This window comes from Phaenicophaeus curvirostris, chromosome 5, assembly GCF_032191515.1.
Source record: "Phaenicophaeus curvirostris isolate KB17595 chromosome 5, BPBGC_Pcur_1.0, whole genome shotgun sequence".
Lineage (NCBI taxonomy): Eukaryota > Metazoa > Chordata > Aves > Cuculiformes > Cuculidae > Phaenicophaeus > Phaenicophaeus curvirostris.
The window spans coordinates 50,096,177-50,229,079 of record NC_091396.1 but is presented as its reverse complement, the minus strand read 5'-3'; the positions used below and the strand labels follow the sequence as shown (position 1 = coordinate 50,229,079).

Sequence of the window (132,903 nt, the reverse complement as noted above, 5' to 3'; positions counted from 1 at the left end):
TAGTTTATAATGTTTTGCATTTTCTAAAGCTATTTTTAGTACTGTATATTCTATTTCTGTGTAACCTTGAAGTGGAAGAGGGATTAAAAAGGACTTTGAAAGTTGAAAAACAGTTTCCAAAAACACATGAAAAGGAAGCAATTAAATGTATGCTTAGTATCGTTGAAGCTGCCACCAATAACCAACACTGAAGTTTTTCTTCATTTGTGACATGTACCCAAAATGGAAGTGGTCCAGAAGACTTGCTGTGTAACACCTGGTGAAGCACAAGTCCTCGTAACATCATGATAGCTTATTTTCACACTGGATGTTGCCGTTTTTCACAGTAGACAATCTCATTTCCATTGTCTTTGCTAAATGCCTGATGAGCTGCCCACTTAAGTGTATCAGGAACCACCAAGCGTTTAATTAAAATTCATCTTCCAGGTATGATCTATTCAATGGCATTAATCAACTTAAGGTAAGACAGTAACACACCAGCTATCTTATACTTGTCTGATCAAGTCCCAAGTCCTTGGGAATGTTCTGTGCAATGGCTAGTGTGGGCAAAACTCTCTCATGTGACATGGATTCAAAATCGGAAGAGGAAAGTGCGACTTCTCAGGATCCCAGGCACACGGTAAAACCACCCAGCAGTTCCACTCAGAGCAATTTGGATTTAGGAGAAATAAAGGTTTCAGCAGAAAACTTCACCTTGGGGCTGAAAACAATATAAAGAATAAGTCTAACTGTAGCTGTTCTTTTCCAGCCACTGTAAAATCCATATTGGAACCTTTGGGTGACCACAGCTGGCTGACAGAAGCAGCTTGTTTCCTTGGTTTGGTGCACGTCCATCCAGCAGCTTTCATGGGCAAGAGCTCCAGGACTCAACAGACGAGAAACTTAGGGGAGCTGATGGAAGAGGCTTCTAGCCTAGTGCCTTGAGTAGGGGTGCTGAAGAAGCTCTCATTCAGCTGTTAGGATTGTTTTAATCTGAAATGGCTGTGGATAGATGAAGCTTACGTGGAACTCTTCAAAGCCGTGTACCTAGCTGGAAGTTTTATATGTGATAGTTGCTTCATTTAGGATCTGATGGGTTGGGTTTTTATTAACACCCATTCCTTTTCCCCGAAAGGCTGATGACAACATAGATGTGTATATTCTCTCTCCACTATTTTTATAAGCATCCTCTGGAAGGCTGGACTCTGCATGAAGACAGAAGTTGCTCAGCACCAGAGAAACTTTGCCAGCTTGCTTCCTGCAGCCTGCAAGATACGTGTGGATGACCACAGTTTGTGAGTACGACGGAATGTCACTTACAGAGGTACTGACAGTAGAAAAGGGTTGTATGAGTGTTGGAGTTGAGTGAGGACTGGATGAAAGATGAATGCTCATTTGCTCTGAACTAGGCAAGTTATTTCACGTCACTGTGTATCCCATTGGCTCAGCCTGGCTCTCAGGTGAGTTGAACTTTCTGTTGCTGGCACTTGTGTTTGAGTAATGGCAGTTGTCTCTCTCCCTGGAACGAAATGCTTATAAAAGTGGTGGTTCTGGTACTTAGAAGTTAATTCTCTTGCTATTACCATTGTTTTAAGCTAGCCTCATTATTGCAAACAAAGAACAAGTGTAAGTAGGAAAGGGATGAGCCTGGGACTATTTTAACACAAAACTTCTTGACCATTCAGAGCTATGTGGGTTTGAAGACATGTTCTAACATTTGAGTCCATGGTATTATTTGGGAGCCTTTCTGAAGCAAGGACTTCAGGGCACATGCATGTTCCTGGCTCTCTGCTTGCAAAAGGGCACAACATATATGTGGGAAATTGAAGGGGTAAAGCTTAGAAAAATTCTGTACCATTTCTGATTGCTCACCACATCTCCCAAACTAATCTGCATGGCAGTCATTCAGGTGGACGCGTAAGTTTAAACCAAACATCTGCTTTCCCCAACATACCAAACCAGTGTTATTTGCTGCCCTGGATATTCTATGGATTTCAGGTGTCTGCTGTAATAAATGAAACAACTAGAAAATAAGTGGAGGGCTTGCAGAGGAGGTTTCTTTAACTGAAACTACTTAGTTCAGATTATTATTATTATTGCTATTACTATTATTATTATTATTATTATCCATTTCTAAAATGACATGATCTGCCCTACATAAATTTAGAGGGACATCAAATATTTCAATGAACAGACCCTGAATTATCATACTTAGAGGCAAATGAAGAATTTTCACTTGTGTTAAGTACCTATGAAGAAGCCCCTGCCAAGTCTGGCTAATAGTGATAATAACTGATTTGAAGGAACAGCATACTTGTGTATGCATGTGTGTAGCAGATTTCTTCTGCCTTCATACTGCACTATTCATGACCAATTGAAGCTGAAAATATATTTTCATTGATAAAATCTTTTGCAAAAAACCTTAGAAAGTTAGAAGATTGGTTTTATTTTGATAATGAGGGAGGTATTATTTTAGTGGCTTTGTCTACTTATCTGTGCTTCCTGCACCACAGCGATATAGAAATAAATTAATTTGTTCTGAAGTGACTGTTTCTGAACCTCCAGAACTAGCAAATGAATGCTCTCTATTTCAAAAAAACAAGTTGTTTCTTGGAGACCAGGAACTGTAGATCTCCATAAATTCCATCAGTTGCCAAGTGTTTTCTCTAGAAGGTATAAGGAGGAAAATCACATGCAACACAGTGGCTTAGCCATTCTGAGACAGTTGGCCTGCTGATCCCACTTCTTATGGTGAAATATTCCCCCAGGACTCTAGGTCCAAAGACCTGTTCCTTCAAGGGTACTGGTAGGTGATTTTTCCTTCATCTGTCCTATTAGATGGCTCTTTCAGCATCATCTGAAAATTATTCTGTCCACCTTCAGTTGTTGCATTGTGTTTCTTGCTAGAGTACACGGGTTCCTAGAGCAATCAGTGCCCTGTGCAAATGAGGACATCAGTTTTCTCCTTCATAAGGAGAGGAGAAACACTGCACTGTGTTAGTAGTCAGGATCAGCAATTAGGGAAGAGGAGGTAGTGCAATTGCTCACCAAAAATATTAACATAGATTGTTTATGAAGGATTTTCTTCTTCCCAAGTTCTTTTTGTGTTTTAAAGGGCAGAAGGAGCTCTTTCACTGCCACCTCAATCAGAAGAGTAATGGGAATGGAAACAACAGTTATTAGCTTTAATGAATTGCAAAGCAACAATCTACCTAAGATAAGGAACATTCCTGACTGTGTGAACTCCCTGCAGTCAGAGCAAGATTTATCCTCGGTGCCATGGTGAGAGTTAGGAGGGCTGCCAAGGTGAGTTTAACACTTTCAGTGCATTTGTGTCATCAAGCTGGAAATAAAATATGCCATTTGAACCTGTTTTAAGGACCAAAGGTCAACCTTACCCCTCTGCACAATGCTGGTATGTAAATAATGACAAATAAGCAGAACTGAGGTTAATTTACATTCTCTGCTGAAAGAAACTGGAAACACTGCACTAATACCACAGGCTGAATTGTCTTGATACGTGTGATGCTACCTTTGGCCATGAGCTAGCTTGTCCCATTGCTCACCTGCCTTGCAGCATTGTTACAAGAGTGAGCCAGAGACTTCATCATGGGTGCTTTACACCAGGGCCATGCTCCCACCCATCAGTTGCTTCTTCAGGCAAAGAGACAGTCAACAAGGAGCTGGTTGTGGAGATGAACCCAAGAACCCTTGCACTATGAAGTGAACTGAACTTGCGCTCTAAGTTCAGATATCGTGGAACAGCCATGGAGAAAAGATGTGCTATGGAAAGCTAAGTGTGGACTTACATTTAAGCTGAACACCCCTTTTTAAGGTTTAAGACTCTCAAGGTGGGAGGAGAGGACTCATTGTGTGAGATTTTTTTTCGGGGGAAAGGAAAACTGAGATGAGAGCTCATGGAACTCCTCTATCTTCTTCTCACACTCCACTTTATGTAAGATTGTTGCGCCTGGTGTTTGGGAAGCCTCATAGTCAGCTCCCAAACCTATGCTAGCTGTATCATAGCTGATCTTGCTTGTGTCAAATATCGTGGAAAAAGCAGGGTATCAAATGTTAGGGAAAAGCAGGGTGCCAAGTGCTTCTAAGATGAGTTTCTGGATGGAGAGTCTACTCCTCAGAGATCCTATGAGGAATTCTCAGGCTGACAGGAGAGCTGATGGCCTTTGACACGTTGCTTCGCTTCTTATTTGGCATGTATGTGTGCTTATGAGTGAGAGAAACAGATAGCTGGGAAGAGCTGGGGTCACCTCACAGTTCTGTTACTCATCTGATGGAATCAGGCTCTGGCTGCTGTGAGATGTGAGGTATGCTGCAGCCCTGGTGCAGATACTGTAAAGGGAGTCCTGCAGGCTTGCTGAATTCCTAGGATAGCTGCAGAGAGCTCTGCACCTCGTGCTAGAGATCATGCTGCCTGTACTCTATGAGAACAGGACGCATAGCTCTGTGGCCTGCCAGGCTGAGGCTATGTTCGAGTTTCACCCTCTCAAGTTTCAGATGTCTCCCTGCTCCATTTATGTAGCCTTAACTTGTCCTTCTCAAGGTCTAATTTCATTCCCTGATGCACTAAGGCTGGGAGGATTGCATGGGAGGCTCTGTGTACTGAAGCCTGTGCCCTACAGGCGCTGAGAACCCACATGTTTTGCAGGACAGTCTCACAGTTCATAAGATTTGTGCAAATGTGTCTTCTGTGTGTTGTCACCTGAGCATCAGTCACACCTCCTGCCCTTTGTTCTCTGCTGGAATTAGCTTAATGGGTGAGCTAAAGGGAGCAGTCCCTCAAGGAGATGGTGAAAAAAGAGCCCAGCTGCTCTAGAAGCTTTTTACTGAGAGCAGAGTCCCATGCACAGTAGACACAGCATAGTTAATTTTGGTTCCCATTACTTGAATTAGCTCTTCTTTTTGCTACTTCTGGACTGCCTGACATCTAGAGTTTCCTTTCAGGTGGCCAAGGTGCAGATGAGCTACAGGCGCTCTTCAGCTCAACAGATGATTTGTCATGCCAGTAGTAACTGCTGATTCTTCTTTCCCTTCCCAGCGGTGCTTTATCCCTGTGGCATGCTCAGCTTCCGCTGGCCCACAACCCACTTACAGGCTTTGAAATTGGATCCCTTGACTGGTTGCGACCCATGCTGGTGCAGAGGCTGCTGTGACAGATTAATTTACTACTCACCTGTTCGTGTATCCCTCGCTTTGCTACTTGGAATAGAAACTGAAGATGGTCATTTCTGAATGAAGTGGATTTCACTACTGATAAATGAAAGAGGAAGATCGGACTGCTTGTGAGTATCTGGTTTGGTTACTTTGGAGAATGAGAAATTGCTTTTATTAAAGTCACTGATTGCTCTTCTGTTCCTTGTAATCTGTGTACTTATTAGATGTTAGCTCCCAAGTCATGGGAATAGCAGGTTAAGAGTCTGGGAAGTGCCAGAGAGAAAATCTTGGTGGCTCTAGCGATATCCTTCATCTGCTGTGCTCTGTGCTTCCTTATCAATGCATGCTCCTGCTTTGGGTCGTCTAAAACTCAAGTGGGATGTTAGAGTTTCCAATAGCTCCCTGAAGTACTCTCTGAATTACAGTTTTGTGGGTTTCCCCTTTGTCATTAATTTTTAGGTCTCAAGTACTCAAATACAAATGATACAATACAGAGGTGGAAAAATTGAGGGAGCTCTAAAACATGGAGACAAATGCAAACAAGTGGCACCTAAATTTCTACCTTGCGCCTGTGTTCTACCTGATAATATGTCTCACCAGTTTTTTAAAAGATAGGATAAATTTCTCATTCCTCTTTTCCTTCTTCCTACATTCCTTTCAAAATTAATTTGCCATTGCTATTTCATCACATCAATCTTTACTTCAAATGGCCCGAAGCCCCACTTTGCTTTGCAAATAAACACAGTCCCATCTTTGAAAACAAGAGAGGTGATGACACAACTGAAGGCTTTAAAGATGAGAGACAAGTTTGTTACAGAGTGAAGTAAGAATATAATGGGCTTTTGTCCGTTTGAAGTAAACATCAGTGTTAGGCATCTGTTCGTCACCCACATTTCTGGGCAGAAATAAGTTTTATATCACAGATCACAGCTGTCTGCCGCTCCTAAGTTTGTTACTTCCAAAGCACTCAGATTTTTTTATTGTGTCATGGCTACCTTGTTACTCTATGGCTTGTGCCAAGACCTGAGTATATCCAAGTATATGAGGTCTGACACAAAAAAACCTGAGACTAACCCTGTAGCTTGGGAGCCAAGACTGGGAAGAGAGAGACAAAAAGATGGTTATCGAACATGTTCTAACCTGTCACAGTGAGACAAGGCTCAACTCAAGTGCTTCATTCAGTACAAGTGGATGTGTGTTCAAATACAGAACTTTTATTAACCTTGTTTGGAAAATGTCAGTGTGCAAAAGTGAACAGCAAATTAACATCAAGTTTCTTATGAAACTGAAGAAATCCATAACAGAAACTTCAGTTATTCTGTCACAACATTTTTACCTCTTCCCAAAGATGATGGAGATGATGGGTTCCTGCTCAAAGGAACCCAAATTTTGTCAGTAGAAGATGTGAAAGGGAAGATGATGGAGATCCTCAACAGCCTTTCAGAAAGTATCTGCAGCATTGCTTTGAGTGTTGGCAGCATCGTATGCAGCTGTGTGTCAACTCAGAAGGGATCTGTTTTGAAGGTGATCATAGTTGATTTTCTTCATTTGCTAAATATAGAGTTACAGGCCCAGTCTCATTTGTATTGTGTTGGATCTCGTATTTTACCTAGTAAAACAATAATCAAGGTGAAAAAAAAATCAACCAAACCCAACCCTCAGAAGAAAAGTGAAGCTTGCACTGTTGATTATTCTTATCAGTGATATGGGCCTGGCTTGCATATTAAACTGCTTAAACATCTTACATTTGAAGAACCACCTCAAAGTAAATGTGAATAAAAGAAGAAAGTTTTACACCCTAGATAGATAGAATTTCCTTTTGGGTCTGTAGATAAACCAGCTGATTTTATATAGATAAATACAGACTTATCTAGAACAGTTTTCCTCACTGTGTGGTGGGAGTGGCTGCACAATGAAAAACGTATTTCTTGGACTGAGCTGACTGCTGCAGCTGCCTGGGTCCTGGAGTGCACAATCTCCTGGTTCTTTACCAGAAATTTCACTCTTGATCCAAGGAATGTCCACAGTTATGGTTTAGGCAGATAGATGTTTTCCTCGTAAAAGGTCTGTTTCAACAGATTTATTTAGTCTTTTAAGTTCTACCTACAAAGAAAAAAAGTTATTCATGTTCAGACACCTCATCAACAGGAAATATGGTCAAGGAAATGGTTTTGCTTATTTTTGTGTTACTCATACTACAGGAAATGACTGTCGTTATTTGCACCTTTCTGTGAGGTGATGTCATGACCACTTTCACTGCTTTATTAATATTTGCAGAATTTAAATGTGCAATTCTTATTAATCTTTAACCAGACTACTGTTGGCCACAAGCCAAAGTTTGCTGAATGGGTTGTTCGTTTTTGTTTTTTTTTAATGACATGCAAGTTATACAGTGTAGTGATAGGGATGGGGAAATTCCCTCTTAAATTCAATTATTAGCCAGGGCTGGAGAACTCAGAACAGAGGGCCCCAAGAGTGAGCGAAGTCCTGGCTGAGGATCTAAGAGGCTTGGATACATTGAACCACACTCCTTAGTTTTCTAGCCAGTCCCTCTGAGTTAAAGTTGTTCATACAATGCCAACAATAATTCCCTCAGTGCATCCTGCCCTTCAGCTCTCTGGGGTAAGGGATAGAGGGAGTTTCCTTGGGTATGGGAGAAGAGCTTTGAACACTCATGATTAAGGACAAACAGCCCGCTGAGCGTGGCACATGGAAGGCTAGTGCCCATCTCGCACATCTGCAGGTATGTGGCTAAAGCAAAACCGAGTCTGCTGTTGTCAAATCTTATTGAGGCCAAGGCAGCCAGGAAAGTGCCTTTTGGGTTTTTTGGGGAATTATGCTCTGCACTGCAATGCTAATGACTGTGCCAGAGATGTTCCTTTTGTTTGATTGGCTTTCTCTAGAGTTCTTTTGAGATTACCTGTGCCCCCACCCCACCAGAAGAAAAATAGTTCATGCTTCACAAGTGAAGCAGTGGTCTGTGTCTCAGAGCTGAAATTGCTCATCTTGCTTACAGAATCAATAGTCTTTGGTAGTCACTCATGAGCCACTGTGGGGTCGGTAGTAGCAGGTGTATGTATGAACTGTAACTACCTGGGTTTGTCCTTGGAAGAAGAGATTAAGACCAACACTAAGAGGTCTCTGGGGACAGGCTTTATCTGGTTCCTAAGGCTTCTTATAGTTCCTCACCTACAAAACAATATAACTTCCTGGCATTTCCTTGGAACCTGTTGAGCACTGATTCTGCAGTAATGTGAATGCCAAGCAACAGCTGTACTCTAATTACACAAAGAAATTTGGACTGATTTTGTGCAATGCATGCACTAACTTAAATTTAATCATCAGACCACCTTTTCTCCATTTGCTGTACAAGAGGGCTGACATGTTCTGCTAGATAGTCCTAGTCATCAAGCAGTAACCAATTCCATTTTTTTCAAAACCAAAGCCTGATGCAGAATATTATGCCCAGGTTGTCATTAATGCAAGAAATTGAACCATGTATTTTAGTGTTGCACAGTTTGAAAATTGTTGGTCTTTGCTTTACAGAAATATGAGCTGAATCACGGACAACTAGGATTAAACATCAGAAAAAATTTTTTCACAGAAAGGGTCATTGGGCACTGGAACAGGCTGCCCAGGGAGGTGGTTGAGTCACCTTCCCTGGGGGTGTTTAAGGCACGGGTGGATGAGGCGCTGAGGGGCATGGTTTAGTGGTTGGAGTCGATAATCCCATGGGTCTTTTCCAACCTAGTGATTCTGTGATTCTGTAAACTGCTCAAGAGCTGCCATACGCAGTATCTAGAGATAAAGGTCCTTTTTGGGCCAGAAAGCTCATAGAAGGTTAAGCGAAGACTGGGAGCAGTTGGAAAACGGAATTTAACATCAAACAATGGACTGAACACTAAGACACTAAAGAATTCTGCCCTCTGCCAGGATGGACAAACAGTTCTATCTCTGCTCTGCAGGTATGTAGTATACCATGTTTTGATGTGGATAAAGCTGAATTCTCACAGACTACAAAAATCTTGTATTCTTTATAGCAGGACCACAACTGCACTAGCCAAGTATCACCAATTACTTTATTTACTATAAATAAAACCCGATATTTCATAAATTACTATGACAGCTTTCTAAAAATATACATTTATTTTATCATTCTCAGAATCAGTTCCAAGTTACACAATTATAGACAAAATATAGCAAATTTGACAGCTGAAACTTTACCTTTCCAGTCTATATTACTACAGAGATTAATTAATTCCCAATTAATAATACACTGCTAGAGAAACTTTAGCAGTGTTTAAACAGAAATAAACTGAAAATACAACAAATCATTTCCTACAGTTTAACAAATGGCAGTTCTCCACAGAACTAGCTCCATCCCTATTTAACAGCTAAATTTTGGCTACTATTATGAATAGTCATGTCAGATCTGAAGGGTGCCTGCAAAGTTTTCCTCAAGATCATCCAGTGCCCTGTTGGCTTCCAAAGCGATGTCACAAGGAATTAAGTTTAAAGTTGCCTCACAGGAGGGCGAAGTGTCTGGGTCTTCTTCAGACTTCACACAAGAATCAGGCTCTGTCCCAGCAACCATAATTTCAGCGGCATCTTCTGAAAAGTCATCCTTGCTCTGTGTCTCCTTTGAACTTTCCCAGCATACTGGAGATTCACATTCGTTTGGTTCCTTCAATGGTAAGTCCACACTCCCAAGGAATTCTTCGTGTTTTGCGGCTTTTATTTGCCTCTGACTTTTACTGGTAAACTCGAGCTCTTCTATCATATCAAACTCTTGCAGATCCAGTGACTCAATGGCTTCCCAGCTTGAGTGGATTTCCTCCGCACCGCTAGCTGGGCCACAGCCAAGGTCTGCTTTCAGTACCTCCAACAAGTGGCGCATCTTGCTCTAAGGGGTGAAGGAAGAAAGAGGTGACACTTCTTCAGCCCCACAGCACCTGTCTACTCAGAACTCGGGGCTTAGTTCTTACATAAGGAAAGGGAGGCTGCTTACAATCAAGTAACTAAATTATACAGTAAGCGTCATCAAACTGAGGTGACTATTGTTCTTTTGTTGTGACTGTGTCTATGACTTGTGGATCACACAAGACCAAGAGCATGCAAATATCTTTTGTGAAGAGAGAGGCTTCCCACTGAGCATTGTGGTTAACTTTACCTGCAAATATACCAGTACATTTCCACTGTACTTTGGAAACTTCACTGAAGCCATATACAGAGCGGGAGAATAGTACAGAGGTAGCACCTACCTCATCCAAACGGTTCTTATTTTCTTGTATATGACATTCAAACAGTTGTTCCAGTACTCTACAAATGAACAATTAAATGATTTAACAGAAATAAAACCATAATTTAACAGATCTACATAAATTAATGACTTCAGATTTCTATTTTCACCTCTTAGATGAATGAGACCACTGAGATTGTTTTAATTATGCTTTGTCACAAAGAGGACTACCCGAAGTTCATATCCCACTGGACATGTGCTTAGCAGGCAGACTCTGCTTTGTGTAGCAGACAGGAACCATTGAGTGGTATGTAGCATGACTCTGGGTGTGTTTGCTCTGTTAGGGCTGTGCTCTGGGGGTGATCCAGTGGTGATTCTCGTGGCATACCGAAGTATCCAAGAATCTTAGGTGCATCATAGTGGCTGATATACACAAGTGAAAATAAAGAGACAGAATAATACCCAGCTTCAGACAGAAAAAAAAAATCCAGAGAAAAATCCTCAAGTGTCTCTTCCATTGCTTAAGATTAGTAAGTGAAAGATGAGTAACTTGATTTATTTAGCAAAACAGATGTTGCAGAGATTTTTTCCTAGCATTACTCCAGCTAGGGCTCCAGGTCAGTCACTAACAGAGGCTCTGTCTCATGGTACATATCAGCAGATCAAAGCATATGACCCATAGGTCTTCCCTAGTTCCCCATTTTTACATAAAACAAAAAAGAAAAGGAAGCAACAAGGAGTTACTCTGTATCTGTATGTTCTTAAAGAAAAAGAAAGTATTACTAAACACTACTTCCTTTTCTTACAGAGTCCATGTGTTTCTGACACTGTACTACAAATCTGAAGACAACCATAACCCACCTGTTAGAAAACAGCCCAAGGCTTAGAATTTCATTTGTTACATCTTCAATGAAAGCTAAATATAAAAATTCCTCTTCTCTGCAGGGAGAACAGAAATCCCAATGTTAAATGTTTTAAAAATAGAGACATACACATTATACAATGCAGTAGGTTCTTTATGGGAAATGCCATTAAGAAGATTGTATAGCCCTTGGCACCATCTGCTATTTAAAAAACCCAGTAATTCTGTCAGGCCAAACTAAGCCTTTCATTCAACTTGAAAAACAATAAAAAATCCCCGTGTAAAATGTCAGACTACTAGAAAGGTCGCTATGGTGCTTTGTGTTTATGCTAACTTTCCATTGTAGTATAAATCAGCAAATCTTGGAATGCAATCAGAACCTTCTTTGTGCTCAAGAAGAAAGATGTGCTGACTGGGAAGAAACTGTGAAATTGCAGTATGATGAAAAATGAGGCTTCTTTGGAGCTACTAAAGAATCTGACTGCAGCTGAAAATTGCTGGCCTTCAATGGAAGCTCAGAAAAATGTAAGTGCATATTTGACAGCTTCCATTCCTTTCAAATCACTTCTTGATGTACTAAATCCTTGCTATGTGAGATGTAGCTTTCACGTCTTGGATCAAATTTCTCTCTATTTTAATACATCTTTAAAGGCTTGCTGATTCCAATTGCTCTAAATGGGAGACTCTCCAAAACTTTGGAGTTCTGTTTGGAAAACAAGAGGAAAACCCCCAAAGAAAAGATTTCAGTGCTGTTTCTCTTTCACAGCATCTTTCCAAGTATACCAAACTATTCACTCGAGCTTTATTGAATCAACTTCCAGTCTTAATAAACAGAAAATAAAAAAGGGATATATCTTGAATGACTTTCATTATGTAAAATTTGTTATCCAGCCTGAAGGTTATAATTTTGGTTCCCTCTGTAGTCAAGAAAGATATCTAAAGCTGATCTTTGATACCTATATTACATCCTTAAAGTTAGGTAAGAACAAGCTTGTCCTAAAGCACAAAAAATGAAATGACTTTCCCAAGGTCACACGATAAAGCATTGGCAGAGTTTCTGTATATAACTCAAACCTCTTCTAATTCTCATCAAATTACAGAGCAGAACTGTGGTAAAAATGCCCTTCAACTTGATATTTGATCTTGCCAACACATGCTTCAGTGATTACAGATCAAAAAAGAACTAGAAACGTTTAAAGTATAGCCACTGGATAAGAAGTCTACCTTTTTTCCAAAATTAGAATGGATTTTTCACATGGGAATTTAATCATTTTATAACATTTCATAGTTATGTCAGTTCTACTGTAAATTGTGAACAACAGTTTATTCTGAGCCCTCATTTACTGTCTGAAGTCATCAGTTTTGAGGAAGAGTTTCTAGTTCAATGTTGCAAAGTAGCAGAAAAATGGTTTAAGCATACTTACTCATCCTTGATAGTCCTCCTTGCTGAAGGCTGCTGAGAATACAATGATCCCTCTCTAAATACAAAATCAAAGTGTAAGCAAGAGAGCAAGATTCTAAACCCCCTTAATACTGCCTTGCATCTCCCTTTCTTCTGGAACCATGCTGTGCCATTATCCCACTTTCTCCCAGGAAAAAAAGACACCAAGCCATCCCCAAACCCTGCTCCAGTAGCAAAATCCACTGCTTACACTAAGGTCTGAAAGACTGTTTCAAAAGTATTATAACATCTCCCTAGATGTAGTGCTCTAATACCTCAAGAGACCTGTTTCACTTTAGACACTATACAGACCTCCACTACTAAGAGTGCTTTTATTACTCAAAGTACAATTTTTTCCTCAGGTAAAAATGCCTTTGTATGAAAAGGCCACAGAGCAAATCAGCGAGTCACGCATGATACTTAGATCAGCAATGACTAAAATCAGCTGGGAGCCCTTGGGTTCTGGCCTGATTTCCAACACTGTTCTTCTATTGTAGACCATATTCTACATCTCAGCGTTACACTTTTAGAAAAAGAAGTGGGAAATGCCCCTGGTCTGCAATTCTTACAGCTCAGAGATTCGAAAGGCTGAAAGTCTGGAAAACCTTTTTCCTAAAAGGAAATTCCAATTGTAATATCAATACAGTATTTAGTTGTTGTACTGTACAAGAAATATAGTCTGTAAGCTCAGATGCACATTCGGATATATAGAACTAACAGTTGTATGAATGTGTCACGGCTCTCACTCCTGACAAAAATACTCGTACATTTCAGAGCTTCCCTGGGAAACTTTATCATAAGATAATGAATTTTGAAGTTGGTAGAGGCCACTCATCTGAAAAAACAAAACCAAACAGAAGCCCTCTTAGAATAAACTTATGAAGAGAAATGGGAGTGAAAACTTATGGCCTAAGAAGCAGCTGTAAAGAAGGAATGCTTCAAATATTCCTTCCTGCTGTAAAACAGGCACCTTAGGAAGGAGTATGGACAAGCAGCTATTCCTCTCTCAGGCTCATCCACAGTACATCTCCTATCTTCAGCCTACAACATAGAGATAAAATCTTTATTATCACTGCAAAAACACAGCAAATTTTACCATTAAGATGAACGCAATAACTATCTGTGATTAATTAGCCCTACAAATTTTTGGTCTTTTCTGGGAAACTTTGGGTAAACTGAGATGTATGGCAGCAAAGGGTCATCAGCTTTGACATCCATCATTTCTGTACAGGACAACAGGTGTGGAATATTTCTCCCCTGACAAGCACATCAAAATCTAATTCTCTAAAAGCCAGAGGGGGTCACTGTCACCAACAGGAGAAAAATTTGGTGTGCAACAACAGGAACTAGCACTCTAAATCACATCTCCTGAATATCTTGCACAAAACTGATGGACGGTAAAGTTGCTGACTACCTATATATTAAATGCTAATACTCTGAAAGGGCTACTAAAAAGCTACATCAAAAAAATACTAGGAGCTAGCAGAATTTGAAGTGGTGTGATTTTTCACTAGAGCATCCCAGATACATTTGGCAAGACAGAAAGCAAACAGCATCAAGGGAAACTTCACCACCAACTGGCTTGAGTGCTTCCTACCTTGGTTCCTAGTCTTCTGTTGAAGGCTTTTTGGAATATATTATTCATTGTGAAAATGAAGTTAAAAAAATCCTTGAAAAAGAGGTACCTTCTGCTGAAAAATAATGTACCAATTATCTATGTCCTTAACAGATATATGTGTTAGTACACTTGTAAAAAACATTGAAAAAAAGTAATTAAATTTTGTAATATCCTCAAATCTCATCACATGCCTCAATATTTTTGTTATTTTTTCCACTTATTCTTCTGAAACTCTCTCCTCTACAGAACTAGTTCATATCATGACAATAAAGAAAACGAAACCTGAATTGGCTGCATGCTGCTGTGGCAGAGATGAAGTATGCACTCCAAAATGATGGTGAAGGTTGTGGTAAGAGTACCCAGATGATAGAGATGATAATTGTATTACCTTCAAAGTGATCTTCTGCTGTTCAGTCATAACTTTTCTCTCAGATGCTTTTTCTGCAGATGGAAGGCTGGAAAATTTAGAGATGTATTAGATTTTCAAGGATGCAACTTTCAAAATAAGCAGGATGAGAATACCAGCACTACCATAGAAATCTCCCATCAGCCTGAATGGAACCTAGTACTATAATGTCTCGGAGAGCTTAGAAAATTTCTGCCAGACTTCTATTCACGCCACAAAACTAAATCATAGTTAATTTTGAAGGATAACAACAGTCAAACATACGCGATCCAAATCCATTATTTGGCTGCATATTTACAGGGGATAGCTAAATTATCCAAAACTACTGTTTGGAGTTGAGAATGGAGATGAGCCTATATATTAAAAGGGCATGATGAAAATGTGTGACCCACAGCCAGAAAATCAACAGTTGCGATATAGAGCGAAATATCATAATTCCAGTCTTACAAAATTCCTACTTTGTTCTAGGACAAACCCATAGTTATGATGTGCAGGCACTGAGGGCACAAAAGAAAAAAGATTTATCTTTATGAAGTAGTATCAGTAAAAAAAAAAGTAAATCAAAACTGATTAATTTGCTAAGAAGGAGTTTAATGCAAGAGAAGAGCATTCATTTTGTACAAAATATATAGGATATGCATTTAAATAAAAACCATAAAAAGGCAATTAAGAGCTGCATTTAAGAGTTAAAAATCCTGAGATTTTTGCATGATGTATTAATTAATGTATTGGAAACTATAAGACTACAGGGGTGACAGTGGGGAACTCCTTGGATGCTTATAGTAGTTAAGTCTTTAGAAGGCAGAAAGCACAACGATCCACCCAAGAGAGCAAACAAAAGAGAGAGGGAAACTTTCTTCAGCAGATTTGATATTCAGCAGATTTGGATTTAGTGGCACTTTGTATCAATGAAACTAGTTGTTGCAGAGAGAAAACAAAACATGCCAGTGAAAAAGGAAAATCACATTCTGTTCTAGCTTTTGCTAAGACACATTTAGAATAATTTCAGAATAATTATTCTGGTTTTATAGAAATGTAAATGAGAGCAAAACATATTGCTTTTATGAAGATACTGTTATGATACCATCTGAATTTCACAGTATCAAATTAAAGTTTTAATGGCTGTACCTGATGACATCAGTCTGTGTTTGAGCTTCCACATGGTGCTTGAAGTGATTTTTCCTCTTCCTTCGAGCAGGAGTGTAATACCTGTACTCTGACAGGAAAGATTTAGCATCCGATATTAAGGTGCGTGGAGTAAAAGGTTTTTGGCTATCAGTAAAGAATTCAGAGTGTCTGTCCAGAAGATCCCCACTGCGTACTTTGGAGTTGCGTGCTTTATGCCTCTGGGAATGATTAATGCTCACAAAACTATCAGTGAAGCAACTGCATGAAAGTCCAGAGCGTTTTCTTGGTGTACTGACACTTGAGTTTGATGCACTAGATGTATTCCGAAAATCTTTTCTGGCATATTTTACTGGTCTAGAGGGAACCAAGACATGCTTGCTATAAGGAGACAGTGCTCTTGATAGGTACTGTGCCTGCTGAGCATAGGGGAAGAGATCATCTTTGTCTTCTGCTTCCAAAAAACTCTAGAAAAAAATAAAACAAGATTTGATTGCTTTGCAAGTTACCAGCTTTGCTCAAGTTGGTACTTCCAGTATTCTTTTTTCCATCTTGGAGGTATTTGCTATGTAAAACCTTTCCATTGTTGTAAAATGAAACTGGGTTTGAGAGCAGCCCCAGCATTAACAGATTTTAAAACCTAGAAAAAAAATATTAATGTTTTGTTACAGATTAGTGATGGCTACATCAAGTCAAGAGTTTCAATCATTTTAGTCCAAAAGATTCAATATATTTTAAGAAGTCAAGGCAGCATTGCTCTGAGGCCAATTATTTTATCTGGGTATGCTCTGTTCATAACACCTGGCCAAGGTAAGGTATATATTATCCTACTGACTAGTTCATAGTATGCATTCTCTTCAAGTGTGGAGTTGTTGCCTCTCCCTCTGAATCCTATTAGCTTCAAAGTGTATCACTCACCAGCTGTTTATAAGATGCACATTCTGGAAGGGTACTGCTCACTGATTCAGCTTAGACCAACACAGAAGCTAATGTCATGTGGTTGAAGACACAGAATAAGAAAACTAAACCTAACTGTTTATTCCCCATGTGATCCTTTTCTTCTTGTAGGTAAGACACACACATCTTTGGAAGGGCTGTACAAACATAGGATGTTACCTTGTGCAACAGCATCCTGCTCCATAAGAAATGTCCTAATTGCTGTAATAATATGAACCATCACAATGTCCTCGAGCTGACAGAATCAAGTTTCTGTCCTGTTCTCCTTTGTGTTTCTCAACCCAGGAGGTAAATAAGCAGCTGTGAAATTTCCCCTCTAACACTACTGAAAGCTGACAATACAATTAGTTAGCTTATTATGGACAAATAACAGCCTGCTAAGTTTATGAACAGATATTGAGGGGTGACCTCATTGCTCTCTACAACTACCTGAAAGGACGTTGTAGAGAGGAGGGTGCTGGCCTCTTCTTCCAAGTGACAGGGGACAGGACAAGAGGGAATGGCCTCAAGCTCCACCAGGGGAGGTTTAGGCTAGACGTTAGGAAAAAATTCTTTACAGAAAGGGTCATTGGGCACTGGAACAGGCTGCCCAGGGAGGTGGTTGAGTCACCTTCCCTGGAGGCGTTTAAGGCACGGGTGGATGAGGTGCTGAGGGATATGGTTTAGTGTTTGATGGGAATGGTTGGACTCGATGATCCGGTGGGTCTCTTCCAACCTGGTGATTCTGTGATCCTGTGATTCTATGCTCTATTTCCACCATCTGAACAAAGTACAGGAAGACAAGGAGACATCTGTACAGGTCCTAAAGCTCTGCAGTGAAAAAACAAAGAAAGGGGATGTGGTTTCCACATGTGCTCTATTCTTCTCTACTATGCTTCTATCAAAAAAGTAAAAACCATTAAGTAGAAGCATTACATTACTGAAGTCACTAACGGAATAGCTCACCTACAGAAAGTCCGAGAATGAGTAGATCCACTATGATATGACTTAAACATACGCCGCAAAATGCATTTGTTTATGACATACTACCCTAACTGCCAAACAAAAAGATTCACAGATCACCCAGCAGCTCATACTGATCTTATAATTAATCCATGTGGAAATTATTTTGAGAGACTGAAGCATGGATTCAGTGCATTTCCAGTGGCGCTTCATAGCCTGAGCATAATATAAACCTGGAGAAAATCTTCAAGAACACTTTTTCAAAATAATCATATGATTAAGACGTGGCCTGAAGTCTGGATGTGTGATCTTTCCTATCAGTAAGCCATAATAGACTGAAAATCAACAAAAGCAGCAAAATCAACTGTAAAAAAAAGAACCGGTGGTAATTCTGCAAGATAATCAATGCTGGTGAGACTTAGAAGTCTCCTACTGGGAAAGCAGGGAGAGAAATAAAAAAACAAAAAGAGAGAGAGAGATTCTGAAATCCTTGTATATTTGTAGAAAAGTCATAACAGTATCACCTAGTATAGGATAGTAATGTATTACTAGCATGCTAGTGCTATATCATATACTGTATTAACCTATGCTATGTAATACTGAGTATAGATTGTAAATATACAGATATTCTATTCTGTCCTTCAATTAATAAAAATGTTGTTCATAAAAGTTCTAAATAATATTATTTTTGCTGTATAAATCAGTTAAACCTACCTATGTTATTCTAGTACTCTGAAATATGCAGTTGCTGATGCCTACTGCAAAGAGGAAAGTTTTTTTTTTTAGCTAATTGAGCCGAAATAAACCTTTCTTGATGGTGCCTCATGTGAGCCAACTTTATTTTACTACTACAGCATAATTAAATGCTGAACTGATAACATTCAGTAACAATGCCAAACAAATGCCTGTGTTAGCAAGCAGTATAATGAGGCTTAGCAGTGCGATTGTTTGCATATAAAGTAGTTGCAGTGGTAGCTCAGTCCTATAGAAAACAGATAAGACTGGAAAGTTTCAGAATCCTCCAATATAGATGTTTTGAACAGCTAATTCCAAACCCTTCGGTATGTATTCTAAACAGCTCAATTTTTCTTGTATACTTTTTACTTTCAGTAAGTAAAACAGTCCGTGAAGTTGCAGTATATATCTGACCGCAGAAGCATTTCTGAATGTATGATGATTGGTGCCCTGCAATATACAAAATAATAATTTAAAAAACTATGTTAAGTGATATTAGCAAACTGCACAACTGCAACTCGTGAAAGCCACGTATTCTGTTTCTGGGATCCAGTTGAATTGATTCTAAAACAAGAGAAAGGGACAGAGCAAACACGGCAATAGCCTAAATTAAAGCATTCCTTATTTATGACGAAGCTTAGGGCAGTTCTTCAAACACATCATAAGTAGAACAGACAAAGTAGCTAAGGTAGTGACTAGATAGGAGAACTTCAAACCACAGCTGTATTTGTATCAGTCTTGAGATGTGCTCATTCAAGTATTGAGAAAGAAGAATGCCTTTTGAAGCTCTTATCCTGGTGTAAACCTCTAACAGGTAGGCAGTTCAGCCTTTAGATACACAAGGAATCAATATCAGGAACAAAGAACTATGTTGGTGACTGCAAAAAGATTTTAAAGGATGTCAATGAATACTATTTGCCTGCAATTTGTGATTAAGCTTTCAGAAAATTATTTGTACAACTGTGTTGGTATAAGCAAGTTAATAGTAAGCAAGCATGCGCATTTTCTTCTCTAATCCGTATCTATAAAAACATCAGATTTTTAGTAGGGAAAAAAAAAGAGAAAAGCATTTCTACAAAAATGAGGTAGCACACTGCTTGAAAGATTTTTAGCTCTTTTCTTCAGATACAATTAAAAAAAATATTATTCCATGAAAGTATCATAATTTTGGACATTAGCACTATCAAGAACTAGAACTAACATAAATTGAAGTCAAGAATCTTGACACCTATCTCGTTTGCCAATATACATCCCTATACTGTTGATTCAACCAACTGTAATTTGTTTCAGAAGATATACATTTACTCAATGCCATACTTCAACAATAATAAACCATTTTAAAAGGTTTCATAAATTACATATTTATGCTTTGGTTTTGTTAGTCACAGAACTGTGGTAAACGGAGTATTACTTGCAGCAAGCTTGTATAGACAGGACCTCTGAGACTCCTTAGTGGAGTCTGTGGAAGAAAAAGTTCAGTCAAAACACATCAGAGCATTAGGCCCGCATCTAACAGGCAAGAGAAGTAACAGAAAAAGAATCCAGATTTCTAAGTTTATTCCAAGTTTTACTTTCTGAAAGAAGTTTAGCTTCTCAACTCAAAACTACTGAGGTACCAGTTGCCTTACAAAACCAAGCTTCAAAAAGAAAGCTTGCTAAATCTATTTTTACATAAAAGGTCCAAAGGCACATCTCACTGGGGTCACTGGAGTTACACCAAGATGCAATTAAGTCTTGAAAACAACTTGTTCTTGTATGAAAAGTCTTCCAGCAGAACAGTTCATCTACCATCATAAGATGAGATCAGAGATACTTTTTGAACTGTACTGTCAAGATACAAAAGCTGCAATTTTATAATAAATGAGTGTCTGATTCTTATAGCGTGACACAGCTCAATTTATAAACCACTTTAATATTGCTGTAAGTGGGCGAAGCACCTGCTCACCACTGCCTGGACAAAGCAAAGCTGTCCTGTAGTAACCAACAAGCTGCCTTTACAGTTGCTGCTGTTGTAACCCCCTTGTATGTCATCATTTCATTACATGTTTTGATAATTAGTTAAGAATTGAGAAAGGCAAGAGAGAAAATTCACACAAACAGGTGAATAAGACCTGTAAGAATATAACCAGTTTGCATACTGGTATCAACAATAGACATTTTTCTCATTCAAAACTGTTCCTGGTACTTTCTTTCCTTTTGTATGTGTGTGGTATTCAGTTGTATAATGTGGTACGTTCCTACTTTAATCAAATACTGAGATGTTATTAACAAGGGGTATTACTTAATGTGAATATGGAAATGTATTAATTCAAACAATCAGTATGAGAGGCGATTGTCACTGTGAAGCCTGATAGGAAATGTGTATTGAATATTCCTGATGAAAGCATCTTTCTTTGATGCTCAGAAGGTTTGTCTGCTTTCTTCAGTCACTTACAAGTCTAATTCTGACAGAACTAATTCAAGCACAATACACGTTCAGATTGTTAATATCACAACAGTATAATAAATATTTAAATGCAAAGTATTTGAGTAGGCAATTCACACAGCCATGTACATGAGCTGCATATAAAATTCATAGGAGAGATTAGAAACAGTTAATGGTGTTTGCTAATCTATATTTCATATGCACAGGCAGATGGTCATAACTGTCATTCTTACGAAATAAAAGTGTCTCAAAAAAACAGACTTGAAGGGATCTTAAAATGCCAATGTAATGCCAACCATACTTAAAATGGTAAAAAGATGAAATTTACCCTCCTATGGAGTGGCTTTCCTCCAAGTCACTTTTGGCATGGATTAATTTCTTTAAAAAAATTATTTAGCAGCCAGAAATGCTCATTAATAGGGTTATCTGAACATGGGATAAGAAATACCAGCTCTTGGTCAAATCAGAGATTTTACTTCATGTCCAGCTCCATTCAGATTTTCCTGCTACGCTTAAGCTTCATGCAGTATAAGCCATTGAATCACCCAAATCAGCTTTGTACAGAAAAATAAAAATTAAAAATCTAGGGATTTCACTAGGATATAGCTTTCCATCTCCGGCAGCACTTGCAAAGAATGTATGGTAGTGGCATTCTATGCATAGACATCATGGTATTTTCCAGGCTGTGTCACACAGCCCTTTCAATAGTGAGAAAACTTAGAGTAATTCATTAAAGAAGGAGTATTGATAAGTAATTTGCTGACAGATGAATGAGTGGATACCCACAAATGTGTCCATCCTCAAGCTTTTCAGTCTAAATAAGTCTCTAAACATTCGTTTAAAAGTTACTTATTCACAAAGACACACAAACACAAACCTAGACGCCTTTTCAGCATCTGTATCTGTAGTTTATCATCCTACTTTGATTAACTTTCACAAGTGTCAACCATTGTTGTCACACTACATGGAAAGAGAGGAGCAGAAGAGAAGTACAGCTGTTCCCAGGACATCTTATGCTTTACCCGAGCGCCTACTTGACCGTAAGAGATAAACTACTGTCTTTGGAGAATGCACTTGTGAGTGATCCTATCGAAAGAATGCCCTGTTGTGCCATTCGAAAATAAGCCTGCTCCTTAGCTTCTCACTTAGGTCTTCTGCCGATAGTAGAGAAATGCATGATGCACCATAAACATATATCTCATCTCAACCCATGGTTCTAGATGGGGCCATTTTATGATCAAAATACTCGCTTTGATTAAATCACTGATTATTTTTAAAAGCCAGCAATGAAATCTAGGCAATCACAACAGAAATAACATAAGGCATAAGAAGTGGGTGCTAATGAATGAAGCCTTTTGAAAATAGAAAGTCAGGTGCATGCATCAGAGAATGGTCTGGGTTGGAAGGCACCTTAAAGATCATCTGCTTGCAACCCCCATGCCATTGGTAGGGACACCTACTAGATCACTGTCCAAGGCTCCATCCAACCCGGCCTTGAACACATCCAAGGAGGGGGCACCCACAACTTCCCCGGGCAACCTGTGCCAGTGCCTCACCACCCTCCTTGTGGAATTTCCTTCTTATGTCTAGTCTAAATCTGCTCCTCTCCAATTTATAGCCATTCCTCCTCTCCTATCACTACACACCTTTGTAAAAAGCTCCTCCCCAGCTTTCTTGTAGGCCCCTTTTACATTTCACCTTTTTTTTGTGGACACTTTATAGTGACCTTCTAGTACCTAGGAAGCACCGAGGCACTCTTCATCCAGATACCTGCCACCTTTGTCAGGAGGCTGAGATGTGCATTTGGGGTTGGGCGCATGCCAGGAAGACTCTTGTCTATTTGTGCTGCTTGAAATATGCCAGTCCTCCTTCTAGAGCTGCTGCACAGCAGTGATCAGTTGTTATTACAGGAGGCAAGCAAACCATGATTGCTACTAAACAACATTAGAATATCTACCTTTCCAAATGAGGATGGCAGCAGCCTTCCACTCTCTCTTGAGCTGGATCGGGAGGCAGTTTTGCCCATACTCATTTCCTCTTCACACCTGGCTATCTTCTTTTTCAGTTTCTCTCTTCTTTGCTGGTCAGCAACTTAGGAAAGAGAGAAAGTTTGTCAGATCCAAACTAAAATATTCTTTTTTGCCCTAACAGATTTGAAAACCTCATAGGGTTTTCCAATTACTCAGCAAAGTCAGACTGTGTCCCACTTCCAACACATAGCAATTATAAAAATTACCTCTACTCTTAGAAGTAAAATATTAAGAGTATGCTGGTAGCTGAACCTTCGCTTTCCTTAAGTACTCTCATCTCACATCACTATGCAGGAATGCCAAGATCAGTCTTGCTAACAGAGCACTCTGCTCAAAAACTCACAAGATTGCTCTCAATTTTTTAAGGATAGAATCCTTTGACTATAGTCTCATCCAGAATTTCAACAAAACCCTCCATGTTTATTGTTAGCAAAACTGACACGTGAAAAATTCATGCTCACGTTGTGGAAAAATTGTGAATGGCCTTCCAGATACAGAAATACATCGCAAAACAAGCATGTTCATGTAAAGAACATAAAAATGAAGGCAAACACTGTGAAAGGGTCACTGTCAAGTCAGGAGTGGAAATTGTTATCAGTCTACGTTGGTCTGCAGTCCAAGATCTTGTTTGCACTGTCCATGCAGCACAGAAGATGACTGAGGGATCTCTGCCATCAGATAAAGAAAGGAACCCAAAGGATAGGTAAAATTTCCATGTTCGAACTTGCTATCGGTCACCTACATCTGATATTTTACATAATATAGCCCAAATGTTTTTTACATTGTGAGCACCTAAGTGCCACAAATGAAGTTCACAAAGCTGAAAAATCCAAATGAAGCTAATGACAAACATTAATAATTTCATTTCCAAGTGGGAAAGAGAGGGTTTATATAAGCAAGCATGCTTTTGAAGTCTGTATACACAATGAATCCTACTTTAATTCTTGAATACATTTCTCATTCACTTAACACAGACCCAAGTGCGTGAATGGTTTGTTTGATACAGAGACACAGACAGAAAGGCCTTTGCAGATTTCTTATTCCATTTCATAGTATATTTATATCACACTCTGGCAGACCCAAATCTTCACACACACGGCTATACTTAACACATGGAAATGCAAATAACTTTGTGGATCAGTGTGGTACATTCTTCTAGACAGCTGAGAACTACAGCAGTCTGAGGACTTTTAATCAGCCTTTAAAATACATTCATCTGTGTACATTAACCCTACATACATGCTAACCCCTAGGAATTATTTAAGTATGTCTATTCATTTTATTAAACATTTCAGTCTACTTTTAAACTAGGAATGATTCTTTCAGATGAAAAATCCTTGCTCTCATTCCTCAGAGGAATCCCTCTTTTTCTTTCAGTTCTTACGATTCATATGTAAAACACAAAGTAATTTCTTTTATGGCTGTTGATATATTCAGCATATTCCATTAGAATACTTACAATATGAAGTTGTTTTTATTAGTCAAAAAACATTAGCTGAAGTTAAGATATGCTAAATTCTGCAACTCTGAATTAAAAATACACCTTGTAACAGAAGGAAAGAATATAGTGTACCATTAAATAATTAACACTCAATATTTTCCTTCCTACACTGAATTATCATGTGGCTATTCTAACTTACTATTATTTCTAATTGTGTTTGTCTTAAAAGTTACAGATGAACGCTCAAAAATTAGCTACAGGCCAGAAGTTTTATATGTTTGAGATAAATAATTACTCATGCTGGGCCAAGAGTGTGTCTGTATTTGCAAATGCATGAGAATTGTAAAAATTGAATTCTTGTCTGCTGCTCTGGTAAAGTGATGATGGCTGAAATGAGTGTTGAATAAATATCATGAATGAGTGAGAGCTCTACAAAGCAAAAAAGAATGAAAATCATGCAGAAGTATGGGTGTCTGATTTTGTAAGTGCAAGTAGATGCTCTAAACAGATATTTCCTTATGCTCAAGTGCTTAGGAGAAAAGTGGGCTTGTCTAAGACAAGACAGGCTTAAACACTTCATGTTGTACCTGCATGCCATGGCTTCAGAAGAGTTTCTGAGCAAAGCGTGAAGCAGTGTGAATATTACTGCAAAACTGAGTTCTTGTGTTCTTATTCTCCGCTTCAGAGGATGAAGTCTGCGATTTAACATACATGGACAGAACCTGCCTTTTACCACTAGAGTTCAAAGCTATAAAAGCCAGCTACTAAAAATCTCCTCCAGGACTGCACGCTGTGACTCTTCTCAGACAAAGTGCAGTTTGCACCCTTGAGTAAAACAAGCACAGTAAACACATCAGGATGCTAAGGCTATCTTTGGTTACCAGAGTGACCCATTGGGACTACTGTTACCTGCAAGGGAAATGGAAAATCTTTGCCTCACAGCAGTTATACAGTGAGCTTAGCTCAGCTAATCCATTATGTGTGTTCCAAAACCTATAAAGTCACTCCTGTGTACTAAGAGGCAGAGCAGATGTATTGGAAACAGAATGGCAGAAAACGCCAGCAGTGTACCTACACATCTTGTTGCCAAAACAGGGAATTTTCAGGCTAGGTCTGCTGTAAAAGCTAGGAAATGTGAAACTGGCAAATCCAGAGATAAAGAAATCCTTCTTGAATAGAGTTAATGTAGATGTAAACATACAGCTAGATGTAAGTTAGGACAGCCCTGAGGCAGTCAGCAAGCAACAGAGACAAGGGTATAGACACAAGAACACGCATGCTGTCTACCAACCTCCCATTACTTCACATGTCCTTCCCCAAGCAGGGACTAGAGAATTCAGTCTTTGTTTGGCTTTAGCCACACAGAAAATGGTATCTTACAAATGGCCCAAACCTTTGAGGCACTAATTACAAGTAATATTACAATTGATGGGTGCTGAAGATGCTTAAGGCTACCATACAATACCACTTGTCCTGCAGCTGTGAATATATTAAAGACAATGAAAGAGACAAGCATTCAGGAAGAAACATGCACTTCAAAAGGGAGATTTATCTGTTAATTGGAAAGGTTGCTCCCTGTTTGTGGTATCTGCTACTTCAAATCAATCACAGATATAGCTTCTTTAGTTTTCAGCAAGGTTAAGTAACTAAATTTGTGCCCTTGCCATACTGACACACACTATCAGAAAGTAAATATCATCTCCATTTGTTAACAGATACTTAATTTCACTGCACATAGCCTTATTAGAGACTCTGAAATTAATTTTATCTCACTAACTCCTGTGCTCAAAACCACCACAGAAATTTATAGTACAGCAAAGAGAAAATGCATGAGAATACAAAGTAGCGACTTTTGTATATCAGATAATCTCTGAATCTATGAAACTAAATTCTGTAGCTTACTGCATCTGTCCTATGAAACTGTTCTCTTAATTCTGTTGGCAACGAGAGGAAGCACAATACCAACCATAAACTTCAGAAATTAAATTGTAGGATTCTCCATAAAGACCTACCTATAAAACACTGGTCAACCTGTCATTTGCCTCAGCAAATACCCTTTTCACAGAGTACACCACATTTCCAAAGCGGAGATGACATCCTTACATTTCCCTGTTAGAATACTCCCTCTATAGGCTTCATGCTTTTTTCCTTAAAATTAGGTTGCAGCAGTATTTCTAGACACATGCCTAGAGTTATAAAACCAATGTCATAAACCTGGAAGAAATAAAATAATCATACATACTACACTCCAAGGCAGCTTAAAAATCTCTGTGCTTGTAAGGACAGTACGATTTGGAATGCCAGTGGTTGCCCCTTGCTCTGAATTTCCAATCTCTAAATTTATCATATGTCACATTACAGTACAATTGGCAGTTAACCTTCAAGTTATTTCCCTTTTGATATAAATAACCCATGGCAGACAATGCAATACTTAGATGTAAATTGAGTTCATCTTGTAGAACAATGTATCTCAAAAGAATTGTCCAGCAGTGAGCATTTCTCAAATGCACTTTTATATTAGCTATTTTTGCAGAAACACATTTCTGGTTATTATACGTTACAAATTTTCTTTGACAAACAAGGCAAACATCAATCTCATTTCTGCTGGGCTTGAAGTGCCTGCAATGACCATAATTAAAATGTTCAGTTGGTGATATCACTTCTGCAAGAAAGCTCTTCCTCTTGCAAGAATTTTTATTATCAGCTTCTGAGCTCTGCACAAATCTCCAAATCTCCAACAGACCATGATTTAAGAACCTCGGGTAAGATCTCATCAAATGCTAATTGAATTTTGCCACTGGGTATGAAATTTGTGTTTCTCATAAGTCTAAATTGGAATTTCTTAACACAGAAATTTTAATTTTCAGAACTAACATCTAAAGATGAATTGTAGTCCTTCACTTCCACTATCAGTAGCACTGTTTTTATCAATTAAGGGAGGAATCATCATGAAGAAAAGGTGACAAAGGATTTATCGAGGCTTTGTTACTGCAGGCTTGCTTGTATCAAATAGAAAGTAATATTTGTATCAAGGCATGTATTTCAGAAATGTGATACTGATTGGCAAAGCTACTGACAGCAGAACTTGGCCATTGCTAAAGCCTGGAAATAAAGCCTAACAGCGAGACATGAATTCTTCACAGGAATTTAAGGATAGGCTAGAAGCATGGGATTATCCCCAATCCATCCACCTGATCATTGTATGGGGTCCTCATCCAACAGATTCTTGCAGGTGCTGTATGAAGAATACAGCAGCCTGTGCACAGTCTACTACACGAAATTGTTAAAAGCATGCACCAGTGCTGAAGAAAACTTCTGAACCTGTTCAGGTAAACCTCTAAACTTCCATTCATGTATCCTAGGGAGACGTCAGACTGGCTTCTAGGTGGGCCTGGACAGCAGATTTTGATTTAGGCATATGGTACTGAGCTAATACTGAGAGTAAGTGGAAAGCGTAATTTTATTCCTGCTCGCTGGTATGCGATAGCTATTTTGTGATCCTCAGCAATAGTGGAAAAATGTATAAAAATAACCACCCCCGCAATGACCAGATGGCAAAGCTGGGTAAATCTAGTTACAAACCAGGGACATATTTTCAATAATAATGATGATTAATTACTGAAACAACTACAAAAAGAAATTATCTTTTTTCTATTTCTTAATCTTTACAGGCCAGGACTGCAGTCCTTTCTTGTTTATGTGCTCTATTTACCATATTTAGTACGGTTGAGATCCATATTAGCATAACTAGATGAAATTTTTGGTCTGCTTAACTCATGATGTCAGACTAGATGATGTGATGTCTTTTCATAACCACAAACTCTGAAAAATGTATTTTTGATGTACTGAATACAAAGCTAAAATGAATTACCTCTCATAAAAAAAAGAAAGAAAACCTTTCTGTAGAAGAAACTTTAAATAACTTCTATAAAATTAAGGTAAAATTACTAAAGTTAAATGTACAGGTTCATAAAGATTTTTTTAGTGGGTTTTCCTGCTCTCTAAAAATTTAGACTTGATAAATATACTAGAATATCTTTTCAAAGACATACTTGAACTCTGAGAACATACATGTTCAAACTATCCAAGTGTTTGATTTTAAAGGATTTATTTAAGTTGCTTATAACTTTAATTTTCAGAAATGTATATGTAAGGACAAGACTCAACAGAAAAGTTAAGAATCAAATGTGGAGATTTTGTGAAAGCTTCCTGTAAAACAACAGCAAAAAGAAGATACGTAACATACTTTTCATAAATCTCTGCTTTTCGCAGCATAAAGGGTAGACAAATACAATGTAAAATATGTACCATGTGACCATGTGAAAATAATGTAAGAATAATTACTTTTATACATTTATTTATATTTTCTCTCAAACATAACGCCTAACCCTCCAATAGTTTGATTTGTTGTCTCCCCCCACCTCTCATTATGCCCTAAGTATTGAGGTTTCATCACTGCTAAAACAGATTTGTGGAGGGTAACTTCTCAGAATACAATTTTTTTTCCTTCTTCTCGCCTCCCTCCTGCAGCAGCATCAGAGACCTGCATTCCCAAGCACACTAATCACTGAGTTTGGGCTGTATCACAGAATCACAGAATCACAGAATAACCAGGTTGGAAGAGACCCACCGGACCATCGAGTCCAACCGTTCCTATCAAACACTAAACCATATCCCTCAGCACCTCGTCCACCCGTGCCTTAAACGCCTCCAGGGAAGGTGAATCAACCACCTCCCTGGGCAGCCTGTTCCAGTGCCCAATGACCCTTTCTGTAAAGAATTTTTTCCTAACGTCTAGCCTAAACCTCCCCTGGCGGAGCTTGAGGCCATTCCCTCTTGTCCTATCAATACTGTACTATCAATACGCCCTGTCGAAAAGCCTCTAAACATATGGGTTGAGAAGTTAGTACTGTTAGAAACCAGGCATGTGTAGCAGCAGCTGTCTTACTTGGCATAGCCTCTGTCAAGTTTTCTGGCACAAATTCCACAACCACAGACTTCCAACGGCCATTGGTATCAATCAACATGCATGGACTAATTCTGAACATAGAAGTTTCACATTTCAAGAGGTTTCACATTTTAACAACTATTTTAAGTCAATAAGGCTGATCTAATACACAAGAACATGCTCACTGCTAGCCCAGTGGCATGGCAGCTTGCCTACTTTGCTGCCAGCTAAGATACTGGGAAAAGAACAGTGGAAACTGAATCCAATTTAAGGACAGAACACATTCAGTTGGCCAGGGATAATGTCAACTACAGTATCATGTTTAATTCTTAAACACTAATGACTGATTCATGGCAACATCCCCAGAGGGAAATACTCACCTGCTACTTTAGCAGTGCACGAAGCACATTTTCAGGGGATGTTTTTTAACACTATCTGCAGGAATTCTGTTTTGTAACTCTATGCTATTAATACAGATTAGCATTTCAAACTGAAAATCTATCCTCCTTCCTAAATCTCTTTTGAAATAAAGGTGGAATAAAATCCTTATTTGGGATGCAATAAGTAAGAAGACAAAGAATACAAAATGAAAAAAATAACAGGCTTCAGTTGAGGCAATGACAGGCACAGAACTACCAGGAGAATAAAGCTGTAAACCCCCGACCTCACTCACACTATGGAGATTCCGCTGATATTTAGTCATATTAATGTTGCAACTGTGACTGGATAAATTGTGTGTCCCATCAACAGCGAAAGAAAATATATTTGTTCGAAAATATTCTAAAAAACCTTTTCCTTTATGTTCTTCCTCAGTACATTTCCAATACTCCTACTGCCTATGCTATTGGCTGTCATCTCCACATAATCTTTCATAAAAGACAGAGGAAGAAAAACTATTCTCCATTGGATAACCAGAGATACTACAAGTAATACCTTGCACTAAGCTTAACACCTGAACATGTTACACTTTGTTACTATTATTACAGTACAGAAATCTGTAGATCAAAATGAACAACGCATAGAACAGTAGGAAAAATACCGCACCACTCTAATTTTAGGTATGAATTAAATTGAAATAATTTTTCAATTTCATTCTAAACACCAAGAGTTTACAAGAATAGTGAAGATACTGGACAAGGGATGCCTGAGTAGTCTTAAACTTAAGTACCCTGAAGACAGTGACACCAATAATGAAGAATTTCAAAGTAGATGTGTCCCATGGAATTATCCCTTTGTTAAGTCTACATAAATTTCAGCCTGTGTGTGGCAGAATTTCTTACCTGTTTATAAACTGATCTCCGTCAGGTGACAAAACGTATGAAGAAAGCAGGTCACAAAAAATATTTCAGTTACATGCACACATTGAGTATCCATATTAATCTTCAAAGGTTTTTATTAAGAAAGGATAATCTTAAGTATCTAGTACAAACATATACACGAAAGTCCTGGACACATTGTAGCTGAAATACTTTTACTGTTGACCATCATGAAACAACAATTTCAACTATGGCATCTAAAACCCTTATATTTTGCCATCCAAAATCTGCCTTTTAAAACTGGAATTACCAGGATAAATGCTTTCAAGTAAATTCAGATGTAATCCTGACAGTGTTGGAATTGGACATCTGGAAAAAATCTTTTAGCTATGCAGATATTGCGACACTGGAACAGGTTACTCAGGTTGCCTAGAGGTTTCCAAGACTTGGCCGACTGATCTAGTGTTGGCAGAAGTCCTATATTGTAGCAGGAAGATCAAGGAGGACTAAATGACCTCCAAAGGTCCCTTACAACCAACATTTCTGTAATACTATGAAAGCAGGTATGTGACAGAAGCTGAGCTTCCAAAAAATTTAGGAGAAATGACAATACATACAAGACTAAGCTGTTGAGAGAACTCACTAGACAGGAAATCTATGAACAAGTATTTCTCATCTCTATTGAGTAGGAAGACTCTCTTCTGAAATAGTAAACAGAATCAACAAGCAAGCTATATAACATTAAGCATCTGGGGCAAGTGCTGAACTTCAGTGAAATCCAAAGTAAGATTTCTCTTGCTCTTGCAGAAACAGAAAAGAGAATCTCCTACTGCAAGAAAAATAAGTGTTTATAGTATTTTATGCAGATAATTTATAACTGGGAACATTTTTCAGCATTGCAAAGTAAGAACATTACACCAAGGAACATTCTAATAAAAAGATATTTACATAAGTTTACTTTATTACTTTGCTTTCCATCTTTCACTTAGCACTCACATTTTCATCAGAGAACATGAGGTACCTCACAAAATAAAACCTGAAAACTGGGGCAGACACATAATACCGTATTGAGAAGCCACTTCTAGGGGGAAAAAAAACCCCAAACCCAAATCATGCATTACTTTGTTAAACACTTACTTTTAAAATGGCAAATTCATTGTCTCTTTTATAGTTGTACGATTCCCCACAGTACAAAACATAAAGCAAACTAACTGTATGTTAGAACTGAGCAAAATCTAAGGCTAAAGAGCTCTGACTACACTGAATACTGAGCTCTGGGAAACCAAGAAGCAAGTCCAACATTTCTTCCGAATGAATCCTCTGCTACAGACAAGGACCCCAGTCCTTGAGCTATGATACTGAGCTTCACTTTATGAGCTAGCTGTATTTTGGGAATATAATAAATTTCAACTAAGTAACAATTACCACTCCCAAGTTACAGGCTAGAAAAACAGTAGGTAAATTGAGGAATTTTTTTTGTGTGTAATCAAAGGCTTTATTTTTTTTTCCCCCTAGATTTAAGGTTTTTTTCCTTTGTGTTGAGCTGTGTTGATAGTATCCATATTTTAATAAGTTAAAACATAGCAGCAGCTCTTTCCAGCCCAGTCTGAAAATATGTGAAAGAGCAATTTAGTGAGGATTTAGTGTACCAATTTTATTAAACAGATGGGTAAAAACAAAAGCAGCAATAAAAGTGAAATGTTTCCATCACACCCTGTATAGAAGACTAATGTTCTGTCTGTGTCCAGGACAGACTTACATAGTCAGACACTAGTCTGAGTAAGATGAACCAAAAGAGAAACATATTGCACAAAGCTTTGCTATCTCAAATGGAAATTTCCTCACTACAGAGAGCACACCTGCTAGTGTCATGACAATTATCTGCTAAGGCTAAGGCACTGTTGCTGTGTCCCAAAATGAACTCATTCAGGGAAACTCATTCAGAAGCATTTTATATGTAAAGACAGCAGACTAAAATAAATGGGCTTGGTGTTGAGAAAGACCCAAGACCTGAAAATGTATGGAAGAATAATTGTTAATTAGGGAACCTAAGAAAGATCCTAGTAGACCCAGAAAGAAAAGCTACACAAGGTTTTTATTACACAAATGCATAGGTGTAAATATTCTTCTTACACCAACCTGTATTTTCATGCTAGTTTTAAAGCAAATGTTGGCAGAGTTGGAGCATGAGAAGGAAGAGGGTTTTTTACAGGTAACACTGCAGCACAGGTGATCTGAAATTACTACTGCAACCTGCAGACTCTAGATATACCTGAACCTTTTGAAAGCAGGAGAAGGCAAGCCCATATACTGTATCTTTGATGATGTTGCAGCTAGTTGCTTAATTGAGTCTTAAACCCATTATGCAGAAGTACTGAAAAAAAAAAATCTAATGAAATTGAGTCTTTCTGCCAAAAGGATGACTGATTTCCGGCATCAGCTTTAGTCACTCTGATAATTTTAAAACGCATATCACTCTGGCTTAACAGGATTTGAGACTAACCACAAAGTATTCTGTCCTTGGAAGATTTATCTTTTCACTCTGAACGAATACTTGAATTTTCTCCAGTATCTCAGCAGTTGTAATTAAATATGGAATTGGAGAAAAAAAAGAACTTTCTCTAGTTGTGCAAGAGAAAAAGACAGATAGATAACAGAAATACGTCTTTTTTGTTTTAATGATACTATTTATCTCATTTGATTGATACACTTTTATTTATGGAATACTAAACAATGATTTGAAAGTATTGCTTGTCAACTAACACTGAAGTAAGGCTACAGTACTGATACCTTCAAACAGTGTTAAGAAATGAGACAATGTGCAGAAAAAGTAACTGCAGTTTGATCCAGGCTGTGAGGCTGTGAATTTGTAAATGGTTCTGCTTACTGTGAAATGGAACGAGAACTTTCAGTCCCAGTCCCCAGGTGCTCACATTCCCCAAACTCCTCTTGATGCAAATCTAGTAAGGTCTCTTCTTGAAAGTTCAAGTTTGCATCTTATCACAAGAAAGGCCAAAATGCTGAAATTCTCTGATGTCCTACATTAATTGTGTGGATGAAAAACTCAGCAAACTCAGTTGTGATGCTAAGCACAACTAATCACTGACAGACTAGGCCCATCTCACTAGCACTACATTCACTGCAGATTCTTACAAAAAGCTGGAGGATGATGTGAAAAGATGGAGACAAGCAGATACATGAAGGCTTAACAAAGGGTTATTTACATTCTACTGTTACTCTTCTATTCCTCCAGCTCTTTTGTTTTGTTAAGTTAATTTTACAGAGGCTTTTGCAGAACTACTGTACCACAAATACTTACGTTTGATGCTGGTCAACCTACTTTTGGGCAATGAGCAGTCTACAGCTGCTGCAAATAAGAGAAAAACAAATGTGAGTGATTCAATACTTACTTAGTATCTGCAATGGCTAGAAAAAAAGTAGCAACAAACCAAAACAGAACAAAGACTACCTTAACTGAAACACAACAATTCTTCTCTAGTTTAAAATGTGCTACAGTGTATTTAAAGAATTAGGTTGATATTTTTACAAACAGGGAATTGTAGAGACAAAGATGTTTAAGTAAAATATTTATTTGAAGGAAGAATCAACAGTTAAATGAAGATTTCTTAAAAAACGGTTCTATACATTTTGTGCTTATGCTACCTTTTGTAAGATAACAGTGAGCATGGACTCCGGCAGAATCCAAAGCCTCGGTGTACCTTTTCAGTTTAGCATATTATTTCATAATTATTATTTCATCAAAAAGGGAGTGAAGCAAATACAGCACAAAGTACCCTAGGAGTAAGGTAGTACCTTTGGTAAGCATTTAAGGAAAAGGTTTTCATACAAAACTTCCAATCTCAATAACACAAAAGTATTATTAAATAACAGCCATGTCTCCTTGCTGACATCAGTCTGAGTAAGAAACAGCAAGAAAATTGAACTTTCTACCATCTAGTTAATTCCCTCTTGATACAAGCCTATTCTGAGAGAATGAGCTAAATTTGTGGGCAGAAAGTTCATTGACATTCGCACATTTTTACCTTTGGCTGAAAGGATTCTGTTGTAATGAAACATCATGTGATCTCTGATCAGATACTGCTTAGTTAGAGTTTGAGAGGAATCAATGCAGAAAGCTGTAAGATTAAAAATTAATAAATGAAAGTTACAAAGGCAGGCACAAGAATACTAAAATACTAAACAGTTATGAACTGCAATTCAGAGTCACAAATTTTAAATTACTGTGTGCTTAACTTCTTTGCTCAAAGACAGTCATTTTTCTTTACCCGTTACTATCACATGAAATCATTCTGTCTCCTTTTTTTATTTCCTCACTGAGTCACCAACCCAATAAATTGCTACAGAGGTGGCTAAAGTTGGACTATGAAAACCCCAGCATGGAAAATTCCGATTTCTCCATTCTATGTTCTTTGGCAAAAAGCATCTGTGGTAGCAATATGGCACAGCAACATATACCATACTAGCCTACGTAAACTACTGACTGTGAAGGAATATGATTAACCTCATAGGGTCTTTTAAGTAGTAATCATATATATATTTCAGCTAATTCAGATGTTACATGTTCATGTATTTCGTTATCTTGCTAACTATTTGTATCTAGATACTGTCGAGGCCAAACTTACTTCTCAAATGCACTGAGTAATGCATACTAAATGTAAATACTATTAAACTTCACCAATTAAGCACAATGCAAAAGTTTTATTCATAAAATCAATGAATTCACATAAAATTAACCATGTCAACATTCTGATGAAAGCACACATACTTACCATTACTTTTAGTACTTAAGTGTCCTTTAAATGGACTTGCTGGACCACATCTAGGAATGACGCCATTTGGGTATTCACTCACTTTAACAAAATGTCAAACAAAAAACCAAAAGTTAAAAAAAAAAGTAAAAGCATATTTTTACAGACAAGACTAAGTAGAGAATCCTTCTCCAAATACATCAGGAATGGTTGTGAACCTTTTTGTTAGAGGAAAAAAGTCTTATTTAAATTTTATATTATTACCAAAATGCAACAGTGTAGTTAAGCAACTTAATCTAAACATCAAGATACAATGGTAGTGCCTTCACTTGTTCTGGGAGTTAAACAGCAGAACAGACTATTAGATCACTTTAACCTGAACCTTACATTGGTTATTAAATTGCATTGAGATATGGCCACAGTTTTATACCTATGCTAACCTACAATTTGTTTTAAAGTTCTATTGATAGCATGTTACTGTTACGTCAAATGACTAACATGACAAAAATTCTGTACATAGAAAATAATGGTGGTTAGCATTAACACTAAAATACAAATTTAACAGATGGAAAGAAGTAAATTACACTTGTGTGAAAATCCATCCTATCAAAGAGAACACACTATTAAAAAATCTGGTTTGCCATTCAGTCTTCTGGCAGTTTGATAGACTGAGAACTCTATAGACAAGAGTTGATGCTGACAAAACTTAAACAACCAGCTGCTCTGAAAAATGAAAGAATATTAATTAAAAGCTCTGCATCTTCTTGAAAATAATGCTGTACTGTCAGGCTCATGACCACTGTCTGTAGCTCAACCTACAATTTAAAAATCTGCACCTGAATTAATTAAGAACCTGCAACACTTTTAGAACAAACTTTAACAGGATATATACTATTACTACAAATGCTAGTATAAAGAAAGCATTCCCTCAAGTCATCCAAGACCCTGCTTAATATGTAAAGTAAAACAAAACAAGTCTTCTTTAAGAGAGTAAATAGACCATCATCTATTAAAAAACATCAATTAAAGAAAATGTACAGCCAGTTTCTAAAAATTTATTAGTACTATCAAGGTCCATATGGTCTTCTCATTCCTACCCCATTTCTGATCTGTCAGTTCAAGAGTCTACAACCACCACATAAGTGGTTCCTAGCAATTGGAAGCACTACAGCTCTGGGGCATTAACTCCACTGCTTGACACTTATTGGTCACACCTCCAGCTTTCCACACTTCATCAGATGAAGATACTATTGCACTTACACATGTAACTACTGAATTCTATAGCTCTATTTTAAGTGGAACAGCACATTGCACAAGATGGTTAACATTATTTCTGACAGTTAGTGGAAATTGCTGCAAAACAAGAAATTTCTTTAACTATGTTTTACTATACTTTATGTAAAGGCCTTATAAAAAGACATATTGTACTAAATTTCACATGACTACGAATAGTTTGGGAAACATCAAAAAGTACCTTAGGAAAATAAATAAAATTAAAATACTATGCAAAGCATTTCACAGGGTCCCACATGACATTTTGGTCAATAAATTGGAGAGGTATGGATATGATGGACAGACCACTTGGTGAATAAGGAATTGGCTGGATATTCTCACTCAAAGAGCTGCAGTCAATAGCTCAATGTTCAAGTGGAGACCCGTAATGAGTGCAGAAGGAGACACATGTGATGCTGTTACATAAACACTTACACCACCACCACTAATTCATTTTAATGTGACAGAACCAAAGAAAGGTAAGCATGGGCATCTTAAAAAAGCTGAGACATTGTTATAACTACAGTTGATTCTCTTCAGGTAAGCTAAATGACTTTGTCCTGAGTTAAGAAAGATCAGAGACTCTTAGAAACCTGTTGCTTTTACTGTCTTCAACTGGAAATGCATCTGTTCAGCACTACAAGAATACTACACGATTTTTAAATGTTTGCTTGCTTTGCATCACCAGCAGATGGCACATGGACAAGCTCTATTGAAATAACGGCTGCATCTACTGTTCCTGTCCATTACAATTAAACTGCATCAAGCTGAAGTGGTGGGGGGAGCAGGGAGGAAGAAAAATAAGTCAGCTCCTAACCCCTGCCCACTCAACATCATTATTCCACCAGCAGGAAAAATCGTCAGAAAAGGTGAGGAAAGAGAGAGAACATTACTTAAGTCTCCGTTTCAATTATGGATATATGAACAGTGCAGAAATCACCCTCAGTCCATACAGAAATCCCTAATTTGCTGCAGATGTCTCAAAGGCACTAAAAAACACCACAATTTGTCAGAAGCCATGGTCTTTATGCATGTACTCATGTCCCATGTGCTGTCTTCCCAGACCTCAGTTCCTTCAGCACACCATAACTTCTGTTCCACTAGGGAAAAGTTTCAAGTCCCCAGTCCAACCAGCCAGATTTGCAACTCAAGTCCTGTTATTGTAGGACAACACCACTGCTCAGTCCTTACCATGGTACCTCTCAACACCCCTAGGGAATGCCTCTGCCATTACAAAACTGACTCATTTTCTGGGAAGTGGACCTTGACTAAAAGTGTTCCTGACTTCTCAGGCTTTACAATAACCTTGAAACATCAGGGGTGCAGCCCCACTAGTACCTGGATGTTGAAAGTTTTCACACCATTAACAAATTACATTTGCTTGCCATTTAGAACATTTCCTTGCCACCAAAAGTTTAGGCTGAACAGGGTTTGTTGGTATTTTTTTTAAATATCTAATTAGGTTCTGTAGACTCTGTCTTGGCAAACTGCACATTTTCTCCATAGCTTCAATTAAAGAACAGAATAGTCAAGCAGAACTTGTGATGGAAGGCTTCCTACGTTTCTCCCCATGGTGTCTCATGGTGCTCCTACACTCTCTGACTCCTGTGCCAAAGAAAGGGACTGAGATGTTTTTGTAGCCTGTTCATCATCAATGAGAGTACTGAGGCTTGCTCTCTGTGAAATGCCTGTTTTCACAAAATATGTAGAAAATTTATCGCAGAAAAAGAGGTCAAAGACACCAATTTGGCTGAAATAACGCTTCACATATTTGAAAAAGGAAGAGGCAAAGAATAATAATAAGCAAACCTTTGTTTCTTTAGGATCTCAGCCTGTTTCATACAGACATTCCATCAAATGTATTGTTTCCACACTGAATTCAACTTACAATACCCTCCCCCTGTATCTTCAGCCTGAAACTGAAACCCACTTTTTATAGTGAAAATATTTCCAATGAAGGAATATGTTGCTAATGTCAGAGGTGAAACAGGAGGATTTGGTATGTGGAGAATATCTGATGTATTTTACTGTTTCTACAAAACAACTACAGTGCGGTAGAAAGTGTTCATGTTCAAATGTTCAAGTATAATTTCAGGATGTCTACTAACTTGAACAAGTATTTGTTTAAATTCAGTCTGTGTTTTCAAAGTTATTTGCACAACAGCAAAAACTAAACTTAAATTGAAGGCTTGGATATTTGAAGACAATTTTAAAGGAGAAGGTGGGATTTTCAGCAAATTACATAGTAACCATATATAAACTGACAAAAGGGCGTAACTATAAAGTACAATAATGGGAGCACATGGATAGCAATGGGAGTTATAGAAGATATATTGTTTTAGGACTGTGCAGACTGAAAGTAGTACGCATCTCGGCTACTTTGCCTCTTTTTTTCAAAACCCCATGCATGCAAGTGAGAATTTTTTCAGTGAAAATTTTTCTACTGATTTTGACGGTATTGAAATTATTTGGGAGTAGGTGTGCTTGTCTGAACTTGCCTCAGCGGAATTGATTGCGATACTTGGGAGGACTATAGCAACTTTTGCAATAAAGAAGTTTCCTTAATAAAATGCACTCTTTTGTCTTCTTATAATAAAAACTTCCAGTCACAAACAGAAAGTGTATGTAAATATATTTCTTCAAGATAATTTTTTAAACTAAATAAAATTATTTTCTGATATTTAAACCTCAGAAACTGAGGCATATAATGGATTCCTATCTTTGATATGCTATACATGTAACTATGTGATCTAAACATACATTTCCTCATAGATTTAAGCAGACTGTCCACACTGAATATAAAATCAGGATTCTTATGGTGTGTGTTCTTCTCAAGTACAGAGTGCATACAAATGAAATCTTTCTAAAAATCATTGTATCTATCTGTTCCTTAGTAATGCTTCTATTTACTGTGGAAGGCTTTCCCTGCAAGAGTGTAGTACTACAGAACAAAGAACAGAAAAAATTAAAAACCCCTTTCTGTAAATTCTTTCCAGCTGGTATGTAAGGTAAGTAATAATTAGATTATTCCAGAAATATTTTTAAGATACTCTGTTTAAATTGTCTTTTCATTTTCATTTAAAAAGCATCCTATCTTTATCTCTAGTTTTAGTGTCTTAAAAAACAATGGAAATTGGTTGTTTTATATTTGTTACTTTGTTTCCTAGTTGTTAGTGGATATACAGAATTCATGGAAATTATTTTTCTAGAGAACCATTTCAGATTTGTAACATGAATATGTACTGGAAAGAAGCCCAGTCTTTCAATATTCTCATAGGAAGGATTTTAAACAAAAGTAATAGACTTGCTATTTTCAGAACAAATCTGCACTTCAGAGCAAAACAAAAACATGGGAAATACAAGAGTCATTCAGGTTACACTCACCCCCAAGACTTGTTATTTAAAAGACAATCCATAAAAAATATAGAGAACTTACATGCAATATTGGATACAGGTATCTAAATCTAACACTACAAGCCACAAAACCTCTACTTCACTGCGTACAGGTGAGTGAACCCCATATTTTCCTAGAAGCAGCTCCTAGACCTTAGCTTGGGTTCAAACGCCCTCAGCCCCAGACGGATGAAGACCCTGTGCCTCCCCAGCTGTCATCACTCAACCAAGGCACAAACTCTTCTTTGCACTTCTTTTTCCAGTGGCTCCAGGACTCTGACGTTCTTGGCTGCACAGTGACCACCTCTTAGCTGGAAATGTCGGAAGCATCTCTGCCTATAATGGACTGGAATTGCAGCATTTGTATGAGATACAGGAATTTATCTCCCAGAGGCTTCTAAGAACACTCTACCAAGTGACAAATGCTTTGCAAACACTCTATCCACTGCACTAATTTGCAAAGGTTTGGTGATGTTGCCTTTTCCACCTTCCATCATGAGCTCCTTTTCCTCTTCTTCCCTAATCCCTCAGTACTTTAAACCAAAAATACATAGTGAGACACCTTTGTCCTAGTGGGGAACTCAGGCAACTACATGCAGAAGGGGGGTTGTGCTGTGAATTTAGCTGAAGCTAAGGATGCTCCATCACTACCATCTTTATTCTACTTCCCAGTGTAATGATTTCTTTTTTCAGTAGGTTTCCTGCTATGAATTCCTTCTTCTGTATCTGTACATATTAACAGTACCTGACAGCACTAACACCGTACAAATCCTGAGGAGGGAACAGAAGTTGTTTAAATAATCTCTGTGGAATCCTTAGGAGTAGTGATGGAAACTCCTTCGAGTATCTAATCTAACGCTTCTGAAAAGACTGGTCATATTTAAAGGAATGAAATCAGGACCTGAAATATAGGTTCCTTCCTTTTCAGTACTATGAGAATTTTCAAATCAAAGTATTCATTAACTCCTTATGCTACAGAAATAACTGTGCATATGAATACAAACCAGAAATATACAGAGAAAACACCACTATCCCAAAGTAAATTAAGAGATGGATTATAAAGAGACTGATTATTATTTAAACTGAATTTATTTAAATAACAAGTAATTATATATTTCTTTTATATTTGCATGATGATATATACTTACCTTACTTACAAAAAAAAGAATAATAGGATGCTCTATTAGTAGTACTATTGATAAGGCTTGCTTTCCTACTCATGAGACTTGTACCTTCCTACTGTACTCCCAAAACTCCTTTCCATTTCCCTAATTTGCTGCCTTTTCCTTACCCACAGTCCTCCTCTCCTCACTCTAACATCACCTCCTTGCTCAGTGGTGGCTGATGAGGTGCTAAGGGTGTTATAATTGGTCATCCAGTTTAAGCTTCTCTGACTACTTATCCTTGGCTGACTATCCTTGCTCATCCTCCAACTCCATATGTAGGAACAGACAAAGAACAGAATTAATTTAAGAAACGTATGTTAATTTGTTAGGTTTTCTCCTACTCAGCCACTGATGTGTATACCACTAAGGTTCCTACTTTTTACTCACAACTGGGGGAAGTTGGCTAGCTGATGCAGAACTGGAAAGAGGAAAAAGCTGGCAGAGAGCAGTGACCCACTCACAGACTAGTTTTTCAAGAGGTTAAAACACAACAATTTTCCACTGCTTTCCACTGCATACTGCATACACTGAATCACAAGAGATCTTCAAACACAACTTCAGATGTAGCTCATTACTGAATAGTGTTCCATTTTATTTGAAAGTAACAGTGGGGCAAAAGTGAGCACTTCATAATCACACCTGTATTTTTTTCCTGTTCATGCAGGTGCAACAGAAGCCTCTTTGGACCCATTTCTGGTTTCAGTGATAACAGAACTCCTATCAATTCTGAGAGTACAAAGTCTTAGATATGAAGTTGGCTTTAACAGAATTACATTTAATGTTTAGTAAGAACTGGCAGAATCCACCAGAGGTAGAAAAAATAAAAACTGTTATTTTCTAAAGCAAAACTTGATTAATAAAACCTCAAGAAGCTACAATACCCTGGTTTTGAAATAAAAGTCCTAGATGTTCCAAAATATAATGAAAGGGATGCAATGTATCACACCCTGACATAGCCACCATGCCTAATCTTCTAAGCCATTAATTAGATGGGTGCTATTTATACAGCTATTATGCTGGATTATACAAAAGCTCTTCTTTATACCTACTCCTAATTTCTAAGAATTAGGTCTCTCAGTCCTTTACTTCTAATAACCTAAAACTATTCTGCATGAACTAAAGCCATTCAACCAAAACTATACTTGTTTCAAGAATCAAACCTTCCTCTGATGCATTTAAGAAATCTAATTAAATAGTAGCATGGAGTAGCCTTAAAACATGCTAATTGAGTCATATTTGATGAAGTAATTCTTGAAATTTTTTTTCCCAGATACAGGCATCACATGACCAATAAGAGAAGTTTTGGATGAAGGTTATCATTCTATTCATAGTCTAAAAGCAGAAACAAATGGCTCTGTCACAAGCACATTTTATTATGCAAATTGCCAGCAGAAACAAATGAACTTAAGTCAGCCCCATTGCCATTTGCTTGGGCAGCACCTCTACAGTCAGCAATGCCATCAGCAGTTCCTGATTTTCTGAAAGCAGAAATAAGGGCTGGTGTTCCAGAAGTGACCATTCACTACTTTTAAGTGGTATAAGTACAACTGTTGATACTCGTATCACAGTTTAGAAATTGTTATTATAATTTGTGCCTACAAGGAAGTCTCTTCCCATTAAAGTTATGACTTCCACACTCTCATATTTTTAACTGAAAGATACATTAAGAAAACTCTAATGAATAGCCAACCTCGCCCAGAATGGAGAGCAGCAAAATCTTGATCCACGGTGCTTCAGAGAAAGTTTTGGGATATAACATAGGGCAAAATAGCTAGTAGGGTTAATTATTTGAATACTAATGACTTTAGCACTTATTTCACTAGAAGCATGCAAGAAATCTTCAATGAAATGGGACCAATGAAGTATTTAAGTCCTATTATAAACTTAAATTATTTGCTAAATGGAGATGGGATTAGTCACATTAAGTGACTAAAACTCTCTTAATAAACTCTTTTGACAAATGGCCAAATTAGGGACAAGTTTAAGTGATTTGCTGACCCAAAGTTTTAAGTTGGTAAAAAATTAAGGATGGTGACTAACAATTACCAACTTCAGTTAAAATGTACTATTATTTTTCAAATGTAACTTCTGAACCTTCTTCCTTATTTTAAAAACCAAATAGATTCTTTTTCAGCTTCCCTACTGGACGAAGGCAACTTCAGCTTCTGAAAAACTGAACTGATATCACCAAACTAACGCTTGCACTTTAAAAATGTTTGTTCAAGTGGCAAATGAAGGAACACAAAAAAAAGCAGCTCAGAAGTCACAGATGTGTATTAACACCCTCCCAGCTCCATTCAGATTAATGCAATGATTTCCTACAATGCAGGAAAAATCTAACGAAGACAGTACTGTCTGTAAATGCGGAAAGTATTTTAATTTTCTTTTGGAACCCTTGAAGCCTGTGCAAACTGCCTAAGCCTAACAGCAGTCTCCTTGCAGCAATGATGATGACTTTTCCATCACTGGAAGATAAAAGTGACACAAATGTGTGTCACTGATTAATAATCTTCATATCATTCCACTGCTGTTCAGGTACATGTCTATCACTAGCTGTGGGAATTAAACAGCCCAGTGCAGAAGACTGGATTTAAACAACAAAGCTGGTTTAGAATTACAGTATTGAGATTATTTGAGGTCATAGTGTAAGTATGTGACTGTATTAACTGACTTCTGAAATTACTACAATAAATAATTTGGAGGTTTATGCCTAGAATTAGGAAAAACATAAAGGATTAATTCTTTTGTATTTTTATAGGGGAAAAAAGCTTATCCTTATTTGAACTTTGAAAAGATTTGCATGCAAATCCTACATAGCTCAATATATTAGAAAGAATAATAAACAATATTTTTTTCTCAGTGTTGTCACTAGACAAAACAGAAACCCTGATACAAAACAAGTAAATTTTGTTTCTTTCTTTACAATGACAAGGCCAGGTCTGAACAAGAAACTCTGCACAGAGTACACTAGGACATGAAACAGGGTATTCTACCTCATCTGTATTAACATTTTGGATAGACAGTGCATGGATATAACTGTCTTATGGAGAAACACAAATATGATGTGTTCTGCCTCTTTCATAAACTGTCTGCAAGCAATCCAATCTGTGTTCTGCCAAGCTTGTTCAGGCACACAGATTCCTAGGTTACCTGACCATAAAGAATTAGTATCTCTGCGTGTGCTAATCCATGTTGCCTGTAAGGATTCTTCCTGTGTGCCTGTGAAACTAGACACTTGGCTGTCCATTCACCCACTACAGAATCTGATAACCTCCTATGCAGACAAGCAATAGCTTCCCATGGAAATACACATACCCATTCTTTCCTACCTGTGATCTAATTTTTTTTTTTGAACAGGAGTCATTCGCGCAAAGCTTGGTGCAATCTGAATAAAATCTAGATCTTGCAGTCTATTTATTCTCATTTTATGGCCAACTGACAATCACCATGTTTTCTGATTGTCTATAAAAATATTTTGAAAATAACAATTAAAACAGTCAGAAAAAAAATATTGTAATAAAATTGCCTTCATGCTACAAGAGAGCATAAAAATCAGATGCACAAGATACTAGATTTTGTTCTGAATTTCATATTCCCATGTAGTATTAGAATTCATGTTCAAACTCTACTTTTGTATCAGACGTCTTCTGGAGTGGCATCCGCCACTATCGCTAATACTGGAACTGACACCAAGATGTAAAATGAAAGCATAGCGTTATCTCTGAGGATCTGGCCTTGTGCAGCTATGTATGACTCTGAATTACAGCACAGCACTGAGTAACTCCCATCATTGCCTTACATTAGGCATACAATCCAGTTCAGATCTAAAAATATTTCAGGTATTTTCCAAAAGCCAGAGTTAGCTCGTGCAACATTGTTACATGTTTAAACCTGTTTTTATCATCAAAGACAAATGCCCCTGAGATTATTGACAGGAACACAGGATGGACAAAAGTAGCTCATGGCTGGTCAAATATGGCTAAAGAATCACTTTATAAGAGCTTTGAAGCTTTTAAGTAGAATCACAGAATAGTTTGGGTTGGAAAGGTCCTTAAAGATCATCTAGTTCCCCTGCCATGTCCCCCCAAGACCAGGCTGCCCAAGGCCCCATCCAACCTGGCCTTGTACACATCCAGGGATGGGGGCATCCACAACTTCCCTGGGCAACCCGTGCCAATTCCTCACCACTCTTACAGTGAAGAAATTCTTCCCTATGTCTAGTCTAAATCTGCCCCTCTCCAGCTTATGGCCATTGCCCCTCGGCCTGTCGCCACAAGCCCTTGTAAATAGTCCCTCCCCAGCTGTCCTGTAGACCCTTCAGGTACTGGCAGGTCGAAATAAGGTCTCCTCGGAGCCTTCTCTTCTCCAGACTGAACATCCCCAACTCTCTCAGCCTGTCCTCACAGCAGAGGTGTTCCAGCCTGCGGATCATCTTTGTATCCCTCCTCTGGACCCGCTCCAACAGCTCCGTAGCCTTCTTACGTTGAGGATTCCAGAACTGGACACAGTACTTCAGATGAGGTCTCCCAAGAGAGGAATAGAGGGGCAGAATCCCCTCCCTTGCCTTGCTGGCCACACTTCTGATGCAGCCCAGTATTCTATGTTGCAACTACCCTTGCATTAAAATCCCACTAAACCAAACAAACGTGGCTCTACATCCAAATGCCACGTAAGCGATGCGAGGTAAACACACTATAATCCATTAACACCAGCTTTGGAGAAGACAAAAAAAAAAAAGTTGTTTCCAAACGGCACAGGCCTCGAAACCGAAGCGTCCCCCACGGCAGCACCCAACCCGATCCTACGGTCGGGGCAGCCCCGCAGGGCCCCCTTCCCGAGAGGCCGCAGCCCCGGGGCTCTGCCGGCAGCCCCGCAGGGCCCCGTTCCCGGGAGCCCGCAGCCCCCGGGCTCTGCCGGCAGCCCCCGGGCTCTGCCGGCAGCCCCCGCCGCTCCCCGCGCACCTGGGCCCGTCCCGCCGCCGCTCTCCATCCGCTCCCGCCCGGGCTCGGCCGCCGCCGCGGCGGGGCGGGGCGCCGCGCTAGGCCCCGCGTTGCCATGGCCACGGAGGGCGGGACGCGGGGGGGCGGGGAGGGGGATGGTTGCGTGGCGCCCCCTGCGGGCGGGGGGAGGCGCGCCGGGCGCCCCTCGAGCCAGTCCAGCCCGGTCGGTGGAAAGCGCCCGGGTTATTTAAGTCTGTGTCTTGGCAGAAGTTACAGAGCCCCAGAACCGTTTCGGGTGGAAAAGACCGCTAAGATCAAGTCCGACCGTAAACCTCGCACTTCCGAGTCCACCGCTAAACCAGGTCCCTTAGCACCGTACCTACACGTCTTTTAAACACCTCCAGGGGTGGCGACTCCACCACCTCCCTGGGCAGCCTCTGCCAGTGCTTGGCGACCCTTTCAGTGAAGAATTTTTTCCTAATATTCCATCTGAACCTCCCCTGGTGGAGCTCGAGGCCATTCCCTCTCATCCTCTCACCTGTCACTTGGGAGAAGAGGCCAGCACTCTCCTCTCTACAACCTCCTTTCAGGGAGTTGTAGAGAGCAAGGAGGTCTCCCCTCAGCCTCCTCTTCTCCAGGCTAAACCACCCCAGCTCTCTCAGCCGCTCCTCATAAGACTTGTTCTCCAACCACTTCACCAGCTTTGTTGTCCTTCTCTGGACAAACTCCAGCACCTCAATGTCTTTCTTGTGGTGAGGGGCCCAGAACTGACCACAGTATTTGAGGTGCAGCCTCACCAGTGCCGAGTACAGGGCAACAATCACTCCCCTACTAATGCTGGCCACACTGTTTCTGATAGAAGCCAGGGTGCTGTTGGCCTCCTTGTCCACCTGGGCACACTGCTGGTTCATAATCAGTCAGCTGTTGACCAACACCCCCAGGTCCTTTTCTACCAGGCAGCTTTCAAGTCATTTTACCTCCAGCATGGAGCACTGTGTGGGGATGTTGTGTCCCAAGTGCCAGACTTGATGCTTGGCATTGTTGAAACCCATCCCATTTGTCTCAGCCCATTGATCCAGCCTGTTCAGATCCCCTTGTAGAGCCTTCCTTCCCTCAAGCAGTTCAACACTCCCACCAAACTTAGTGTCATCTGCAAACTTACTGACAGTGCACTCAGTCCTCTCATCCAGATCATCAATAACAATATTAAACAGAACTGGTCTCGGCACTGAGCCCTGAGGAACACCACTTGTGACTCTCTGCCAACTGGATTTGGCTCCATTCACCACAACTCTCTGGGCTCGATCATCCAGCCAGTTTTTCACCCAGCAGACAGTACGCCTGTACAAGCCACCAACAGCCAGTTTCTCCAAGAGAATGCTGTGGAAAACAGTGTCAAAGGCTCTAGTAAGGTCTAGGTAGACAACATCCACAGCCTTTCCCTCATCCACTAAACATGTCACCTTGTCATAGAAGGAGATCAGTTTAGTTTGGCAGGACTTGCCTTTCCTAAACCCATGCTGACTGGGCCTGATCACCTGGCTATCCTGTACATGCCATGTGATGATCTGTTCCATAATCTTCCCTGGCCCTGATGTCAGGCTGACAGGCCTCTAGGTCCCCAGATGTTTCCTCTGGCCCTTCTTGTATATGGGTGTCACATTTGCTAATGTCCAGTGGGACCTTCCCACTTAGCCAGGACTGCTGATAAATGGTGAGAGGTGGTTTGGTAGGCACTTCTGTCAGTTCCTTCAGTACTCTTGGGTGGATCTCACCTGGCCCCATAGACTTGTGTGTATCTAAGTGGTGTAGCAGGTCAGGCTTCTCCCAGCTCCTTACAGAATATTTCATCTTCCTCTTTGTCCCCATGGGGTGGTCTGTAACAGACTGCCACCATGAGATCTGTCTCGTTGGCCTTCCCCTCATCCTTTGATGTTTTTGGGGAGAGGTCAGGAGAGTAATACGTGCCATGGAAACCCATCAGTCCTCAGTCCTCTGTCTTTCTGATTGCTTTTTTTTAATTAAACTACAACTCCTGAATGTCCCAAACCCAACAGGTTTTTTTTGGCTGTTTTTGTTTGTTTGTTTGGTTGGTTGGTTTGTTTTGTTTCTCTAAGGCAGATTTTTGATTACATGCGAAATTAGAGATTTGGGGAAAGGGGTTCAGGTATTAGTTCTTGTGTTTCAGGGTCTCTGGTTCAGTCTCTTATATAATCCAAATGTTTAGATCTGTAGACTGTAGAGGTAGAAAAAGTCTTAAAACAGTTTCTATTTCAGATACCCAAAGATACTAGATAAGTGTATGAGAGATTCTAACCTCTATGTGGCATCATAACTGTTAGCTGTAACAATCTCTATTGGCTGCAGAGATCATGCTACAGAAATCACTTCTCTCTGTTTTGTTTGGTATTGTTGTTGTTGGTTTGGGTTGATTTTGATTTTCGTTTTGTTTGTTTGTTTTTTAAATGAGCTTCTTATAGTAATATTTTTGTATTGTTTTAATACTTCTTTTGCTTTGTTGTCTTAATTCTGAATTTCAGGTTCCTGGATTCTCTGTGTGATACCTAATATGCAGTAAGTAGGCTGTTCTGTCCAGCCCAAGTGATGAATTTCTCATAGTCTCTTCCCTATTTCGTAGACTTTTTTTCCAATATGTAGGTAATTAAAACACCCAACTGTAAGTGAGCATTTTTAGAAACATATCACAACTATTCCCCTGGTTTCTAGGCAACGCTGAGGGAATGTAGCAATTTCCACTGGTTCCCTCTCAATCAGCAGCCATAGAATCTTAGAGATGTCCTGGCTCTGAAATGTTTTATCTCTGATGGCAAAACATATGAAAATTTTATGTATTTCTAATTAGTCTGACTTATAGGCCTTTGGCCTTTGCCTCCCTTTGCTCTGTGAAAGACTATATATTTTAATTGTAAATTAAAAGTAACCCAGTTGTCCTGTAACATGTACTAAATAAAAATAAGCCTTAACAGAAATTGAATCAGTCCTGGACTTTGATCCATCCAAACAAATACAGAAATAAACAACACAGATCTCTGCAGAGAGCCTAGCATCACTGAAGAAGCAATTGCATTACAAAACCTATAAGATTTGTTCTATCACAGTTTGGAAAGAGGAAACACAGGACTGAATGTCGTTGGCTGTCAGCCGGGTATTTTCTCCTTGTCCTTGGAATACATTACAATAGAACATGGAATTGAAATGCACCGACACTGGGTGGGAATGAAAGCAGCAGGAATATATTATGAGAATCATATCTGTGAGTGTAGACGGGAATCTGTCCCTACCCTAACATGGACTTACAGAACTACTGCCTTCTTGTCTACTGCCTCTGCCTTGTGTATCATCCAATACAGACACCTAACTGCTGTGAAAATGTACAGTTAGTATTCAGCAAAAAACCAACATTTTTAAGACCAGGGTAGTGTTTATTTTTGTAGAAGAAACAAAGTTGTTTGAGAAAAAGATTTCAAAAAAGGAAATACCCCACATGATGCCCACTTCTTTTTGCATGGGTAGCCCAGAGACAAGCTGGTTTTCCTCTGAAAAAGCCTATGTCTGAAAGGACCTCAACAATTACCTGCTCACTTGGGGCAGGGATCTGTTCGTAATGTCAAAACTCTGTATTTGTGAGATTTGGCTTTCTTGTGAAAAATAGTTTGTATGTACACTGGAAAATTAAATTCTGCAGGTTTTTGGAGACTCTTTGCTTATTTAAGTCTATTGGTTTTCAGTCTTGCTTACTTTTCCTGACAGATTCATCAAAGCAAGCCTATATGTGTAGGTAGAAAACATCCCAACAACCAGATCTGCACACCATATTCATGAGCATTCTAGAAAAGCCCTAAATTCATCACACTGTGTACTTTATGATGGAAATAAATCTCCCATGATTACTTGAGATTTTATTTGGCATCAGTGCCCTTTCTAGGTGCATGTTTGTCACCTGCTCGTGGTGCCCTTCACTGCTGCTTGCAGCAGGCTGCCATTGACTTGCAGCAGTCCCCAGACGGCTCATTCAGACCATTAACCATGCAATCCCTTCCGCTAGTACTATGTGGAAACAAAAACATTTACCTGAAAGATCAAAAGAGGCAGTGCTTTCTAAATGCACTTAAACAGGCTGTCTGAGCAGATTTTTTTTATACATACTAGGGAAATTCTTGTGTTGAGCTATTGGAGTAGCTGGTGTGAAGGGAAAAAAAGAAGAGACTTAATAACTACCGAAATAGATTTAAAAGAAAAGAATAAAACAAAACCAAACCATGTTTTTCCAGGAGGAATGTTAGATTCTTTTCTGCCTCACGTTTCCTGCATGTTCTTTGGACATGTTTTTTCAAGTTATTTCAAATCACGTACAGTCTTGAAATATCATTGCAACTTTCTAAATGATAGAAAGCTATGTGTTCTGGCAGGGATGGAGACTCCTTCCCTTTTTTCATAGCAATGCATTTAATTGTTTTTTTTTATTGTCTGTATGGCAGCAGTAGTCAGAGATTTTTGTGAAGCTAGGGCTCCAGTGGGAAAGATGATGCAGAAACAATTCAGAGGAGGTGGTCCATGTCTTAAAAGCTGCTTTAAAACTGCTGGTTTTAGTGCTCTGTGATTTAGAATGCAATAAGGGAGCTAACTTAAAGTGAGAGGGAATATGATAAGGAAGATGAAGGGAACAACAGGAATATATCATGACATAAAGTTTCTATGAACATAATGTTATATCACCATACTATTTAACCAGCTTAGAAGAAAGTCTTCCATGCAGGATGAATCGCTGCTACCAAAACCCCTTCAGAAAGCTGCTGTGCACATGTACTCTGTACAACTATTCTTTCTCTTCAGATCTATACAGACACAGATTCTTATAATGCGTCTATTTCCATGAGACAGGAGTATTTTTAAATATGGCAAGGAAGCAATCTCTATAAATTGTGTAAGATGTTCTCAGTTGTAACGTAAAACCTAGTAGCTAGGGTGACTCAAGAGAGTTATATTTATTCTTACACTATGTTGTTTTCTGTTTAGCTGCTGTTCCCATGAAAGTTTGCAGACAGGAAACTTGTATGTGAAAACCCACCCTTTATTACAGCTGAATGCTGGAGGCTGTTCTTTTCTCATTACTTTACTTAGGTATTAAAGAATGCAGACTGCAGTAATTAATGGAGTAATTGCAATCTGAAAGGGAAAAAAATATGTAAATGTCGTAACTCAGTTGTCTAGGCCATTAGACATGCTTTATTTTCTAACAGATTTATCTATTGTGCTACATGGAAATGCTTACTCATAGGAATTAATGAGAAACGGGATGAAAACATGTTTTTAATATTTCAGTCAATTTCAGAAAATTAGGACTCAGCTTAGACATATGTAACTGAGACAACTCCATTAAATCCAGTGAAGCTATTCCTGCTTAGGCTGAGATGGATTGTCTATGTGGCAGGCAGCCAGAAGAATATCAGTGTGGCATAGTGTGCACCCAACCGCCTTCTACACAGCTACTACAGCATGCTCAGGCTTGCCTGGCAGTGTACTAATCCATGCACATGTCTGAAAAAATGGAATCCTGTGTGCTGAAGGTCAAGAAGAGGAATTCTCAAGGGCAGCTTTAGAATCGCCTGCAAAAGATAATACAATTATAATATGATTTTCTACAGCACATCGATACATTTTCATTTCATACATTTTACATTTATTTGCATGAACGTGAAATACAGCTTAACTAGAAATAGGTTGAAATTCCCTGCTGGAAGAGATTGGGAGTTTAATTTCACTTTAAAAAGTTACTGTAATGACTTTGCCTGTGTGTTTATGCATATGCGAAGATGAAGAAAAACAGACTGACAAAATCTCTTGCATGCCATGTTTCATAAGTAATAGCGATTTTAGTCATGTTAATAACTTGTAACTATGTGTGAAAAAAAAGCCGTGGGCAAGAAAATGGCAAAAATCAAAATGGAGTGTATGAAGCTTAACTGTTGCAATGAAATCCTCTTAGAGTAATTTTTCTGTGGAATCATTTCATTAATGCTAAAAAAACAAATCTTAGGAGGAACTGTCATAAGTACTTTCTGTTATGTTGTCCAGGACTTCCTCTCAGCTGAAAGTTATATCCTGAGGAAATCATCTGCTGCTTACTAAATTTGTATGTTGTAACTGACATCATAAGACTTCAGGAATATCCATGTTCAGTTTTAGACAGAACCTGAATTTTACTATTTTAAAATTTGGTATAAAACCTTTTTTCCCCTTCCCATTAACACATTACACACATAAGAAAACAAAGAGACTTCAGTTTGATGGATATTTCACAGGCCCAAGGGTCAGGATGCTCAGGGCCCTTTTATAGCTTTTTCAGTGACTTGTGTGACCTTACGTGTACCAATTCGGTTGCCTCAGTAGGCTGAAGTCTAAACCACCTTAATGTTATTCATAGCTGGTAGTAAAAATGGAGACACTTAGAGTTAGTGCACTTGTCTGCATTTTTGGGATGAGTCTTTTTGCACTGTGGTTATTATCGATAGAAACAGAAATAGCATCTATCCTCTGAATAATAAATGTCAAAACTGCAGATTACACAATATGGATGAGATCTAAACACAGAATAATATTTATGCCTGATTTAATGTCACAGAAGCCAGTAGGGCCTGTGATTTTTAATATTAAACATGGAGTATAAAGTAATGGAGTATAGCAGTTCCACTCAAGAGTAAAAGGGGTTGAATTTGCTCTGAGTAAGCAAATTAGTTATACAATATACAAATAAAGGAAAATAAGACTAGGGTAGGAAGAAATCTTATGTGTTATAATGGTTTCTTTAATGTCAGACAGCATCATCACGTCAATCTCTTCCAAAAGCTGTTCAATCTCTGTCTTAAAAGTTATATTCTTTTTTTCTTGCAGCCCTCTTTAAAAGTTTGCTCCAAAATTTAATTTCTAAGGTGACTAGAAACCTTTAAATTAATGATCAGTGTTTATTCTGTTAATGTTATGCCAGTATTAGTCTCATGTTCTTCTGCACACTTTTTAGAAATTAGGACTCTCAGTTACCTAGTTCATGACTTTAGTCATGTGTTCAAGTATGATCTGTGGTAGAAACATTTACCTGACTCATATGAATTTTATTTTCTGAGACTTCCCATGTTCAGTGAATATTCCCATGTCCTTTCCTCCAGTGTCATTTACTGTTCATAACAGCAATTCTTCTTTGTCCTCTAATGTATGCATTTGCTCTTGGTGCTGCTTATATTAATTGTGCTCTAGTCTGTACCACACAAATTTGCAGTATTAATAAATACGTTTCAAATTATAATCTGTTCTTCTTAGCATTTGCAATACTTTCCAATTTCTATCATTCCCACATCACATACATTATAAATAGGCACACTTAGCTATTTTACAAAATGTACTGTGAAAGTATCAAAAGGCTTCTACGATTGGTCTTCCAGGATCATCACCAGTAACCTCTCTCCAATTCTTGTAGTTCACCTATCAAGAAAACCTGGTTTGTCCCTCTTTTGGCTAAGCACATCTCAAGAACCTGCCAGGTTCTATTGTCTTTACTAATTACTTTCACATGCCCTTGGTTTCTTCATTCTTTAAAATATATCCTAGAAGAGTGTTACGGCCTGTCACTACCTGAATAATTTTCCTCCTTTCTAGATTACAGATACTTTGTTCACAATTTTCCAGTTATTTGTTACTACCTTGAACTTGATATCTTGGTTATGGCTAGTCATATTCCTCTCCCCCATACAATTATCTTCTTCTTTCAGTTTTCTCAGAACTATGGATGGATTTCTGGAGAAACTGTTTTGTGTTGTGAAACTTTATAATCTCGCTCTGTCAGCTATATAAGGGCCAGTGTCCTCACCTTCATCCATGAAGGGCTTAAATACCTGACAACCATAAAGCAACACGCTTTTCAGTAAGTACGCAGTAAACTATACTTTAATATCATGTATTAAAAAATATTAGTAGGTTCTTTCCAACTCAGCAGAAATTACAGGGAAGGAATTTCTTTTCACTCTCCTGGAGATCTATAATTTGATTCTTAATGATGTTTTTAATAATACTCTAAGCCTAAAGACTGAGGAGATAGCAACTTAAGACACAAGTTACTTGACTGATTAAAGCTTAATGCAAGTTTTAAATAGACTCAGTTGTTCCTGGTCTTATCAACATTAGCAGTTTTTTAGGTGGAATACAATATCTGAAAAGGAAGATGACATATAAACCAAAGCACTCATGATCAAAACAAAATAGACGTAAGTGCAAGCCTCTCTGTAAAGCCACTGTCTTTAGATTTGCACATATAGAGATATTTTTTTCTTGTTACTTTGGAAATGACTGAAGAAAAATTGATTCTTTTAGTAAAAGTTGAGATGGTAGCAAAAAACTTTGATTTTCAAAGCAACAATGGGCATGGGGGTGGTCACCTCAATTCTGTGGCTTTTTCTTTGTAAGAAAGAAAATGATGTTTCATTGGCTGAAAGTAGAACTACACTGCCTTTTTTTGGGTTTTTTTGGCTACTAATATTTTTTTATTATTATTTGAAGATTTCACTGGCCATTTCCTTTGGATCTCAGTAGGTTTTGAGGATTACATCGCTGGTAACTAGCTCATGTTTGCTGTGTTGTGGCTGCTGCAGTGTTACTGATCTGAAAACTTGATTCTTCAAAATAACAAAGCATATAGCTATATTGGTTTAGTTTTGCCAGTTCCCATGGCAGCCTCTCCAACTCTAAAAATGTGATAGGCAGTCAGACCGTCGTGTATCTGATGTTTGGAACAGCTGGATTTCCTCCTACCACTATGTGTGAATCAGAAATAACTACTAACAAAAGGAAGTTGACTGCCTTTCATTACTAACCCCTGATTAATGACCAATGAATGTCATGGTAAAGGATAAAGTAGGCCAAACCTAGATGTTTATTTTAATGACATTATTCCTAAAGCCAGGACTGAAATATTATTTATTGTGGAAAATCTTATCACAAACAGCCACAATCTTAGGGAATTTTCATGCACAAAGCACCTGTTCACTGTACCACAAAACTTACTGGGTTTTGTTTGATACATAAAAAAAGAAAACACCCTACTTGTGTAAATATCTATCCTAAATCAGAGTGAAGCAGAACCAAACCAAATCCTATCTGCCATGAAGATGCCACAGCTTTGAAGGAGAAAAAAACTGTTGAAGAGTCAAACACCAAATATCACTAAATTTGCTTTATAGTTTATCACAGCCTAAGTGGGTACTAATTTCAGTGCTTTAGTGAATTTCCTACAAGAAAAGGGGAAACAATAGGATCTCAGCTTTTCTATGGTTTGCCTTGAGTGTATGTCTTTACGCAGTTATGAAAAAATCAAAATGCTTTACAATGTTGAAAAGCATGAAAGATAACACCAAAAAAAAGTTTGCTTGTAATTAAATAAATAAGGTTGCAATAGATCTTTAATGAAAATGTCTGTGTTTCATTCAATTTTGGCCACTGCTTTTGAAGACAGTGGAATGAAGATCAAAAAAAAATGATAAAGAGAATTATGGAAGTGAGAAAATGGAAGTTGATGTACAAGGATAAATTGACAGGTATAGATTTCTGTGACTGTACAGAATGAAAAATTAAAAAGCCTTTGTGATTTATTTTTTTTAACTGTTACAAAATCAAGAATGTTTATTATAATTAAAGAATGATGCTATATTACAAGAAAGTAATATGAAATGCTAATTTATGACCCAAATAGCCAGTGTTTATAATTTATAGATGTTTGTAGTAATTGAGAGGCAGGGTGATTTAGTACAAAGATTTTGTATGGAGTAAACTGCTGGACTAAGAGGTATATTTTTACCAAGCAAAATGATATCAACAGATACGTGTATGTCTTGATTCTTCTCTTATTTCTTTAACAAAACCACTTTTTTTTTGTATACCAGTCTGGGTTCTTATGTTATAAAATTACCTTTTTTTCTTATTATGTGTTTGGGCTTTGGAAAATCTAATTTTCTCTTTTCACTGTATTCAGGATTATCATGAAATTAGATGAGATACTAGACCATTCTGTGTATCAATTACATCATCTGTAAATGGCCATAATAATATTTATTCTAAAAGGTTTCTATGATTCACTTTTGCTAGTGGAGCATTTTCAGATACTCAGCTGAAATATGCTAAAGAAAATAGAATTAGCTATATTATGTTTCTCCCTGAAATATCAAGTACAGGCATTATCAAAGGCAAGTTATTGATCTGTTTAGCAAGGACCTGTAATAGCAAACTTTCATGCCTGTTTATATATTTAGCCGCATCTAATGTTAGTAGTCAAATTTCTGTCAACATTTCTATAACCATAGCTGCTCTGAGTTCCACCTTGGCATCCAGAAAATTTGCACCATAAATGTACACTTTTGCACTGCTTCTGAATTCTACAATGGAATTCATTTTTACCACTGTCTGTGCAAAGAACTAATTATTATGGTGACAGAGCCGTCATTCATCCCATTGCCTTCCTTTACTCATAATGCTTGCCAGCATGTTCTGTGCTAAATTATTTTCTTCTTTAATTCCATTAGTATGGTCACACTACTGATGGATTTGGCAGTGTGTGCTTAAAATGAGATCCGCAAGATATGTAGGTGTGAAAGTGCCATTGACTCAATCAGAATTGCTTGCCCAGATATTTTTGGGAACTTGCACAACAGTAATTTGTAACTATGGATCAAGTCTAATTGGTTTAGATTTTGGAATTTTTGAATGGTCATCCGGAGCCATTTTAAAGGGGCATCTTTTTCTCAGGGTGAATACTGAACATTGTCTGAAATTTTTTTTTCAACTTATCTTCAGGTGGGGATAGAAATCTCTTGTCACTTTTGAAGGCTTTGGTTGACAGCTGCTGTATTTAGAATACACACCAATCTTCCAGACTCTTAGTATTTCAGAAAAGTATTCTAAATGAGAGGGAGGTCTTTCACTTAATAGACAGGATTGTGAAACTATTTTTTCATGACAATAAAAAAAAGAAAAAAATGGAAAAAAAAAATCCAGAGTGCTTATCTGAGTTGTACATGCATTTTGTAATACAAGTGATTTTGATCGGACTGTTCAACAACCATGTTAAATCTCTGGGAACCAGAGATTACTGGCACCACATTATTATATATAGTAAGGATGCAGATTAGAACTACTAAATGGGATCTTTACAGATGAATACTAGAGATAACCTGAATCGCATTATTTTGTATAGTAAGGATGCAGATTAGAACTACCAAATGGGATTTTTGCAGACAAATACAGTGTAAAGATTTAAAAATATATAGGGTTTATATTGTTCCTTTTGAACAGAAGATCTCAAGGCTTTTCTATACATTACATATAGAAGTAACTACAGCTGTTATAGAGATGCAGGAATGCATTCCTGAATTACTCCATAAAAGGTTTAAAGGATGTGTGCATTAAAAATGTATATGTATAAAGGAGGTTGCCCATAAACAACCAGCAACTATTGGCTTAGGAACTATTTTTCCTTGCTTCAGCATAAAGATATATTATCTTTTCCCAATTCACATAACCCCTTTATTGTTTTTATATTCCCAGAATTCATATAGTCCAGAATTTTGCTATAGTTATATACAGTGACATATTTCTTTTCATGGATAGCAGAATGAAATGTATGTTACCTGTTGGTCTGTAGGCTGTAGCAGATCTGCTAAATGTGAGAAGCCACTTCACAATGATCTTCTCACTTTACTGAGATTATGCCATGTGTGAGTAACACTGCAGTCTCTTGCCATGTTGCATCTAAACTGTTGTGATTCCACTACATCCACTCCCACAAAATACTATGAAACAGTTAATGAAGTGGAAAATGATATTTGTAGAAGGTGATGTTATCTACTAGGATTAATCTAGTCTTTTCATTGCTTTCCTTTTTTTTTTTCACAAAATCCACTAGATTCCACTCAAAGGTTTGTATTTTTTATTTCTTTTTCATGATTCTGTATGTGTGTCCATGTACAATTTGTGTAGAAACTCAAATTGGGATGTCCTTACTGTTAGGCTATGCATCTTCAGAAATACAGGGACAGCATTTTTCTTGCTAGTACATTAAGATATTCAGCCATATTTTGTTTTCCTGATATAGTGCCTGGCACACTGTTCCTATAATTAATATTAATGAATTCAAATTTACACTCAGAACATACCTTCCACTCTTCCTACAACAGCATAATAATTTATTGATTTGATTTTGCTTTAAATATCATCCTATTTAAAAGTAATTTTCCCCTGAGAGATCCAGCACTGGAGGTGCCAGTGGTGTGCAGATACACAGACACAAGCAATTCAGAGTTTTAGCCTTTCAAACTATGGCTAAACTAATGGTTGCAAAAGTTCTATATTTGTGTGGCTGAAAATACACGTCCTGGGCTACAAAGTTCAGGGAAGGTGTGTAAGAGTGCTGGGAGAGAAACTGAACAGGAAGCCTCATGTATTTCTTTTCCCACAGCTCCATCCTAAATACCATTGCTTTCACATTTTGGGAACAGCTTCTTACTACACAAGCCATGTGAGAAATATGTTACCTAATTTAGAAAGTAGTAAAGCTCTTCTAAGTACTGTAAAAGTGATGATCCATGCAAGACTTGTAGACAGCCCTCTAAATGCTCAGTATATCTTCTTTCTTCCCCTGCTGTTCAGAGTAGAAAAGAAATAGGCACAACTGAAAGCTATAGGAGGACTGGTCACAGCGAATGGTGTCTGCACAGGCTGATCCTCCATACTTAAACTACTCTATAGGTGCATTAATCCCCACATTTCATAGGCTGCTGAAACAATACATTGCATTGAAAAAGACTGAAAGGAAGAGCTGCAGCTAGTGGCATAAGAGATTCTAAGAAATTATTAAAGTTTTCAGTAAAATGGGTGTTAAGACAATGCTTCTGGGACCAGCATTAACATCTCTGTTGTGTATGGCCCCTGACGCTGCCCTGCTGGCTAAGGCTGCTGTCATCTCTGTGGGAAGTAAGGTCAGAGCACAGGATAAGCATTCGTCTATATAGCTGAACTAGTTTTACTAGATCGGCAGATTAAGAATGAAACAGCCAGGCTATGCAGCAATGTAGAAAATAATCTGAAGCCTTGCCCAAGATCCCTGCATGTTTTAAGTACAAAGCTTTGTAAGTGTATTTCTTACACCTGGAGGCATTAAGCAAAAAAGCATTAGAGCAACAAGCATTTACGTAAAACTACATTATTTGGCTCTATTTTCCTTGATCTACTCAAGCAGTGTGATTTTATATTCATTGAATGACTCTTACTTGTGCAGATGTGATTTGATATATTTCTGTAGGGCATTAAACACTTCCACTCATTTATCCCCCATTCTGCCTTCAAGCTAGAGTCAGTGTCCCACCCATTTAACCTTACGCCTCTCATGTCAAGACCATCTATTCTCTAATTCTCCATTCATATCAGAAGATTTAGGGTTTTCCCATTCCCCTTTTTTACCTCATCACTAGCATCCTGATACTGACTGTCCTTCATCCGCTGCCCCTCATTTTATCTCTCTGGATATTTTGCCTGCTACCCTTTCCTGGTGCCGTTGCTTTCACAAAGTCTGCATTGTCACTGCATCGACCCTGGCTCGGCAGGTCGAACTCTCCCATGGGGCCGGGAAGCTCAAGCGCCAGGGATGCTCACACCACGTCTCACACCACACCGCCCGCAGCTGTCCGTGGTGCTGAACGCCACCCGCTGCTGCCGGGGCTCCACTGCCGCTGTCAATGTCAGAGACGCGTGTATCTCCGAAAGCCAACCCCGAAATTTCCTGTTTAATATAGAGGAAAGTTATCAGCCTGCTAAGGTAAAGCATCATGTGTCTATCTAGTAGGAAATCTTAAAAAACAACGATGTGAGGGAAGAGAATAGTACTGCCAGAAAATGAACTTGGTGGCTTGTTTTTTATTAATCAGGCTTGCTATTTTTGTCAGACATCAGCCTTTGATCTTATGAGGATTCTGCAGGGGCATCATGGAAAAACTAAAAGCCAGATTGTAATTCTCCCATGACTATGATTCAGGAGTAATTGTACTGAAGTCAAATTAAACTAATGTGAAACAGATGTAAGTTGGTTCAGAGACTCAATACTATGCAGCTTGAATTAATACTTTTTTACAAGGCAGATTTTTTTTTTACTTAAAAAATGCTGCAATACAGTAATAATGTGCATGTATAATACTTTTTGAGACAGAATAAAAAAAAGTGAGCACTCCACTGTAGTGCTTGCTGGCCATGCAAAGGGATTGATATAACAGGTGACTGAAAACCGGAGTCTGGTTAATAAGAAATGGTTGCCAGAAAAGAACTGAGGAAGAAGATAATTGTGAACTGTGAAACAGGTATCCCCTCTTCTGTTGTGGCATTTAGAGGGTGGATGCTTAAAGTGGGTCTGAGGATATGAATGGTACGTTAGGTTATGAGAGGCAGGATCCATAGTGTATTCTGTTTAGTGTCACTGGCCAAAGGAACTTGAAAATGGACTGTGGTAACTCAAACTGGTCAGCTCTGAGAGGATACCACCCTGGCAAGGTTTATTAATGAAGTGTAGTTGCCTCAGGTAGACACTGATTTCACTGAAAGCATTTTTTTGCCAATGAGTAAACTTTCTGTTCTATGGTTTCATTCCTGATTATGTAGTACTGCATGCTACAACTTAGATAGGGGTAAGAAAATGCATGCTGTAGAAGACAATAAAAACAATATGTTGCTTTTCCTCACACAGTACATAGTAATACCGTTTGTCATTTAACTTCTTGATTCCTAACTACACTAAAGCTTCTGAAAATAAGGTCTTCAGGTTATCCTAGAGATAAGACTTTAAATGTCCTCCTAGCCAGAAGGCTTCCTAGAGAATAAAGAAGTTATAAAAAGATTCTGCACTGGATCCTGTCCAAGTTCATACTGCTAAAGGATGGGTCAATAGAATATAAAGAACAGGATGCACTTTACTTGGGTTATTCTCTGGCTCTCTTGGTCTGAGTGTAAATAACAGCACTTCTGTGGCAATAAACTGAATGAAGAACAATCTTCGCAATCAGAAATACCAGATTTTGAACAGCCATATAGTTAACTATGAAATGAATAGTTATATTCATAAATGAGCATATTGTAAAGTGATGACACAAAAACTGGCTACACCTCCATCTAACCATGTCTCCTCTTCAGTGCATCAAAGAAATGGAGCATACAAGTTACAGATAATTTATATCTACCATCAATACATTTTTTCCATTCCTGCTCACTAGATTTAAGTAGGTATAGGAACTATTTCTTTATCTGTTATGCTATGGCCTTCTTTGTATTACACCAGAATAGCTTCTAAATCATTCACATCATATTACTAACGAACAGTAAACGGGCACTTAGCATTTTATTTTTCTTTCAATGAGATTGCTTGCAATAGAAAGTGTCTTGTCTATTGTGTTGTAACTGTCACAGGTCCAGTCCTGTAAGGCATTTATTCTTAACACCAACTCTGAGGACATTAAGTCTGAAAAATGAGCCCTGAATGAAAAGGAATAGTTTAGACAGACTAGTTTGATAAAATACTGATATAAAGTCAAGCCCTGAAAATTCTTAAGCAAGTACTAAAATAGTTCGATCATGCTCTGTTTAGGGTGAGGTTCTTTTGGTGATCTTTCATTTAAATATTAAACACACTGAATTCACTTAGCTTATAAAACTAGACAGAGTAACAGCTTGAAACACTATAGCTACAAGGCACCAGTTCCCCCTATCATGAGAATTTGACATCACTGGGGGGTGAAAGGCCTTTTATTTGCATAAGATAATAGTTATGTTTCTATGCAACAGCTGTGCTGTCAGTGAAAGATGCGCTCATTGTGCCAAATCCATCTCTGGAGTAACCCCATTGATTTAAAATGAGTTACTTCGGGAATAAATTGGTCCATGCAATAAAACTGCATGTCTGAGGCACTGAAATAATTAGGCAGCATTTCCATCAACATAAAATGGTAAAAAATTACAAAACAATTACATGATGTCATGCATTTATGTACCTGGTAGATCACAACCAATTTGCCATAAAGTTTTTAAACCTTACAGCTGGAGCAAACATTTATGCAGAACTTAAGACACTTTTTGAGAATATTAAGAGGACATAAGAAGTAGGAATATGATTTTGTGTCATTATTATCTAATCAGCGTTACTGTATGTCAAACAAATATGAGATGCCTCTCTAAGGTCAGTTTAATAATAAAGGATTCATACGGCCAAATGAAAATTCTACTTCTTTAGACAGTAACTGCGGAGGATTAAGGGACAACACACGACCAGTATGATCAAGTGAAGCCATTTTAATCAGAGTTCACAACACATTCATACCTCTCTTAGCTGAAGCAAGCCATTGTGTTACAAGCTGATTCGTCAATTCTCCTTTAGCAACAAATACTCATTGTTTATATACATTATTATGCTTTCCCATGAGAAACAGCTATGTGAGCACTCTGGTCTACAAAGTAACAAGTCAAGGACTACCGAGGAAAGCTTCCCATGAGAAACGAGAGGCGTAGGAGACAGAGCAGCTTTCTGATGATACAGAGAGAAACCTTAAAGACAGCGTGTCCTCTACAGTAACTGCTTCTTTTGCAAAGTTAGCTTTATTCAGGTGCAAAAGCTAGGTTGTGCATGTCTAAATATCCGTGCCCATTTTGATCTAAAAATTCCTCAACAAGTAACGATAAGGATGTGTTTCTGGTAATGAACTACCTGCATAATGTAGCAGGAATTTAACGCTACTGCCCTTCCAATGGCCTGTTTGAGTTTGGTGATCTTAAGCAAGTTCTCAGTGGACAGATGTCCGTGGCACATTACCCACTTCATCAGTTAACTGCTGATAGTTATGGCACAAAAACAAAGTAATGCTTGGCTTGTGTTGACATAACTGAGTAATAGATGTCTGTATGTTAGATTTTCCCAGTGCTGTGCAAGGAAGATGCCAGTAAACTGGAAACTGTTCTGAATGCTTAAGAAAAGTCATATACATGTGTATAGATATTATATACATGTGTGTATAAATACATGAATTGTTCTTTATTGATATGTATTTGATAAGTGATCTTGTTGGGGGTTCAGAAGCCTTCTTTGAAGACTTTTTGTTTATTGAATTAATCAAAATATTTCCCAACTATGATTCAAGAACTCACACAGCACAATTAAGAAAGCCTAACGTCACTTTTGTTTCCATTCAGTTTGCAGAAGTAACGTCAACAGGAATCCCAAAGCCTGTTCAGAATGCATTATGGTTTGCTTGCAAAGGGAATACCTTGTGTTCCTGATGTCATCATTGTAATCATCTCAAATTCAAGTCTGAACTAAGCAGGCTCATTATCATTCTTACCATGTCCTGCCTTAGAGCAGCCTCTCCCGCCTCCTCCTGTACAGCACAAAACAAGAGCCACAGGGGTGCCTGGATTAGGGAAAGGAGAGACACTCAGCACCCCACTCCAGCCCCCTCCTCTTCAAGAAAACTTGCTGCACTTCTTCCATCTAGTTTCTTCTAACTACACGCTGCTTTATAGGACCTTGCACACCACCACCAAATGAAGATGTGAGTTCACAAGTATTGATTTCTGTTTAGGGTTGAACAAAAACTGGATACAAACATGGATGTATTTATTTAGCTTCTGAATGTGGATATGAGACGAGTGTGGCATCCTCCACAATAAGATTTTCCTGAGGAGAGCCACACATTTCAGACTGCTTTTGGGGGTGTTTTTTTGGTTTTGTTTTTTTCTTTTTTCCCCTCACCAGGTCAAATTTCTCCCTTTCGCTTACAAGGTTAGCTAACATCTGAGCAACAGACAGGAAAGCACAGACAGAGAGGGCAGCTGAGCAAAAAGAAGCACAGGGGAAAAAGCAGGGGATAATTTGTCTCAGGCACAATATTTAGATCACAACCGCGTTTCCAGAAAGTTCACAGGGTCCTGGCTATGGATGTCAGGACCGACTCCAACAGGGGTCTTTGACCCACGACCCACATGAATTTGTGGATCTGCCCCCTAAACCATCCCCAGCGAACAATCCCCCTCACAGAAGGAGTCGATTTCCACGGTGAAGGAGAGGAGGCAGGACAGGGTTAACCTCGCCCAGCCTTCCTTCGGGCCCCCAGTGGGGCTGGGGTTTTGTTTTCTTGGCTCGGGGAGGAGAGCCGGGGCACCTATTGTAACTGGAACTGGAGAGCCTTCTGGCGTTACCAGCCTGCCCGGGGTTTGAGGGAAAGCCTGGAGCAGGAGGGAGAGGAGGGAGAACGCAGACTTGGAAAGTAGCGAGTGCCTGGTGATCGCACAAGGTGAAGGCTCCCTCCGCAGCCTCTGCCCGGCCGCGCGGAGCCCGGCGCTGGAGCGGGGGCAGCGGGGGCAGCTCCGAGGCTTTCGGGGCGCTGGTCCCGCGGGGCTCGGGCTGCCCGCCCCCTCCCCCTGCGCTGCGGAGCCTCTGGGTGCTGCCGTCCTCCTGCCACGTGCCGCCGCCCGTAGCTTAGCCGAGCGTGTCTCCGGCTGCCAACTCTGCCCCGGGAGCCCGCGTCCTCCCGCGGGGAAGGAGACCCGGTAGGTACCGGCCGGACCTGCCCCTCCCTCGGGCACCGCCGCCGCCTCGTACAAAGGGACTCGCAGCCCCTTCCCCTCCCCACCCCCTTTTTAAGCCGGCGCGGAGGGATGCTCCGTGGATTCCCTCCGAAGCTACCGGGTGGCTCCATCCTCCATCCTCCTGCTCCTCCTCCCGGGCTGCCGCGCTGCCTCCAGCCGGGCGGTCCCCGGCCTCGCCCAGCCGCGCCGCTCGCCCCCCGCGGCTGACTTGTGTCCGCCCCCGCCCCGGTGCGCGGGGCCGGGCTCGGGGGTGTCCCCGGGGCCGGGAGGTGTCCCCGGGGCCGGGAGGTGTCCTTGCGGGGCTGCGGCGTCGCCAGCCCCGGTGCCGCCCGCAGGTGGGCGAGCCTCCCCGCACCCGCGCCCCATCGCAGCCCGCTCCGCCCCCCTGCCCCCTCGGGGCCCCTCTCCATCCCTTCTCCCCCTTTTTCTCCATCCCTTCTCTCCTTTTTTTCTGCTGGGGTGCCCGCACCTCTCCTCACTTCGCCGGCACAAACCCCTTCGCTCCGCACCCTTCCCCGCCCCTCCCCACCTTCTTTGATTTATTTGTGTATTTCTTTCCTTGGCAACCGCCGGTTCCCCTCGGTCAAACAGCGCAGGCTCCCTATAATTTGAAATTAATTTGTTTGACTGCAGCATTCAGACAGGAAGGTTGGGAATTTATTTAATTCTTTTTCCTCCCTGTGCAAAAAGGAAGCGATGAAATTTCCAATCGAGAATCCAAGAAAACAGGTGAACTGGGATCCTCAAGGTTGGTGATTCTCCATTACTATTATTACTATGATAATAATTGTTATTCTTTCTTGTGTCTAGTGACTCGTAGGAGACTATTTGACTCCAAATGGGAGGAGACGTTGGATGCTTGTCTGCTTTCCATGTGCACTGTTCAGTCTTTCTTGCTCAATCCTTAGAAAATGCTCCTCAGATGTGGGGTTGGGTGGGTGCGTGGGTAAGACCTCTTCTAGATGTGAGTTTCACAGTTCTATATTTGATCTCTCTCTTCCCTCCTCTCAGTTTTTCTTTAGTATTTTCATGGCAAACTTGCCTGGGATGGCAGCGATCTCTGGCTCACAACACTGTTTGTTTTATCTGTGGCTCCTTTGTTGTTTCTAGTGATCATTGTCTCTGCTAAATGGGTGGTACAGGAGTGGACACAGATGTGGCTGCTTGCTCAGGGCTCCTCCATGGCAAACATTCTCTGGCAAGCAACTGGAGCAAAATGCTGCTGCAGCATAACCCATAGTGTGTACGGTATAAAAAGCCACATTAAATAATGGAGTCCAAAGGGATCTTTAGTCTCTTTACACTGTCCTGTTAACAATTGATCAGCCCAAGTGGGCAGTTTGATTAACTCTGTAGTTAGGTTTGGAGGCTGTCTTGGGGGAGTGCGTTTGTATGATGATGGAGGGAGATTTACGCCAGTGCAGTGGTTTTCAAAAAAATGGTCCAAGTGGTGTTTTAAAATAAACCACAATGAAATAGTCTCCTTTCCTGGCATGGGGAGGAGGTTCATATGCAACCTACAAAAGAGGTTACTGAAAAACATCCTACTGGCAATTTGTATACCGATGTGTCATATTTCTGTGTATCAGTACAGGAGCAGAGCAACTTGAAGCCATATGCTCAGGTTTGCAGCAGAACTGCTGGCAGCCAGGCGCTATACAGCAGTGCTTGCAGGAAGTATGAGGTGATAGCATGGGCACTGACTATTCATCTTTATTTTGTAGGTTTGGTTTTAGTGGTCAATTTGTGTGTCATACTCTGTGCCCTCATGTCTACAAAATGAAATGTTAGAAGCAGTTTCTCCTGGTGTAGAAGGAATACAGCAGAACAGATCTTTCTGCTGAGCAGATCTGATGTGCTGTTTGAATAGTATACACAATTAAGCTTTAGTTTAAGCCTAACTACATCTTTAATTAGGTGAAGGCTGAAATCAACACATCAGTCTCCTCCACCCTTGGATTCACTAGGAACTTGTGGATAGTAGTGCTAACAGATATTTGGTTATTTTAAAAACAGCATTCCTTATCCTAGTGTCAAAATTCTCTGTGGTGAAAACTTGCTCTTCCCAGGTGCTTTTTGGAATGTGTGTTTTCTGTTGCTTCATTTTAATTCATTTTATGTATTGCAACATGCCTTTTGTGCAAAAAGCCTTTTCCTCCCTTCTCACAAGGCACCCAGGAGACTGAGACTGCACTGATGGCATTCTGTACGTAGCTCCCTTGGTTGGCAATCAGCTCTAAAGCACATGGATCCAACAGGTGGTTGTCACATTTTACTGAAGTGTCCAAGCCCGTAAAGTACCATAACAGGTAAAAGACCTCAAACCCAGCAGTTTTTTTCCCTGCTAGGTTGAATCCCTGCTTAAGGACTGCAGAATCCTGCCAGTTATTTCCTTTCAGTATATCGATGTTAGCAGGGCGGCAAGGATGCTAATGCGTAGCTCGGAAGGAAGAAATAAATATTTCTAACTCTCCAGGGGACTGAGGAAATAGATAAAATTTGGTGGAAGGGAAGAAGGCAAATTGGTAAGGAAAAGTTTTCTAGAGTCCAATCCTTTAACCAATTGTCAAGCAATGCAATGACATTGTACTCACATAGTCCCCCTGAAGAATCAGTGATGTGGGTAGAAGAGAAGGTAGATCGGAGTCCCATTATTGTTGAAACAAAAATATTTAAGTGTTAACAAAAAACTACACAAAATCCCTTAGAGCCCTAAACCATCTTTGATTTACAGTCAGATATGTAATCTGTTCTCTGCATGTACCTGTGAAGAATGATGACATCCTCAGAGTTAAGAACTGACGTAGCTTTTCTCAGACACAAAGACCAACATGTAAAAAGCTGGTGGTGCAAGGACACAAAAAGTCCTCAGCGTTAAACGTGGAGCTCATGCTCAGTTAATGTTGACACTCAGATACCAGGCTCGTTTTGTGCGTATTGTATGTTCAGTGCCCTGTTCTGGTTGTCAGACAGGGAACGTGCAGTTTCCACAGTTTTGTCTAGTAGGAATTGTACTAACTTGTGATAACAGTACTTGAGATACATCAACTGATGTTGCTGGCAAGCAAGCTAGCAGTCCAACGGTGTGCATGACAGCTATAGTACCTCAAAGATTGTTTTGATCTGATTATTCCAGGCAATATTTTCTAGAAACTATCTGCATTTCTAAAGGCCAGGGCCCTTGTTGGGGACATAAGGCTGGCTTGGGACTGATGATGTTGCTGGTTTGAAGCCGTGTCAGAATGATCGTGATTGAAATGAACTAAGGTGCCAACTCCATAATGCTTACTGAACTATAAATATTTACATAGATAAATAGACTAAAGTCTGCTGGTAGCTTGCATCTGGCATAAAAATGATAAACTCAGTTCAGATCAGCAAAGATCAATATACCATAGAAGGACTTCGTGGAGAGAACAGATTTAAAAGAATAGAATTGATATGAAGGATGGCGTTTGACAGACAGCTAATGGGAGGCTGATATTTTAGCCATTAAACTGCAATGAACAGGACATGGAGACTGAACTGTGCTGTGTATTATCTTCACGTGTCTTATTTATAGAGTGTATCTGTGTGTTCCCTCTAAGTGCTGAGTGCTAGACAAACCAAATATTTAATAAACCTGGAAATATATAGGGTTCAGATTCAATATGGGAATTCCCATAGTCTTCCAAGCAATCAAACTGTATAATCCCATTAACAAGTAGATCAAACTTCATCCCTAAAGTCATTTAGACTTGTCTTTAGCAATCGCATGTGAACTATATCCTACAATCGCATATGTATTGATTAAAAAACATACTAATTTATATACACTGAGTGAATGGGGTAAGAAATTAGTAAAAAACCCAAGTAGGCACCTCAAGAATGTTTTAGGGAGAGTTGCACATATTGAGTAGGGGTACAGGATCTCATGTTACCTGGCCTTGCATTTTGAAAAACAAGCCTGCCATTTGTGTTGCGGGTGGAATCAGCCTGGATATACACAATCATAAAGGATTTGATCTACCTATCACTGATTTTTGCTTCTCTCATTTGGTGCAATTCAGGTAAAGCAATAACCGAAATTAGAGAAAGACCAGATATTTTGTTTCATACCTCATAAAACTTCCCATCTATACTTTTCAGAATATTAGATTGGGTCTATAGCAGTATATGAAGACATTCTTGTAACTGTTGTTTTCATCTCTCCTTTTTCCTGCATTCCTCCTGCTGTTTGTTACACTCACTATTGTCCATGCTTAAAGTAAGTTATAAACTCTTTGCAGATGTATTTTTATATAGTACCGAAACCACAGTGGGTCCCTCATCCTGACCAAGGTATCTAGATGTTACAGCAATATCATTTTTTTTTCCTACAAATTATCTTGAAGTTGCTCTTTCTTTGTAGGGTAGATGAAACTGTTTCCAATATGCTCATAAATTATGCCCAGACTTGACCGTCTTGCAGGGTAATAGATTTTTTTTTTCCAAAGGAAGTATATCTATCTTGGCGCTACTCTTTGTAGGCAGAAAATGGAGTTAAGTCTTGTTCCATTCTTTGTGCCTGCAGTTTTTTTGCTGTCAGTGCAGTGATAGGGATTGTCAAATCCTTTTGAATTTCCAGGTAGACGTTTATCTCCACATTGACCTTTTGGAACTCTTAAGTTTCGATGAAAGTTCCCATGTCCTTTCACAAAGACATTGTTTGTGGAGCATGGTTTTCCGCAGTTCAAAATCCTAAAATCACGTATTTATTATCATCCCTACATTTAGCGTAGGAGTTGGTGTTCCTTGGAGGATACAAGCTGTGGTTGAAAGTCTGGGATTCCTCTTCAGATTTTGCCACTGTCTTACTGTTTAACCTTCAGTAAGACACCTTTTATTTTGCTCCTTTTTTTTTCTTGACTGCAAACTAGGAATATTAATACTTCCCTAATGCACAAGGGTGTTGTGAAATATAATTAACTTGTTTAGAGCAATCTAAGATCTGCTATGGAAAGAGGAGCATATGTATTGCAATCAAATGCTAAAACAATTAGGAGAGAGCAAACAGCCTGTCATCATACAGATATCGCATCAGTTAAGAAATAAGGTTATCTCTGCAGTTTACAACTAGAAGAAACTATTATTGCTTGCACTTCTTTATAGCTCAGTTTAGTTTAGTCTCCCATTAGAAGTATCTAGAGACCTTTGTTATTCCCCAGCTCCTGCTCCATAGGGGTTCAAACTTTCCATAGGTCCTGTATCATCTGCCATGGGATTTCTCACTTCATCTGAGACACCTCAAACAGCATTGAACACCTATATGCGGGACAACTATGTGAGTCTCAACTGCCTTCATGTAGGTATCAGGATTGGATCATCCCTTGATGACTGCTAGTTGGAAAAATCATCAGCATCAGCTATTCAGTATAAATTAAACTGATGCTGCCTGCAGAGTTCTATAAACTGCTGCAGTTCCTGCTTTTTCTGTCCCAGAATCACAGAATCATTTAGGTTGGAAAAGACTTTAAGATTGTCAAGTCCAACTGTAAACATAGCACTACCAAGTCCGCCACTAAACCATTACCCTAAGCACTGCAATCTACATGTCTTTTAAACGCTTCCAGGGATGGTGACCCAACCACTTTCTTGAGTAGCCTGTTCCAGTGCTTGACAATCCCTCTGGTGAAGAATATTTTTCCTAATATCCAATCTAAACCTCCCCTAGTGCAAACTGAGGCAATTTCCTGTCATCCTATCCCTTGCTGCTTGGGAAGGAGACCAACAGCCGCTTCACTACAGCCTCCTTTTCTCCAGACTAAACAGCTCCAGTTCCCTCAGCCTCCTTTCATAACAGTTGTTCTTCAGACTCTTCACCAGCTTTGTTGCCCTTCTGTGCACACATTCCAGCGCTCAAAACTGAACACAATTTTCAAGCTGCAGCCTCACCAGTGCCAAGTTCAGGAGGCTGATCACTTCCCTGGTCTTGCTGGCCACACTATTTCTAATACAAGCCAGGATGCTGTTGGCCTTCTCGGCCACCTGAACGCAATGCTGGCTCATATTCAGCCAGCTTTTGATCAGCACACCGTGGTCTTCTCATTCAGAGGGACCAGTATAGAAGACAAATTTGATGGTAAAGGTGTAGATGAACAGAATAGATGAGGGTGTTCATTTCTGTCCTTTGTTTTCCGTAAGGTAAATGAAAAAAAGTAGAGTGCAGCTGTGAGCTAGGCAATTTCTTCTGCACTAGTAAGTCAGTTTTTAGTAGCTCAATGTAAAAAGACTGCTATGGAAAGCTGTAATGTGTAACAGGGTAGCTCTGATACCAGCAAATGACCCACGGTCAGCAGGGTACTGACAACGTGATACTTGTATCACAGAATTGTATTTGGTACGGACCCACCTGATAGAGCAGGACTCTGCTGTGCCTTATAAGCATGAGTTGCAGAACAGCTTTAAGGAGTTTATAAATAAAGAGAGATTTGAAGGAGGATAGAAATTTGATAAACAGGAGGACACTCCTGGCAGTGCATAATTGTAGGTGGAATAGTGCCAGATGCTTTAAGGTAGAAAATTTGTAGAGTTTAGAAAAAAAAATAAAAGAGAATGAAGAAATCAGAACTTTACTTTACTTTTTATGTGGAGTCTGCAGGAGAGGCAGATGAATACTGTGGACTCTAATGTGGTAAGAGACAGGAAGATATGACTGAATTAACAGGAGAGGGAGAAAGACAGCAGAAAACTGTTAGTTTCATAATTGTACTCTTTAAGATGTACTAGAAATTGGAAAACTAAGGATTCAGAAAAGTAAGTTAGTAGTGAGAAAGTGGCAGAGTGAAAGCTGGACAACAGCTTTCTTGGTAACAATGGGGCAAGCCAATTCTAGTCAAGGTAAGAAAGATGAAGTATAGGGTATCATTAAGATGCCATCTGTACTGTGAGAAGAAAAAGGGAATGAGAAGAATCAAAGGCAATGTGAAGCTGTAAGTTTAAGACAGGGAGCCAGTAGAATTGTCAACAGTGGGAGTGGTTAAGAGAGAATTATTATTTCAGTGAGGAATACCAACGCTATTTTTGCCACATATGTACAAGAGTAATCCATTAATTGGCTTTTAGACTGAAAAGTCTTCCAGGCAACTCTTGAAAACTAGTGCTACCTGAAGTGATGGAGTTTGCTTTTGAGAAAAAGATATGTGATATCAACTGTAATCGGGTAGGTTTTAATTCAGCTTTTGGTGTTTGTGTAGGTTTAGGTAGACAGTATGTGGACTGTATCAGCTTCAGACAGAAGAATGCATATATATGGTGATACAGTTTAATTCTTACTCTCATGATTTAATAAAGAGCTGGGAATTTTACCACTCACTTCAGTGTGAGCAACATAAGATTCTTAATTTTAAAAGTATCAGAACTATGCTGTCCCCACAGGCTTTACTGAGTTAAAATTAAAGGAATGCCTGGAATCACTGGGAGAACAGGGGCCTTAGATGTGTTTTAAGTACCTGGAGTGAAATGGGAGGGTATGATGAGGAGGTCAAGATAAGAAAGGGATAAAAACCACACTAATACTCAACAGGTAGAATATTACCGAACCTTTATTTTGTAATAATCTCAATGTTACAGCAAAAGCCAAACCAGAGAATATAAATGCTGAATAATTGTCTGGGTTTTATTCAATTTTTATATAAAGGAAGTCACATTTGGCAAAAGCGTAAATACTACCTTTCAATACCTATTTTTTAATAGGAATGCCTTTGGGTTTTTTTGTTTTCTGTAAGAAATTCCTGGTTCCTGAGACATTGGTTATACTTTTATTGTTTATCCATAAAGCCTGCATATGAAAAACATATTAAGTATAATGGAAAATGTGCTCTAAAATGAACCTGTTGACCTTCATAAATAATAAGCCATGCATTTTTCACTGATTACCCTAACGAGATAAAAGAACAAATGATGAGCACATATCAAATACCCTTGTACTTCAGGGTAGTTGTACCAATCCTTTTTAGTCGTTGCACGATGATTATTATTCTGCCAACATACTTTTCTGCACGGCTTTTCACAGTTAAAATCAAACATTAACTTAGATTATTTAAACAAAATTATATTTCAAAAGTGGACTATGAATCTCTTACCATGCTAATGAACCGCAGGATTTAGGGAATATTTCGTTGGTCTGGGAATGCTGAGACCAAGAATTCAGATTTAATCTCTTTCTTTAACTGCAAACACAATTCTTGTGCTATTCCAAATATCATTATTGTCAAAGTATCCCAAATACTCTAGCTGAAAGCTAGACTTGTGACAAGAGGCATGACATATAAAACGTATGAGAGGGATTCAAACTTGTTGCACATGGGACCTGGACTCCTGAATATAGGTAGTAATCAGCTGCAAAGTCTAGGAATGGGTTTGATTTTTTTTAGAAATCCAGACATAGTTAGGTCTAACATTTCATTTGAGTTTGCTATTTGAAATATGGAAGACATTTGAAAAGAAAGAAAGACCCAAAAAGGAGAGACAAAGGAAAACTGCTTCAGGTGACGTAGATAACAAAAGAATGAACCCAAAGCATGACAATATCAGATTTGCTGCCAGAGGTGCAGAGAATGCAGGTGTGTGTACCTGTGATAAAGCTGAAAATACTCTAAAAAAAAAAAACTATGGATGGACATGAAGCCAAGCTTGGCTGCCTCCAACTAGAAAACACTGTTTCCAAGCACATGATGTTCTTTCTACCTTTTAGAAGTAAGCATATAACCTAGGGCATATATTTTTTTTTTTTAAAAAAAGAAGTATCTTAATATTCTCTACTGGTTCCTCAGGTGTTTATCAGGATTCTCCTCTGTGAGCAAAACTAATGCAGAATATAAATAATCTTATGGACATATTGCAAAATAACTTCATCTCATGAAGTAAGGATTTGTAATAAACAATGATCTATTTATTCTGCTAGTTCTTCATTGGAGAAGCATACATATGTTTCTTCAATTTTTCCCTCAGCTCTGCCCCCAAAGAGATGAATTAATTAGACCTTTAAATTGCTTCAGTTTTCTGTCCTTCTGCTAATGCATAGCTTATGCACGATTGTGTGACTGTTGTTTGCTGAAGGTAATACACTGTTAAACTAGTAGAGCATAACAAAAGTTAACACCCTAAAACCCCATCTTCTTACAAAGCAATGTAAGTTATTTTGGTATCACTATCCTACATGTTCACCACAGTGTTTTAAGCATCAGGCTTTGAGTACCTAGATTTGTTAGAGCCATATGTTCATATCTCAGCAGAACTGACTCATCTTTTCTTCCCTAGGAAGAAAAACCAGCTTGTTACTGCCTTTACTGGAAGGTGATTTTGGATTTTGGCACCTTAAATTTGTGCTACTGGGATTCTTAAGATTCAGTGATATGCTGCTAAGGGGTGCTTGTATTATTTCAGTCTTAATACTGTAATATAATAGTACAGGCATGATTTGAAAATTGCAAATACATATTGACAGCTTGTCCAGGGCTTTTATCATCTCAAAATTCAGCTTTTCATTTTAAAGAAATAAAAATCAGTCACTAGCCACTGTGTGCAGAAAACCTCAATGATAAAAGAATTACAAAAGAAGTGGCCACAGCTGTCTCCTTCTTCAGTCTGAACTGTGAATGCATGTAGCTACATGTCACTGATGCAGTTCATCAGTACTGTGAAGTACTGCGAGATTGCTAGAAGCCATAACATATCAGCAGATGCCAACCTTGTGTAGCTATAAAGTTTTATCATAGTTCAAATTACAACTGTATTTCTACAGTATTTCTACAGTATTATGTTGCTGAGCACAAGATAAGAAATGTCTTGTGTATATCTGTTGTACTGAACTCCTTACTATTTAAGATATTCTAAATTATATATTGTATAGCAAACTCCAAACCAGCTTTGTGCAGTCAGAATCAGCCTGGCATGGATGTGGAGCATTATGTGCCCAGCCTCCTAGTAACAGTGTTCATCTGTTCTGTTCATTGTATACTGCCACGAGCAGCATAGCGTGTCAGAAGTCTGTTTAACCTACTTTTGCTTACTTGAGCTCTCTTTGACTCACAGTCACTTTCTAACGTTGTACACACACAATGGACGGGTAGCTCATTCTGACTATGGCAGCTTTGCTTGTTCAACTTACACACCAAAACTGTAAAAGAAAAATGTGTACGTTATGCAGAATTTAGAATAAGGGAAAATAAAAATAGGTAGTCTGAACAAATGCATTTCAAACAGTAAATTTGTCTTCCTTGTGACAGATCTTTTCTGCTCGGAGAAATTTTGCAATAGCTGTATTATATTTTATGTATTCTTTGTCTTGCCCCAGAATAGGTTTTCAAAGTATTGAAAAGCCATTGTTCACTTTAACTAGGACTGTTACTGTATATAGTAATTAAGACTACTAAATAGAGAGGATCCTCAAGATATGCAAAGAGTATAGCTCCGGTGAACTAAAAAATAGCCCAATTGATGTGCTTTTTACAAGATTTGTGACTGTTACCACATGATGAAAGATCAAGTTTTATTTCTGTTGCACAGAAAATTTGAGAAATTATCACTTAATTGAAGTAGTGGATCATTAATGAGATTTGCTTGAATTCAAAGTATTTTTCTGTAGATTCCAATCATTATCAAGATTGAGCAAGACTCCACTGAATTGATGCAGAAATTCTTACTTGTTTTGACAGAGGAGCATCAATATGAGTTCTTTAGGAATGGTCAGTAATGTGCAGATACATCTGTAAGGATGCCCCAAGAAATCTTTGAAGGGGAACAGTTAGTACTGACACTGTTCTTATTCTGGGGTTAGAGGTTATATTGCATATGATTTCCTGGCTTTACTCATAAGTGAAAGGTCTATGCCTTGGCTGTTAAACTAAAAGTCCTGCAGGAGATATTGTACTGCCCCAGCTGAGCCATGTATTGGCACCTCACAGTTCCAGTCTATACTATAGTCAGTAGTGCAGCTGAAGTCCCCTTTGCATAACTGAAGTGATCAAGAGATTACCTCACTCCACTGTTAATGTGTACCCCTGGCAGACAGCCAGCATCAATCACATTTCAAATGTAGATTAGATAGCTTCCTGCTAGGAAGGCCAGCATGAATCTCAGCTTTGTTGTTTGCCTCCTCCACCTGCTTGTCTTACCACTAGGTTTCTGTCAATAAGAATGTTCTTCCCTTTGTACACAGGTCTTTTTATGCTAAATTTCAAGAGTTGGATTTGCTTCACTGGTCTGTCTGGGCAAGACACCATTGGCTGAATTTTGTTTGTGAATCCTTGAGAAAGGATATTTGAAGGATCCCAGTCCAGCTGCTCTAGCAGAAGAACACTAGCTAAAATCCTGAACATACATCATCCTATGAACATTTTGAAGCAGGACACTTTTGACTCCAGTTGTGGGAGATTCAGGCTCTTCCTAAAAGTTACTGAAATCCTGAGACACTTCCTCTTAAGAAAAAGGAGTCAATTCTTTTCATCCAACAACATGTCATGGCGCAATGTGATTTTTTTATTAGTTTCTAAAAAGAAAGTTATGGATATGCAGCATCATCACTTCTTCAACCTGTCTGTTGTTCATCGAAGTCTGCAGAGAACTATACTGACATACTGACATGAAAGAAGTTTTTCTATATATTGCCTAATAAGGAAAAACTATGGTATGTTCATATCTTCTGACAAGAACTCTTTTTCACAAAGTTATCTTTATACCCTCATAAAATATCTTGAGCCAAAAGCACTTGCGTCCTTTTTGACTCTTGACAGGGCACAGACCTGCATGAACTAGAACTCTCAAATTTAGAAAGAGCAAAAAACTACTGATTGATGCTAGGGAATCAGGTTTTAGCAGTGATCTGTTAGGTTTAGTCTTATTTTGGAAAGGGAAGAGTGAGAATTTTTCTTGGGTTTCTCTGTATTCAGTTTCTCTATAAATAGCTTCATAAACCTGATGATAGCACTGCTGCCAGTGAGTGTGTTGGAACAAACGCAGTAACCAGTCTTGAAACAGAGGGCTTCTTAATTGGGACTTGCCCCTGTCAATCATTTCTAATCCCCCCTCAACTCTTTCTGCTCCTCACTGTAATGCTCTTCTACTCTATTTTCCATTTTCCAGTACCTGAAGTTCATTGATGAGTCCCATCACATGTAAGCATGTGCTTGGCTTCTTGCTCTGGGCTCGAGTGTCAGAGGTAATGGGGAGGGTAGCTGAGTGCCGAGGAGAGGAACTGAGCGGGCAGTTACGGGTGTGCTGCCTGCCACGCTGCCAGCATGGTTAGAGAGAAGTGAGGGACAAGAGCAGATGCATGGATTTGGAGGAGGGCAGAGTGGAAGACAGGCCAGGAGAGAGAGAAAGCAAAGCAAGGGAAACAAAATTCGAACTGCCCTCCAGCAGTGTAGAATCTCGCTTCAGCACAAGACATATCTCCTTCAAGTATTCATCTGGACTTGGCAGCTCTGTAAGTAGTGCTACAAATGGTATCAGTAGCAGTGCATCTTCATATTAATGCCAATGAGTGTTAGCTAGGCACCCCACAAGGACTGCTGTCCTGAAGCCAAACCAGAAAGAAAAAAAACGAAGATGCTTTCAGCTGTTCATGGAGTTCGTGTCCTCCCTTAGCACATCCATTCTTTTGACCAGTGAGATGTCACGTATGCATTAGAAAGGTGTACTGCCTGGGAGAGGGCGGGTAGAGGGGAAAATATCCCAGCATCCAATGACCGTGACTTTTGCAGAGGTTTTTTTTTTTTATGTCACTGGATAAGTTCTGGCTGATACCTATGCAAGCCAGCCTTGGGTTTCCCGTTGTTTCCCTGCCATTTGTGTAGCCTCAGTAGGCAGGAGATTTAAGGCTGTGTTTCCAAGAGAGTAACTCCTGGACAGTCCATTTTAGATTTGTGGGCAGGCTCTGACTGCGGTTCTGACAGCAAAGAGGCTGAGTCAGAATCAGGAAATTCTTGTAAATAATCAGCAAGACCAGCTTACATATGGGCATAATTTTTTTCCTTCATAACCAACAAAAGAATGGAGTCTGATTTATTGCTGGCTATTAATCTTGTAACGGGCAGATGAGCGTTTTGTCATGTGTAGGGAAAACAGCATGTCCCCTAAAAGAACTTGAAGATTTGCTAATACGTTGACGACAAATCATTGTACCTGCTTGATGCACATATGAAAAAGATCTTGTTTTAATCAACTTTTGAAATTACTCTCAAATGTAATTAATTCGCTAGCATCTCTGTGGCAGTGTTTACATGAGAAACTGAACACAGAGACACACACAGAGACACACACACAATGTTGCTTTTCTTCAGTGTACAGGTGCTTATTTGTTGTTTTGGAAATGCTTTGAGATACTTAGATAATCATGAAAGACTATTACAGATTTGCAGGACTGATGCGAAGAGGAGTGTTGAGAGTATTTGACTCTTAAACGGAAAAAGAGGGGAAGAATTTGAAGAGCATTTTCCTGCTGTCAGTCAGGACTGGAATATCAAGATGAATTTCACTAGTTTGTTTTCATATCCTGGATGATGAATACAAGCCTACAATATTAGGCTGTTTTTCTTTGTTACCTTTCGCTGACAGGTTTTCTTCTTGGATCCATAGTGGTAGGCAAGGCATAGATTGAAAACACTGACCTAAATGATTTTAGGGATCTAGGGAAGAATTCATCACTGTTTTCAGTTAGTCAGTGTCTTATTTTCATTTGTGTGACTACTGTTAACATTTTTAAACTTAGTCCAAAGAGAATTTTAATTTATATAAAGATAATACTTCGGAAAGTTGCAACAAAAATTGATGGGGGATGTTGAAAAGTTGACTACATTGACAATAATTTTGTGTCATGGACAAACGATGTAAGTATGTGGTGGAGTTTGATTTACTGTGGTTCAAACCAAGCTGAGAGATCAGCTGAAACTGATCGAAGGAAGAAATTTTTATTTCCAAAATTCTTCACATACATACTCAGTATTTTCCTTCCTAAGTCATTCTCTCCTTCTATTTTCTTGTGCTCTTAAACACTCAGTTACAATGAAGCATGCCAGTATTTAGTCACCATTCAATATTTCAGTGATAAGTGAAGCAGAGAAAGATGTTGAATAGAGCAACCTTTTCTGTGCTCTTCAGAATTTGCTTCCCTTTCCTTTTAGCCTGAAGAAAGAAAAACATGTATTCATCTTCACTGGCTGCTAACTGCATGCAGTCATATGAAAGGTTGTGCAGAAGCCAAAAATGGATATAAAGTTAAAGAAATAAAGTGCAGATATTCAAAATGAAAGGCTCTTTTTGGATAGGTCTTAAAGCATGCAAATCTGTGAGCAGGAGAATGGACTGCTAATCCAGCTTTCTTGTTTGTTGTTTGATCTTTGTTAAGCCATTTCTTTTTGTGTAGGCTATACATCAGTTGTGTTTAGAGCATTGAATGATGCTGTCTGAGCTAGGCCAGCACAAGGAATCTGTAAACTCGAAGCTATCTGGTGCACCACCGTTTTGAACCAAGTAAGTCCTGTTAAGTGGCTAGGCCTATAAACACAAGCTCAGCACTACCTTAACAAAGCTACCCAGCTTTTCTTGTCTTGAACCTGAGTTCTGTGGAAATCTTATTGAAAGTGGATCAGTCTTGCAAGAAGGAGCCTAAAAATACTTTTCAATTCTTCACATGAAAATTAAGGAAAACTACTGTTGTCCAGCATCATGAAAGACACCGTTATACGGTAATTATTGCTATTTGTAATATATTCAAGGCAGTGACACTGTTGGGGCGCCTGCTCTGAAGAGTTTATTCTCTTTGAAATAAGCAATTATAATATTAAACTATTAATAAGGACATAAACAAAAACTGATTTAGGTTTGGATTTGTTGGCATAGTGTGATTTTCTGGGGTTTTTATGGTTAAGGGCACTGAGATTTTAGTCCTGCAGACTTTTTATTTTCCTAAGCAACCATTGTGAGTTTTTCCTTTGAAAGCTCTTCGTGAGATGGATGCTTGAACTGCCTTTCTTCTGGGCTTTAAAGAATTTACGCTTAGAAATGGCAGTGCCCTTCAGAAACGCAGTAAGTATAAGAATGGTATTCAGACCCTCCTCTCCTTCTCACTATACCTTCTTAATTAAAATTAAATTAGCTTTTACATAGTTCTTTTCTGTCTCTTTAGGGAGAGTAGGTTCAGAATTGCTGAAGTGAAATGATAGAATACCAAAGAGTCTTTCAACAGCCTCACAAAATCCATTGAAATCAAGGAAAAGGGACATGACATAGCTCAGGGGAATGGTAATTGCATAGACTTTTAAATCTTTTATACACTTGTTAAACTAATCAGAACTAGATCAAGTCAAGTTTACCCAGCATCCAATTTCTAGCCATTTAACATCTGCAAGCAGATTGTGATCTTCTTATATTTTTAAAAAAACATCACAGATATCACATTGTATTGCTACTTTTCCTTTTTTGGTTAAAAGTGTACGGACTTCCTGTCAGCATGGAATATTTAATTAATATGACATTTAGCTTTATGTGTAAATGTATGCTTCTAACAATAATTTTCTTAAATGTGTATAGAAAATGACTGAAATAAAATGCTTATGTGTGGGAAGGGAGAATGAAAAATGATAAAAAGCAAAAAATCAAGTCCACTCAACAAGACTGAATGTTTTTCTTCTATAGTGACCTAAACCCAGTACAGAGTGACAAGAAGGCATAATTGTTAGAAGGCTTCTTTCTCCCTGTAGCTAATCCATGTTCATCACTTTAATTTCTGTCCTGATCTATACATCAATATTCTTAGGGCATGATTGTAATGCACTGATGGCTTTTTCACCAAAATCCATATGCACTCCATGACTGGTGAGACTCAGAGGAAAAACAGTACTGAACAATACAGTCTGAGTTATGTCCTCATCTTTATTGTCCCTGTGCAAACTCTCTGTTGTGGGTTGACCTTGGCTGGCTACCAGATGCCCACCCAGCCACTCTCACTCCTCCTCAACAGGGGAGGGTAAGAAGAAAATAATGTGGAAAAATTTGTGGCTTGAGGTAAAGACAAGGAGATCACTTAGTAATTACCATCATGGGTAAACTGGTGTCAGCTTGGGGAAAAATACATTAATTTATTGCCAGTTAAAATAGATTTGGATAGTGAGAAACAAAGACAAGGGTTTAAACACCTTTCTGCTCCTTTATTTTTTCCTAAGTCCAGCTTCACTGCTTCATTCCTTACTCCTCTTCCTCCTCCCCACCCTACATGGTGCACAGGGAATGGTCTCGTGTGGTGAGTTCATAACAGTTCCTCTAGGCTGCACCTTCCTCCTCATGCTTTTCCTTTGCTCCAGCATGGGTCCTTTCTATGGGCTGCAGTCCTTTAGGATAAACATATTCCAGCATTGTCTCTCCACAGGCAATAATTGTTCAGGAAATATCAGTCTGCTCTGGGGTTCTCCACATGCTGCAGTGTGGATATCTGCTCTGGTATGGTCCTTTCCATGGGCTACAGAGAAATACCTGTTCCACCATGGTCTCTTCCAGGACTAACACAGGCTGCAGGAGAATATCTCAAACAGTTCCTGGAGCACCTCTTTCTCCTTCACTGACTTCCGTGTGTTCAGGACTGTTTTTTTACACTTCTTTTCCTCATTCCTCACTGTCTGCACAACATTTTTCCTTTTCTTAACTCTGCATTCACAGGGGTGCTGCCATCTTCCCTGATGGCAGCTTCACAGCTGTGTCCTGTGGTGGTTCCATTGGAGTCAGCAGGAACCAGCTATGTCTAGCATGGGGCAGGCCCTGGCCTTATCCTGCAGAGACCACCAATGTAGCCACCCTGCTAATGACACCTTGTCACCTCTAACAAATACACTGTCACGGAGATCAAATAGCCAAGTACTTGGTATCAGTCAGACATTTGCTGCACAACTAAATGGAAGCAGTGATAATCTGGTAGTATGGACAGTAAAAATTTCAGAATATTCTCCCAAGATTTGTGTTTCAGAATAAACTGTTATCAAATAGCAGTGGCAGTGTCCTTCAGTAGAAGGCAAGACTCATTCTGATGATGTACTGCATAGCTAAGTTGCTTGTCGGCCACTAAAGAAGCTCTCCAGGAACCAAGAAGAAACTTAAGTTCCCCTTAGTTCTTCTGATCTGCAGTATATCAGCACTACAGTCTGTGAAGACTCTCATAGTTGGGAAGCTCTTTCTACAGAAAGAGAGACCTTATCTCAGACCACACCGATTTCCTAATTTCTACCATGTTCCAATTTACGCAGTTTAAGATCTTTTATTTTTGCCTAAACTATAGTTTTCTAATGAAGAAGAAAGCCACATTATAAACCAGTTTTTTGTTTCTGTGTAACAACTGCATTCCAGATCAATTAAGCAGTTGGTGTATTCCAAGAGCTATTAATTAGTATGTTTCAATTATAACTGATGAAGTAGAATTATGTAGATTTTTTTTTGAAACTTACCAAGAATCATAATTTCAAGCACTAGCTGGGGATATACGACAAATGATACAAAAATTGCAGAAGCTTTTTTCTATGACATGTTCCACAAAGCTGCTGCCAGGGATAGCAAAGCAACTGTTAGACATAATTCGCTCTGATATGTTATTGACATGTCTCTTCCCACCAACAGAGAAAACTCACTATATAAACTTTTCTATGTTCTACTAGCATTATCCTATACTAGGAAGCAAATAGTGACTTTATTCCTTATGCAGTTTTGTAACCTGACATATTCCTCCCTTCTCCCCACCCCACTCTGGGAAAGGAGCAGTTGGCAGCAATCAGTGCTACTTTATTTCAACTAGCACATTCAATCTTTCTGGTTTAACGTATGCTGCCCTTTGTGCCTTTACCTGTCTCTTTCTGTATTTCATTGAATGCCTTGCCTCTGATGACTGCATTTGCAGCAGACTGCTGAGATGTTGCTGAAGTTGGCAGTGCTAATACTGCATTAGGGAACTCTTCGGGGAAAACAGTGTTAGATTTAACCAGTGGGATACTGCTGCAGTGAGCAGCTATGTGCTTGGAGACACTCTGCATTTTCCAAACAAGCAATATGTAATGCTTTCATGAACAGGGAATGTAATAGTAATGCTTCACACTTCTATTGTAGTTTGCAGCAAAATGCTATACAAACTAACCTGATCGCCTTCTATGACAAAGTGACTCGGCTGCTGGATGACGGAAAGGCTGTGGATGTGGTCTTCCTGGACATCAGTAAAGCCTTTGACACAGTTTCTCACAGCATTCTGCTTGGGAAACTATCAGCCTCTGGCCTGGACAGGCGCACACTCTCCTGGGTGGAAAACTGGTTGGATGGCCGGGCCCAGAGAGTGGTGGGAAATGGTGTGAAATCCAGCTGGAGGCCAGTGACAAGTGGGGTTCCCCAGGGCTCAGTGCTGGGTCCAGCCCTGTTCAATGTCTTTATCAATGACCTGGATGAAGGCATTGAGTGCACCCTTAGCAAGTTTGCGGACGACACTAAGCTGGGTGGAAGTGTAGATCTGCTGGAGGGTAGGGAGGCTCTGCAAAGGGATCTGAACAGGCTGGACCACTGGGCTGAGTCCAATGGCATGAGGTTTAACAAGGCCAAATGCCGGGTCCTGCACTTGGGGCACAACAACCCTGTGCAGTGCTACAGACTAGGAGGAGTCTGTCTAGAAAGCTGCCTGGAGGAGAGGGACCTGGGGGTGTTGGTTGACAGTGACTGAACATGAGCCAGCAGTGTGCCCAGGTGGCCAAGAAGGCCAATGGCATCTTGGCTTGTATCAGAAACAGCGTGACCAGCAGATCCAGGGAGGTTATTCTCCCTCTGTACTTGGCACTGGTGAGACCGCTCCTTGAATCCTGTGTTCAGTTCTAGGCCCCTCACCACAAGAAGGATGTTGAGGCTCTGGAGTGAGTCCAGAGAAGAGCAACAAAGCTGGTGAAGGGGCTGGAGAACAGGCCTTATGAGGAGCGGCTGAGAGACCTGGGGTTGTTTAGCTTGGAGAAGAGGAGGCTGAGGGGAGACCTCATTGTTCCCTACAACTACCTGAAAGGAGGTTGTGGAGAGGAGGGTGCTGGCCTCTTCTCCCAAGTGACAGGGGACAGGACAAGAGGGAATGGCCTCAAGCTCTGCCAGGGGAGGTTCAGGCTGGACATTAGGAAAAAATTTTTCACGAAAAGGGTCATTGGGCACTGGCAGAGGCTGCCCAGGGAGGTGGTTGAGTCACCTTCCCTGGAGGTGTTTAAGGGACGGGTGGACGAGGTGCTGAGGGGTATGGTTTAGTGTTTGATATGAATGGTTGGACTCAATGATCTGGTGGGTCTCTTCTATCCTGGTTATTCTGTGATTCTATGAATTTCACCTTGTGTGGCAGGCTTGCGATGACTTTCACTGCTCAAGTCGTGCGGTTGAACACCTTGGGGATAGGCAGAGGAACCAGGGCCAAATCAATGTAAAACATCATTGCTGAGAGCAGTTTTCTTGATCCATGGCTGTATGGATTCCGTGGTCCCCAGACAGCAGTGCTTATTATTATGCCTCAATCCAGAACAACAGCCACAGGGATACTAGTGTTCTGCCCCATATGTAATTGTAGCCTGCAGGCAGGGTTTTGTCTCCCATTTCTTGATCACAGCTGAAATGTCACCTGTTAATTAGCCCACATCATGCAAAGATGCTGCACAAACACAATGGCAGACACAATCATTGTCTACCGGGATTTTTGCTCTAAAAGCCAGACTTTCTAAACCAGCGTCAGATTTTTGAGTGCTCAGTGTGTAAAAATCCAACATTCATTGTGTTGGTTAAATGGATGCTCTCTGCTTTACAAAACTGTTAAAAACCCACAACAGATAGAGATGAAGAATGGAGGTGGGGAGGGTGCTGGAATAGCAAGCAAAACAGGCGGTGGAAATGATTAGCCATCTCCTCATCATGCAAAATTTTAATGGCTTAATGATTTTTTTGTTACACATGCATGGAAACGTCCATGTTTCATTACTTCCATCATGCATATAGCAGCCACCCAGTTCCTGTTAGACATAAAAATTCCCTTCATCCATAAACCCACATGCATTTCCTGTTTGTGACATATTCCTGAGAAGTTCATGTAGCTGATAGCTTAATACACTGATTGCTTCAGCTTTTCCTCTAATGTACGTCTTATCCTTGCTCTAACTTCCAGGCCCAGCCCTGCTATCTTAACCCATGCAACCAGTAGCTGAAATTCCTTTGGGGAGCCTGTGGGAAGGTTGTGAGACTGGAAGCAAATGCTAGGTGCACTTATCCCCCAGGAAATTCTGTTTGGGCTTGAGCCAGAGCCTTGGAGTGCAAGATCATGTTATCCACTGGTGGGCTGTAGATTTTCCTGCCTTTCCACATTGTTCAGTCAGGAAGCCTTCTGATGCTAACTTCAGTTTGTGGCCATTTCAGAAGAGGGGTGGGAGAGAACCCAAACAACTAGAATACTTTGTCCAGTGAAAACAAAATAAACCAGGGTCCTGCTAGGACACTAAAACAATTATGGCCAGTGGAGTCTCTCCATTTTCTAGTACTTTATGATCCATTTTAGAGAAGGTAGATCTACCTACTTTTAGTGGTTGATTCAGGGAAGCTGTAGTGGATTTGGCTGGCACCTCACATTCATATCTCAGCCTTGGTACTCCAAGTCTCTGTTCTGCAACTTCATACATTTGCCAAAATATTGTATTTCTAAATTACTTCAGGAGGAATGCTGGCTTATTAAGCTGTGCTACAGGAAGGATGTACAATTGCTGATAACCCAATGTAGGACCTTGTGAAAGCTGTAGGGGCAATGATTTGCTCATGAATTTTCTCAGTTGAACTGGACTGCATGATAGGATTACTTTATACTCCAAGCTAAGCTTCTAGTTTTTAGACAAAGATAAGGAAGAATCCATGGGAAGTTTTGAGTGCTTGACTATGTAAATGTTTGAAGAAAACACGATATACTTTCTTTAAAAAAGAATCCCATCATACTAGGAGGGTTTTGGGGAAAGATACTGGTACTTACCTTCAGATGCATATGAAAACCTTTTTCCTTAGCTGAAAGTACTTTTTTTTGGGTTTTTTTGGATGGAGCTACTGAAATGGGAGGTGAAATGCGCAGTTTCACTTTTGATAAACTCATGCATTAAACTTAAAACCAGCTACTGGGTTTATGAATCCATAAGTATATATGTCCTCAATCTAATTCTGTGCTTATTCTTGTAAAAGCAACACTTGCATCAGATGTGTCAAGAATGATCTATTATACTCTCATTAAAATGTACATACATTCCTGTGTGCTCATGTAACACAGCAACATGGAATAAAGTACTACGTAAGATATCGATTTATATTTTTTCCACAGATAAAAATTGTGACAGCAGTACTGCAGTGTGTTAATTTAAAAAAAAAAAAAAAAGGAGCACTTGGTTTAAACCAAACTCTTCTTTAAAATCATATTTCTTCAGTATCTCCTATGTTCTTGGAATATTGTGTAAGATAGTTGGCAGGATACAGGTCTGTGGCCAAGCCATATGTGTTACGAGCACCCCAGGTAGCAACAAAAAACCGTGTAGTCACTTTTCACCCCTCTGCCTTCTGGGGAGGAGAATCAAAAGAAACAAAGGCAAAACTTCTGGTTTGAGATGAGGACAGGGAGGCATCGCTTCTGTCACAGGCAAAACAGACTCGACTTGTGGAAAAAAATCAAATCTAATTTACTACAAATCAAATTGAGAAACAAAACCAAATTCCCAAAAGAACACCTTTCTCCCACTCCTCCCTTCATCTCAGGATCAGCTTTTTCTCCAGATTTTTTCTGCCTCCTCCTCACACCAACAGTGCAGGAGGACAGGAAATGGGGGTTGTGACCAGTTCATCACATGTTGGCTCTGCCCCTTTTTCTTCCCTCCAGGGAGAACTTCTCAGGCTTCACTTGCTCCAGTGTGGGGTCCCTCCCACAGGAGGCTGTTCTCCATGAATATCTTCAGCATGGGTCCTTCCTGTGGGCTGCCATCCTCCATGACCTGCTCCAGCATGGGCTTCCACTGGGTCATGGCCTCCTTTGGCACCTCCACCTGCTCCCGTACAGGGTCCTCTGCAGTCTGCAAATGGGCATCCACTGGGACTCCTCCACAGGCTATAGCGGAGCCTCTCCTCATGTATCTAGAGTACCTACTCTCCCTCTTCTTCACTGGCCTCAGTGTTCCCTGCAGTGCTGTTTCTTTTGCGTTTGGAGCCTGCATAATTGTTTCTCTCCCATCACGTTTCTCTTGTGTCTGTGGCACGGCTGGTCCTTGTGGATCTTGCTCCTCTCTTTCCCTCGCCACACCACGCCAGGGTTGGGGGACAGGCCAGTTCCTTCCCCTGCATCTCTGTCTCTGCTGCTGCCACTTGCTGTTCCCCCCTCCCTCCCCTTCTTAAATATATTATAACAGAGGTCTTATCACCCTTGCTGATTAGCTTGGCCTTGGCCAGGGGTGGATCTGCTCTGGAACCAGGTGGCACCAGCTTCCAGCAGCTCCAGGAGAAGCTGCACCCATAGCCCCTCTCTGTTTGCTACCAAAATCCTTTGCCACACAACATCACCACACGCTTAAAATTTTCACAGTCAAAAGCCAATTGAAAATGCTTTTGGCATTTTGGCTGTTATTTTAAGCTGTTCTTCTGAGGCGGCTGTACTCTGAATCTCTCTGTCTGGAAATTTTCCCTTTAAATTAGAGCTATTTTCACAGAGTCATAAGAGTTTACCTGGCTCACCCTGCTGCTGTAAAGCTGGGGCAAGTATACCAAAATATTTCTGGCAGAAATTAGTCTAACCTCTTCTTAGAAATATCAGTCTCCTAAAGCAAAGCATACCTGTAGTAGTAAAGGACAATTGTTAGCCTGAAAGCAGTGTCCAGTATTTTACATTACAGCATTTAGAGTGTAATATTTCAGCTGGAAGGAACTTGAAACTGTCATCTGGTCCAACTGCCAACTGCTTCAGTTGGGTTACGCTTTGCCCCAATCTTCTTGGCAGTTGGTCAGTGAAAGTTTTAATTACTTAATTCTTTCTGAATAGAAATCTTCAGCATTTAAGCTCCTCACATATGGATGGGAGGCCTGGCAGGGTTCATCAGTACATCAAGTGCAAGTGGTGCAGTGCTCTTGGAGGTGAACAGCTGTATGGATCCTAACATTTTAATTTGACTTCTAATTTCATTTGCTGTATTTTGAAGCTTATCCAAGCAAATAAGAACTCACCTTTCTTCCTCACTGGTATCGTCTTACTGGGGTATGGCCCGTGTTGAAGCACTAGTGTGTTCCTTTCAGGGTACCTGTTCCTTTGAGGTTACCTGTCTATTAATTTAGTGCATGTATGTAAATGGAGATTCATCTTTGCTTTCAGTGAGACAGATGTAGGCCTTCTTTGATGTGACTTAACAAACACATGGATGAGATTCTGTTCTGGGAAAAACCTGTTAAGACAGAAGCTTGTTTTGAAAAAACATGGATAAATGAAGCAGGGTTTGTTCCGCATTTATTGTAAATATATCTTCTTCTCTTTTGCTCTATGTTTTTCCTAAATTATAGTCTAAACCATGTCTACAGATGCAAGAATGTAGTCCTTCCTTTTCTTAAACTGTTTGTATACAGTTCTCAAATTGCCTCTGTAGTCCATCCTTCAATTTTAGTAAAACCACTTGTTGAACCCTGGAAGTTTATATAGCTTTTAAGTTTGTATGTTTGTTCAAAAATTGTACAGACGTGGATTCTTGTACAATTTTGTGACCTCCATTTTATCTTGTTCTGGTTGGTGAAATCATGGTTTAAATGCAAATGGCAGCACTTTTCTGAGAGCACAGGTTTATGAAGGCAGAGTTCCAGTTAGAAATCAGGACTTCTGACTTCTTACCATGTACTCAAGTCACTAACCCCACTCCTGTTGTAAAGAGCGAGGCAGTTGCTAGATGGAGTATCTAAATGGGTTGTCCAACACCTAACTGCTGCTTAAAATCTATGCTGAAACATGTCTGGGGTATTGACTGCAGTTTTTCCTAGTGCATCAGCTTTGTAAGAAGACTATCTCTGTTATATATCAGTTGCTCAATTAGCTCCTTTAGTAGAGTCTTCCTGCATATGAATTTATACCATATAAATACTTCAGATCAAAATTCCTACACACACTTAGTATAGCTATTACTAATAGCAGTAAATGAAAGACTTCAACATAGTTCTTCCTAGGAAAAGAATTATCTTTTATTTTAGAGATAAGCAAACCAAGCACAGTAATCCATTGAGCTGTTTAAGTGACACAATATTTATAAGAACATTTTACATTCCCTACCCTGAACTTCCCATCTTGTTATTAAATCAGTGCATTTTCCTTTGAAGGTAGAATCAAACAGGCCATGATTTTACTGTAAAGCCGCTACTAACACTTTGCCAGATTTACAGTTTGAATAAGAAACAACATTTATACTGGCATAGAGGAAAACTAAACTCACAAAAGCTGATTTAACTCTACGAGCTCTTGACTTTCTTCCTCTTGACTTATCATTGGTGTGGTATCAAAGTCAGGCATCTCTCTCCACTGAAGGGCTCACCCATCCCATGCTGAACTGTGCCAGTCATGGAAAGGTAGATAGCTGTTTCAAAAAAAAGGTAGCGTGCTTTTTCTGTCATATAAATTCTTCTCTCATCTTACCATGTGAGCCTTGGATCTTGAGAGTATTTTTGCTGAGTTACCTCAAGTGGGCAAAATCAGCCCTCAGGCTTGCAAATTTTGTTTTGATTCACAATACACGAAGTAGTTATGGGCTCTGACTAGTGTAAATTGATTGAATCCCATGTATTCCATGGAAGTTATGTTACACTGATTTACAGCAGCTGAGACAGTTCTGAGTTCTGAGTTGTGAGACAGGGAATACTCAAATTTATTTAGTTCAGTAAAGAGACATTGTGACTCATATTTAAGCTATTTACCTGTAGAAGTTCTAACTGCTTCACACAGCCTCTATATTTTACACTTCTTCTGAATACTTTTCTGATATTTCCTGTTGTAACTGTCTGTATCTATACAGTAATCCTTTCCTTTCAGGAGGTTTAGAGAATTAAACAACTGATCTCTTTTACAAAAAAAAAAAAAAAAGTAACTTCTTTCTAATACTTCTAATAATTATTTTCTCCTTATTGTAACTTCAGGTTCTTAGAACTTATATAAAATATAAGTAGTGGTAAGAGAAAGAACCCTTTTAAGTTTGATGACACTTCATCCCAGCTGATAAGTTGGGAGCCATAATGACCTTTTGGTGGTTGAACTGAGCAGCTATGCTGTAGGATGTTGCAAAACTGAGATACAGACAAAGGGGATCACCATGGAGGCTTTTCCTCTGTTCCTGGATCCTTTCTAATCTATTTAGTAGCTGGAGTCTCCAGGTCATGCGTGAAAAGAAATATTAACTGTAAATGTAAAGCAGTTATAGTTATCTGTAGTTTATTGGTTAGCAAGTAAGCTGGAAGCTTACTTATTGCTTACGTTACTTACTCAATGTAATACTTCAGTGAAGTATCGCTTCTATGAAAACATGACTGTAGTAAAAAGCTGATTTTTTAAGTTATTCAGTATCACAGAATGATTTCTGTTGGCAGAGTTGTAGCCCACGTCAAACTCAAGGTGTAATCATATTGTATGTTCAAATTGTATTGAATCAGTTAATTGTGCCACTCTGATCAGACATTGTAAATCCTTCTGCTTTATTTTCTGAGCAAAACAACAAAGACACTTTTGGGATAAGTTCATAGGATGCACCGAAAGTGACTGTATTTTAACTGTAATCTGATTTAGTTCTGATATGAAATAAATCAATCCAGTTTTAAAGAAGCTACAGGTCAGTGACAGCTGCACCACGGTAAGATTACAGTAGGGATTTGGTTTAAAATGAATCCAGCATCTTTTAAGACTACATGTGGTCCCATTATACCACTGGATGCTGAGGAATCCGGCTTCATTCTGCCATTGCTAACACTTGTAACAGTGAGTGGGAAAGTGTGATGCTGAGACACCAGAATTAATTGGAGGTGAGCCAGCTTTGATTCGGATGCCTTGGTAGCTTGATACAGTGGTTGGGCTAATAGGTCTGGCTGGAAGTCATGGCTTATTAACTCTGATGTACTGTTAAGGTCACATGGGCTATACAATGTCTTGGTGCCAGGCTGGAAGGTCCATCACTGTGCTTGGCATGTGACTGACTTTGACCTCAGATATGCTTTGGCTGCAGAATGATTTATGGTAAAATTTGTGAAGTTTCCAGGCTTAAAGAACATTTTCAGAAATGATAGTTTTGTGAATCCTTGTAAATAATATTGGCCTGTTTATGAACAAATATTTGGTAAGCCAAACACCACTGTGGTTTGCAAAGTATTTTCTGTCAGTACCAGGCCAGGTAGTGATCACTGGACATGAACAGTTCAATTTCCTAGCTTTATTGGTTCTAGTAGTATTTTGATTTAAGGATATAAATCGCTGCCAGAGTCCCTCACCACCCACCAGCTTGTGTAACTTATATCCTAATAGTCAAAATTCCATGTTCATGTTGGATAAAAGGTTTTCCTCATCCTTCTGAAATCTTTGCATATGAAACCGACCTGTTCAGTTCTAGAGGTGATGGATGAAACAAACCCTTGAAGTACTTTGTGTATGGATGAACAAAGCACACATGGAGCCTTCCAGGTAAGAGTTGCATCTGTGTGAATAACATGGCTTATGGGAGAGTCTTGAAAATGGATTTAGGAAAGTTGTATATGAAGATCAAGGTCATACTCTTAGTGATTTAATTTAGAATAAGATTTTTTTTTACTATGTGTTTCAGTGGCTGTTCCCACACCAGCGCCAGCTTGTGAACCCAAGCCCAAAACTAACGGGCATTACCAAGCTCCACGACTGTCCATTTCCTCCCGAGCCACTGTTGTTGCTACCATGGAAGCCCCTTCTCAAGGCCTGCAGACAGTCATGAAGTGGAAAACAGTGGTGGCCATCTTTGTCGTGGTGGTAGTTTACCTGGTGACGGGAGGACTTGTCTTTCGTGCCCTGGAGCAGCCCTTTGAAAGCCGGCAGAAAAACACAATCGCACTAGAGAAGGCTGACTTTCTTCGGGAGCACATCTGTGTAACCCAGCTGGAGCTGGAGACACTGATTCAGGTAGGCCATGTAAAGAAGAGTACTTCTTGGAAGTTAGGATAAACTGCTTGGTGGTTTGTTGATCAGCTGAGTAGGTAGGGAACAAAATTTTTCACAGAACCGTCGCAATGAGTAGCGTGAAGAGCAGGCTCTTTCCCAGTCGTTTTAAAGTCCAGGAAACAAAGCTATGTCTCCAAAATACTGTAAATGAAGATTAAATGTATTCACTACAATAATGAAAAATGTGTGCAGAGAAAATCAGAACTTAATATCTGGAAGAAATTTTTGTGAGATGTGACAGATTTGCAAGACATTTGCCCATTGTCTCTGAAAGTTTTCAAACGATACTAATTATTCTTAGTTATACTAATTATTCTTAATTATTCCTCCAAAATTAAATACAGTGGTAAGGAGAGCAAACAAAATGATAGGTAGGAATTTTGAAATAAATATTCAACCAGAAATTCCAGACTTACTGGTATATTAATTTGCTTGAATATTACTGCAACGTTAGGTAAATGAATGATTTTGAAGTATACAATTAAAAATAGAAAATAATTGGCATTTGAGAACTACAGAATTTTTAGTCTGGTCTATGAAGCAAAGGTTTAGAATAAATTTTGAAGGAAATAAATATCAAATATGTAGGGATAAGTGGAAAATGGAAAAACATGCAGGAATTGTCTATCAAGGATAGTGTTATCTTTCGTTGATTAAAACTGTACACCAGGAAGGCATTATGGATCTTACAAGACTTCAATAAAGTATTTTCTAGGATCCCTAAAAACCTGTGAATTAGCCTGGAGAAAATAGGGATTAGGTAAGAAATGTGAGATACCTAGGGGATATATTCCAAAGTTGAACTTCAGCTTTGTATTCAGACCTGAATCTGTGTCTGAGCCTTCCAAGAGCACCATGTGTTTCCCCTGGGGGTGTCACACCAGAGCTCTGTTGTGATTTCAGGCTGTTTGAAAGAACACAGAGCTATCCCCTGGATTCTTGTGCCCACTCACCCAACTGTGTTATAAAACCCTTTCTATAAGTGAACTAAATTTATAAGTTTAGTATTTCTTTCAAGAAGTTGTTCCTGTACCTCATTGCTGTGATGGAAAAAGCATTGTACTTTTCAGCCTAAACATGTTGAGGTTTCCTTTCACAGAAAACACCTCGTTGCTCAATTGACTCCTTTCCTTTGCCCACACATGTAGACAGTGATGCTCTTCTGCTTCTCCTAAGCAAAACAAATTCTTTCTGTTTCTTTGCAGATAGATGTGGGCTCTCCCTGCTTGGGCTCTGTGTTCACAGAAGACAGGTCAGTTCTGAGTCAGAAGCTGTGTACCTGTACCTTTGGGCAGCCTGGTACTGTAGCTAACCTGCTTCAGCAGGAAGTGGTATTGTGCTGATGTGACTATACAGCTTTTGGATCAGGGCTGGCTTGGATCACATCCTTCATCTGTCTGCAAAAGACAGATGAACACGTTTGGTTGGCAGGGTGAATTCTGTCCAGGGATATTGCTTCAGACATGTTTCTTATGCCAATACTGCAGAGATCCGTATTTCCTTCAACTCCTTAGGTATAATGTGTGCTCGCTGATTAAAGAATTGTAAAAAATACTAAATGCAAGAAATTCATATTCCCTTGATGGAGATGTCACAATAAAAAGATATTCAAAATGCTGTCTTTTCTAGCAGAACGCAGAACACAATAGGTGCAACAACCAAAGCACCTCAGCAGGATGGCGAACTACTCTATACTGACTGCAGTACAAAGATTTCTAAATAGCCCCTGTTCTCTAGCTTAAGCTGTGTACCAGTTTTAATTTTTTATTTTACACAGTATTTTCCTTCTTGCACCTCAAAAGTGGTGAGTTTAAAATAAAAATGAGGCATACTGTGTCATGAGAAGGCAGATATTCTAAACAAATCTTAATATCTCCTGAGATTTCATTGTGTCCTCAGGTATTATACTGGTTAACTGCAAATCATTTTGCAAAAGTAAATTGAATGGGTTTAGCAGCTTAGCATGTGAATGCTCTAAGGCCAAGGTCAAGTCATGTGAAATATTAAAACAGATTTGTCAATAAATAGGAAGTTCCTTAGATTCTTCTGTGTGTCTGGGAGTGAAACTGGCTCCAAGGATGTAGTTGGTCATGGCGATAGAGAAAACTATGATTGTAATTGACTTGCACAGGAGAACAGTGAACCGCTGCTTGAAGATAATGTCAGGTGGTTGATATTGTGCTTTCATGCCTTCATGTCAATGATCTCAAAAGTGACCTCTCCCTGGCTGTCACAATGCATTTCTGCATTGCACCAAATTCTGCAACTGCCTTTACAAATGTGATTTAAGACTGATGCAGCAACCTCCACGGGTCCTGGCTGCTGAGCTGTGTGCAGTCAGCACCTTGGTGCTGCTAAGGAATTAATTTACTTGACTACATGAAAGCCTTTAGAGGAACACAGCTCATACTCTCTAGATTGACTGCATTGATTCACCTCTGTGCTTTGGAAAATATGGAAAAACTACAAAAAGAAACACATTAGAACTGTCTTGTATCCTTTTACTTGGGGGTGGCTCTGCAACAATCATTTAGGGAAAAAAGGAAAGGAATGTCATAGTCTTCACAAGGCTAATGATGGAAAAATGTACCCCTTTACCTATGTTTCAATCTTTCAAAGGACTCTTCTTTGGAAAACCTGTAAGGAAGGTGTACAGAACTGTACAAGAAAGCTGGTAAAATTTAGTGTGGATGAGATATTCTTTCCAACTTGATCTCCACTAACTTATTGCAAATATTAACGTTGGTAGCACAAATGTGAATTGATGAGTCCAGACTGTGAAGTTCATTCATAGATTTCAGAAGTAATATAGTGATGAAAGCAGTGCACATCTCTTGGAAGATTCAAAGTTTTTTAAGTTTGTATTTATCTCTTGAGTTTTGGTTCAGGTCTGTCTAATATTAACACAATTACAGATAAATTTTTCTTAACAATAGCGAGTATTCCTCAGTGCAGTCTATATTGTCCAGAGTTGCCTGAAGTGGAAGTTCTTAACTGTACATTTTTAAAGCCCCCTTCTGCTTTTAAAGACATTATTTGCAGTGAAGCAAGTTCATTATTTAATACTTAATGTGATCTATAGCTTGGCACAATGGTGAATACCAGACTAAGAAAATAACAAAATTGTGTGCTTTATCTCAACACTTTTGAGTTTTCAGATTTAGAGAAAAGAATATGCTAAAAGACAATGAAACTTTGGGTACTTCGATTACATTTAGCTATATTGTACCCATTTGAACAAATAGCAGAAGACAGCAGGACTTGAGTTACTGGATGTACAAAGAAAAATAACATTGCTAGTCACACCTGCTGACATATTACAAAACTCTTTTTTTGTTCTTATATGTCATAGGATAAGCTTATTTGTAGCTGGGGTCAAGAATAAGTCATCTTGCCTTTGTAATAATGCACACTTAGAATGTATAATGGGGAGGTTATGCCTGTCAGAAAGATCAGAGGTTATCTGTCATTAGGAGAGGCAGGCAGGAAGACATGCTTTGGCAAAGTAATTCCTATGGACCTGATAAGGGTATTCATATTCTCTTTTCATGTAACTTGTGCCCCATGTATGAGTAAAAACTTCTGCAATGAACCCTGCTTTCATACTGAGCACTGCGCAATGACATAAGACAGTGGCCTGCTGCTGTGAGAAGCTAGGTCATTGGTGGGCTGCTCTCTTCTTTTGCCTTCAGGGTTTAATTTAGGAGTGTGAGTGATTATAGTACAGAAAAAAAAAATCATTCACCTGGGAATTAAATCACATTATCAATGTCCACTAATGACTACAGCAACTCATTAGATTTAGCATGTAAGCTGAAAAGGAAGCAGATCTGGAAATAAGCTTGTCAGGCTTTACTGGCTAACTATGTTTGTAAGAGTTCATATTTTGGATAGGCACTCATTTGATTATTAGACCTTTTGCTTGTACCTCTGGAGATGGTCTTTTGTGTGTCACAAGTTCAAAAAAACTGAACAAAACTGAAAATTGTGCTCAGGAATGCATGTTTAAAAAAATAGCATTGAATACTTTGGTTTACTCTGCTAATTTTGTCCCTCAGGCCTATCTGCCTATCAGCTTTAGGACACTTTGGTTACTTGAACAGCAAGAAAGACAATTTCAGCCTTTTGAGATATTCCAAGTTATTGCTGACACCAAGATGAGTGGTGCAGTTGCTACACCGGAAGGATGGGATGTCATCCAGGCGGACCTGGACAAGCTGGAGAAGTGGGCCTGTGTGATCCTCATTAGGTTCAACAAGGCCAGGTGCAAGGTCCTACACCTGGGCTGGGGCAGTCCGCAGTTTCAATACATAATGGGAGATGATGTGATTGAGAGCAGCCCTGTGGAGAAGAACTTGGGAGTGCTGACTGATGAGAAGCTCAGCATGAGCCAGCAATGCGTACTTTCAGCCCAGAAGGCATTGCCAAAGAAGCATGGCCAGCAGGTCGAGGGAGGTGATTCTGCCCCTCTGCTCCTCTTTTGTGAGACCTCACCTGGAGTATTGTTTCTAGTTCTGGAACCCTCAACATAAGGGTATGGAACTGCTGGAATGGGTCCAGAGGAGGCTACAAGGATGATCAGAGAGCTGGAGCACCTTCCATATGAGGACAGGCTGAGAGAGCTGGGGTTGTTCAGCCTTGAGACGAGAAGGCTCTGAGGAGACCTTGTAGCCTGTGTGAAGTTTCACAGATGGAAAATTATTGTAAAATTTCATTATCTCTGTTATCTGGGAGAGTCTTGCCAGTGATTGTGTCCTTGTATGAGTTTTGTGTCAGTCTTCATCTAGCAGAATACTTCTGTTTAGGTGGACTTCTGGTGGTGGTAGGGCATTCTTTACTCATCACATGACCTCAAATTGCTTATTTAAGTGTTGTTAATTACAGGGCTACTCTCCTCTTACTGATTCCTTTCTGTCCTCCAGCACTGTATGCAAAATTATGTATTGAGAGATAGCATTGGGATAGTTGGATATTTATAAATGAATGATGTCAGTCAAGCTTTAAAGAAAAAATGAACTTGTTCTGGATAAGAAGGGAACCTGCAAATCTCAAAGCTACCTAAGGCAACAGAACTCCACTTCAGAGGTTACTGCTTGGCCCTAACAGACTTGCTAAATTGTGTAAACTCCAATGTGATTGAAGAGTTGTAATTAGCTCACTGACATTCACACTGTCAAGGGGCTGGCAAGCAGCATTCCTTGGCAGAAGTAACATGCCAGCATAGCTGACCATGTGTCATGGCCTATTTAAAAAGGCAACCTGTTTGTTATGCTGATTTACGCTCTTCTGGGTAAATAAAAAAATGATCTGCTTTCATACAAGCTACTGTATGGTGGCAGCTGGTTGGAGGCCCTTTCAAAGGGTTTGATCCTAAACACTTCCTTTCCCAATATCCCCGTTTCTTGATGTATGGACAGGTACTGAGGAACCTTGAGCTTTATGCTCACATGAAATGCAATTAGTCCCATCCGGAGCTTGTTCATGCTTGAATTTCACAATCAGCTGGCATGCAGTAGCTTGACTGATGAAAAAGTTAGCCTGTACTGATCTCTTTCTTTAGATATAACCTGGCCTCTCTTCTTGCCCATGTGCCTCTTCTCCCACTCCTTTTCCTTTTTGTAGGGCAATATGATGAACAATTAAAAACTGGGGAGCAGATTAGCTAAAGCTAGCCCAAGGTAGAGAGGCATTTGTGACAATGAAGTCAGTCGGAAATACAGAATCACTGAATCATAGAATTGCTTGCTTGGAAAAGACTTTTGTGATCATCAAGTACGTGTCCACTACTAAACCATATACCTGAGCACTTAATCTATGCATCTTTTAAATACCTCCAGGGATGGTGACTCAACCATCTCCCTGGGCAGCCTGTGCCAGTGCCTGAAAATCCTTTTGGTGCAGAAATTTTTCCTGATGTCTAATCTGAATCTCCTCTGATGCAACTTGAGGCCATTTCCTCTCATCCTATCACCTGTCACTTGGGAGAAGAGACCAACATCCATCCACCTTTTGACAACTTCCTTTCAAGCAGTTGTAAACAGTGATAAGGTCTCCCATCAGCCTCTTTTTCTCCAGGCTACACAACCCCAGTTCTGTCAACCACTCCTCATAAAGCTTGTTCTCCATCCCCTTCACTGGCTTCATTGCTCTCCTCTGGACACATTCCAGCACCTCAATCTCTTTCTTATAGTGGGGGTCCCAAAACTGAACACAGTATTTGAGGTGCAGCCTCACCAATGCTGAGTACAGGGGCACAATCACTTCCCTGGTACTGCACAAAATGGAAGGGGAAGAAAAGGATGTGATAAATGAGACATTAGAGGGAAAAGGTGAATGAGGACAAAGGTGTATCACGAAAGCTAGGGATAGAAAAGGTGTTAAATGGATGAATTTAAAAGTCAGTACTAAAAGCACAGTAGAATATGAGGTTATAGAGGAGATTAGGAGAGAAGTCACAGACATGAACAGATAAGTGGGCAATGGTAAACAAGAATGATTAGCCTTGTACATGGTCTGTATAGAAAAAGGTGAAAAAAGAATCACAGTGACAACTTGTAGATCATAAATGAGAGGGATAAGAGAAGTGGTTAAAGAAATTGAGTAAGAAAAGCCAAAACAAACGTATATTGATAAGTGGAAATTTTGTATTGAACTAAGTCAAAGAAAGTATGTAAGAGGCAGCACTTTGTCTCTTCTGTTGAGCCGGGCAGTAAGTTCACTGTAATAACCAAGGCTAATGTCTGGTGGCAATATTTAGGAGGAGGAGCAAATACCAGAGAGAGAGAGAGAGAGAGAGAGAAGGGAAAGATCTGGCAGTACAGTGAGCAGCATGACAACAGCAACATGATGGGAGGTTGGAACAGAACAGGAGAAAGGAATGCTGGAAATGGTAAGAGGCAGAGAGAGAAGCTAGTTTCCTTTGCATTGCTTTTAATTGGAAATTAATCTCAGTTGGGAACATTTGGGAAGGAGAGACGTATTTTGAAAGGCAGTCATTTTAGCTGCTGTTCCAGAGTGGGGTCTGAATTTCTCTACAATGGGCAATAGATTGCATGAAATCTGCCAGCAACTATAGAGTATGTACCAAAGGACATCCCAAAAGTAAACTTAGAGCAGCTGAATGTGCCAGCTGCTGCTGTGAGATTTATTTCTGTGCTTTGGAGGCTGATGTATTTAACTCTGTCTTCCTTTGGACCATGAACAATGAAAGGCAAGTGTGTATGTCCCCATAATACAGTATGGTGCATTTTTAGAAATCCCCAAGCAAATATTCAGCAGACTGATATGTATACTGGGTTTGATTCAGTGCTGTGTGAGACACAGGACAGTGACCCAGGAGCAATATAGATACCTCAACTTCTGTTCTGGATTTAGTTCATTTAGGCACTAGCTGAGAGTCTCTGTATCATGCTGTATTTGCGGACATGCGATCATGTCCATTGTGGCAACTGGGAAGTCCTAGCATTCACAAACTTGTTTCATGACACTTCCATAGCTATCGTATTTGTTCGTTTAAAATTGGATATATAGATATATATAGAGATCTCTCTCTGTATATATACACACACACTATTTTTTCTCTATTTAGCATAAAATACAAATATCTTCATCAATTATTAATTTTCTGGGGATTAAAGGCCTTGGCTGACTAGCTTCAATTGACTTCACAAACATTATTTATATATACCACCATTCTTCCTGCTTCTAACATCAGCTGTTCCCATTGGGGAATTTTTCCTTTGGCAGTTACTGCTACATGAACAGTATTTATTGAACTTGTAATGGCAGTCCTCTATTTCTCAATAGCTTTGTATTTTTTGTTATTTGTCTATATATTGAGTCTTTCCTCCACCTTAATAGCTATTTAGTTCAGTCATATATCTAGCTCCTTTGTACAGAAAATACTATTATACTTTGAACAGGTATTAAAAAGTTTAAATCCAAGCTGTTTCCATGGTCCTAGAAATTTCTCTTTGGAGTTTATATCAATTTGCATAGGATATGGTAAGGCATACCTAAGGCTGATGTGTTGTATCTTTGTTTGCAGCATGCTATTGATGCTGATAATGCAGGAGTCAGTCCCATAGGAAATTCCTCTAACAACAGCAGTCATTGGGACCTTGGAAGTGCCTTTTTCTTTGCTGGAACAGTTATCACAACAATAGGTATGTTTATTGTTTGTCTTTTAAAATACAGTTACACTGAGACCTGAATAATGAAATAAATTTAAGGAACGTAGATCACAAAGAAATAAAGTGCCTGAACTGTATTTCTCTCAGTTCTCAGAAGACACACCCCTTGGTACATGTCAAGGGAATTGAGCTTATGGGTAAATATCAGAAGCTGTTTACACAGTTAGGGTGGAATAGCAGTGTTGAACTGAAACCAAGTAGCACTGAAGTAGCTAAGGCTTTATAACCCTGTTCTTGATGTAGATGCTGGTGGTTTAAATTTTCACTAAAAAGTTCAAGAACCAATACCAGGTGAAATAACTATGCTATGGTTGTTGGGAATTTGTATTTTAATTTAATATAAATTAATATTATAGATTAATTTATCCATAAGTTTAACTTTCTTCCTCAGTACATCAGTTAATTTTGGCTTATGCTCTGAAGTTTGATTTAAGTGTTATAATTCTTCTCGTACTCTAATCTTTGTAACTGGAAATGTATTCACATGAGTATCACATCTTTTTTTAAATACATCCTTGATTTCATACTAATACTTGAAAGGAATTCCACAAATTGTATGTTGTTTTAAAAAAAGACAACATTTTTTTTCTGTTCTAGAATTCATGGCCTTGAAACACTGACACATTCTTTGTATTAGATTAAGGGTATACTGAACTTCTCCATTTAGTTTTCTTGAACCATTAATTTTAGTAACTTCATTATTCAGGCCCCTTATGCATTTGTCCTCCTTATGTGTTGTGTCCAATGTATTTAGTCTTTTGACCTCTGAATGCTGGCCTTAGATATGCTAAGGTTTTTATCATCTCCTCTATGAGCTAACCTCTCTCTTGAAGATTGTTAAAGCATCTGGAATTTCAGAAGATGGTGTGAAGGGAAAAAATGATAATCTGATTACATTGATGATAAAGTTAATCTGCTGATAATTATACAGTGGGTTTATGGTTTTAAGTTTGATTTCTGTGCTGTCATAGTTAGAGGTCAAGAGATATCATTTGGAAATCACTGGCAAATTGCTGCTTTTTATTTGCATTGTCTTTGAATCTTCTGCTGATTTCAATATTGCATAAAGTGCTTCTCTGTACTACAACTGTGATGCACGCGCTGGTGACTGTGTAGACAAATAAACTGACAATTGCATAACCCTTAATTAAAGTGTGAGAATCTGACAGAATTCTGCATGTTCTTTATACAGGCAATACAACAAAAAAATCCTGGGGCAGTTACAAGACTCGCTGTGTTGATCATCTGAAACAGCAGAGTCTTTGCCTTTGGATCTGCCTTTTCTGTGTTGTCAGAGTGAGAGTGAAAGAGTGATTGTATAGAGCATACAAGTATAGAGCGTACCTATATATACTAAGCCACATTACCATGTATTTTTAATGGTTCATAAAACCAGCAAATGGCAAGAAAGTAAACACTTCAGAGTCAAATGTAAGAAACCCCTCCTTTAATATCTGTTTACTTAATATACCCAAGTAACAAGCTTTAAATAACTTATTAAATTACTTATTAAAATAAATGTCACAAGCGTAGTTTATGTAGGCATATTCATTGACATCTGCTATTTAAATAACTTATTGAAAGAGCTTGGATTTTTGCCCACATTTCTCCATGAGTAAGGTTTTTATGGGCTGCATAAAGTCTACGTATCGTGTCTGAGTGTGAAAATTATTTTCTTTTATTCACCAGAACCCTGTTAGGGCTCCTTTTAGTCAGAAACTCAACAGACTACCTTGTCAACCTCAGTCCACTGGCCTGTGAAGCCTGGATTTCTTTTGACTTTTAGGAGAAATGTGGGATCACTGGTGCGTCCATTAAAAGGACTGTGGGTTGTGTGAAGTTGTGTGTCAGCATAGACCTTTCACTGTCCCATGACAGACAGATATATCCAGTGCTAGTGACGCAAACCTAGTAAGATTAGGACCTGGAAGCCCAGCCTTAATTCCCAAGGACCAGGAGGAATTGCTGTAGATGAAGCAGCCACTTAAATCTCCATCTCTGTGGATGCTCTGTGTTTCCATTTTATTTCATCAGTGATTTGTGATTGTGTGATCATTTTTAATATCCAAATTATTATGTTCGGTTAGAATACATATCTCTATATTCAATAAATATACGTGATCTGAAAGAAAAAGTTGCTAATATGCCAACCACAGTTCTTTTCTTTTTCACTTTAAAATTAACATTTTATCAGAAACACAATGACTATTGGAGCCATAATGCTTTACATAGATTCGTAAGGTTAAAGTCACATGGCTGGTGTGGGGAAGGGAAGAAGAAGTGTCTGAAAAGACTGTAATGACTACATGTAGTTTACTGCTTAGGACAGGTGGAGAACTGCATCTCTACAGTACAGATGTTCCCAATATTTCTGTTCTAGGTGAAGTGAAGAGGGTGGTTAGCAAGACTGTAGCATTAAATTTCCAGAGGGCAGACTTTGAACTCTTCAGCAGGCTGGTTGGTGAAGTCTCATGGGAGACAGTACTCAAGGGCAAGGGAGCCCAGGAGGGCTGGGAGCTCTTCAAAAGGGTGGTCCTAGCAGCTCAGGAGAAAGCCATCCCCGTGGTCCGGAAAAAAAGCCGGCAGGGGAGAAAGCCAGCTTGGTTGAATAGAGAGATCTTGAGGGATATCAAGAAGAAGAGAAATGTTTATGGGCTCTGGAAGAAGGGACAGGCCTCTTGGGTGGACTACAGGAGGGAAGTGAGATTGTGTAGGGAAAAAATCAGAAGGGCTAAGGCTCAGCTAGAAATTGGATTGGCCAAGTCAGTGAAAGATAACAAAAAATCTTTCTACAAATATATAAGTAATAAAAGGCGGACTAGGGAGACCATACAGTCCCTATTGGACACAGAAGGAACAACAGTAACAGGGGATGAGGAAAAGGCCGAGGTACTTAATGCCTTCTTTGCCTCAGTCTTTAGTCGTAAGGAGGGTCATTCCGTCTGTGTACAAACCCAGGAGCTAGAGGAGCATAATGAGGCTCCCATGATCCAAGAGGAGGTGGTCAGAGCCTTGCTAGCCCGACTAGACACCCACAAGTCTATGGGGCCGGACGGGATTCACCCTAGGGTACTGAAGGAGCTGGCGGATGTGCTGGCCAAACCCCTTTCCATCATCTTCCAACAGTCCTGGAAAACTGGGGAAGTCCCACTGGACTGGAGGCTGGCTGATGTTGTGCCCATCTACAAGAAAGGGCCGCAGGGAAGACCCAGGAAACTACAGGCCTGTCAGTCTGACCTCAGTGCCAGGGAAAGTCATGGAGCAGGTGATCTTGAGTGCTATCATGAAGCACATGCAAGAGAACCGGGTGATCAGGCCCAGTCAACATGGGTTCACAAAAGGCAGGTCTTGCCAAACCAACCTGATCGCCTTCTATGACAAAGTGACTCGGCTGCTGGATGAGGGAAAGGCTGTGGATGTGGTCTTCGTGGACTTCAGCAAAGCCTTTGACACAGTTTCTCACAGCATTCTGCTTGAGAAACTGTCAGCCTGTGGCCTGGACAGGCGCACACTCTCCTGGGTGGAAAACTGGTTGGATGGCCGGGCCCAGAGAGTGGTGGTAAATGGTGTGAAATCCAGCTGGAGGCCAGTGACAAGTGGGGTTCCCCCGGGCTCAGAGCTGGGTCCAGCCCTGTTCAATGTCTTCATCAATGATCTGGATGAAGGCATCGAGTGCACCCTTAGCAAGTTTGCGGACGACACTAAGCTGGGTGGAAGTGTCGATCTGCTGGAGGGTAGGGAGGCTCTGCAAAGGGATCTGAACAGGCTGGACCACTGGGCAGAGTCCAATGGCATGAGGTTTAACAAGGCCAAATGCCGGGTCCTGCACTTGGGGCACAACAACCCTGTGCAGTGCTACAGACTAGGAGAAGTCTGTCTAGAAAGCTGCCTGGAGGAGAGGGACCTGGGGGTGTTGGTTGACAGTGACTGAACATGAGCCAGCAGTGTGCCCAGGTGGCCAAGAAGGCCAATGGCATCTTGGCTTGTATCAGAAACGGCGTGACCAGCAGGTCCAGGGAGGTTATCCTCCCTCTGTACTCGGCACTGGTGAGACCGCTCCTCGAATCCTGTGTTCAGTTCTGGGCCCCTCACCATAAGAAGGATGTTGAGGCTCTGGAGTGAGTCCAGAGAAGAGCAACAAAGCTGGTGAAGGGGCTGGAGAACAGGCCTTATGAGGAGCGGCTGAGAGAGCTGGGGTTGTTTAGCTTGGAGAAGAGGAGGCTGAGGGGAGACCTCATTGCTCTCTACAACTACCTGAAAGGACGTTGTAGAGAGGAGGGTGCTGGCCTCTTCTCCCAAGTGACAGGGGACAGGACAAGAGGGAATGGCCTCAAGCTCCGCCAGGGGAGGTTTAGGCTGGACATTAGGAAAAAATTCTTTACAGAAAGGGTCATTGGGCACTGGCAGAGGCTGCCCAGGGAGGTGGTTGAGTCACCTTCCCTGGAGGTGTTTAAGGGACGGGTGGATGAGGTGCTGAGGGATATGGTTTAGTGTTTGATGGGAACGGTTGGACTCGATGATCCGGTGGGTCTCTTCCAACCTGGTTATTCTGTGATTCTGTGATTCTGTAATATTTATTCTGTAGTTACAAGGTTATAAATTAAAACCAAACATGCCAAATGTGCTTGGGCCAAAATCAGAGTTTTCACTCAGGATATGCGGCTGGATAATTACGTCTTGGTCAGAATCTGTCACAGCTCCATTACCCTAATAGAGGATGGAACACAGGCGCTTATGCATCTTTATAACAACAGCAATGAAGATTTTTGAATATAAATGGAGTAGGATCTTCAGACCAAGGCTTGAAAACTTCCTTCATAAAAGGAAGTTAAAAAAGCCCTCATGAAACACAAATATTATGCTTTTTGTTGTCAGGTTAAAAGGGAAACTGAATAAAGAGTTCAAGGGCAGGTTAGTGTAGTGTAGGTACAATTTGGAGGCTGTAACTAGTCAGTGTGATGAGGGGCTGAAGAAATTATGAGCTAACTACTGAGAGTGAACCTTGTCAGATGAATCACGCTCACATCAGGAAGTCGTTGGCACAGCCCAAGAGGAGCAGCAGCATGCAGGCACCAGGCCAGCACAGAGGGATTTGTGTACTGTGATAAGTCAAGCTAGATTAATTAATCAAACTACAACCATAGACAGGACCTGAATCTATAGAAAATATGGGTAACTGAGGCTACAAGAAGAACTAAGTCATAGGAAGTAGCTTGTCTGGGAAATCTGTAAATAGGAATTGCATGTGGAACAAAGGTATGTATGCAGGAACTGCAGGTTTTCTAAACTCGTTAGTTTTTCTAAAAAGCCACGTGTAACTTCTGAGAGTCTGACAACTGTTTTTCTTCTCAGGGTATGGCAACATTGCCCCAAGCACTGTTGGAGGCAAGGTTTTCTGCATCTTATATGCCATCTTTGGTATTCCACTGTTTGGCATCTTGCTGGCTGGGATTGGAGACCAACTTGGAACCATCTTTGGGAAGGGTATCGCAAGGGTGGAAAAAGTTTTCAGAGTAAGTTCACTGCTAATTTTTTGCTTATGTTCTATAACTTGCATTTAATTCTATTACTATTACCTACTGTCCTTTTTACATTTTAGGCACTGTGAAATATTTACCTGTCTAGTTGAGATGATGCTTAATTTCCTTAGAGGCCTCTGTAGTCAGTGGAGAAAAATAGTCTTCACTAGATGGTGATGCGGGTGTTATAGACTCAGCTCTGAATTTCCTCTTGAGGCTGTCTCCAGGGAATGCATCTCCTAAGCTAGGTTTCATACAAGGATTAGTTGTAAAACAGCCTTGGAACCATATACATGCATGCACTGAAAACAGAGAGAAAGTAGTTTAACTACTGGATGAACAGGGATGCAGAGTAGATCCTCACTGTATTGCTAATAAAGCCTAAAAGACTTGGAAAGCAGTGTTACTGGAGTGAATGTGAACTTTGGAAGAGTTCAGGTGCATTGAAGTAGCAGCTGCAAAAACTGGCATAATGCCACCAACTGAAATAACCTTAATGGTATTTACCTGCCCTGCCTACCATTCTACACTAGATTTCTATATAGACTTTCTCACATGTAATTTCCCTCATGTTGCCAGAACCCTCTATTTTTGAGTCTGTATCACCACAAGCAATTCTTCCACAAGCAGTGCTGCAGTGGCAAGTGCCATTTTGCTAATGGTTCACTTCAGGGACTCTCTCTTTGAAGCAGAACTTCTAGCAGTGAGCTGTGTGATGCTTCCCTTGGGGGCAGCATAACTGGAGGTAAGTCTTTCAAGGGACAAAGGGGATGAGAAGCTGTCCAAGCTAGTTGCTTTAATAGGCATCTATTTCTGTCTATTTCTAAAACATTCCTGCAGATGATAGCAAATTACTTGTAACTGTTTTTGAAAGGAAGTAATTGAGTATTAGACTAAAGTATGAGCAATTTCCCTTTTGATTAAATTACTGTGAAGTGTCCCAGACCAACCATAAGGAGTGTATCTCAGGCTAAATGTGGAAAAAGATAACTAGTAATTATGGATGTACATGCCTGACTGGAGAGCATTTGAAAATAGCCTCTGTTTTCATGAAATGAAAACAAGGTTATTGAGAGGCACTTCAGGTTGGGCCTGCAAAAATGGAAAAAGGTAAGCTCCTTAGTTTCTTTTTAACCTAGCTTCTTGTTATACCTGCTCCACTTCAAAGGACTCTTGGAATATACCAGCCTGCTTCTGCCCAAGAAAAACTACAATCTTGAAGTCATGATATGAATTGTGAGTCATAAATCTTCGACTAATTGTCAGCTGTAGTATTGGCCTTCTGGGTGACATGGACAATATCATTAAACTGTCAGCATGGTAGTTTGTGAATAAAATAATGCATGTTCTACTGGAAGTATTTTAAGACTCACAGAAGAATGCCATTACTAACATTTCATACAGAATATAGCCCTTTGGCGCATAATGGGAGTGTCCAAAGTACTCCTTCGTTTTCTTGAGTTACTGCAGTTGCTTGTTGTTTGTAACCATCTAAAATATTTCTTTTCCTCTTTGATATTTTGTCAGCTTCCAAAGCAATTTAGAAATCTGTGGTCCCCTTGTTTAGCCAAGATTATACTTATTCCTTTTATTTTGATTCTCATAAATCAATAATATCTGTTCTTTTGTGATTTGTTGGATAGGGTTATACCTGATTTCCTTCAGTAGCCCTAGCTACTGACACTCAGGCTTTGTAGCTGAGTCTCTAAGACATCATTCACTACCTGACTGTATTATTTGCATTTTAGTGGGTCCTCAAGGGCAATTGAGAGTCCAGCTTGTAACCCTTCAGGAAGGGAATGGAAAGAAACTTTGCATATGTCCTGGACATTATAATATATCAGAGTTCCATATGCATATTCATCAACACACGGCTTCTGTCTGTCTCCAGTTGCCTCTGTTTATCCGGTTCACCCTTAGGTATGCTACGCGGTTGGTGGCAGGGCTGCCAAGCGTTCATGAAATCCTAACAACTTTGTCATCATTTGTACAGATGGATGAGATTTCAAGGCCACTTGATGTTGCATTATGGTTAGGGTCGCTTTTGAAGCTAGGTAAGAGGCAGTATGCTTACATTGGCAGGTGAGAAGGAGAGGAAGGTTTCTTTGTCAGCACAGCAGTCTTTTCACCGAACGCATTTCCTTACAGGTCTCTTACTCCATCCACCAGTGTAACTGTGAGCATGGAGCCGATGCCATTCAAGGAACATAGCTAGAAAGATGAAAGGAGGATTCCTCTCAGAGGAGCTGTCCTAGTGCATTTCTGCTGCCTCTGACATGATCTGTGCGGAGCTGCACCCAACCTACATTAATTAGCAGCACAAACTACAGCCTAAGAATGCCAAATTTAGCTATTGCAGTGATCAGCCCCCACGCTCTGTGGGAACTTTAGGAGCAATTTGAACTCCATAAAGGGGAAAATAGATCTACTGTTATCTAATACACACTGCCCCCATAGTATTAACAGAATACTTCAGTAGAGGAGCTGGACACATGCCACTAGTCATCCTGTAATCCAAAACATTGCCACTATTTTGGTGTGTAGATAACCAGGAAGACAACTATTCTGTTGTGACTAGGTAGGGCTGGAAGTATTTACGTGCACAATAATGCTTTGTAAAAACAGTAACTTTTCACCTACCATTTTAGGAAAGGGAGGCATTGGCAGTGTGGCATTGCCTGGGATATGAGGAGGTATCCTGAACCCCACATATTAGCTAATCTATGCCATCTCTTCTCCTGGAGTAATTGTTTTTGGTACAAGTAAATACGTATCAACCAAGTCAGAGATGTAAATCGAAGGGTCCACCATGGAAGCAAGCCCTACCTACTCAGTTGTTGGTTATTCCTGCATGTCCCATCTTCAATAATCTGGAGCAGAATCTAGCTACTAGTCTATTCTCACATGCACGAAAGTGTTTCCCCAGAAAATAGTTATGTACAGGGTCACCACGTTCACTATTCACACTGGTCACAGGCTTTCAGTGTCTGGGTTCGGTGATGAGTTGGTTCTCCCAACCCATTTGAAAAAAACTATGTACACACTCAAAATCTAATTAAAAGTTGAAAATTCTTATAAATAACTTCCACCTGGCAAAAGTTTCCAGACACTACAGAAATGAAACATGCATTCCAAGGTGACATAAAACCCCACAAAAGTGGTATTGTTATCTTACACTTGTGAGGGATCTCATGAACGACCTGAGACTGTTTCTATACTGAACAGCAGAACAAACTCCATTCTTTTGTTTTGCTTTATACCCACAGAGGCTGCAAGCATCTAAAGACAGAAAGGATAGCACTCCATAGTGCAGCGCACAGTTACAGAAAGCAGCAGCTGTCATTATTATGAGTTAAATAGAGGCTAAATTCAGATAGTCTTTATTCAAACCTTGCAATGAATGTTCACATGCACTGCAAGCAGATGCGATGAGCATAACCTGACAGATCTTCCCACTTCTTGCAGTTCAGTGTAGATGCAGGTATCCAGCCTGTGCACAACATGCTTCTGAGAACACTTCAAGATTTTCTGGCTTCTAAGATGAAGCCCCTGTGAGTAGTTCTTGGAATCGGTTACTGCTTTCACTCCTCTGGTTTACAGCGTGACACTGAGGACAGGTCTGGCAACGTAGCTGATAGTGTGTGAATTGCAATACAGGGATGTGAGCGAACAGCCAGAGGCATGGATGGTTGTAAGGCTGCACCTGTGAACCTCATGTCTCAAGAAAATACACTACTTTGTGCAGGATCTCAATGTCTCTGTAAAAAACTCACACTTCACTGAACCAAGGACTTGTCAGAATAGACACATCTGCTACCGGTCTTTCAGGTTTTCAGCTTAGAGAACCTGTTTGCTCATTGATCTCATCAGAAATTGTTTGCTCAAGATTTAAGAGACATGTAAGTGTTATGAAAATAATATAATATAATATGACACTTTTTTCTTTTACGTTTTGGGTTTTTTTTCTGAAAGACAGTAGTAGGCATTACCTTAACCTTGAAGTACTCCTAGTAAAAGTAGTTCTGAGAAGATGCATCTGGAGTTGGGGCAGGAGTTAGAGGAGTCTCACTGAGCTGGTGGAAAGCTTTCTTTTAGCAACTACCAAAGCTCTACCTTTCCTAAACTTTGTTGTTTGGCTTTCTGAATACATCAGATCTACCCTAGCTACACTTTCTCTTAGCAAGTCAACTTCTTTTTAGAGATTTTTTGCTTCTCTGACCTGTTTTGTTATTGTAAAAATTAAAGAAATTGTCTTCACAAATTCCTTACCTGAAAATGAATGGAAAACAGATTCTGGGAAAGAAATTTCATACAAGACAGTAACCGTGCAGAGGAGGAACACTTAAAAATACAGTCGTCTTCCTTTGTCTCCTCTCTGTCCATCCGTTTGCTCTGTTATCACTGCCCTTGCTCTTTCTTCTTTCCCTTGGCTCACATCAAACCCTTAGCATTATACCTGCCACCAGTATGGGACTAGTGAGTGAGTTTTTAACTAAGTTTGGTGCTCAAAGAAGTTGTTTGAGGTTTCCTTGAAGTATTAATTTTATGTCTTCTTCCCTAGGGTAATGCCATAACACCAGGGACCCTTTCTCCTTCCAGCCAGGCAGCTCCCACACTGTGCTTTCTCTTCCAGCCCTGTATCAGCAAAGATTCTTCTCATTTTTGTGACAGCTGAATCAAACTTTAAGAAGAGATCATCCCCAAAGCCAGAAATTCACATCTAGATCACTGCCTAGACAAACCAGCGAAATTCTTCACAATGAGGGTGGTCAAACACTGGAACAAGTAGCACAGGGAAGTTGTGGATGCCCCCTCCCAGCTTGTATGGGGCCTTGAGCAGCCTGATCCAGTGGGAGGTGTGCCTGCCCTTGGGAGGGGGGTTGGAACTAGATGAACTTTGAGCTCCCTTCCAACCCAAAGCATTCCATGATTCTATGGCCATTCTGGATTTGTAGTCTTGTTGCTGAATTCAAAATTAGGGACAGAGTACATAAGTGTATCATAACCTAAGTGATAGTAGCTAGTAAGATCCTATTTGTAGTTTTGAATATATGGACTGACACCTGCATTTCTGAGCATATCAAGTTAATGGAAGACTGATGGAAAAGTTTCTTCTCCACTTCCTGAATCTAATTAAAATACAAAAAAAAAAATCAAGACAATACCTTCTATTTCTATTTTATTGCATTTCATTACTAGCCAGCATCAGTGTGTTATTACATCAGCTCCTAAAACCTCACTCTGGATATTAACATCCTATCTTTTATTTTTTAATATAGTGTTATTAATAGTGATTTTCTGTAAACTACAATTTAAAAAAGTTATTATTATTTAAATTAATTCAAGAAATTACACAGAGGAGTGGTCCAGCACATGATCAATCTACCATCTGCTGGCATCCTGGCTCTGGGCAGAGCTGTCAGGTAGGTTGGTTGTGAAGCAGAAAGTGATCAAGAGAAGAAGCCAAATGGAAATTAAAGATGAAGTAAGGTTGAGAAGTTGGAAGAAGTGGTCAGGGATGACAGAAATTAAGTGAAGTTGATGTGAAGATACTGCTAGAATGGGAAAGTTGGAGTAAACAGCTCCATCGGGAGGACTTCAAGGATGTCATGAATTTTGCAATTATTTATCACAAAGTTTATGTATAAATTCATAGCCAAATACTAACAGAAGAGATCTACAGGCAGTGTGGTATCCTTCGTAATCCCTATAAAGTGTATATGGCTAAAAATGGGCTTTACATAAGAATAATACAAATACAAAGAATAATATAAAATCTAAATACACTCTAATGCTTGACAGCAATGCATCCAGAGTACTTTACAAATCTGATGAGTATTTTAATTTAATTTTCAGTTCCTCTGTTTTAAATCTGAAGACATGCTTTTTGTAGATTAGCTTATGATAAAAGTGAAATTAAGGAATGCAGATACTGTAAGAATCCAGAAATTGCAGTAATTGTGTATGAAGAGCGTGGCAGAAAGAGCAGCTTTGGAAGAGCAACATGCAGTAGCTGCATACTGAGATGGACACACCAGAATCAGCCAATGCTCCTCTGCTTATTTCAGCTCTGTTTATTCCAACTTATCTTCCTCATCAGACTTTATTTAGATTGAAAGTGGTTGTCTTTAAAAACACAGTCATTGCTGAGATGTTAGACTCTTTGGAATAATTTGGCTGTAGCAATTCAAGGCAGATGTGCTCTCCTCATTGTATCCAGTGTATCTCTCACCACACTGTGGTAGGTTGTGAACCACTTCTGATGCGTTCATTCCTCCCTTCACCCCCTGGAAAAGGAGTTTCACCATGAAGAAAACAATAGGGTGCAGCGAGAAGGCATGTTTCGATCCTTTCAAAAAATATTCTCTGACAACGGCTTAAGCCAAAACGCGTGCACTCCTGAAATCCAGGACCTCATTGTCAAGATGCGTGCTCCAGGTTGGAAAACTCTGGGTGCATTCTTCTCTAGTTCATCAGTGACATTTCTGTTACAAAGAGGAATGTTAGTCTCTCAAATGCCTCTCTCTGCTTCTTCCTACCTGGACTCCTTTAATACACTTCTTAACAAGAATTGTTGTTCTAATTGCTTTTCTTGAGCGTAAAGCAGTCCAGACTCAGGATCATTTGGACACTTCACTGTAGTATGTCTAGCAATGGCAAAAGTGTGACTGTAGATTTTTACAAAGTTGATGTGGAGGATGAAAGGCAGGAGCGGTAAATTTACAATGGCTGTCTCTGAAATGCTTTTCTCCTTGAGATACTGCAGGACGCTTTTTTTTTTAATGTTTCTAATTGGTGCTTTAATTATGGTGATGGAAAGATGGCAGAAAGTTTTATTTTTGCTTTTGATCATCACCTGCTTTAGTAGTCCTTGTGCTCCAGTGCCATTAGAAGATAAAGGAAAATGATAATCATATGGGTGAGCTAAATAACCACAGCTGTGCACTCTTAACTTCATTACATGTGAGTCTTCATCCACCAGAGTCAAATTTGTCTCTGAATTCTGTTTTAGGACCACTGGCTTGTGCTATGGTCTTGAATTTGGTTTTACTTTTTGGATCACTTCCTCTTCTGTTATATTTGAGCTTCGGGAAAATATATTTTTCTGCACAGTGCTGAGATAGTATGCTAGTATCAAAAATTAATGACAAAATCCATGGATCCCAGCTTTTGGCATTTTCTTTCCTCTAGCTGTGTAATTAATTCAGTTAGGGATACTAACAGCTAATCTGCTTCAGGGAAAGTGACTGAAGTGCTGCAAACCTTTTGCTGATATTTTCTTATCCACTGGTCTTTGCTGCTGATTATAAGTTTGGAGTATATGGCTTGTGTGGACTGGCTATGGAGCACATCTTTCTTTGCAAGTCAATAACTCCTTGCAAAATGGCATATAATTTAAGGGTTAATATTAACCTGAACAGGTAGATTCAGATCTTGACACCTCTGAAAGGTCTTTTAAATATTTTAGCTTTATCAACAATGCCTGTTAGATCTATAAGGGCTTGTGAGAAGTATAGCATCAACTTGAGACAAATTCAAAGAGAGGAACTAGAAGGTTTTGGAGTGAGTCTGTCTCTAAAGAGAGCCCCAGGAGGTGCTGAGCCTGCTGGTAGCTGAAAGGGCATTCCTGGGGTGGCTAGAAGGAAAAGGCAGCAGCTCTATAAGAAGGGAGAACATGTCAACACCAGGAAGAGATAATAATTGCTCCAATTTTAGAATCAAATCAGTCTTACAAAATGATAGCATAAACAGAAGAGGAAAGACTTTTCTAAAGCCAGGCTTTAAAACTAGCTTACATCCAGAGTAGAGTGATACCTGGAAATCTCAAGTCAGCTGCAGTGAACCAAAATCAAAACCCAATATGCATTGAAGTCCATCCCCCCAAAGTGATTATAACTGGTAGTACTGTAACACCTCTTTCTATAAATGTTAGGCTCTGCATAGCATAGTTGTTGATTACAGGATCTTCAGAGGAAATTTTGTACTGCTTTGCCTGCTTATGCGAAGCCTTTTAGTATCATTTCAGGTTTTTTTTCTTATTTTTTTAAAGTTATTAGAGGTTCAAATCTTCAGTTCTTCTTACTGGAGTCATGCTCTTGTTACTGAACTGCAGGGATCATAGTATTTTACAGCTCTTAAAAGCAGATTATTGTGTGAAACCTAGTCAGAAATACCTGATTAAAACAAAAGCTTTATTTATCACTGTTCAGGTATTGATCTGTATTAAAGTAAATTGTAATAGTTAATTTTATCATATGGGAAGCAATTTTTATTATATTGCTTTCTGATTGTGGATAGACTGCAGCTGTTGTAGTATACAAACCCAAAATCTTCTGTTATCGTCAGGGTTTTTCTTAATCTACTTTAGCTTTTTTCTTTTGTAGGGTGCTTAATGTTTTATCACCTGTTTGAATGTTTACACAGAATTAATTAATAAATCAAAGACAGGTGTAGTAGGCAATTAATGGTTAAAAATCTGATTTAAGTGTAAGTTGAGACAGTATTTGGCAATTGACACTGCGTAGAAGAGCTTCCAAACCCTTCTATGAAAGGTGGATTGATCTATGGATGAAGATTTATCATCCTTAAAGAAGAACACAGAACCAATAGAGTAATGGTGAAGTAAATTAGGTCTGGAATATAATCGCTGTCCTTTTCCCAGCTATTGTTTCCTCTATTTGTTTCTCTTTTTTTTTTTTTCTGTGGTGGAAAAAGATGAGCACATTTGCTTTCTCCTTATCAAAGCACAGTCTTTGCCACCTCTCATTTGGTTTGAAACCAGCCTGTGGAAACTTCTCTGTGTTCTTGATGGTGCAGTGTTGAAATACCAAATCCTGTGTGCCAGGGTTTTGATGCAGGTGTTGCCATCTCTGAAAACCTGATATATATCCTAAAGAAAATTCTAATCTCAATATTGTTTAAGTTTGCCATATAGGGAGTAAAGAAAAAGACAGAGAGAAATGGAACTGCAACACAAAATCATTCATAATGCAGTGATTGCAAAAATTTTGGAGAAGGCTGGGAGGAGCAGATGGAGAGTTGCATGGAAGGACACTTCTAGGGGTGAGGCATTTTCCCACTTTCCATGTTTTTGTTGGAGGGAGCTACTCTGTCTTCCTCATTTTACTTTCCTTCCACTCCTCTGGGATCTGTAGGCTACCTAGACTAAAATTCACTTTGCGTGGGCTAGTTACCTGCAAGAATATTGGTTACTTGGCTAGTCACAACTAGTGTTTTTCACTAGAAAGATTGCAATATTGCAATCTTGATAGTGTCGATATCTAGCTGTTAAGTAAAAAAAAATATTCTTTGAAGGATTCTTCAAGAATTTCTTGTAAAAAATGATGTATGTTCTTGTATCCGAGAAGGGCAAGGGAAGACTGCTTATCCAAGAAGTCTAGCCTGAATATCTGTTCTTTGTTTAACCTTTCAATATCTAGTACAAGAAAGCATCTGCTCTATCCTTAGGGATGCTGCTGTTGTTACATTTCTAATGACTAAGGAAGCGTTCTGAAAACTCAACACTATGAAGGAATCTGCATTCTTTATTCCATTGTGGGGAAAGAAAATAAAAGAAAACAAAGAAATAACAGAACAAAAAAAGAAATCCCAAACAGAGCTAAAAAAAAGAATATGGATTTCTCCACCCTGCTGAGTTATTTCTAACATGAAGTTAAAATTTCTTTTTCTTGCTGTGTCTTTGAAAGTGGCCATGTCATGCAATAGATAAGTAGATCTCTCATTGATCTAGCTACACTAATTGTCTTTCCCTGTCTCAGTGCATTTCTTAATGAGATGCTGACCATACACTCATAAATCTGTCCCTACTGGTATGTGGCACTTTTCTTTACACCATCATAACTGTATTTTATTTCTTCCCCTGAACTGCACTGATGAACCAGATGAAAGCATTGACTCAACACTGGTGAAAATCAGGGTTATCAGGAATGGTAAGGCAAAATCCATTCAGGTACAGGGAAGGTACAGGGAACCCTTTCTTGCACTCCTGGGAGAAGAGAATATAGGTGTAACTCAGAAGGGAGTTGAAGGGAAGGAAGGAGGGAAGAAGGGAGAAATACATTCCAAATTTGGCCTCTTTGAGCATCCTTTGAAATTGCTTATGTCTGTACCATGAACCTCTGTTGTGCTTTATCTCCTCCAGTGTCTGAGAAGAGCATATATATACATGGAACCCTCTTATTTAACATTTTTTTTTTCTTGTCCAAAACTTAGTTGGTGCATATTAGAAAACCCTATGAGTGCTTTCTAGAGAGAGGAAGAAGATTGCAAAGGGGCGTATCAAGCCTAGAAAATTTCAGAGCCAGTGTTTCTGTATTTTCATAACACAGTATCCGTACTCACATTATGACTGCAGCTAGATCAATGCCTAGAGATTTAGAGAAATAACATTAGAGAAAGCTGCTGCTCTTTGAGAAGCTTGTTGCGTATTCCATCTGGGTCTAGACAAACACCCTGCAGAAGCGTGGTTTTGTGAGCAAAAACAGTGATGTAAAAAAAAAATCTTTCTTTACTTTGACCCGTGCCCTGTATGTGTTCAGGATTGTCTCTTCCAAGCTTAGTAACAAATGTGAGAGATTACAGCTTTTTATATCTGTCTTCCCTATGGCACTCACTACAGTTAAGAAACAGGGGATGGATTTTGCATCTTCTTGTGCAGCAATAGAACGGTTTATTTAAATAACATGAGAATTAAAATAGCACTGAGGCACCAAGAGAGTTGGTTAGACTGTAGCAGAAGCCTGTCTCTAATGCAATGGTTCATACCACTGCACTTAGCCCACAGAGGTGTCTGAAATGTCATATATATTTTCAAGTATATTATTCAGAAATCTGCTGCAATACTTTAAATGAATGTTGCCTTCTTCATTGATGTGCTGAGTAGACCTTGGACGGCAGCAAGCACCACATGGCTGTCTGCTCACTCCCCTCCCTGCAGGGGGAGAACAAGAGTGATAAAACTCATGGGTCAAAATAAAGACAGTGAAATCCCTTACCAAGTACTGTCAGGGTCAAAACAGACTTGACGTGTGGAATTTAACTTAATTTATTACCAATTAGCATAAATATTTCATTACTGATTTTAGTGTTCGGAAACAAAAAAGAAGAGAAGCATTCAAGAGGTCTTTCCTCCCCCTTTTCCAGGCTCAGTTCCCTCTCAGGCTCACTTCACTCCATACACCTCTACTGCACCCATGTTATCACTGCAGGTCACACTCAGTCATTCCAGTGCAGCAGTGACTGGCGCAGGGTTTGGAGTCAGGACACAGTGGCTTCTCTCTGCCCCTTTCTTTCTCAACCCTTTTCCTCTGGTCCTTCACTGGTCACCCATGGGGTGCAGTCCCTTCAGGGAAGTACCTGCTCTGCCACGGTGCACCTTCCACTCCCCTGACCTTATTATTCCCTCATTCCCTACTCTGGTCCCTCCTCCTCTGCCTGTCCAGCATTTCTGCCCTTTCTTAAATACGTGTTCCCAGAGGAGCCACTATCTAGTCTGAGGGACTCAGCAGTGTCCTGGGGTGGATCTGCTGAAGCAGGCTGGAACTGGCTGTGTACAGAGAACACGGAAAACCAAGATTGTTATATTGTACTTAGATGTTATCTCTAAACCAATGATATTTAAAATACATTTAGTTTCAATCTCATTGTGAATGTGAAGGAGCTAGGGCAAGTTAGAAAGAAATCCACAGTGATACGTATAGGCAGTAGTGAAGTTTATGTGACCATACCACTGATCACCAAGCAGCTCTGTGAGCCTAATGCTGTGCTAGTGTTTCTGTACAGCATGTTGAGATGGGCATTGCACTTCACTGAGGTGTGTGCCATGCCCTGGACCAGGGCTGGGTTGCATTTGACTGAACCAAAAGGCAAGTAGTGTGAACCTATGACTATCTGCACTGTTTACCCTAGCCTAGCAAAAATGTTTTGAATAAGGACATACCTAAAGTTTGTGGCACAGAAAAAAATAGAACCAAGATATGTGATATTCTGTTTTATGCTTTGAGTAAAAAGACTGGCTTTCCTCTTATTAAAATATTTTGATCTGGCGAAAGTGATTTAGAAGACAAGCTATTTAGTTAGAGCATGGGAAGAGATAATCTGCTCCAACAATAGCTGGCAGCATGGAAGAGGGCATAAAGTTAAGAGTAGCTAAAGGGAATAAAAGAAATGTTAAAGAAATGCGTTTTCTTTGAAGGAGTGCTCCAGAGTTGTGGAGAGATAAGGACAGTGTGTTCCAAGCAGCCACATTATACTAGCACTAAAAATATGATATTGGTTGTCTAGGGAAAAAGGTGTACAACTTGCTGGTAGTCTTGTGGGTATTTGTCAGGAATTCAGATAAGAAAATGCTGGGAAGGTGGAGGAGCTGTCTGAGCTCACTGTGAAGCAGCAGATGTTCCAGTGCTATTTTTGTTTGAGTAGTACTGTATATTGGAGGAGTTTCTGTGAAATGGGAGGTGACACTACAAAATTTTGGAATAAGCATATTTCAAATATGCTGTTCATGGAAATATATGTGTTCCATACATTTAGCATTTAGTCTAGTCTGATAAATGGCTGTAATGTCTTTTCATCTTACACTTAACGTCTCTTACTCTGTTTGGGAAGGAATATGTATCATCCCCGTGGTCACCGCTTGAGAAGTTAAGAACCTTGTATAGTACTTCTGTTGTCATCAGTTAGGTCAGAAAAATTCTGCCAGTTAATTCAATTGCAAAAGGGAGGAGCGGTAAAAGAATCCAGCTCGTCAGCTTTAATCTGTGGGATCAGAGAGGAAAGGATAAAAGGGAAAAAAAAAAGGAAAAAGGATTTCTTTTAACTCCTGAAATTATTGGATAAGGCCAATGTGGATAAGACCCCTGTGTATGTAATAGAAAATAAAGAAAAAGCGAGGTCACAATTATTGACGGAAAAGATGCATAAGAACTAAATTCCACTGATAAGGGTGTTTTCATGAGAATGTCTGTCCTCATCCCTCTTGGCACTAGAGCAGAGTGACAGTAGGTTGTTTGAATTAATATGAAGGAGATATCATTGATGTCGGTGTTTAGCACTTAGACCACCTCAAGAGTAAAATCAGCACCTTCATTACTGAGTGGAAATAACCCCTCACAGGTGGCTATATCACAGAAAACTCTTCATTGCTTTCTTAGATTCCTCCTTAAGTCTTTTCCAGATTAGTTCTAGGTAGATTTAGATTGAAGTCTCTTTCATTAGCAGGCATTGATTTATTTATATTTGATGAAACTCTTACAAATTATTTGCTTCACTAGTGTGGAGAGAACGTGTTGGTAAAACAAGATTAAGAAAAGGAGTAGGAAATATATCTTTCAAGAGTGTTTTTTAAGAGCGTTTTCATTTTACTTAAATCACTATAAGATGAATTACTTTGCCTGGAGAAATGTCTCTATTGCTGTTTCATTTTGACCCTTATAGAAAACTGTATTTATTGCAACAAATTGGGCTCAGTGCATGTGTTAGCCTGGCTGGAGTTGCTCAGCTGTTTGCCAGTGTTTGGCTCCAGACTGAAAATACTATTTGAAAGAGAAGTTTGTATGAACCTTTTCAAATTTCCAACCTTTAGTGTTATTTATGTATATGTAGCGTTGTATATATATGTGGTGGTTTATATACATATATATTTATTTCTTTTAATAATGTCTTTGTTCAGTATGATACTGCAGTGGCTTAGGCTAATGTAGTCTCATCTTGATATAACTGTGCCAAAACTGGAGTGTAAAGGCCGTATTTTCTTATTCCTGAGAATGTGGGCAGCGCAAAATGGTGTTCTTTGTAGTAAAACAGCAAGGCCAACTCCATCTGCAAAAAAACCCATGAGAACCAACCTTTTTGTAATGTGTGACTACTACAATGTACATATTCCACGAATAATGACACTTATGCCTCAATATATTTTTGATCTGTAACAGTTGTAATCTACTGTGAATATCCTCTGAATGCATGCCTAGGTGTAAAAAGACCTTCTTTTCATTGTATCCTGAATTTCATGTATTGTTGTCCATCAAGTAATTCTACTTCAGAATCTTGCTTTTGTGCTCTTATCAGTAGCTCTAAAAATGATCTGCTTGATTGACCATTGCTTTCTGACTTCATTTGTACCCATGGGAGAGTAAGAAAAAAATAGACCCTCAGCTGCTCCACTTTTGTGCGAATGACTGAGGTTCACAATAACCATGAGTCAGGTCTTTCTGCAGATTCTCCCATTAGTGTGGTTACCATTTAAAAGAAACCCCAAACTTAAAAAACCCATCAACCTTCAGCTGAATTTATCAGTCATGAACAAGTGGATGTCTTGAACATTTGGTACTGATTTGCAGGCTGTTCTTCTCACACCTGTTTCTGCCATAAGACAAGTTCTGACATATATTGAAATGCATTTCAATGTTGCTATATGAAGGCCAGAGTAAGGATTACTGTGCATAACTTTGCTTTACTAATAGTGTTTGGTGGCTCCAACGTAATTTTTGTCCATGGATTCCCACTACTGTACAGCATTGCATGTGCCTCCTAACTTCCATTGTAACAAGGTATCTGCCATTTCATTTTTACATATCAGAAAACTGAGTATAGAATCACAGAATCATAGAATCACCTGGGTTGGAAGGGAGCTACAAGGATCATTGAGTCCAACTCCTGTCCCTGCATAGGACAACCTCAACATTCACATCATGTGTCCGAGTGCATTGTTCAAATGCTTCTTGAATATTGTCAGGTTTGGTGCCATGACTGCTTCCCTGGGGACCCTGTTCCAGTGCTCTGCTACCCTCCTGTGTGAAGAACCTTTTCCTAATATTCAATTTAAACCTCCCCTGGAACATCGTCCTGCCATTCCCTCGGGTCCTGTCGTTAGTCAACAGAGAGAAGAGATCAGCTCCTGCTCCTCCTCCTTCCCTTTTGAGAAAGCAGTAAACTGGAATGTAATACCCCTTCAATCGCCTCTTCTCCAGGCTGAACAGACCAAATGACTTTAGCTGCTCCCCGTATGACTTCCCCTCTAAACCTTTCACCAACTTTGTGGCCTTCTGTAGACACTCTCCAGTAGCTTGATACCCTTTTTATACTGTGCACTCTGTTGTCTCATGTTCAACTTGCCGTTGACCAGAACCCCCAGATCCCTTTCTGGAGTGCTGCTCTCCAGCCTCTCACTCCCCAGTCTGTATGTATATCCAGGGTTGCTGTGTCTTAGGTTAAAAGCCAGCACCTGCCCTTGTTAAACTTCATGCAATTGGTGATTACGCAGCTCTCCAATTTGTGTAGGTCCCTTTGCAGTGCCTCTTTGCCCTCAAGAGTACAAGTAGAATAAGTCGCTAGTCATCTTTAGGAGAAGCAATCAAGTTACTTGGCCAGACTAGTAAATAAACAGCAACCTGATTAAATCTTCATCCTCCATGACAAAAAGCAAGTGTGCCAATCTAAGACAGTGCATAATACTCATGTGATCAATTGCTTTCCCTTCACAACACTTAGAGTAAGTTTGAAATCCTGTCATCGTGAATGTGTGTCTATACCTCTTAAAGAAGTGTGATCATCCTTTAGTATTTTAGCAGATTGCTTAAAATGACTCTCCAGAAAAAGAGCAAATAAGAAGTCAAGTCAAGTTTTATATTCTTGTGTTGTTTTTCTCCTTGGTACTTCAGTGGCAGTTTTTCCCATGTCTTGTAATAGATTAATCTTATTTATGGCTTGTTGGGTGCTGGGTGCTGGTGAGTATACATATGCATCTGTGGAGGTGTGAATGTGTGCTTTTTCTTACACATTGAACCTGAATTAGAGTGTACTGGAGCCTTTCTGAAGCACAGGGCTGCTTTCCCAGGCTGTGTTTCTGGTAGGTTAGTAGTGCATGGAAAATGGGATTCAAAATTTTCTCGGACCAAGTGTAAAAGACTGTGTTGGACTATGTTTGTCTCAACATTGCTACCGCATCACTACCACTTCCTGGCCTCAGCATCCTGTTGTTGCGGAAGAGTATGCTCAGACCTGCCTAACGTTGTGAGTGATGAGAAGAGCTGCGATGCTGCATGTTGTGCTTCTGGTTGTCTTTTGCTAGCAAGTTTTTGGGTGGATCCAGACAAAACACCGTCCGTCCTAAGTGCTGCAGTTTGGCAGGACCTGCCTTTCATAAACTCATGTTGAGTGGGCCTGGCCACCTGGTTGTCCTGTATGTGCTGTGAGATGGTACCCAAGAACGCCTTGGAAGGAGGAACTTATGGAAAGCTCCTCCACCCATGAGCTGCATGCAAGAGAAGGCTAGCACAAGAAGCACTTGCCTGACTAGAAATAAGAAACAATGCTGTGTTAAGGGTTACCAGAGTTTTTACATCATTTACAATTAGACAATCAGAAACATGTGCTCCAGCACATGGACGGCTCATGCCCTGGCATGTGGACAGCTTGTGTGAGACGATGCAAACCAATCACACAATGCCTCTGTGTGTGGTGTGATATGACATAAACCAATCACATAAGGATGCTCTGTCTATAAGAAGGGCCCAACTCAATGAGGGGGGCCTCCTTTTTTCCTGGCCATGGTGGAGCAAGACTCTGTCTCACTGCACCAAGACTGAGCCAATGGTACATCGCTGGATTTGTGCTAGTGGTTAATTAGCTGTCTCTCTACTGTTCTCTTAGGGATTCTGACTTTTCCTCTCTTTTCCTCTGTCCTATCGCTGTCATCGGTTGTTATAGAAAATAAACTTCACAAGATTGTATGGCATCTGACCTCGTTTGTGCCTTAATCTCGCTCATGGGATTGTTTAAGAACCCTCCCCGGTATTGTATCGAGACATTTTAAATTGGTGTAGTTGGCAGGATCCCTAGAGACAAGACTGCTCTACCATCTTGCTGTGTTGGATGCAGTCCTCTCAGGATGAAATAACCCCCTTTGTGTTGCATTAAGGTGTGACCTCCTGAGAGTGAAGAGGGGAAACTTGAATACCAAGGTGTGGCCCTCTCAGGACGAAAACACCTTTGCATTGCTTTTGTGTTAGATTCAGATCTAGCCTCCTGGGAGAGAAAATGGGAAATCTAACAGACACAGAGATTCAATATTACCTGGGCAAGGCTCTCACTAACAAGGAGAGAGGGTTGTATTCCACCTAATAAGCTCACAAAAGGCAGAAAGAGACATACCAGGTGACAGTAGTATGATCAGTCTGCCATTCTCAAGGTACATAGTCCCAGAAATGCACTCAAAAATACATTTTTTTTATTTTGTTATTTCCTTTTTCTAGAAAAAGCAAGTGAGTCAAACAAAGATCCGGGTGATCTCTACCATCCTCTTCATCCTGGCAGGCTGCATTGTCTTTGTGACCATTCCTGCAGTTATCTTCAAACACATCGAGGGATGGACAGCCTTGGAGTCCATCTACTTTGTGGTTGTCACTCTGACTACTGTTGGCTTCGGCGACTTTGTAGCAGGTGAGCCGCTTTGAGCCTAGGTGCTGTGTATGAGGGCTTTGGCTCTTGGGATTTCTTTTCTGATGCAGAGAGGAGGCTTTCCACACTGTATTATATTCCAATGAAATGATGCGAGAAGTTTCTGTTGAGGTTACTGGTCAGTAGGACACCAGGTTGATTTAAGATCCAGATGCTTTGCTGTCTGCAGATTGTAAGCTTTCAGAAATGTAGATAATGGGAGCCTGGGAAGTCTTGATTATCCTTTATCGTGCAATGAATTATGCAAAAGTTAAATTACTTTCACACTGAATTCAAGATTTATATTAGTCCATTTGGGCTTAATCTGAGGCTGACTGCAGAAGCAAGTAGCCAAAATGATGAATGGAAGAAGTTTTCACAAAGTAGAGTTGAGCCATAGGGCTGAAGACATCTCTGCTTGGATGCAGTAGTGGGCTGCTACTACAGCAGATGCAGCATTTCAGAAACTGCATTTTGTTCTCCAGCCTTGGCAGAAATTTTGACTTTGCATTTGCCCTGTTAAGGAAAACTCGTGTGCAAAAGGACTGATGGAGTATGCATCTCAGTGCTAGGAGGTTACTCTCCAAGATTAATACAGTACTAGCAGGAACTATAAATATCCATCCTTATTGATTCCTAAAGAAGGAATCAAGATTGTTAGCTGGAGAGATGAGAGAATTTTTTTTTTCTTTTTCCCCACATAACTGCCTTGCTAACAAAAAGGTGGTTAAAATAAGTGTATATTTTTTCCCATTAGTGGATGACCTCTACTCCTCATTCCTGCTAGCCGTCCTTTTAATTAGGACACTAAGATGCCTGTGTTACAAATAGCCATATTACGGTGCTGTTTTGTTACTTCCCATAAATCAGTGAAATATGTGTTAAAAACATCAAAAGAAACTACAGGGATGTATAAAGTTTTCTTTGCTGAAGAGCTGCAGACAAGTATTTTTGCAGAGAAAGACTCTAATCCTCATTTATTATGACACAGTGGTATAGAAGACATGAATTATTGAGGAAGAAAAGGCACTGAACAAAGAGAGCCCCAGATATGAAAAAGAAGTGTTTTACAAGCATTCAGATACAGAAGTAATTGTGTTAGCTTGGTCCATTTTAATCACTTAAATGTGAAAAGTAGCTCACTGATATTCTGTCTTTGTGATATCACAGTGTAAAATAAAAATAATTCACAATATTTTTCTTAAGCATATCACACTTCAGTATTGTTTTAATGGTGTGGTAGTAAAAGAGATCTGAATATTAAATTAAATTGTCCTCTATCCAACATGATTAGTAGAATATAATTCACAGCTGAGTGTCTGCTAACAACCAGGATTTTTCAAAAGTCAGATGGAGAGCCTTGAATGAGAAAACTTCAGAGATCTCACGATAAGCGTTTAATGCAGGTGATCACCAGGAGATTTGGGTTTTATTGCTGGTTTTGAGACAGATTTTCTGTCACTTTAATCTCTTAGTATCTCTGTTCCTTCTACATCAGATCAAAAATACTACATCATATTGGCTAAAACAACCTCAATGGAGCTATGCTGATTTATTACACCTAGAAAGTGTCCCAGCTCTCAGCAAGCTGGGAAAGGTTTTGTACTACTGTCAAACATACAATTGTAGATGAAGCCTGAAAAAACCCAGAATATTTGATTGGCTGAAAAAAGTAGTCTTATACTTTCTCATGCCCTGATTACTCTGTAAGATAGGTGTAGACATTCTATTTTATAGTGAGCTTCCTCAGGAACATGTATGATTAGAGAGCCTCATTGTACCATAGCAACAGCAGCCCTCGCCTCCCATTGTCTCACACTCTTAAAGACTGGAAAAAAGAGAGTGATACTTGTGGTCTATGGGAAGACATTAACATAAAAAACAATATTTCAGTCCCTGCCAATTCTCAAAGTCTGACTTTCTATGGGGATGTCTGAATGATGTACATACACTTGTACTGAATCTAGATAAAATTAGAGTCATGAGAACGTTTTGGGTTGCAAAAAAATCAGGAGGAAATGCTAAACTGTGTTGTATGTTAATTTTAATGGGGGAAAATGCCAAAATCTCTCTGTAGTCATGCAGCAGAGGTACAGATTGGTGTCTAGCTCTTGTCTAACCAAGGCTGGAGTTCAGGAAATACATAATTCTCTGTCCAAGTTCCCTGGTAGGCTTGCTTTTCAGGCAGCAATTTATGCAGGTATCACCAATGTGGTGTTTGTTCACCTGTACTGAGGGATATGGCTTTGCCCATGGGGCTGTGCAGACTCTGCCACTTGCTGTCTTCAGCTCAGGGTTGTGCCTGCCTCTCACTGACACTCATTCTCTCAGCACACACAGCACTGTGATAGGACTGGGAGTCTCAAAAGTGAGGTTGTGGTTGCTTTCTTTTGGAAAAGCTTATTCTATTCTGTGGTAGGTCTGGCTGCTGCTTCACTCATTTTAGGCTCTACATAGTCCATTAGATTTGCCAAATGTTTCACATACTTGTTTTCCCAGATCATCCTGAGACTTGCATGAAGACCACATAGGATATTTGTTGCTTCATTTGATCCATATCTTCTCTCAAGTCACTGGCCAGAGAATGTATTGCTGTAATTGATACCCAAGCAGACAGTATTTCCGTATTATCAGTGCTGATGCACAGTTGGCTTCCTGTCAAATATCCTGATTTGAAGGGGAGGACAAAACTGCTTTTCTTTCTCCTACACACAGGTCTCTCAATCCTCAAAAATCTGGAAACTCTATAACCTGAGGGGGTTGCACTGTACCGTTTTTCAACTACCAGGCTGTAGGCAGCTCAGAATAAAGATGACCAGCTGTATTAATATTTTTTATCTTGGAAATATATTGATGCTGTTGCAAGCACTATCAAAGCAGGAATTTCAGGAAAAGTGTTTACTAGGTGCCCTGGCAGGTCACAGTGGCATAACAGTAGGGAGTTTGCAAGAGTCTTAAATTAAAATAGGCTGTGTTCTTCCCATCTGCTATGCCTCTTGTCTTTTTTTAGAACTGTGGTGATGTTGGGAAGAGTCAAGAAATGTTTTCAGGAATTTCTCAGAATTACAGATATTTTGTCATAATTTTTGCACCTCGTGATTCCTAAGCATAAGTATGTGCTTATTTCAGGAGGAAATGCTGACATCCATTACCGGGAGTGGTATAAACCTTTAGTGTGGTTCTGGATCCTTGTTGGCCTTGCCTATTTTGCTGCTGTCCTGAGTATGATTGGAGACTGGTTAAGAGTCCTGTCCAAGAAAACAAAAGAAGAGGTATGACTAGTACTTGCTCAGTAAATTGTCATTTTGCAAGAGAGCTTTAAGTGCCTGATTTCCTGCTTGTGAAAAGAAGGATGCTTCTCTGCATGACCAATGCTCCTCATGGTTTACCTCACTAGCTGCCTTTGGTATCCAGTTAGTTCTGATCATAACTCCTTCACAAAAAGGGGGGAAATAAAAGCAACTAAAGCAACCTAGGTTGTGACACCTCTATCAGTACTACCACTAAGAGATGTGCTACCATCAGTACTACTACTAAGAGATGGTGTGCTGGCAAGGACTGCCAGTATGTCACCACAGAGCAAGCGGGGGCGAGTACATCTGGTGATGGTAAGGATGAAACTGGTACTGAGGTGTCAGTTATTCCAAGGACCAGTCAATTGGGAATGAACTCTATTCCCTTTATGAGGGCTGAAGTTTCGCCAGCTCAGCTGAAGTGCATTTACTCCAATGCACGCAACATGGACAATATGCAGGAGGAGTTGGAAGCTGTTGTAGGGCAAGGAGACTATGATGTCATTGCCATCACGGAAATGTGGTGGGATGACTCATATAACTGGAGGGCAGCTATGGTGGGGTATAAACTTTTCAGGCAGGACAGGAAGGGTAGGAGAGAAGTTGGGGTAGCCTTCTATGTTAGAGAGTGCTTTGATACCCTTGAGCTTGATTATGGTGAGGAGGGGACTGAGTGCCTGTGGGTTAAAATCAGAGGAGCCCACAAGAAGGCGGATATTGTGATGGGAGTCTGTTACAGACCACCCAGCCAAGAAGAAGCAGCTGATGAGCTCTTCTATAAACAACTGAGAGTAGTCTCAAGATCGCTACCTCTTGTCCTTGTGGGAGGCTTCAGTCATACAGATGTCTGCTGGAAGTACAACACAGCAGAAAGGAAGCAGTCTAGAAGGTTCCTGGAGTGCGTGGAAGACAACTTCCTCACACAAATGGTGAAAGAAAGCATCTGCACTAGCTGAGGCCCAGTGCATACCCTATGCACCCCCATTAGTAAAGAGGCTTCACAAAGAGTTTGGCTGTCAGATTGATCACCAGTAGAAACCTGTAGGTGGAAAACTGGTCTCTCATGGTGGATGTGATATGCTGCCAATACAATTCTAAGTGGGCACCTGCTTGTCTGGCCTGAGGAACCAAAGATGGCTTCCTTGTGGATCACTGAATGCAGAAATTGAGTTCCCCCTACAGCAGCCCAAATAAACCATTGACCTTAGAGAGCTCCAGCAGAAGTCCTGCTCCTGAATCTGTTTTCCTTTAGCTGAACTTTGGAAAATACCTATGTTGACTGAGATATTGCTTGGTCAATTATCATCTTTTTTTTTCTTATTTTGGAAGAAATATTCAACGCAGCAGCCATATAGATGCTTTATTCTTAGCCATTATTCTGCTGTCAGGTACAAAGGAATAAAATGGAGCAAAGCAGTGAGACTTAAGGATATGCTCATGGTGCCCACATAGAACATGTGTTGAAAACTCCTACAGCTGGCGTAAGAGTGTGGCATTTGGACAGCTGCACAATGGAAACTACCGTTATAGAAAGCTTAATTCATCCCTGAGAATGAACCCCAGACTGAATTATTCAGAGGTCCACTTGAAACTGTTTAATAGGTATTTCCAGTGTTAATTGCTCTGTGGCACTAAACAGAACCTTCAGTGGAAATGAACAGCTCCATCCAAGAACAATAAGGGAAAATACATTACTGTACTGCTGGACTGGTTGTTGCGCTGTTCTGAAACATATTGGTATCACTATATTTGATCAATTTTGTTCACTCTTGATCATCTACTGCTGATACTATAAGTCAGGAATTTTGTTCTTAACCAAGGATGGATTAGCATGAACACCTCCCATCACATAACACAGCTATAAAATGTGTGGGGTGGCAAAACCTGAAACAGGCAGAGAAGTGATATGCCACATAAGCCATTAGCTAGTCACTATTTTTGTGTATTTAGACCTTGTCCAGTATAACCACTTTGCTGCTGATGTTTGGGTCCAGATGGATGCACTGGAGCTGAGATTGGCCTCCAATTTTACGCCAGAGAATAAAATGCTTGTGCTGCGGTTCTATAGGAAAGGGTGTTTCTTTTTACTTCCCCCCCCCTCATTCATGTCTCTTTCTTGTTGTTGTAAAGGTTGGAGAAATAAAAGCCCACGCAGCAGAGTGGAAAGCAAATGTGACAGCTGAGTTCAGAGAGACACGGAGGCGGCTCAGCGTGGAGATCCATGACAAACTTCAGCGGGCAGCCACTATCCGGAGCATGGAGCGCAGGCGCCTGGGCCTGGACCAGCGGGCCCACTCCTTAGACATGCTGTCTCCAGAGAAACGCTCTGTCTTTACTGCCTTGGAAACAGGACGCTTCAAGGCCTCATCTCAGGAAAGCATCAACAACAGACCTAACAACCTGCGCCTTAAAGGGTCAGATCAGCTCAACAAGCACGGTCAGGGGGCATCTGAGGACAACATCATTAACAAGTTTGGATCGTCTGCTAAGATGACTAAAAGGAAAAACAAAGACCTTAAAAAGACCATCCCTGAGGATGTGCGCAAAATTTATGAGACCTTTCGAAACTACTCCTTGGATGAAGAAAAAAAGGAAGAGGAGACAGAGAAGATGTGTAATTCTGAGAACTCTTCTAGCACTGCAGTCCTGACCAATTGCATCCAGCAGCACTCAGACCTGGAGAATGGAGTGATCCCAAATGAAACCAAAGAAAGGGAACATGAAAACAAAGCGTTACTTGAAGACAGAAATTAAATGTAAAAGATGCTTGACTTGAATTAACAATGTTAATGTTTTTATACACATATATATATTGAGACACGTGCCTTATACAGACTCCTTATTCAGTCTGAATTATATAGCATCGAAGAATATTTCACTGTGCCATAAAGACTCAAGCTTGCTCTGCCAAAACAAATCAGGAACACAACACTGCAGAATGGCAACAGAAAGCTACGCACATGGAAATTTCAGCCTGTATAAGATTACCAGGGGAAGACACAAAGGAAGAGACTGAACCATGGCAGTATCACCAGAGTGCTCATACCACGGCATCATATTAGACAAAGGGCAGCTATGTAAGAAAAGCCTTTGAAAGGGATGAAAAAGCGTGTACCTTTGTAATGGAGTATGCATCCATAAAGCCTTCCCCTGGTGATTAAAAAGAGGAGAAATTATTGGAGTGAACTAGAAACTTTCACTAAGGCTTAGTTTATGTTTTGGCACGTGATCCAAGCTAGATTTTTTTTTCCATTTTTGAATCAGATGCATTATGTTTCTAAACTCCAAAAGAATGTCCATGGACACAGACACCAGCTGGGTGCTGCTTTTGAGGGTCTGATTTCTCTTTTCACTAAAAAAAAAAAAAAAAAAAAAAGAAACACTGTCACTATTTCTCTTAACTAGTGACAAAAAAGTAAAAAGGAAAAGAAACAAATGGATTTTTTTTCTTGTGTAGGAAATATTCAATGTAAAGTCACAGCAAGAAAGTGCATATGAAGAAAATGCAACATCTTGTGATATGTTATTTAAAAGAAGAGAAACATTAATGAGATTTGGCTTGGTGTAAAATACAGTGGGACAACTGGTATTTTAAAAGAATTTCTCCTTCACAATTTCTACCACTGAAAAAAAGCCCTTCAATTTTAATGCTGTAAGACTATGAAGACAGAAGGAAAGCTATAGCTTTTGCATGTCAGCAAACTGCTGTTCTCTGTAGCTGAATCTGATTTTTTAAAAATAGACATAAGAGCATATATGCTATTCAAATGAGGGCCAGGGCAACCACATAATCTCAGGGCTCTCTGCCCCTTTTGCTGGGTTTGGGTTTAGTCATAAGCTGCAATCAAATCTCAGAGAAAAGAAAAGAAAAAGAAAAAAGAAATTTAGGAAAAGAAGTTGAGAAAAATGTGGTGGTAATCTTTTAAGTGCTTATAGCTTTAAGTGCCATTAATGCAATCATATTTTGTAACTTTTAAACAAGTATTTTTAATTATTTGTTTTATTTCCTTTCAGGTACCATCTTTGTTTGACATTTGCTATCTCTTTTCTTGATAAAATCTAAACATGAGCTCTCTGCATTTCTAGACTAAAGTGAAATGTAACCAAACAGTGGGCATTTTTAAAAAATCTTTTGTGGTGTCTGGATGTATGGATATAAGAAGTACAAGTGCCCCTAGACTTCATGGTAAATATTCAAAGAAAAGACTGCAAAATAATTTATGGGAATTGCAAAGTGCACTAATTTTTTGTAGCCTCAGCCTATGGGCTGCTCTGTTTGCCATTGCAGATAGAAGATTTTGCATGCTGGAAATGAGATACAGATGATTGCACCAGCAATGCTTTTCCTGCTCCTTCACAAAATCCCAAATATTCCTGCAATTGAATCTGTAGGCTTATAGGTAAAGTAAACAAAGTAAGGTGGAGATGCCAGAGACATATTGAGTCTTTCAGTCTACTCAAACATAGAGACACTTGCAGGTCACACAGGCACAGACTTCTGGAACTGCATGCTGTTGTCTGCATACACAAAAATGCACGCTTTGTTTTCTGTGATAGTTTCTGAGATTTTATGCACAATGAGCCAGCTCAAAATCTAACTGGTCACCAGAATACATAGTTGCCATGACTATGAATATAAGCATGGCAATAGAGATACAAATTTCAAGTGTGCATATTTGCATATCTAATTGCCTCTGCAAGATTTGTAGGAGTGAGCCAAATTCCACTAGTGCAGAGGATGAAAGAGGTTCTTAGCATGTTCTGTCTGCTGATTCATTTCACCTGAAACATCATATCATCTTTATAAGTTTGTCATCTGTCTGAAAATTAAGGGCAACCCCCCCCAGTGTTTGACAAATTTCAGGTCATTTGGGATTGCTTTAACTCAATAAGATCCAATAGAAATTGAATTCTGCTTAGTTTGCCAATGAATCTCTTAAGGTGCAGGGCTGCATTCTGGCTTTAGCTTACTGGAGGCAGGACAGTAAGCCCAGTTCCCAGGAAAAGTTTCATCTGACTCAGTAGCTACTGTGGCTCCTAGAGTCTTTTGTGAAGTGTGGCCCTGTGCTTGGATGAACTATGATGAAGATGTGAGCTTCTGGCCATCTTCAGATCCTATTGTCCTCAAGTCATAGCAGACACCAGCAGGATACAGATATGTTCAAGCATCAAAGTCCTTCAGGCCTCCTATTGCTCCTGATTTTGGGCAGGCCTGGGATTAAGTTCAGCCTTGAATGCCACATGTGTACAAATCTTCTGAAGTCTCACTTCAGTGAATCACGTTGTGCTAATTCCGTAGTGTCAGGATGGATGAAGTATGCCTAGATGTACTAAGGTTTTATGCTGTTCAGATCTGGGGTTTTACTATGGTCTAGTTGGATGTTAGGAGTGAAAAGCTACGATTTAGATTTGCATTTGGATTCCAGAGAAGGTTCAGAAGTGCTCAGACATGCAAGTTGTGTCCTTGGAATTATATTATTGCCTGGCTACACTGTCCTGCACTTTGCTTGCATGAAAGATCAGCTACACAAAAGCATCTCATCTGACTCTGAATGCACGCAATACACACAGAACTGTGCTAACAATTCTCCTTGGTTTCCACATGCTAAAACCAACACCATGCATGCTGTGTTATTTGTTCCTCAGCTGAGTTCTTCTCCCAGGAAATACTTGCCTGTAGTGCAAAAGTGTTCCGCAGATGCCCAGGCAGCTGTAAAGATATGGGAGATGCATTTCCTGCATGAGAAATATAAGGCTTAGTTGAATCCAGAGTATTTCTGCTGATTAGGGTCAGGGAAAGCAAAAGTCTGTCTTGTAGGACTTGTCTGTGTGAGTAAGGAGTTGGACAGCAGGCAAATAATGGAAAAGAGGTCAATGAAGATAAAGTGGCTGAGATGGCCAAGTTCAGAACTTTTTGCTCTGATGTGACAGAAGACAATGAAATCTTGGCATGTTTTTAATCTAAGCTTTCTGAGTTCTCAGTGTGTCTCCTGTCCAGATTCTAGCTGGTTGTGTGTGTGTGCATGTGTGACTCTCTTTTCTACCTAGACATGACATGCAGGTGTTCCTGGCTGGCATTTTATCAGCTGTGTCTTCAGCAACTCCTGGTTTAGGATATGATAGTTTCGAGGGCAAAGGGCAATGCTGGATAAACTCCCAGAGATGCTGAAGAAAGCATTTGATGACCTATTATATGGAAGCAAAATGCTCTCTTTCATTCCTTTCCATTTCTGTGTCTGTGAAACTTGCTAAGAAAGCTGCCTGCCTGCTACTGGAGTAAATATTTTCTCCTATATGATTATAGATACCTCAGTATACATATTTTCTATTATAATATGGGAAGTGCGAATGGTGTATCACATAGGATCCAGAAAGGAATATGTGACAACTAAGATGATATTTTAATGTCCGAAATTGCTTCTCCCCTTCTAAAGGCCATTCCTTGATTTAGT

General features: G+C 39.7%; 2 protein-coding genes and 1 long non-coding RNA gene across 3 annotated transcripts; 2 read left to right on the top strand and 1 right to left on the bottom strand.

The window, feature by feature from the left end:
* Positions 1-9,210: 9,210 nt before the first annotated feature.
* On the bottom strand, positions 9,211-46,202 carry SPATA7 (spermatogenesis associated 7). Its single transcript, XM_069858643.1, has 12 exons — positions 46,138-46,202; positions 35,367-35,447; positions 34,620-34,712; positions 33,896-33,943; positions 22,859-22,992; positions 15,846-16,309; positions 14,700-14,766; positions 13,664-13,734; positions 12,677-12,730; positions 11,252-11,329; positions 10,413-10,470; positions 9,211-10,054 (listed from the first exon to the last, which is right to left on the bottom strand). Exons 1-12 carry the CDS (start codon positions 46,163-46,165, stop codon positions 9,578-9,580), a joined length of 1,653 nt encoding a protein of 550 aa, XP_069714744.1. The 5' UTR covers positions 46,166-46,202; the 3' UTR covers positions 9,211-9,577.
* LOC138721496 (uncharacterized) lies at positions 37,082-55,205 on the top strand. Its single transcript, XR_011337563.1, has 3 exons — positions 37,082-37,157; positions 53,901-54,052; positions 54,685-55,205. It is a non-coding gene; the product is annotated as an uncharacterized lncRNA (long non-coding RNA).
* Positions 55,206-65,411: 10,206 nt separating this feature from the next.
* Positions 65,412-129,303, top strand: KCNK10 (potassium two pore domain channel subfamily K member 10). The gene is made up of 7 exons (XM_069858640.1): positions 65,412-65,536; positions 91,626-91,954; positions 100,041-100,158; positions 105,538-105,698; positions 122,975-123,161; positions 126,288-126,430; positions 128,582-129,303. The coding sequence occupies exons 1-7, from the start codon at positions 65,485-65,487 to the stop codon at positions 129,203-129,205; spliced, it is 1,614 nt and encodes a 537-aa protein (XP_069714741.1). The 5' UTR covers positions 65,412-65,484; the 3' UTR covers positions 129,206-129,303.
* The last annotated feature ends 3,600 nt before the right edge of the window (positions 129,304-132,903 follow it).

Coding starts and splice junctions, on each gene's coding strand:
- SPATA7 (XM_069858643.1), bottom strand. CDS start 46,165: ATGGAGAGCGGCGGCGGGACGGGCCCAG. Junction 35,448..46,137: donor CGGCGGCGGGACGGGCCCAG/GTGCGCGGGGAG, acceptor ATTTTGTTAAAG/TGAGTGAATACCCAAATGGC. Junction 34,713..35,366: donor CTTAAGTACTAAAAGTAATG/GTAAGTATGTGT, acceptor TTAATCTTACAG/CTTTCTGCATTGATTCCTCT.
- KCNK10 (XM_069858640.1), top strand. CDS start 65,485: ATGAAATTTCCAATCGAGAATCCAAGAAAACAGGTGAACTGGGATCCT. Junction 91,955..100,040: donor AGCTGGAGACACTGATTCAG/GTAGGCCATGTA, acceptor CTTTGTTTGCAG/CATGCTATTGATGCTGATAA. Junction 123,162..126,287: donor CTTCGGCGACTTTGTAGCAG/GTGAGCCGCTTT, acceptor TGCTTATTTCAG/GAGGAAATGCTGACATCCAT.